At 41.5% G+C, this 113,219-nt stretch overlaps 1 protein-coding gene and 1 long non-coding RNA gene across 2 annotated transcripts; both read right to left on the reverse strand.

Annotated features, from left to right (window-relative positions):
* Positions 1-12,391: 12,391 nt before the first annotated feature.
* Positions 12,392-39,535, reverse strand: LOC146776020 (uncharacterized). The gene is made up of 21 exons (XR_014972170.1): positions 39,426-39,535; positions 38,118-38,239; positions 36,737-36,858; positions 35,432-35,550; positions 34,051-34,172; positions 32,671-32,791; positions 31,289-31,410; positions 29,987-30,102; positions 28,606-28,727; positions 27,299-27,419; positions 25,918-26,039; positions 24,610-24,731; positions 23,302-23,423; positions 21,921-22,042; positions 20,540-20,661; positions 19,165-19,280; positions 17,857-17,978; positions 16,477-16,597; positions 15,096-15,217; positions 13,715-13,836; positions 12,392-12,455 (listed from the first exon to the last, which is right to left on the reverse strand). It is a non-coding gene; the product is annotated as an uncharacterized LOC146776020 (long non-coding RNA).
* A 10,952-nt stretch (positions 39,536-50,487) lies between these two features.
* On the reverse strand, positions 50,488-112,997 carry LOC146776021 (uncharacterized). Its single transcript, XM_085638332.1, has 39 exons — positions 112,877-112,997; positions 111,501-111,616; positions 110,119-110,241; positions 108,737-108,859; positions 107,357-107,477; positions 105,975-106,097; positions 104,592-104,714; positions 103,278-103,393; positions 101,898-102,020; positions 100,522-100,637; positions 99,204-99,325; positions 97,896-98,017; positions 96,515-96,636; positions 95,207-95,328; positions 93,826-93,947; positions 92,445-92,566; positions 91,143-91,258; positions 89,761-89,883; positions 88,454-88,574; positions 87,073-87,194; positions 85,765-85,886; positions 84,384-84,505; positions 83,077-83,197; positions 76,069-76,190; positions 74,761-74,882; positions 73,380-73,501; positions 70,694-70,815; positions 69,314-69,434; positions 67,932-68,053; positions 66,630-66,745; positions 65,249-65,370; positions 63,942-64,062; positions 62,561-62,682; positions 61,253-61,374; positions 59,945-60,066; positions 58,564-58,685; positions 57,183-57,304; positions 55,802-55,923; positions 50,488-50,551 (listed from the first exon to the last, which is right to left on the reverse strand). The coding sequence occupies exons 2-6, from the start codon at positions 111,501-111,503 to the stop codon at positions 106,084-106,086; spliced, it is 384 nt and encodes a 127-aa protein (XP_085494458.1). The 5' UTR covers positions 111,504-111,616; positions 112,877-112,997; the 3' UTR covers positions 50,488-50,551; positions 55,802-55,923; positions 57,183-57,304; positions 58,564-58,685; positions 59,945-60,066; positions 61,253-61,374; positions 62,561-62,682; positions 63,942-64,062; positions 65,249-65,370; positions 66,630-66,745; positions 67,932-68,053; positions 69,314-69,434; positions 70,694-70,815; positions 73,380-73,501; positions 74,761-74,882; positions 76,069-76,190; positions 83,077-83,197; positions 84,384-84,505; positions 85,765-85,886; positions 87,073-87,194; positions 88,454-88,574; positions 89,761-89,883; positions 91,143-91,258; positions 92,445-92,566; positions 93,826-93,947; positions 95,207-95,328; positions 96,515-96,636; positions 97,896-98,017; positions 99,204-99,325; positions 100,522-100,637; positions 101,898-102,020; positions 103,278-103,393; positions 104,592-104,714; positions 105,975-106,083.
* Between the last annotated feature and the right edge of the window lie 222 nt (positions 112,998-113,219).

Below are 113,219 nucleotides of genomic sequence, written 5' to 3' on the forward strand. Positions count from 1 at the left end.
CTAGCACCAGAATATAAAAGCAGGCTTTAGTAGCGTTGGAGGCAGTCAGTCTTTTATTAACTATCATGACCAACACAACGTGATTCATATTACTTCCATCTTGACAAATTGTATTCAGGCACAGACTCCGACTATAAGGTAGTGAGGACATTCTGATGCTGTGAACGTCTTTTTAAAGCTTAAAGGAATGATTGTGAGTTTTGCTTACCATATAAATTGGTAAAATGATGCCGTTTGCCGGAAGACTTCTTTTTTTTCTTCAGTCTCGGCAATGCAGAGAAACTCGGTTGGCAAACACTGCCACTGGTGGTCATTCAGTATAATCTGCAGATGGAAAAGTCCACTGTTAGCACATTTACATTAGGCAATAGAAAAAAAATCTTTATTTTTATAAAGGGTAAACAGATCAATACTGTGGAGACTGTATTATTGTGAAAATCAACAGCTCATTAGAAAATAAAATCTCAATTTGTGTTTTTAACCTCCTATACTTCTCTGCACCCATGTCTCATTTGCTAACAGTCTCTAAACAACTGTAGCACGTACATTAGGACGTAGGTAAATAGATCTGTTTGCCATCCAAGTGGCAGCGTACCCTTCTCACTTCATTTGGTTTAGGATATGTTATGCCAGTAGCAAGTAAGACAGCTGATAAGTTGAGAGGGGGGGTTTGCTACACTTAATGGGAATAATAAAAACTATGAATAGCATAATTACCATCTTCATTTTAGCCAATTGCTACCAGTTCAGCAATAGTGAAGGTCAGACTCCTGTGCTCAAACTTGCGTTTATACACATTTAGAAGTCTCAATAAATGCCATACTTTCTTTCATCTTAGTTTTCAGTTGGGCATCCTGTCTATCCTGCTACTCATTTCATTACCAAGAAAATGTATCCTACTGCTTGCTAGGTAACCGAGTGGCCTTCATGTCAGACAACATCTTGCTTTAGCTTTATGATGTCAGAGCGGCACTGGACCTATTGTCCTTGTGGAAGCTGACCACACAGGAGGATGAGAGATCAGACATCTGTATTCATGACTACAAGCCAAATAGGACGGGGAATGGTAAAAGACTATGAACCACTCAATGCACTGGAGCCTTTTTGAAAGTGGGATGGAGATGGATACAAAAAAGGAGATTATCATTAACAACAATCCATCTTGAGTATCAGAGTCCAACACAGAGTGCAGGGGAAGAGGCTACATAAGCTTCCTTCCTTCAGAACATAGCACTATCGTTCTAAAGTGAGATAGTGCATTTCAGCCTCAAAGGCAGCAATTTCCTCAAATGGAACATTGCTAGCACCAGCATATAAAAGCAGGCTTTAGTAGCGTTGGAGGCAGTCAGTCTTTTATGAACTATCATGACCAACACAACGTGATTCATATTACTTCCATCTTGACAAATTGTATTCAGGCACAGACTCCGACTATAAGGTAGTGAGGACATTCTGATGCTGTGAACGTCTTTTTAAAGCTTAAAGGAATGATTGTGAGTTTTGCTTACCATATAAATTGGTAAAATGATGCCGTTTGCCGGAAGACTTCTTTTTTTTTTTTTTCTTCAGTCTCGGCAATGCAGAGAAACTCGGTTGGCAAACACTGCCACTGGTGGTCATACAGTATAATCTGCAGATGGAAAAGTCCACTGTTAGCACATTTACATTAAGCAATAGAAAAAAAATCTTGATTTTTATAAAGGGTAAACAGATCAATACTGTGGAGACTGTATTATTGTGAAAATCAACAGCTCATTAGAAAATAAAATCTCAATTTGTGTTTTTAACCTCCTATACTTCTCTGCACCCATGTCTCATTTGCTAACAGTCTCTAAACAACTGTAGCACGTACATTAGGACGTAGGTAAATAGATCTGTTTGCCATCCAAGTGGCAGCGTACCCTTCTCACTTCATTTGGTTTAGGATATGTTATGCCAGTAGCAAGTAAGCCAGCTGATAAGTTGAGAGGGGGGGTTTGCTACACTTAATGGGAATAATAAAAACTATGAATAGCATAATTACCATCTTCATTTTAGCCAATTGCTACCAGTTCAGCAATAGTGAAGGTCAGACTCCTGTGCTCAAACTTGCGTTTATACACATTTAGAAGTCTCAATAAATGCCATACTTTCTTACATCTTACCATTCTTAGTTTTCAGTTGGGCATCCTGTCTATCCTGCTACTCATTTCATTACCAAGAAAAATGTATCCTACTGCTTGCTAGGTAACCGAGTGGCCTTCATGTCAGACAACATCTTGCTTTCGCTTTATGATGTAAGCTTGCTAGGCAACAAAGTGTCCCTCATGTCAGACAACATCTTGCTTTAGCTTTATGATGTCAGAGCGGCACTGGACCAATTGTCCTTGTGGAAGCTGACCACACAGGAGGATGAGAGATCAGACATCTGTATTCATGACTACAAGCCAAATAGGACGGGGAATGGTAAAAGACTATGAACCACTCAATGCACTGGAGCCTTTTTGAAAGTGGGATGGAGATGGATACAAAAAAGGAGATTATCATTAACAACAATCCATCTTGAGTATCAGAGTCCAACACACAGAGTGCAGGGGAAGAGGCTACATAAGCTTCCTTCCTTCAGAACGTAGCACTATCGTTCTAAAGTGAGATAGTGCATTTCAGCCTCAAAGGCAGCAATTTCCTCAAATGGAACATTGCTAGCACCAGAATATAAAAGCAGGCTTTAGTAGCATTGGAGGCAGTCAGTCTTTTATTAACTATCATGACCAACACAACGTGATTCATATTACTTCCATCTTGACAAATTGTATTCAGGCACAGACTCCGACTATAAGGTAGTGAGGACATTCTGATGCTGTGAACGTCTTTTTAAAGCTTAAAGGAATGATTGTGAGTTTTGCTTACCATATAAATTGGTAAAATGATGCCGTTTGCCGGAAGACTTCTTTTTTTTTTTTCTTCAGTCTCGGCAATGCAGAGAAACTCGGTTGGCAAACACTGCCACTGGTGGTCATACAGTATAATCTGCAGATGGAAAAGTCCACTGTTAGCACATTTACATTAAGCAATAGAAAAAAAATCTTGATTTTTATAAAGGGTAAACAGATCAATACTGTGGAGACTGTATTATTGTGAAAATCAACAGCTCATTAGAAAATAAAATCTCAATTTGTGTTTTTAACCTCCTATACTTCTCTGCACCCATGTCTCATTTGCTAACAGTCTCTAAACAACTGTAGCACGTACATTAGGACGTAGGTAAATAGATCTGTTTGCCATCCAAGTGGCAGAGTACCCTTCTCACTTCATTTGGTTTAGGATATGTTATGCCAGTAGCAAGTAAGCCAGCTGATAAGTTGAGAGGGGGGGGTTTGCTACACTTAATGGGAATAATAAAAACTATGAATAGCATAATTACCATCTTCATTTTAGCCAATTGCTACCAGTTCAGCAATAGTGAAGGTCAGACTCCTGTGCTCAAACTTGCGTTTATACACATTTAGAAGTCTCAATAAATGCCATACTTTCTTTCATCTTAGTTTTCAGTTGGGCATCCTGTCTATCCTGCTACTCATTTCATTACCAAGAAAATGTATCCTACTGCTTGCTAGGTAACCGAGTGGCCTTCATGTCAGACAACATCTTGCTTTAGCTTTATGATGTCAGAGCGGCACTGGACCTATTGTCCTTGTGGAAGCTGACCACACAGGAGGATGAGAGATCAGACATCTGTATTCATGACTACAAGGCAAATAGGAGGGGGAATGGTAAAAGACTATGAACCACTCAATGCACTGGAGCCTTTTTGAAAGTGGGATGGAGATGGATACAAAAAAGGAGATTATCATTAACAACAATCCATCTTGAGTATCAGAGTCCAACACACAGAGTGCAGGGGAAGAGGCTACATAAGCTTCCTTCCTTCAGAACGTAGCACTATCGTTCTAAAGTGAGATAGTGCATTTCAGCCTCAAAGGCAGCAATTTCCTCAAATGGAACATTGCTAGCACCAGAATATAAAAGGAGGCTTTAGTAGCGTTGGAGGCAGTCAGTCTTTTATTAACTATCATGACCAACACAACGTGATTCATATTACTTCCATCTTGACAAATTGTATTCAGGCACAGACTCCGACTATAAGGTAGTGAGGACATTCTGATGCTGTGAACGTCTTTTTAAAGCTTAAAGGAATGATTGTGAGTTTTGCTTACCATATAAATTGGTAAAATGATGCCGTTTGCCGGAAGACTTCTTTTTTTTTTTTTCTTCAGTCTCGGCAATGCAGAGAAACTCGGTTGGCAAACACTGCCACTGGTGGTCATACAGTATAATCTGCAGATGGAAAAGTCCACTGTTAGCACATTTACATTAAGCAATAGAAAAAAAATCTTGATTTTTATAAAGGGTAAACAGATCAATACTGTGGAGACTGTATTATTGTGAAAATCAACAGCTCATTAGAAAATAAAATCTCAATTTGTGTTTTTAACCTCCTATACTTCTCTGCACCCATGTCTCATTTGCTAACAGTCTCTAAACAACTGTAGCACGTACATTAGGACGTAGGTAAATAGATCTGTTTGCCATCCAAGTGGCAGCGTACCCTTCTCACTTCATTTGGTTTAGGATATGTTATGCCAGTAGCAAGTAAGCCAGCTGATAAGTTGAGAGGGGGGGTTTGCTACACTTAATGGGAATAATAAAAACTATGAATAGCATAATTACCATCTTCATTTTAGCCAATTGCTACCAGTTCAGCAATAGTGAAGGTCAGACTCCTGTGCTCAAACTTGCGTTTATACACATTTAGAAGTCTCAATAAATGCCATACTTTCTTACATCTTACCATTCTTAGTTTTCAGTTGGGCATCCTGTCTATCCTGCTACTCATTTCATTACCAAGAAAAATGTATCCTACTGCTTGCTAGGTAACCGAGTGGCCTTCATGTCAGACAACATCTTGCTTTCGCTTTATGATGTAAGCTTGCTAGGCAACAAAGTGTCCCTCATGTCAGACAACATCTTGCTTTAGCTTTATGATGTCAGAGCGGCACTGGACCTATTGTCCTTGTGGAAGCTGACCACACAGGAGGATGAGAGATCAGACATCTGTATTCATGACTACAAGCCAAATAGGACGGGGAATGGTAAAAGACTATGAACCACTCAATGCACTGGAGCCTTTTTGAAAGTGGGATGGAGATGGATACAAAAAAGGAGATTATCATTAACAACAATCCATCTTGAGTATCAGAGTCCAACACACAGAGTGCAGGGGAAGAGGCTACATAAGCTTCCTTCCTTCAGAACGTAGCACTATCGTTCTAAAGTGAGATAGTGCATTTCAGCCTCAAAGGCAGCAATTTCCTCAAATGGAACATTGCTAGCACCAGAATATAAAAGCAGGCTTTAGTAGCGTTGGAGGCAGTCAGTCTTTTATTAACTATCATGACCAACACAACGTGATTCATATTACTTCCATCTTGACAAATTGTATTCAGGCACAGACTCCGACTATAAGGTAGTGAGGACATTCTGATGCTGTGAACGTCTTTTTAAAGCTTAAAGGAATGATTGTGAGTTTTGCTTACCATATAAATTGGTAAAATGATGCCGTTTGCCAGAAGACTTCTTTTTTTTTTTTTTCTTCAGTCTCGGCAATGCAGAGAAACTCGGTTGGCAAACACTGCCACTGGTGGTCATACAGTATAATCTGCAGATGGAAAAGTCCACTGTTAGCACATTTACATTAAGCAATAGAAAAAAAATCTTGATTTTTATAAAGGGTAAACAGATCAATACTGTGGAGACTGTATTATTGTGAAAATCAACAGCTCATTAGAAAATAAAATCTCAATTTGTGTTTTTAACCTCCTATACTTCTCTGCACCCATGTCTCATTTGCCAACAGTCTCTAAACAACTGTAGCACGTACATTAGGACGTAGGTAAATAGATCTGTTTGCCATCCAAGTGGCAGCGTACCCTTCTCACTTCATTTGGTTTAGGATATGTTATGCCAGTAGCAAGTAAGCCAGCTGATAAGTTGAGAGGGGGGGTTTGCTACACTTAATGGGAATAATAAAAACTATGAATAGCATAATTACCATCTTCATTTTAGCCAATTGCTACCAGTTCAGCAATAGTGAAGGTCAGACTCCTGTGCTCAAACTTGCGTTTATACACATTTAGAAGTCTCAATAAATGCCATACTTTCTTACATCTTACCATTCTTAGTTTTCAGTTGGGCATCCTGTCTATCCTGCTACTCATTTCATTACCAAGAAAAATGTATCCTACTGCTTGCTAGGTAACCGAGTGGCCTTCATGTCAGACAACATCTTGCTTTCGCTTTATGATGTAAGCTTGCTAGGCAACAAAGTGTCCCTCATGTCAGACAACATCTTGCTTTAGCTTTATGATGTCAGAGCGGCACTGGACCTATTGTCCTTGTGGAAGCTGACCACACAGGAGGATGAGAGATCAGACATCTGTATTCATGACTACAAGCCAAATAGGACGGGGAATGGTAAAAGACTATGAACCACTCAATGCACTGGAGCCTTTTTGAAAGTGGGATGGAGATGGATACAAAAAAGGAGATTATCATTAACAACAATCCATCTTGAGTATCAGAGTCCAACACACAGAGTGCAGGGGAAGAGGCTACATAAGCTTCCTTCCTTCAGAACGTAGCACTATCGTTCTAAAGTGAGATAGTGCATTTCAGCCTCAAAGGCAGCAATTTCCTCAAATGGAACATTGCTAGCACCAGAATATAAAAGCAGGCTTTAGTAGCGTTGGAGGCAGTCAGTCTTTTATTAACTATCATGACCAACACAACGTGATTCATATTACTTCCATCTTGACAACTTGTATTCAGGCACAGACTCCGACTATAAGGTAGTGAGGACATTCTGATGCTGTGAACGTCTTTTTAAAGCTTAAAGGAATGATTGTGAGTTTTGCTTACCATATAAATTGGTAAAATGATGCCGTTTGCCGGAAGACTTCTTTTTTTTTTTTTTCTTCAGTCTCGGCAATGCAGAGAAACTCGGTTGGCAAACACTGCCACTGGTGGTCATACAGTATAATCTGCAGATGGAAAAGTCCACTGTTAGCACATTTACATTAAGCAATAGAAAAAAAATCTTGATTTTTATAAAGGGTAAACAGATCAATACTGTGGAGACTGTATTATTGTGAAAATCAACAGCTCATTAGAAAATAAAATCTCAATTTGTGTTTTTAACCTCCTATACTTCTCTGCACCCATGTCTCATTTGCTAACAGTCTCTAAACAACTGTAGCACGTACATTAGGACGTTGGTAAATAGATCTGTTTGCCATCCAAGTGGCAGCGTACCCTTCTCACTTCATTTGGTTTAGGATATGTTATGCCAGTAGCAAGTAAGCCAGCTGATAAGTTGAGAGGGGGGGTTTGCTACACTTAATGGGAATAATAAAAACTATGAATAGCATAATTACCATCTTCATTTTAGCCAATTGCTACCAGTTCAGCAATAGTGAAGGTCAGACTCCTGTGCTCAAACTTGCGTTTATACACATTTAGAAGTCTCAATAAATGCCATACTTTCTTACATCTTACCATTCTTAGTTTTCAGTTGGGCATCCTGTCTATCCTGCTACTCATTTCATTACCAAGAAAAATGTATCCTACTGCTTGCTAGGTAACCGAGTGGCCTTCATGTCAGACAACATCTTGCTTTCGCTTTATGATGTAAGCTTGCTAGGCAACAAAGTGTCCCTCATGTCAGACAACATCTTGCTTTAGCTTTATGATGTCAGAGCGGCACTGGACCTATTGTCCTTGTGGAAGCTGACCACACAGGAGGATGAGAGATCAGACATCTGTATTCATGACTACAAGCCAAATAGGACGGGGAATGGTAAAAGACTATGAACCACTCAATGCACTGGAGCCTTTTTGAAAGTGGGATGGAGATGGATACAAAAAAGGAGATTATCATTAACAACAATCCATCTTGAGTATCAGAGTCCAACACACAGAGTGCAGGGGAAGAGGCTACATAAGCTTCCTTCCTTCAGAACGTAGCACTATCGTTCTAAAGTGAGATAGTGCATTTCAGCCTCAAAGGCAGCAATTTCCTCAAATGGAACATTGCTAGCACCAGAATATAAAAGCAGGCTTTAGTAGCATTGGAGGCAGTCAGTCTTTTATTAACTATCATGACCAACACAACGTGATTCATATTACTTCCATCTTGACAAATTGTATTCAGGCACAGACTCCGACTATAAGGTAGTGAGGACATTCTGATGCTGTGAACGTCTTTTTAAAGCTTAAAGGAATGATTGTGAGTTTTGCTTACCATATAAATTGGTAAAATGATGCCGTTTGCCGGAAGACTTCTTTTTTTTTTTTCTTCAGTCTCGGCAATGCAGAGAAACTCGGTTGGCAAACACTGCCACTGGTGGTCATACAGTATAATCTGCAGATGGAAAAGTCCACTGTTAGCACATTTACATTAAGCAATAGAAAAAAAATCTTGATTTTTATAAAGGGTAAACAGATCAATACTGTGGAGACTGTATTATTGTGAAAATCAACAGCTCATTAGAAAATAAAATCTCAATTTGTGTTTTTAACCTCCTATACTTCTCTGCACCCATGTCTCATTTGCTAACAGTCTCTAAACAACTGTAGCACGTACATTAGGACGTAGGTAAATAGATCTGTTTGCCATCCAAGTGGCAGAGTACCCTTCTCACTTCATTTGGTTTAGGATATGTTATGCCAGTAGCAAGTAAGCCAGCTGATAAGTTGAGAGGGGGGGGTTTGCTACACTTAATGGGAATAATAAAAACTATGAATAGCATAATTACCATCTTCATTTTAGCCAATTGCTACCAGTTCAGCAATAGTGAAGGTCAGACTCCTGTGCTCAAACTTGCGTTTATACACATTTAGAAGTCTCAATAAATGCCATACTTTCTTTCATCTTAGTTTTCAGTTGGGCATCCTGTCTATCCTGCTACTCATTTCATTACCAAGAAAATGTATCCTACTGCTTGCTAGGTAACCGAGTGGCCTTCATGTCAGACAACATCTTGCTTTAGCTTTATGATGTCAGAGCGGCACTGGACCTATTGTCCTTGTGGAAGCTGACCACACAGGAGGATGAGAGATCAGACATCTGTATTCATGACTACAAGGCAAATAGGAGGGGGAATGGTAAAAGACTATGAACCACTCAATGCACTGGAGCCTTTTTGAAAGTGGGATGGAGATGGATACAAAAAAGGAGATTATCATTAACAACAATCCATCTTGAGTATCAGAGTCCAACACACAGAGTGCAGGGGAAGAGGCTACATAAGCTTCCTTCCTTCAGAACGTAGCACTATCGTTCTAAAGTGAGATAGTGCATTTCAGCCTCAAAGGCAGCAATTTCCTCAAATGGAACATTGCTAGCACCAGAATATAAAAGCAGGCTTTAGTAGCATTGGAGGCAGTCAGTCTTTTATTAACTATCATGACCAACACAACGTGATTCATATTACTTCCATCTTGACAAATTGTATTCAGGCACAGACTCCGACTATAAGGTAGTGAGGACATTCTGATGCTGTGAACGTCTTTTTAAAGCTTAAAGGAATGATTGTGAGTTTTGCTTACCATATAAATTGGTAAAATGATGCCGTTTGCCGGAAGACTTCTTTTTTTTTTTTTCTTCAGTCTCGGCAATGCAGAGAAACTCGGTTGGCAAACACTGCCACTGGTGGTCATTCAGTATAATCTGCAGATGGAAAAGTCCACTGTTAGCACATTTACATTAAGCAATAGAAAAAAAATCTTGATTTTTATAAAGGGTAAACAGATCAATACTGTGGAGACTGTATTATTGTGAAAATCAACAGCTCATTAGAAAATAAAATCTCAATTTGTGTTTTTAACCTCCTATACTTCTCTGCACCCATGTCTCATTTGCTAACAGTCTCTAAACAACTGTAGCACGTACATTAGGACGTAGGTAAATAGATCTGTTTGCCATCCAAGTGGCAGAGTACCCTTCTCACTTCATTTGGTTTAGGATATGTTATGCCAGTAGCAAGTAAGCCAGCTGATAAGTTGAGAGGGGGGGGTTTGCTACACTTAATGGGAATAATAAAAACTATGAATAGCATAATTACCATCTTCATTTTAGCCAATTGCTACCAGTTCAGCAATAGTGAAGGTCAGACTCCTGTGCTCAAACTTGCGTTTATACACATTTAGAAGTCTCAATAAATGCCATACTTTCTTTCATCTTAGTTTTCAGTTGGGCATCCTGTCTATCCTGCTACTCATTTCATTACCAAGAAAATGTATCCTACTGCTTGCTAGGTAACCGAGTGGCCTTCATGTCAGACAACATCTTGCTTTAGCTTTATGATGTCAGAGCGGCACTGGACCTATTGTCCTTGTGGAAGCTGACCACACAGGAGGATGAGAGATCAGACATCTGTATTCATGACTACAAGGCAAATAGGAGGGGGAATGGTAAAAGACTATGAACCACTCAATGCACTGGAGCCTTTTTGAAAGTGGGATGGAGATGGATACAAAAAAGGAGATTATCATTAACAACAATCCATCTTGAGTATCAGAGTCCAACACACAGAGTGCAGGGGAAGAGGCTACATAAGCTTCCTTCCTTCAGAACGTAGCACTATCGTTCTAAAGTGAGATAGTGCATTTCAGCCTCAAAGGCAGCAATTTCCTCAAATGGAACATTGCTAGCACCAGAATATAAAAGGAGGCTTTAGTAGCGTTGGAGGCAGTCAGTCTTTTATTAACTATCATGACCAACACAACGTGATTCATATTACTTCCATCTTGACAAATTGTATTCAGGCACAGACTCCGACTATAAGGTAGTGAGGACATTCTGATGCTGTGAACGTCTTTTTAAAGCTTAAAGGAATGATTGTGAGTTTTGCTTACCATATAAATTGGTAAAATGATGCCGTTTGCCGGAAGACTTCTTTTTTTTTTTTTCTTCAGTCTCGGCAATGCAGAGAAACTCGGTTGGCAAACACTGCCACTGGTGGTCATACAGTATAATCTGCAGATGGAAAAGTCCACTGTTAGCACATTTACATTAAGCAATAGAAAAAAAATCTTGATTTTTATAAAGGGTAAACAGATCAATACTGTGGAGACTGTATTATTGTGAAAATCAACAGCTCATTAGAAAATAAAATCTCAATTTGTGTTTTTAACCTCCTATACTTCTCTGCACCCATGTCTCATTTGCTAACAGTCTCTAAACAACTGTAGCACGTACATTAGGACGTAGGTAAATAGATCTGTTTGCCATCCAAGTGGCAGCGTACCCTTCTCACTTCATTTGGTTTAGGATATGTTATGCCAGTAGCAAGTAAGCCAGCTGATAAGTTGAGAGGGGGGGTTTGCTACACTTAATGGGAATAATAAAAACTATGAATAGCATAATTACCATCTTCATTTTAGCCAATTGCTACCAGTTCAGCAATAGTGAAGGTCAGACTCCTGTGCTCAAACTTGCGTTTATACACATTTAGAAGTCTCAATAAATGCCATACTTTCTTACATCTTACCATTCTTAGTTTTCAGTTGGGCATCCTGTCTATCCTGCTACTCATTTCATTACCAAGAAAAATGTATCCTACTGCTTGCTAGGTAACCGAGTGGCCTTCATGTCAGACAACATCTTGCTTTCGCTTTATGATGTAAGCTTGCTAGGCAACAAAGTGTCCCTCATGTCAGACAACATCTTGCTTTAGCTTTATGATGTCAGAGCGGCACTGGACCTATTGTCCTTGTGGAAGCTGACCACACAGGAGGATGAGAGATCAGACATCTGTATTCATGACTACAAGCCAAATAGGACGGGGAATGGTAAAAGACTATGAACCACTCAATGCACTGGAGCCTTTTTGAAAGTGGGATGGAGATGGATACAAAAAAGGAGATTATCATTAACAACAATCCATCTTGAGTATCAGAGTCCAACACACAGAGTGCAGGGGAAGAGGCTACATAAGCTTCCTTCCTTCAGAACGTAGCACTATCGTTCTAAAGTGAGATAGTGCATTTCAGCCTCAAAGGCAGCAATTTCCTCAAATGGAACATTGCTAGCACCAGAATATAAAAGCAGGCTTTAGTAGCGTTGGAGGCAGTCAGTCTTTTATTAACTATCATGACCAACACAACGTGATTCATATTACTTCCATCTTGACAAATTGTATTCAGGCACAGACTCCGACTATAAGGTAGTGAGGACATTCTGATGCTGTGAACGTCTTTTTAAAGCTTAAAGGAATGATTGTGAGTTTTGCTTACCATATAAATTGGTAAAATGATGCCGTTTGCCGGAAGACTTCTTTTTTTTTTTTTTCTTCAGTCTCGGCAATGCAGAGAAACTCGGTTGGCAAACACTGCCACTGGTGGTCATACAGTATAATCTGCAGATGGAAAAGTCCACTGTTAGCACATTTACATTAAGCAATAGAAAAAAAATCTTGATTTTTATAAAGGGTAAACAGATCAATACTGTGGAGACTGTATTATTGTGAAAATCAACAGCTCATTAGAAAATAAAATCTCAATTTGTGTTTTTAACCTCCTATACTTCTCTGCACCCATGTCTCATTTGCCAACAGTCTCTAAACAACTGTAGCACGTACATTAGGACGTAGGTAAATAGATCTGTTTGCCATCCAAGTGGCAGCGTACCCTTCTCACTTCATTTGGTTTAGGATATGTTATGCCAGTAGCAAGTAAGCCAGCTGATAAGTTGAGAGGGGGGGTTTGCTACACTTAATGGGAATAATAAAAACTATGAATAGCATAATTACCATCTTCATTTTAGCCAATTGCTACCAGTTCAGCAATAGTGAAGGTCAGACTCCTGTGCTCAAACTTGCGTTTATACACATTTAGAAGTCTCAATAAATGCCATACTTTCTTACATCTTACCATTCTTAGTTTTCAGTTGGGCATCCTGTCTATCCTGCTACTCATTTCATTACCAAGAAAAATGTATCCTACTGCTTGCTAGGTAACCGAGTGGCCTTCATGTCAGACAACATCTTGCTTTCGCTTTATGATGTAAGCTTGCTAGGCAACAAAGTGTCCCTCATGTCAGACAACATCTTGCTTTAGCTTTATGATGTCAGAGCGGCACTGGACCTATTGTCCTTGTGGAAGCTGACCACACAGGAGGATGAGAGATCAGACATCTGTATTCATGACTACAAGCCAAATAGGACGGGGAATGGTAAAAGACTATGAACCACTCAATGCACTGGAGCCTTTTTGAAAGTGGGATGGAGATGGATACAAAAAAGGAGATTATCATTAACAACAATCCATCTTGAGTATCAGAGTCCAACACACAGAGTGCAGGGGAAGAGGCTACATAAGCTTCCTTCCTTCAGAACGTAGCACTATCGTTCTAAAGTGAGATAGTGCATTTCAGCCTCAAAGGCAGCAATTTCCTCAAATGGAACATTGCTAGCACCAGAATATAAAAGCAGGCTTTAGTAGCGTTGGAGGCAGTCAGTCTTTTATTAACTATCATGACCAACACAACGTGATTCATATTACTTCCATCTTGACAACTTGTATTCAGGCACAGACTCCGACTATAAGGTAGTGAGGACATTCTGATGCTGTGAACGTCTTTTTAAAGCTTAAAGGAATGATTGTGAGTTTTGCTTACCATATAAATTGGTAAAATGATGCCGTTTGCCGGAAGACTTCTTTTTTTTTTTTTTCTTCAGTCTCGGCAATGCAGAGAAACTCGGTTGGCAAACACTGCCACTGGTGGTCATACAGTATAATCTGCAGATGGAAAAGTCCACTGTTAGCACATTTACATTAAGCAATAGAAAAAAAATCTTGATTTTTATAAAGGGTAAACAGATCAATACTGTGGAGACTGTATTATTGTGAAAATCAACAGCTCATTAGAAAATAAAATCTCAATTTGTGTTTTTAACCTCCTATACTTCTCTGCACCCATGTCTCATTTGCTAACAGTCTCTAAACAACTGTAGCACGTACATTAGGACGTTGGTAAATAGATCTGTTTGCCATCCAAGTGGCAGCGTACCCTTCTCACTTCATTTGGTTTAGGATATGTTATGCCAGTAGCAAGTAAGCCAGCTGATAAGTTGAGAGGGGGGGTTTGCTACACTTAATGGGAATAATAAAAACTATGAATAGCATAATTACCATCTTCATTTTAGCCAATTGCTACCAGTTCAGCAATAGTGAAGGTCAGACTCCTGTGCTCAAACTTGCGTTTATACACATTTAGAAGTCTCAATAAATGCCATACTTTCTTACATCTTACCATTCTTAGTTTTCAGTTGGGCATCCTGTCTATCCTGCTACTCATTTCATTACCAAGAAAAATGTATCCTACTGCTTGCTAGGTAACCGAGTGGCCTTCATGTCAGACAACATCTTGCTTTCGCTTTATGATGTAAGCTTGCTAGGCAACAAAGTGTCCCTCATGTCAGACAACATCTTGCTTTAGCTTTATGATGTCAGAGCGGCACTGGACCTATTGTCCTTGTGGAAGCTGACCACACAGGAGGATGAGAGATCAGACATCTGTATTCATGACTACAAGCCAAATAGGACGGGGAATGGTAAAAGACTATGAACCACTCAATGCACTGGAGCCTTTTTGAAAGTGGGATGGAGATGGATACAAAAAAGGAGATTATCATTAACAACAATCCATCTTGAGTATCAGAGTCCAACACACAGAGTGCAGGGGAAGAGGCTACATAAGCTTCCTTCCTTCAGAACGTAGCACTATCGTTCTAAAGTGAGATAGTGCATTTCAGCCTCAAAGGCAGCAATTTCCTCAAATGGAACATTGCTAGCACCAGAATATAAAAGCAGGCTTTAGTAGCGTTGGAGGCAGTCAGTCTTTTATTAACTATCATGACCAACACAACGTGATTCATATTACTTCCATCTTGACAAATTGTATTCAGGCACAGACTCCGACTATAAGGTAGTGAGGACATTCTGATGCTGTGAACGTCTTTTTAAAGCTTAAAGGAATGATTGTGAGTTTTGCTCACCATATAAATTGGTAAAATGATGCCGTTTGCCGGAAGACTTCTTTTTTTTTTTTTTCTTCAGTCTCGGCAATGCAGAGAAACTCGGTTGGCAAACACTGCCACTGGTGGTCATACAGTATAATCTGCAGATGGAAAAGTCCACTGTTAGCACATTTACATTAAGCAATAGAAAAAAAATCTTGATTTTTATAAAGGGTAAACAGATCAATACTGTGGAGACTGTATTATTGTGAAAATCAACAGCTCATTAGAAAATAAAATCTCAATTTGTGTTTTTAACCTCCTATACTTCTCTGCACCCATGTCTCATTTGCCAACAGTCTCTAAACAACTGTAGCACGTACATTAGGACGTAGGTAAATAGATCTGTTTGCCATCCAAGTGGCAGCGTACCCTTCTCACTTCATTTGGTTTAGGATATGTTATGCCAGTAGCAAGTAAGCCAGCTGATAAGTTGAGAGGGGGGGTTTGCTACACTTAATGGGAATAATAAAAACTATGAATAGCATAATTACCATCTTCATTTTAGCCAATTGCTACCAGTTCAGCAATAGTGAAGGTCAGACTCCTGTGCTCAAACTTGCGTTTATACACATTTAGAAGTCTCAATAAATGCCATACTTTCTTACATCTTACCATTCTTAGTTTTCAGTTGGGCATCCTGTCTATCCTGCTACTCATTTCATTACCAAGAAAAATGTATCCTACTGCTTGCTAGGTAACCGAGTGGCCTTCATGTCAGACAACATCTTGCTTTCGCTTTATGATGTAAGCTTGCTAGGCAACAAAGTGTCCCTCATGTCAGACAACATCTTGCTTTAGCTTTATGATGTCAGAGCGGCACTGGACCTATTGTCCTTGTGGAAGCTGACCACACAGGAGGATGAGAGATCAGACATCTGTATTCATGACTACAAGCCAAATAGGACGGGGAATGGTAAAAGACTATGAACCACTCAATGCACTGGAGCCTTTTTGAAAGTGGGATGGAGATGGATACAAAAAAGGAGATTATCATTAACAACAATCCATCTTGAGTATCAGAGTCCAACACACAGAGTGCAGGGGAAGAGGCTACATAAGCTTCCTTCCTTCAGAACGTAGCACTATCGTTCTAAAGTGAGATAGTGCATTTCAGCCTCAAAGGCAGCAATTTCCTCAAATGGAACATTGCTAGCACCAGAATATAAAAGCAGGCTTTAGTAGCGTTGGAGGCAGTCAGTCTTTTATTAACTATCATGACCAACACAACGTGATTCATATTACTTCCATCTTGACAACTTGTATTCAGGCACAGACTCCGACTATAAGGTAGTGAGGACATTCTGATGCTGTGAACGTCTTTTTAAAGCTTAAAGGAATGATTGTGAGTTTTGCTTACCATATAAATTGGTAAAATGATGCCGTTTGCCGGAAGACTTCTTTTTTTTTTTTTCTTCAGTCTCGGCAATGCAGAGAAACTCGGTTGGCAAACACTGCCACTGGTGGTCATACAGTATAATCTGCAGATGGAAAAGTCCACTGTTAGCACATTTACATTAAGCAATAGAAAAAAAATCTTGATTTTTATAAAGGGTAAACAGATCAATACTGTGGAGACTGTATTATTGTGAAAATCAACAGCTCATTAGAAAATAAAATCTCAATTTGTGTTTTTAACCTCCTATACTTCTCTGCACCCATGTCTCATTTGCTAACAGTCTCTAAACAACTGTAGCACGTACATTAGGACGTAGGTAAATAGATCTGTTTGCCATCCAAGTGGCAGCGTACCCTTCTCACTTCATTTGGTTTAGGATATGTTATGCCAGTAGCAAGTAAGCCAGCTGATAAGTTGAGAGGGGGGGTTTGCTACACTTAATGGGAATAATAAAAACTATGAATAGCATAATTACCATCTTCATTTTAGCCAATTGCTACCAGTTCAGCAATAGTGAAGGTCAGACTCCTGTGCTCAAACTTGCGTTTATACACATTTAGAAGTCTCAATAAATGCCATACTTTCTTACATCTTACCATTCTTAGTTTTCAGTTGGGCATCCTGTCTATCCTGCTACTCATTTCATTACCAAGAAAAATGTATCCTACTGCTTGCTAGGTAACCGAGTGGCCTTCATGTCAGACAACATCTTGCTTTCGCTTTATGATGTAAGCTTGCTAGGCAACAAAGTGTCCCTCATGTCAGACAACATCTTGCTTTAGCTTTATGATGTCAGAGCGGCACTGGACCAATTGTCCTTGTGGAAGCTGACCACACAGGAGGATGAGAGATCAGACATCTGTATTCATGACTACAAGCCAAATAGGACGGGGAATGGTAAAAGACTATGAACCACTCAATGCACTGGAGCCTTTTTGAAAGTGGGATGGAGATGGATACAAAAAAGGAGATTATCATTAACAACAATCCATCTTGAGTATCAGAGTCCAACACACAGAGTGCAGGGGAAGAGGCTACATAAGCTTCCTTCCTTCAGAACGTAGCACTATCGTTCTAAAGTGAGATAGTGCATTTCAGCCTCAAAGGCAGCAATTTCCTCAAATGGAACATTGCTAGCACCAGAATATAAAAGCAGGCTTTAGTAGCATTGGAGGCAGTCAGTCTTTTATTAACTATCATGACCAACACAACGTGATTCATATTACTTCCATCTTGACAAATTGTATTCAGGCACAGACTCCGACTATAAGGTAGTGAGGACATTCTGATGCTGTGAACGTCTTTTTAAAGCTTAAAGGAATGATTGTGAGTTTTGCTTACCATATAAATTGGTAAAATGATGCCGTTTGCCGGAAGACTTCTTTTTTTTTTTTTTCTTCAGTCTCGGCAATGCAGAGAAACTCGGTTGGCAAACACTGCCACTGGTGGTCATACAGTATAATCTGCAGATGGAAAAGTCCACTGTTAGCACATTTACATTAAGCAATAGAAAAAAAATCTTGATTTTTATAAAGGGTAAACAGATCAATACTGTGGAGACTGTATTATTGTGAAAATGAACAGCTCATTAGAAAATAAAATCTCAATTTGTGTTTTTAACCTCCTATACTTCTCTGCACCCATGTCTCATTTGCTAACAGTCTCTAAACAACTGTAGCACGTACATTAGGACGTAGGTAAATAGATCTGTTTGCCATCCAAGTGGCAGCGTACCCTTCTCACTTCATTTGGTTTAGGATATGTTATGCCAGTAGCAAGTAAGCCAGCTGATAAGTTGAGAGGGGGGGTTTGCTACACTTAATGGGAATAATAAAAACTATGAATAGCATAATTACCATCTTCATTTTAGCCAATTGCTACCAGTTCAGCAATAGTGAAGGTCAGACTCCTGTGCTCAAACTTGCGTTTATACACATTTAGAAGTCTCAATAAATGCCATACTTTCTTTCATCTTAGTTTTCAGTTGGGCATCCTGTCTATCCTGCTACTCATTTCATTACCAAGAAAATGTATCCTACTGCTTGCTAGGTAACCGAGTGGCCTTCATGTCAGACAACATCTTGCTTTAGCTTTATGATGTCAGAGCGGCACTGGACCTATTGTCCTTGTGGAAGCTGACCACACAGGAGGATGAGAGATCAGACATCTGTATTCATGACTACAAGGCAAATAGGACGGGGAATGGTAAAAGACTATGAACCACTCAATGCACTGGAGCCTTTTTGAAAGTGGGATGGAGATGGATACAAAAAAGGAGATTATCATTAACAACAATCCATCTTGAGTATCAGAGTCCAACACACAGAGTGCAGGGGAAGAGGCTACATAAGCTTCCTTCCTTCAGAACGTAGCACTATCGTTCTAAAGTGAGATAGTGCATTTCAGCCTCAAAGGCAGCAATTTCCTCAAATGGAACATTGCTAGCACCAGAATATAAAAGCAGGCTTTAGTAGCGTTGGAGGCAGTCAGTCTTTTATTAACTATCATGACCAACACAACGTGATTCATATTACTTCCATCTTGACAAATTGTATTCAGGCACAGACTCCGACTATAAGGTAGTGAGGACATTCTGATGCTGTGAACGTCTTTTTAAAGCTTAAAGGAATGATTGTGAGTTTTGCTTACCATATAAATTGGTAAAATGATGCCGTTTGCCGGAAGACTTCTTTTTTTTCTTCAGTCTCGGCAATGCAGAGAAACTCGGTTGGCAAACACTGCCACTGGTGGTCATACAGTATAATCTGCAGATGGAAAAGTCCACTGTTAGCACATTTACATTAAGCAATAGAAAAAAAATCTTGATTTTTATAAAGGGTAAACAGATCAATACTGTGGAGACTGTATTATTGTGAAAATCAACAGCTCATTAGAAAATAAAATCTCAATTTGTGTTTTTAACCTCCTATACTTCTCTGCACCCATGTCTCATTTGCTAACAGTCTCTAAACAACTGTAGCACGTACATTAGGACGTTGGTAAATAGATCTGTTTGCCATCCAAGTGGCAGCGTACCCTTCTCACTTCATTTGGTTTAGGATATGTTATGCCAGTAGCAAGTAAGCCAGCTGATAAGTTGAGAGGGGGGGTTTGCTACACTTAATGGGAATAATAAAAACTATGAATAGCATAATTACCATCTTCATTTTAGCCAATTGCTACCAGTTCAGCAATAGTGAAGGTCAGACTCCTGTGCTCAAACTTGCGTTTATACACATTTAGAAGTCTCAATAAATGCCATACTTTCTTACATCTTACCATTCTTAGTTTTCAGTTGGGCATCCTGTCTATCCTGCTACTCATTTCATTACCAAGAAAAATGTATCCTACTGCTTGCTAGGTAACCGAGTGGCCTTCATGTCAGACAACATCTTGCTTTCGCTTTATGATGTAAGCTTGCTAGGCAACAAAGTGTCCCTCATGTCAGACAACATCTTGCTTTAGCTTTATGATGTCAGAGCGGCACTGGACCTATTGTCCTTGTGGAAGCTGACCACACAGGAGGATGAGAGATCAGACATCTGTATTCATGACTACAAGCCAAATAGGACGGGGAATGGTAAAAGACTATGAACCACTCAATGCACTGGAGCCTTTTTGAAAGTGGGATGGAGATGGATACAAAAAAGGAGATTATCATTAACAACAATCCATCTTGAGTATCAGAGTCCAACACACAGAGTGCAGGGGAAGAGGCTACATAAGCTTCCTTCCTTCAGAACGTAGCACTATCGTTCTAAAGTGAGATAGTGCATTTCAGCCTCAAAGGCAGCAATTTCCTCAAATGGAACATTGCTAGCACCAGAATATAAAAGCAGGCTTTAGTAGCGTTGGAGGCAGTCAGTCTTTTATTAACTATCATGACCAACACAACGTGATTCATATTACTTCCATCTTGACAAATTGTATTCAGGCACAGACTCCGACTATAAGGTAGTGAGGACATTCTGATGCTGTGAACGTCTTTTTAAAGCTTAAAGGAATGATTGTGAGTTTTGCTTACCATATAAATTGGTAAAATGATGCCGTTTGCCGGAAGACTTCTTTTTTTTTTTTTTCTTCAGTCTCGGCAATGCAGAGAAACTCGGTTGGCAAACACTGCCACTGGTGGTCATACAGTATAATCTGCAGATGGAAAAGTCCACTGTTAGCACATTTACATTAAGCAATAGAAAAAAAATCTTGATTTTTATAAAGGGTAAACAGATCAATACTGTGGAGACTGTATTATTGTGAAAATCAACAGCTCATTAGAAAATAAAATCTCAATTTGTGTTTTTAACCTCCTATACTTCTCTGCACCCATGTCTCATTTGCCAACAGTCTCTAAACAACTGTAGCACGTACATTAGGACGTAGGTAAATAGATCTGTTTGCCATCCAAGTGGCAGCGTACCCTTCTCACTTCATTTGGTTTAGGATATGTTATGCCAGTAGCAAGTAAGCCAGCTGATAAGTTGAGAGGGGGGGTTTGCTACACTTAATGGGAATAATAAAAACTATGAATAGCATAATTACCATCTTCATTTTAGCCAATTGCTACCAGTTCAGCAATAGTGAAGGTCAGACTCCTGTGCTCAAACTTGCGTTTATACACATTTAGAAGTCTCAATAAATGCCATACTTTCTTACATCTTACCATTCTTAGTTTTCAGTTGGGCATCCTGTCTATCCTGCTACTCATTTCATTACCAAGAAAAATGTATCCTACTGCTTGCTAGGTAACCGAGTGGCCTTCATGTCAGACAACATCTTGCTTTCGCTTTATGATGTAAGCTTGCTAGGCAACAAAGTGTCCCTCATGTCAGACAACATCTTGCTTTAGCTTTATGATGTCAGAGCGGCACTGGACCTATTGTCCTTGTGGAAGCTGACCACACAGGAGGATGAGAGATCAGACATCTGTATTCATGACTACAAGCCAAATAGGACGGGGAATGGTAAAAGACTATGAACCACTCAATGCACTGGAGCCTTTTTGAAAGTGGGATGGAGATGGATACAAAAAAGGAGATTATCATTAACAACAATCCATCTTGAGTATCAGAGTCCAACACACAGAGTGCAGGGGAAGAGGCTACATAAGCTTCCTTCCTTCAGAACGTAGCACTATCGTTCTAAAGTGAGATAGTGCATTTCAGCCTCAAAGGCAGCAATTTCCTCAAATGGAACATTGCTAGCACCAGAATATAAAAGCAGGCTTTAGTAGCGTTGGAGGCAGTCAGTCTTTTATTAACTATCATGACCAACACAACGTGATTCATATTACTTCCATCTTGACAACTTGTATTCAGGCACAGACTCCGACTATAAGGTAGTGAGGACATTCTGATGCTGTGAACGTCTTTTTAAAGCTTAAAGGAATGATTGTGAGTTTTGCTTACCATATAAATTGGTAAAATGATGCCGTTTGCCGGAAGACTTCTTTTTTTTTTTTTTCTTCAGTCTCGGCAATGCAGAGAAACTCGGTTGGCAAACACTGCCACTGGTGGTCATACAGTATAATCTGCAGATGGAAAAGTCCACTGTTAGCACATTTACATTAAGCAATAGAAAAAAAATCTTGATTTTTATAAAGGGTAAACAGATCAATACTGTGGAGACTGTATTATTGTGAAAATCAACAGCTCATTAGAAAATAAAATCTCAATTTGTGTTTTTAACCTCCTATACTTCTCTGCACCCATGTCTCATTTGCTAACAGTCTCTAAACAACTGTAGCACGTACATTAGGACGTAGGTAAATAGATCTGTTTGCCATCCAAGTGGCAGCGTACCCTTCTCACTTCATTTGGTTTAGGATATGTTATGCCAGTAGCAAGTAAGCCAGCTGATAAGTTGAGAGGGGGGGTTTGCTACACTTAATGGGAATAATAAAAACTATGAATAGCATAATTACCATCTTCATTTTAGCCAATTGCTACCAGTTCAGCAATAGTGAAGGTCAGACTCCTGTGCTCAAACTTGCGTTTATACACATTTAGAAGTCTCAATAAATGCCATACTTTCTTACATCTTACCATTCTTAGTTTTCAGTTGGGCATCCTGTCTATCCTGCTACTCATTTCATTACCAAGAAAAATGTATCCTACTGCTTGCTAGGTAACCGAGTGGCCTTCATGTCAGACAACATCTTGCTTTCGCTTTATGATGTAAGCTTGCTAGGCAACAAAGTGTCCCTCATGTCAGACAACATCTTGCTTTAGCTTTATGATGTCAGAGCGGCACTGGACCAATTGTCCTTGTGGAAGCTGACCACACAGGAGGATGAGAGATCAGACATCTGTATTCATGACTACAAGCCAAATAGGACGGGGAATGGTAAAAGACTATGAACCACTCAATGCACTGGAGCCTTTTTGAAAGTGGGATGGAGATGGATACAAAAAAGGAGATTATCATTAACAACAATCCATCTTGAGTATCAGAGTCCAACACACAGAGTGCAGGGGAAGAGGCTACATAAGCTTCCTTCCTTCAGAACGTAGCACTATCGTTCTAAAGTGAGATAGTGCATTTCAGCCTCAAAGGCAGCAATTTCCTCAAATGGAACATTGCTAGCACCAGAATATAAAAGCAGGCTTTAGTAGCATTGGAGGCAGTCAGTCTTTTATTAACTATCATGACCAACACAACGTGATTCATATTACTTCCATCTTGACAAATTGTATTCAGGCACAGACTCCGACTATAAGGTAGTGAGGACATTCTGATGCTGTGAACGTCTTTTTAAAGCTTAAAGGAATGATTGTGAGTTTTGCTTACCATATAAATTGGTAAAATGATGCCGTTTGCCGGAAGACTTCTTTTTTTTTTTTTTCTTCAGTCTCGGCAATGCAGAGAAACTCGGTTGGCAAACACTGCCACTGGTGGTCATACAGTATAATCTGCAGATGGAAAAGTCCACTGTTAGCACATTTACATTAAGCAATAGAAAAAAAATCTTGATTTTTATAAAGGGTAAACAGATCAATACTGTGGAGACTGTATTATTGTGAAAATCAACAGCTCATTAGAAAATAAAATCTCAATTTGTGTTTTTAACCTCCTATACTTCTCTGCACCCATGTCTCATTTGCTAACAGTCTCTAAACAACTGTAGCACGTACATTAGGACGTAGGTAAATAGATCTGTTTGCCATCCAAGTGGCAGCGTACCCTTCTCACTTCATTTGGTTTAGGATATGTTATGCCAGTAGCAAGTAAGCCAGCTGATAAGTTGAGAGGGGGGGTTTGCTACACTTAATGGGAATAATAAAAACTATGAATAGCATAATTACCATCTTCATTTTAGCCAATTGCTACCAGTTCAGCAATAGTGAAGGTCAGACTCCTGTGCTCAAACTTGCGTTTATACACATTTAGAAGTCTCAATAAATGCCATACTTTCTTTCATCTTAGTTTTCAGTTGGGCATCCTGTCTATCCTGCTACTCATTTCATTACCAAGAAAATGTATCCTACTGCTTGCTAGGTAACCGAGTGGCCTTCATGTCAGACAACATCTTGCTTTAGCTTTATGATGTCAGAGCGGCACTGGACCTATTGTCCTTGTGGAAGCTGACCACACAGGAGGATGAGAGATCAGACATCTGTATTCATGACTACAAGCCAAATAGGAGGGGGAATGGTAAAAGACTATGAACCACTCAATGCACTGGAGCCTTTTTGAAAGTGGGATGGAGATGGATACAAAAAAGGAGATTATCATTAACAACAATCCATCTTGAGTATCAGAGTCCAACACACAGAGTGCAGGGGAAGAGGCTACATAAGCTTCCTTCCTTCAGAACGTAGCACTATCGTTCTAAAGTGAGATAGTGCATTTCAGCCTCAAAGGCAGCAATTTCCTCAAATGGAACATTGCTAGCACCAGAATATAAAAGCAGGCTTTAGTAGCATTGGAGGCAGTCAGTCTTTTATTAACTATCATGACCAACACAACGTGATTCATATTACTTCCATCTTGACAAATTGTATTCAGGCACAGACTCCGACTATAAGGTAGTGAGGACATTCTGATGCTGTGAACGTCTTTTTAAAGCTTAAAGGAATGATTGTGAGTTTTGCTTACCATATAAATTGGTAAAATGATGCCGTTTGCCGGAAGACTTCTTTTTTTTTTTTTTCTTCAGTCTCGGCAATGCAGAGAAACTCGGTTGGCAAACACTGCCACTGGTGGTCATACAGTATAATCTGCAGATGGAAAAGTCCACTGTTAGCACATTTACATTAAGCAATAGAAAAAAAATCTTGATTTTTATAAAGGGTAAACAGATCAATACTGTGGAGACTGTATTATTGTGAAAATCAACAGCTCATTAGAAAATAAAATCTCAATTTGTGTTTTTAACCTCCTATACTTCTCTGCACCCATGTCTCATTTGCTAACAGTCTCTAAACAACTGTAGCACGTACATTAGGACGTAGGTAAATAGATCTGTTTGCCATCCAAGTGGCAGCGTACCCTTCTCACTTCATTTGGTTTAGGATATGTTATGCCAGTAGCAAGTAAGCCAGCTGATAAGTTGAGAGGGGGGGTTTGCTACACTTAATGGGAATAATAAAAACTATGAATAGCATAATTACCATCTTCATTTTAGCCAATTGCTACCAGTTCAGCAATAGTGAAGGTCAGACTCCTGTGCTCAAACTTGCGTTTATACACATTTAGAAGTCTCAATAAATGCCATACTTTCTTTCATCTTAGTTTTCAGTTGGGCATCCTGTCTATCCTGCTACTCATTTCATTACCAAGAAAATGTATCCTACTGCTTGCTAGGTAACCGAGTGGCCTTCATGTCAGACAACATCTTGCTTTAGCTTTATGATGTCAGAGCGGCACTGGACCTATTGTCCTTGTGGAAGCTGACCACACAGGAGGATGAGAGATCAGACATCTGTATTCATGACTACAAGGCAAATAGGACGGGGAATGGTAAAAGACTATGAACCACTCAATGCACTGGAGCCTTTTTGAAAGTGGGATGGAGATGGATACAAAAAAGGAGATTATCATTAACAACAATCCATCTTGAGTATCAGAGTCCAACACACAGAGTGCAGGGGAAGAGGCTACATAAGCTTCCTTCCTTCAGAACGTAGCACTATCGTTCTAAAGTGAGATAGTGCATTTCAGCCTCAAAGGCAGCAATTTCCTCAAATGGAACATTGCTAGCACCAGAATATAAAAGCAGGCTTTAGTAGCGTTGGAGGCAGTCAGTCTTTTATTAACTATCATGACCAACACAACGTGATTCATATTACTTCCATCTTGACAAATTGTATTCAGGCACAGACTCCGACTATAAGGTAGTGAGGACATTCTGATGCTGTGAACGTCTTTTTAAAGCTTAAAGGAATGATTGTGAGTTTTGCTTACCATATAAATTGGTAAAATGATGCCGTTTGCCGGAAGACTTCTTTTTTTTTTTTTTCTTCAGTCTCGGCAATGCAGAGAAACTCGGTTGGCAAACACTGCCACTGGTGGTCATACAGTATAATCTGCAGATGGAAAAGTCCACTGTTAGCACATTTACATTAAGCAATAGAAAAAAAATCTTGATTTTTATAAAGGGTAAACAGATCAATACTGTGGAGACTGTATTATTGTGAAAATCAACAGCTCATTAGAAAATAAAATCTCAATTTGTGTTTTTAACCTCCTATACTTCTCTGCACCCATGTCTCATTTGCTAACAGTCTCTAAACAACTGTAGCACGTACATTAGGACGTAGGTAAATAGATCTGTTTGCCATCCAAGTGGCAGCGTACCCTTCTCACTTCATTTGGTTTAGGATATGTTATGCCAGTAGCAAGTAAGTCAGCTGATAAGTTGAGAGGGGGGGTTTGCTACACTTAATGGGAATAATAAAAACTATGAATAGCATAATTACCATCTTCATTTTAGCCAATTGCTACCAGTTCAGCAATAGTGAAGGTCAGACTCCTGTGCTCAAACTTGCGTTTATACACATTTAGAAGTCTCAATAAATGCCATACTTTCTTACATCTTACCATTCTTAGTTTTCAGTTGGGCATCCTGTCTATCCTGCTACTCATTTCATTACCAAGAAAAATGTATCCTACTGCTTGCTAGGTAACCGAGTGGCCTTCATGTCAGACAACATCTTGCTTTCGCTTTATGATGTAAGCTTGCTAGGCAACAGAGTGTCCCTCATGTCAGACAACATCTTGCTTTAGCTTTATGAGGTCAGAGCGGCACTGGACCAATTGTCCTTGTGGAAGCTGACCACACAGGAGGATGAGAGATCAGACATCTGTATTCATGACTACAGGGCAAATAGGAGGTGGAATGGTAAAAGACTATGAACCACTCAATGCACTGGAGCCTTTTTGAAAGTGGGATGGAGATGGATACAAAAAAGGAGATTATCTTTAACAACAATCCATCTTGAGTATCAGAGTCCAACACACAGAGTGCAGGGGAAGAGGCTACATAAGCTTCCTTCCTTCAGAACGTAGCACTATCGTTCTAAAGTGAGATAGTGCATTTCAGCCTCAAAGGCAGCAATTTCCTCAAATGGAACATTGCTAGCACCAGAATATAAAAGCAGGCTTTAGTAGCGTTGGAGGCAGTCAGTCTTTTATTAACTATCATGACCAACACAACGTGATTCATATTACTTCCATCTTGACAAATTGTATTCAGGCACAGACTCCGACTATAAGGTAGTGAGGACATTCTGATGCTGTGAACGTCTTTTTAAAGCTTAAAGGAATGATTGTGAGTTTTGCTTACCATATAAATTGGTAAAATGATGCCGTTTGCCGGAAGACTTCTTTTTTTTTTTTTCTTCAGTCTCGGCAATGCAGAGAAACTCGGTTGGCAAACACTGCCACTGGTGGTCATTCAGTATAATCTGCAGATGGAAAAGTCCACTGTTAGCACATTTACATTAAGCAATAGAAAAAAAAACTTGATTTTTATAAAGGGTAAACAGATCAATACTGTGGAGACTGTATTATTGTGAAAATCAACAGCTCATTAGAAAATAAAATCTCAATTTGTGTTTTTAACCTCCTATACTTCTCTGCACCCATGTCTCATTTGCTAACAGTCTCTAAACAACTGTAGCACGTACATTAGGACGTAGGTAAATAGATCTGTTTGCCATCCAAGTGGCAGCGTACCCTTCTCACTTCATTTGGTTTAGGATATGTTATGCCAGTAGCAAGTAAGACAGCTGATAAGTTGAGAGGGGGGGTTTGCTACACTTAATGGGAATAATAAAAACTATGAATAGCATAATTACCATCTTCATTTTAGCCAATTGCTACCAGTTCAGCAATAGTGAAGGTCAGACTCCTGTGCTCAAACTTGCGTTTATACACATTTAGAAGTCTCAATAAATGCCATACTTTCTTTCATCTTAGTTTTCAGTTGGGCATCCTGTCTATCCTGCTACTCATTTCATTACCAAGAAAATGTATCCTACTGCTTGCTAGGTAACCGAGTGGCCTTCATGTCAGACAACATCTTGCTTTAGCTTTATGATGTCAGAGCGGCACTGGACCTATTGTCCTTGTGGAAGCTGACCACACAGGAGGATGAGAGATCAGACATCTGTATTCATGACTACAAGGCAAATAGGAGGGGGAATGGTAAAAGACTATGAACCACTCAATGCACTGGAGCCTTTTTGAAAGTGGGATGGAGATGGATACAAAAAAGGAGATTATCATTAACAACAATCCATCTTGAGTATCAGAGTCCAACACACAGAGTGCAGGGGAAGAGGCTACATAAGCTTCCTTCCTTCAGAACGTAGCACTATCGTTCTAAAGTGAGATAGTGCATTTCAGCCTCAAAGGCAGCAATTTCCTCAAATGGAACATTGCTAGCACCAGAATATAAAAGCAGGCTTTAGTAGCGTTGGAGGCAGTCAGTCTTTTATTAACTATCATGACCAACACAACGTGATTCATATTACTTCCATCTTGACAAATTGTATTCAGGCACAGACTCCGACTATAAGGTAGTGAGGACATTCTGATGCTGTGAACGTCTTTTTAAAGCTTAAAGGAATGATTGTGAGTTTTGCTTACCATATAAATTGGTAAAATGATGCCGTTTGCCGGAAGACTTCTTTTTTTTTTTTTTCTTCAGTCTCGGCAATGCAGAGAAACTCGGGTGGCAAACACTGCCACTGGTGGTCATTCAGTATAATCTGCAGATGGAAAAGTCCACTGTTAGCACATTTACATTAAGCAATAGAAAAAAAATCTTGATTTTTATAAAGGGTAAACAGATCAATACTGTGGAGACTGTATTATTGTGAAAATCAACAGCTCATTAGAAAATAAAATCTCAATTTGTGTTTTTAACCTCCTATACTTCTCTGCACCCATGTCTCATTTGCTAACAGTCTCTAAACAACTGTAGCACGTACATTAGGACGTAGGTAAATAGATCTGTTTGCCATCCAAGTGGCAGCGTACCCTTCTCACTTTATTTGGTTTAGGATATGTTATGCCAGTAGCAAGTAAGACAGCTGATAAGTTGAGAGGGGGGGTTTGCTACACTTAATGGGAATAATAAAAACTATGAATAGCATAATTACCATCTTCATTTTAGCCAATTGCTACCAGTTCAGCAATAGTGAAGGTCAGACTCCTGTGCTCAAACTTGCGTTTATACACATTTAGAAGTCTCAATAAATGCCATACTTTCTTACATCTTACCATTCTTAGTTTTCAGTTGGGCATCCTGTCTAGCCTGCTACTCATTTCATTACCAAGAAAAATGTATCCTACTGCATGCTAGGTAACCGAGTGGCCTTCATCTCAGACAACATCTTGCTTTCGCTTTATGATGTAAGCTTGCTAGGCAACAGAGTGTCCCTCATGTCAGACAACATCTTGCTTTAGCTTTATGATGTCAGAGCGGCACTGGACCAATTGTCCTTGTGGAAGCTGACCACACAGGAGGATGAGAGATCAGACATCTGTATTCATGACTACAAGGCAAATAGGAGGGGGAATGGTAAAAGACTATGAACCACTCAATGCACTGGAGCCTTTTTGAAAGTGGGATGGAGATGGATACAAAAAAGGAGATCATCATTAACAACAATCCATCTTGAGTATCAGAGTCCAACACACAGAGTGCAGGGGAAGAGGCTACATAAGCTTCCTTCCTTCAGAACGTAGCACTATCGTTCTAAAGTGAGATAGTGCATTTCAGCCTCAAAGGCAGCAATTTCCTCAAATGGAACATTGCTAGCACCAGAATATAAAAGCAGGCTTTAGTAGCGTTGGAGGCAGTCAGTCTTTTATTAACTATCATGACCAACACAACGTGATTCATATTACTTCCATCTTGACAAATTGTATTCAGGCACAGACTCAGACTATAAGGTAGTGAGGACATTCTGATGCTGTGAACGTCTTTTTAAAGCTTAAAGGAATGATTGTGAGTTTTGCTTACCATATAAATTGGTAAAATGATGCCGTTTTTCGGAAGACTTCTTTTTTTTCTTCAGTCTCGGCAATGCAGAGAAACTCGGTTGGCAAACACTGCCACTGGTGGTCATTCAGTATAATCTGCAGATGGAAAAGTCCACTGTTAGCACATTTACATTAGGCAAAAGAAAAAAAATCTTTATTTTTATAAAGGGTAAACAGATCAATACTGTGGAGACTGTATTATTGTGAAAATCAACAGCTCATTAGAAAATAAAATCTCAATTTGTGTTTTTAACCTCCTATACTTCTCTGCACCCATGTCTCATTTGCTAACAGTCTCTAAACAACTGTAGCACGTACATTAGGACGTAGGTAAATAGATCTGTTTGCCATCCAAGTGGCAGCGTACCCTTCTCACTTCATTTGGTTTAGGATATGTTATGCCAGTAGCAAGTAAGACAGCTGATAAGTTGAGAGGGGGGGTTTGCTACACTTAATGGGAATAATAAAAACTATGAATAGCATAATTACCATCTTCATTTTAGCCAATTGCTACCAGTTCAGCAATAGTGAAGGTCAGACTCCTGTGCTCAAACTTGCGTTTATACACATTTAGAAGTCTCAATAAATGCCATACTTTCTTTCATCTTAGTTTTCAGTTGGGCATCCTGTCTATCCTGCTACTCATTTCATTACCAAGAAAATGTATCCTACTGCTTGCTAGGTAACCGAGTGGCCTTCATGTCAGACAACATCTTGCTTTAGCTTTATGATGTCAGAGCGGCACTGGACCTATTGTCCTTGTGGAAGCTGACCACACAGGAGGATGAGAGATCAGACATCTGTATTCATGACTACAAGGCAAATAGGAGGGGGAATGGTAAAAGACTATGAACCACTCAATGCACTGGAGCCTTTTTGAAAGTGGGATGGAGATGGATACAAAAAAGGAGATTATCATTAACAACAATCCATCTTGAGTATCAGAGTCCAACACACAGAGTGCAGGGGAAGAGGCTACATAAGCTTCCTTCCTTCAGAACGTAGCACTATCGTTCTAAAGTGAGATAGTGCATTTCAGCCTCAAAGGCAGCAATTTCCTCAAATGGAACATTGCTAGCACCAGAATATAAAAGCAGGCTTTAGTAGCGTTGGAGGCAGTCAGTCTTTTATTAACTATCATGACCAACACAACGTGATTCATATTACTTCCATCTTGACAAATTGTATTCAGGCACAGACTCCGACTATAAGGTAGTGAGGACATTCTGATGCTGTGAACGTCTTTTTAAAGCTTAAAGGAATGATTGTGAGTTTTGCTTACCATATAAATTGGTAAAATGATGCCGTTTGCCGGAAGACTTCTTTTTTTTTTTTTTCTTCAGTCTCGGCAATGCAGAGAAACTCGGGTGGCAAACACTGCCACTGGTGGTCATTCAGTATAATCTGCAGATGGAAAAGTCCACTGTTAGCACATTTACATTAAGCAATAGAAAAAAAATCTTGATTTTTATAAAGGGTAAACAGATCAATACTGTAGAGACTGTATTATTGTGAAAATCAACAGCTCATTAGAAAATAAAATCTCAATTTGTGTTTTTAACCTCCTATACTTCTCTGCACCCATGTCTCATTTGCTAACAGTCTCTAAACAACTGTAGCACGTACATTAGGACGTAGGTAAATAGATCTGTTTGCCATCCAAGTGGCAGCGTACCCTTCTCACTTCATTTGGTTTAGGATATGTTATGCCAGTAGCAAGTAAGCCAGCTGATAAGTTGAGAGGGGGGGGTTTGCTACACTTAATGGGAATAATAAAAACTATGAATAGCATAATTACCATCTTCATTTTAGCCAATTGCTACCAGTTCAGCAATAGTGAAGGTCAGACTCCTGTGCTCAAACTTGCGTTTATACACATTTAGAAGTCTCAATAAATGCCATACTTTCTTACATCTTACCATTCTTAGTTTTCAGTTGGGCATCCTGTCTATCCTGCTACTCATTTCATTACCAAGAAAAATGTATCCTACTGCTTGCTAGGTAACCGAGTGGCCTTCATGTCAGACAACATCTTGCTTTCGCTTTATGATGTAAGCTTGCTAGGCAACAAAGTGTCCCTCATGTCAGACAACATCTTGCTTTAGCTTTATGATGTCAGAGCGGCACTGGACCTATTGTCCTTGTGGAAGCTGACCACACAGGAGGATGAGAGATCAGACATCTGTATTCATGACTACAAGGCAAATAGGAGGGGGAATGGTAAAAGACTATGAACCACTCAATGCACTGGAGCCTTTTTGAAAGTGGGATGGAGATGGATACAAAAAAGGAGATTATCATTAACAACAATCCATCTTGAGTATCAGAGTCCAACACACAGAGTGCAGGGGAAGAGGCTACATAAGCTTCCTTCCTTCAGAACGTAGCACTATCGTTCTAAAGTGAGATAGTGCATTTCAGCCTCAAAGGCAGCAATTTCCTCAAATGGAACATTGCTAGCACCAGAATATAAAAGCAGGCTTTAGTAGCATTGGAGGCAGTCAGTCTTTTATTAACTATCATGACCAACACAACGTGATTCATATTACTTCCATCTTGACAAATTGTATTCAGGCACAGACTCCGACTATAAGGTAGTGAGGACATTCTGATGCTGTGAACGTCTTTTTAAAGCTTAAAGGAATGATTGTGAGTTTTGCTTACCATATAAATTGGTAAAATGATGCCGTTTGCCGGAAGACTTTTTTTTTTTTTTTTCTTCAGTCTCGGCAATGCAGAGAAACTCGGTTGGCAAACACTGCCACTGGTGGTCATACAGTATAATCTGCAGATGGAAAAGTCCACTGTTAGCACATTTACATTAAGCAATAGAAAAAAAATCTTGATTTTTATAAAGGGTAAACAGATCAATACTGTGGAGACTGTATTATTGTGAAAATCAACAGCTCATTAGAAAATAAAATCTCAATTTGTGTTTTTAACCTCCTATACTTCTCTGCACCCATGTCTCATTTGCTAACAGTCTCTAAACAACTGTAGCACGTACATTAGGACGTAGGTAAATAGATCTGTTTGCCATCCAAGTGGCAGCGTACCCTTCTCACTTCATTTGGTTTAGGATATGTTATGCCAGTAGCAAGTAAGCCAGCTGATAAGTTGAGAGGGGGGGTTTGCTACACTTAATGGGAATAATAAAAACTATGAATAGCATAATTACCATCTTCATTTTAGCCAATTGCTACCAGTTCAGCAATAGTGAAGGTCAGACTCCTGTGCTCAAACTTGCGTTTATACACATTTAGAAGTCTCAATAAATGCCATACTTTCTTACATCTTACCATTCTTAGTTTTCAGTTGGGCATCCTGTCTATCCTGCTACTCATTTCATTACCAAGAAAAATGTATCCTACTGCTTGCTAGGTAACCGAGTGGCCTTCATGTCAGACAACATCTTGCTTTCGCTTTATGATGTAAGCTTGCTAGGCAACAAAGTGTCCCTCATGTCAGACAACATCTTGCTTTAGCTTTATGATGTCAGAGCGGCACTGGACCAATTGTCCTTGTGGAAGCTGACCACACAGGAGGATGAGAGATCAGACATCTGTATTCATGACTACAAGCCAAATAGGACGGGGAATGGTAAAAGACTATGAACCACTCAATGCACTGGAGCCTTTTTGAAAGTGGGATGGAGATGGATACAAAAAAGGAGATTATCATTAACAACAATCCATCTTGAGTATCAGAGTCCAACACACAGAGTGCAGGGGAAGAGGCTACATAAGCTTCCTTCCTTCAGAACGTAGCACTATCGTTCTAAAGTGAGATAGTGCATTTCAGCCTCAAAGGCAGCAATTTCCTCAAATGGAACATTGCTAGCACCAGAATATAAAAGCAGGCTTTAGTAGCATTGGAGGCAGTCAGTCTTTTATTAACTATCATGACCAACACAACGTGATTCATATTACTTCCATCTTGACAAATTGTATTCAGGCACAGACTCCGACTATAAGGTAGTGAGGACATTCTGATGCTGTGAACGTCTTTTTAAAGCTTAAAGGAATGATTGTGAGTTTTGCTTACCATATAAATTGGTAAAATGATGCCGTTTGCCGGAAGACTTCTTTTTTTTTTTTTTCTTCAGTCTCGGCAATGCAGAGAAACTCGGTTGGCAAACACTGCCACTGGTGGTCATACAGTATAATCTGCAGATGGAAAAGTCCACTGTTAGCACATTTACATTAAGCAATAGAAAAAAAATCTTGATTTTTATAAAGGGTAAACAGATCAATACTGTGGAGACTGTATTATTGTGAAAATCAACAGCTCATTAGAAAATAAAATCTCAATTTGTGTTTTTAACCTCCTATACTTCTCTGCACCCATGTCTCATTTGCTAACAGTCTCTAAACAACTGTAGCACGTACATTAGGACGTAGGTAAATAGATCTGTTTGCCATCCAAGTGGCAGCGTACCCTTCTCACTTCATTTGGTTTAGGATATGTTATGCCAGTAGCAAGTAAGCCAGCTGATAAGTTGAGAGGGGGGGTTTGCTACACTTAATGGGAATAATAAAAACTATGAATAGCATAATTACCATCTTCATTTTAGCCAATTGCTACCAGTTCAGCAATAGTGAAGGTCAGACTCCTGTGCTCAAACTTGCGTTTATACACATTTAGAAGTCTCAATAAATGCCATACTTTCTTACATCTTACCATTCTTAGTTTTCAGTTGGGCATCCTGTCTATCCTGCTACTCATTTCATTACCAAGAAAAATGTATCCTACTGCTTGCTAGGTAACCGAGTGGCCTTCATGTCAGACAACATCTTGCTTTCGCTTTATGATGTAAGCTTGCTAGGCAACAAAGTGTCCCTCATGTCAGACAACATCTTGCTTTAGCTTTATGATGTCAGAGCGGCACTGGACCAATTGTCCTTGTGGAAGCTGACCACACAGGAGGATGAGAGATCAGACATCTGTATTCATGACTACAAGCCAAATAGGACGGGGAATGGTAAAAGACTATGAACCACTCAATGCACTGGAGCCTTTTTGAAAGTGGGATGGAGATGGATACAAAAAAGGAGATTATCATTAACAACAATCCATCTTGAGTATCAGAGTCCAACACACAGAGTGCAGGGGAAGAGGCTACATAAGCTTCCTTCCTTCAGAACGTAGCACTATCGTTCTAAAGTGAGATAGTGCATTTCAGCCTCAAAGGCAGCAATTTCCTCAAATGGAACATTGCTAGCACCAGAATATAAAAGCAGGCTTTAGTAGCATTGGAGGCAGTCAGTCTTTTATTAACTATCATGACCAACACAACGTGATTCATATTACTTCCATCTTGACAAATTGTATTCAGGCACAGACTCCGACTATAAGGTAGTGAGGACATTCTGATGCTGTGAACGTCTTTTTAAAGCTTAAAGGAATGATTGTGAGTTTTGCTTACCATATAAATTGGTAAAATGATGCCGTTTGCCGGAAGACTTTTTTTTTTTTTTCTTCAGTCTCGGCAATGCAGAGAAACTCGGTTGGCAAACACTGCCACTGGTGGTCATACAGTATAATCTGCAGATGGAAAAGTCCACTGTTAGCACATTTACATTAAGCAATAGAAAAAAAATCTTGATTTTTATAAAGGGTAAACAGATCAATACTGTGGAGACTGTATTATTGTGAAAATCAACAGCTCATTAGAAAATAAAATCTCAATTTGTGTTTTTAACCTCCTATACTTCTCTGCACCCATGTCTCATTTGCTAACAGTCTCTAAACAACTGTAGCACGTACATTAGGACGTAGGTAAATAGATCTGTTTGCCATCCAAGTGGCAGCGTACCCTTCTCACTTCATTTGGTTTAGGATATGTTATGCCAGTAGCAAGTAAGCCAGCTGATAAGTTGAGAGGGGGGGTTTGCTACACTTAATGGGAATAATAAAAACTATGAATAGCATAATTACCATCTTCATTTTAGCCAATTGCTACCAGTTCAGCAATAGTGAAGGTCAGACTCCTGTGCTCAAACTTGCGTTTATACACATTTAGAAGTCTCAATAAATGCCATACTTTCTTTCATCTTAGTTTTCAGTTGGGCATCCTGTCTATCCTGCTACTCATTTCATTACCAAGAAAATGTATCCTACTGCTTGCTAGGTAACCGAGTGGCCTTCATGTCAGACAACATCTTGCTTTAGCTTTATGATGTCAGAGCGGCACTGGACCTATTGTCCTTGTGGAAGCTGACCACACAGGAGGATGAGAGATCAGACATCTGTATTCATGACTACAAGGCAAATAGGAGGGGGAATGGTAAAAGACTATGAACCACTCAATGCACTGGAGCCTTTTTGAAAGTGGGATGGAGATGGATACAAAAAAGGAGATTATCATTAACAACAATCCATCTTGAGTATCAGAGTCCAACACACAGAGTGCAGGGGAAGAGGCTACATAAGCTTCCTTCCTTCAGAACGTAGCACTATCGTTCTAAAGTGAGATAGTGCATTTCAGCCTCAAAGGCAGCAATTTCCTCAAATGGAACATTGCTAGCACCAGAATATAAAAGCAGGCTTTAGTAGCGTTGGAGGCAGTCAGTCTTTTATTAACTATCATGACCAACACAACGTGATTCATATTACTTCCATCTTGACAAATTGTATTCAGGCACAGACTCCGACTATAAGGTAGTGAGGACATTCTGATGCTGTGAACGTCTTTTTAAAGCTTAAAGGAATGATTGTGAGTTTTGCTTACCATATAAATTGGTAAAATGATGCCGTTTGCCGGAAGACTTCTTTTTTTTTTTTTTCTTCAGTCTCGGCAATGCAGAGAAACTCGGTTGGCAAACACTGCCACTGGTGGTCATACAGTATAATCTGCAGATGGAAAAGTCCACTGTTAGCACATTTACATTAAGCAATAGAAAAAAAATCTTGATTTTTATAAAGGGTAAACAGATCAATACTGTGGAGACTGTATTATTGTGAAAATCAACAGCTCATTAGAAAATAAAATCTCAATTTGTGTTTTTAACCTCCTATACTTCTCTGCACCCATGTCTCATTTGCTAACAGTCTCTAAACAACTGTAGCACGTACATTAGGACGTAGGTAAATAGATCTGTTTGCCATCCAAGTGGCAGTGTACCCTTCTCACTTCATTTGGTTTAGGATATGTTATGCCAGTAGCAAGTAAGCCAGCTGATAAGTTGAGAGGGGGGGTTTGCTACACTTAATGGGAATAATAAAAACTATGAATAGCATAATTACCATCTTCATTTTAGCCAATTGCTACCAGTTCAGCAATAGTGAAGGTCAGACTCCTGTGCTCAAACTTGCGTTTATACACATTTAGAAGTCTCAATAAATGCCATACTTTCTTACATCTTACCATTCTTAGTTTTCAGTTGGGCATCCTGTCTATCCTGCTACTCATTTCATTACCAAGAAAAATGTATCCTACTGCTTGCTAGGTAACCGAGTGGCCTTCATGTCAGACAACATCTTGCTTTCGCTTTATGATGTAAGCTTGCTAGGCAACAAAGTGTCCCTCATGTCAGACAACATCTTGCTTTAGCTTTATGATGTCAGAGCGGCACTGGACCAATTGTCCTTGTGGAAGCTGACCACACAGGAGGATGAGAGATCAGACATCTGTATTCATGACTACAAGCCAAATAGGACGGGGAATGGTAAAAGACTATGAACCACTCAATGCACTGGAGCCTTTTTGAAAGTGGGATGGAGATGGATACAAAAAAGGAGATTATCATTAACAACAATCCATCTTGAGTATCAGAGTCCAACACACAGAGTGCAGGGGAAGAGGCTACATAAGCTTCCTTCCTTCAGAACGTAGCACTATCGTTCTAAAGTGAGATAGTGCATTTCAGCCTCAAAGGCAGCAATTTCCTCAAATGGAACATTGCTAGCACCAGAATATAAAAGCAGGCTTTAGTAGCATTGGAGGCAGTCAGTCTTTTATTAACTATCATGACCAACACAACGTGATTCATATTACTTCCATCTTGACAAATTGTATTCAGGCACAGACTCCGACTATAAGGTAGTGAGGACATTCTGATGCTGTGAACGTCTTTTTAAAGCTTAAAGGAATGATTGTGAGTTTTGCTTACCATATAAATTGGTAAAATGATGCCGTTTGCCGGAAGACTTCTTTTTTTTTTTTTTCTTCAGTCTCGGCAATGCAGAGAAACTCGGTTGGCAAACACTGCCACTGGTGGTCATACAGTATAATCTGCAGATGGAAAAGTCCACTGTTAGCACATTTACATTAAGCAATAGAAAAAAAATCTTGATTTTTATAAAGGGTAAACAGATCAATACTGTGGAGACTGTATTATTGTGAAAATCAACAGCTCATTAGAAAATAAAATCTCAATTTGTGTTTTTAACCTCCTATACTTCTCTGCACCCATGTCTCATTTGCTAACAGTCTCTAAACAACTGTAGCACGTACATTAGGACGTAGGTAAATAGATCTGTTTGCCATCCAAGTGGCAGCGTACCCTTCTCACTTCATTTGGTTTAGGATATGTTATGCCAGTAGCAAGTAAGCCAGCTGATAAGTTGAGAGGGGGGGTTTGCTACACTTAATGGGAATAATAAAAACTATGAATAGCATAATTACCATCTTCATTTTAGCCAATTGCTACCAGTTCAGCAATAGTGAAGGTCAGACTCCTGTGCTCAAACTTGCGTTTATACACATTTAGAAGTCTCAATAAATGCCATACTTTCTTTCATCTTAGTTTTCAGTTGGGCATCCTGTCTATCCTGCTACTCATTTCATTACCAAGAAAATGTATCCTACTGCTTGCTAGGTAACCGAGTGGCCTTCATGTCAGACAACATCTTGCTTTAGCTTTATGATGTCAGAGCGGCACTGGACCTATTGTCCTTGTGGAAGCTGACCACACAGGAGGATGAGAGATCAGACATCTGTATTCATGACTACAAGGCAAATAGGACGGGGAATGGTAAAAGACTATGAACCACTCAATGCACTGGAGCCTTTTTGAAAGTGGGATGGAGATGGATACAAAAAAGGAGATTATCATTAACAACAATCCATCTTGAGTATCAGAGTCCAACACACAGAGTGCAGGGGAAGAGGCTACATAAGCTTCCTTCCTTCAGAACGTAGCACTATCGTTCTAAAGTGAGATAGTGCATTTCAGCCTCAAAGGCAGCAATTTCCTCAAATGGAACATTGCTAGCACCAGAATATAAAAGCAGGCTTTAGTAGCGTTGGAGGCAGTCAGTCTTTTATTAACTATCATGACCAACACAACGTGATTCATATTACTTCCATCTTGACAAATTGTATTCAGGCACAGACTCCGACTATAAGGTAGTGAGGACATTCTGATGCTGTGAACGTCTTTTTAAAGCTTAAAGGAATGATTGTGAGTTTTGCTTACCATATAAATTGGTAAAATGATGCCGTTTGCCGGAAGACTTCTTTTTTTTTTTTTTCTTCAGTCTCGGCAATGCAGAGAAACTCGGTTGGCAAACACTGCCACTGGTGGTCATACAGTATAATCTGCAGATGGAAAAGTCCACTGTTAGCACATTTACATTAAGCAATAGAAAAAAAATCTTGATTTTTATAAAGGGTAAACAGATCAATACTGTGGAGACTGTATTATTGTGAAAATCAACAGCTCATTAGAAAATAAAATCTCAATTTGTGTTTTTAACCTCCTATACTTCTCTGCACCCATGTCTCATTTGCTAACAGTCTCTAAACAACTGTAGCACGTACATTAGGACGTAGGTAAATAGATCTGTTTGCCATCCAAGTGGCAGCGTACCCTTCTCACTTCATTTGGTTTAGGATATGTTATGCCAGTAGCAAGTGAGTCAGCTGATAAGTTGAGAGGGGGGGTTTGCTACACTTAATGGGAATAATAAAAACTATGAATAGCATAATTACCATCTTCATTTTAGCCAATTGCTACCAGTTCAGCAATAGTGAAGGTCAGACTCCTGTGCTCAAACTTGCGTTTATACACATTTAGAAGTCTCAATGAACAAGTTACTAACCTTCGGTAACGATGTATCTGTAAGAAACATTAGTTAGTTAGATTCCTCACCTTAGAATATCCCCAGGCGTCAGACTGGATCCGGAAGATTTTTCGTCAGCAATACCCCTTGCGCGTCGCTAGGCGTCGTCTGCGGCTCCGCGTCCGTCGTCGGCGTCGTGCGCCGGGATGACGTCGTCGGAGTACTTAGACGCCGCCCTCGCGCGCTGACGTCAGTTCTTGTACATAGCCTTCCGCGCCAGGAACGCAGAGCCATGCAAAGACCGACACTGGTGCCAAAAATAAAATCTAGGGGCCTGAAAGGACAACCTTAACCCTAGATGTCAGTTCGCAGAACGGGGAGGATGGGAGGGTCGGTGAGGAATCTAACTAACTAATGTTTCTTACAGATACATCGTTACCGAAGGTTAGTAACTTGTTCATCTGAAAGAAACACGTTAGTTAGATTCCTCACCTTAGAATAGATACCCAAGCAATACCATCCCCGGTGGTGGGTCTGCGAACCAAGATCACACCAGAAAGTCCTGGAGGACAGAACGGCCAAAGAAGCCATCCCTCCGGACTTGGCTGTCAAGGCAATAATGCCTGGCAAACGTGTGTAGAGAAGCCCACGTCGCCGCCTGACAGATGTCCTGCAAAGGGACTCCCCGTCCCAAGGCAGTAGTAGCCGCCGTGGCCCGAGTAGAATGGGCGCGCAGCCCAACAGGAGGGTCCTTTTTAGCCAAGGAATAGCAGATTTTTATACACAAAACGACCCACCGAGAGATGGTTCGTTTGTGCACAGCTTTCCCCTTCTTAGCGCCCACGTACCCAACAAAAAGCTGGTCGTCCACCCGGAACTGTTTTGTGCGGTCCAGATAAAAGGAGAGCGCACGTTTCGGGTCCAGACGGTGGAGCCTCTCTTCCTCTTTGGAAGGATGCGGAGGCGGAAAGAAGGTGGGCAAGGTGACAGACTGCCCAAGGTGAAAAGGAGTCACCACTTTAGGAAGAAAGGAGGGACGAGGCCGAAGGACAACCTTGTCCGGATGAACAGATAGGAAAGGAGGCTTTGAAGATAAAGCCTGGAGCTCACTCACCCGTCTAGCCGAGGTGATGGCTACCAGAAAAGCAGTCTTTAGAGTTAGAAGACGAAGAGGGCAATTGTGAAGAGGCTCGAAGGGAGCGCACATCAGGAAGGTCAATACCAGATTCAAGTCCCACTGAGGCATTACAAAAGGGACAGGAGGGAACGTGTGTGTAATGCCTTTGAGAAAGCGTGTAACCACAGGGGACTTGAAAAGAGAAGGCTGATCAGGAAGCCGCAAGAAGGCGGAGATGGCAGCAAGATAACCTTTCAGGGTGCCCAGGGCAGAGCCCTGCCGGGCCAGAGAAAGAAGGAAGAGGAGAACCTCAGAAAGAGGGGCGGAAAGGGGATCCACAGCCTTTGCTGTGCACCATGCCACAAATTTGTTCCACCGGCAGGCGTATACCGACTTTGTGGAGGGACGCCTGGCTGCCAGAATGATATCACAGACTTCAGGAGGCAAGTCAAATGGCATCAACTGCCGCCGCTCAATCTCCACGCATGGAGGTGGAGGCTGGACAGGTTCGGGTGGAGGACCGTCCCCTGCTGCTGCGACAGAAGATCCTCCCGAAGGGGCAGACGTATCGGGGGATCGGTCAACAGACTGAGTAGCTCGGGATACCAGTATCTTCGTGCCCAATCCGGAGCCACCAAGATGACTTGGGCCCGGTCGCGCCTGATCTTCTTCAGCACTCTGGGCAGAAGTGGTATAGGCGGAAAGGCGTACAACAGACCGCAACTCCACTCGTGACGAAAAGCGTCGCCGAGCGAGTGCCGCCTTGGAAATTCCAACGCGCAGAACTGCTGACATTGCGCGTTCTCTTCGGTGGCGAATAGATCTAACCAAGGCTCTCCCCACTGCTGAAAGAGGCCTTGCACCACTTCGGAGTTCAGACGCCATTCGTGATCCATCATGCACCGGCGGCTGAGTTCGTCTGCTCTGGCGTTCAGAGAGCCCGCCAGATGTTGAACCACCAGGGTGACGCCCTGGTGTTCCAGCCATGTCCAGAGGCGCAGAGCCTCCTGACAAAGGGTCCACGACCCCACCCCGCCCTGTTTGTTGCAGTACCACATGGCGGTGGTGTTGTCCGTGAACACCTGCACGACACTTCCCCTGACAGAGGGAAGGAAGGCTTTCAGTGCAAGCCGGATCGCTCTCAACTCCAACAGGTTGATGTGGAGACGAGACTCCGCCGGAGACCAGAGGCCTCTGATCTCCGCCTCTCCCATATGGCCACCCCAACCCAGGAGGGACGCATCCGTCACTACGACATGCTCCGGTTGGGGAAGGGAGAGGCTCTTGCCCTTGACCCACTCGCGGTCCGTGAGCCACCACTGCAACTGCTGTGCAGTGCCCTCCGAGATCAAGACATGGTCGGACAGGTTGCCGTGATGCTGGGCCCACTGAAACTTCAGGTCCCACTGCAGAGCCCGCATGCGCCGCCTGGCGTGATGCACTAGTAGGATGCAGGAGGCCATCAGCCCCAGAAGCCGCAACACTAGCCTGACCGAAATCCGGGATAGAGGCCGAAAGATGGGAATCAGGGCCTGTATATCCCGGACCCGCTGTTCCGGTGGATGGACCCGGAACTGCGCCGAATCGAGAACCGCTCCGATGAAGAGGAGCTTCTGAGAGGGACTCAAGTGTGACTTCGGCACGTTGATGGAAAACCCCAGCAAATGCAGGAGATCCGCCGTAGTCTGGAGGTGGGAGACGACTGCCTGGGGCGAGCCCGCCTTCAACAACCAGTCGTCGAGATAGGGGAAGACTGGGACCCCTGATCTGCGCAGATGAGCTGCGACCACCGCCATCACTTTCGTGAACACCCGAGGGGCACTGGTGAGGCCGAAGGGGAGCACGGTAAACTGAAAGTGCTCTTGGCCCACCGTGAACCGCAGGTAACGCCGGTGGGCCGGCAGGACGGGGATATGGAAATATGCGTCCTGCAAGTCCAACGCTACCATCCAGTCTCCAGGGTCTAGGGCAGCTAAAACCTGAGCCAACGTTAGCATCTTGAACCTTTCCTTTCGGAGGAAGGCATTGACGTTCCGGAGGTCCAAGATAGGGCGCAGGCCCCCCTTGCCCTTCTTGGGAACCAGAAAGTAGTGGGAATAACAACCACGACCTACTTCTGGACTCGGAACGCGCTCGACGGCCCCCTTGGCCAAGAGAGCCGAAACTTCCTCGCGGAGAAGATCCAAATGATCCCCCGAGATACGGTGGTGCTGTGGTGGCATGGCTGGAGGGGTCGTCTCGAAGGGGAGGGAGTAGCCCCTTCGGACGATTTGCAGCACCCACCTGTCCGATGTTATGGACCGCCAGTGGAGCAGGTGATGGCGAACTCTGCCGCCCACTGGCGTGGTATGGGCCTGAAAGCTCGGACTAGGAAGGCTTTGAGGCGGATGCTGCCGGGGTGGATGTGGGCTGACCACGTCGGCCTCCATTTCCGCCACGGCGGAAGCCACGTCCGCGACCGCGCGCAGGTTGGTTCTGCGGCTGGTGGCTCTGCGGACGTGAGGAGGCGCCCCTTCCTTGGCCACGAAAGGGGCGAAAAGCGGAGGTGTGCGCCCGCGGAGCCGAGAGGCCCAAGGACTTGGCCGTAGCCCGGGAGTCCTTAAAGCGGTTCAGCGCACTGTCCGCCTTCTCACCAAACAGGCGAGTGCCATCAAAGGGCATGTCCATGAGGGTGTTCTGGACATCCCCGGAAAATGACGTGGACCGCATCCAGGCGTGGCGGCGGAGCGCCACCGTGGTGGAAATCGCCCGACCTAGCGAGTCCGTGGTGTCAAGCCCACATCTTATGGCGTGCCGTGCTGCATCCCTCCCATCGGCCAGAGCCTGGGAAAGACGCGTCCGGACCTCCTGCGGACACAGGGGCAGCACGTCCTCCACCGTATCCCACAGAGAATGGGAATAACGGTCCAAGAGACAGGCGGTATTTAAAGACCGCAGGCCCAAACTAAGGGACGAGAACAGTTTCTTGCCAAACTGCTCGAGCCTCTTGGAATCCCGGTCCGGCGGAGCGGTCGGGAAGGAGGATTGGGAAGTAGAGGCCTGGATAACCAGACTCTCGGGGGTGGGGTGTTGGGACAGGAAGCTGGGGTCGCCCGGAGCAGGGCGGTGGCGCCTGGCAACGTTCCTATCCACAGGAGGAACTGTGGAGGGCTTGGACCAGGTGCCCTGCAGAACGTCAGTGAGGGCCTCGTTAAACGGCAGCAGAGGCTCAGTGGAGCTTGCTGAGGTTTGAAGCACCTCAGTGAGGATGTTGGTCCTCACAGCCACGGCAGGCAACTCGAGCCCAAGGGCCTCAGCCGCCTTGCGCAGCACCACAGAAAATGCTGCACCCTCCTCCGAAGCCACGGTCGGAGGAGAAGTGAATCCAGCGTCTGGCGAGGTGTCCAGCCCGCTGGCCTCCCCCAGTTCATCTGCCCAGTCCTGAGAAAGCTGTGACTGAACAGCCAGAGGGTCCTCGAACCCCTCCCAGTCGCCCCCTTCTTCCGATTCCTGATAAACAGGAGGAATGATCGGAACCGGACTGTAGAGATGGTAGGTCTCTAGCGGCGTCGGATGCGGCGTCGGCGGACGCCGTGCCGGCGTCGGGTCCGGATGAGGGCTAAACTGGGGCGTCGGCGTCACAGGCGTCGGCGTCGGCGGCGCCGGTGACGGCGTCGGTGGTTCAGGCGTCGGCGCCGGTGGAGGAGTGACAAGGGCAACCGGCGTCGACTGGGGCCCAGGCATGGGCCCCGCGGGGACCTGCGGCGTCGAGACCGGAGTCGTCGACGGCGCCGGGGCCGGAGCCGCCGGCACGCGAGGTCGCCCAGTCGAGCCCGCGGGGCCCGAAGGCGCGCCAGCGGGCGTCGACGGCGGGGCCAGGCTCCTCATGGCCGAGAGGAAGGCACTGATCTCCGCCGGCGCCGCGTCAGCCCCAGGGACCGGAAGGTATGGGGGCGGACGCGGCACCTGCGGCTCCGCCGGAGCCGCGGGGGTGGAACCACTTGGACCCTCGGCCGAGTCGCGCGACCGGCGAGGGGAGTCCGAAGAGCGATGTCGCCTCTTGGACTTCTTTGAGTGTTTGGACTTACCCGACGACTTGGAGCCCGACGATCGATGGTGGCGTCGGCTAGGGCTCCGCGAGCGATCCTTGGACCTCCTCCTGGACCGGGATCGCGCACGACGCGGAGCCGAGTGGCGAAGCTCGAGAAGCTTGCGGGACCGCTCCCGCCTAGCCTTCGAAGTCAGGGCCTGACAGTCGTCAGACAGGGATCAAAAATGATCAAAAAGATTTAGTCAAAAAAGACTAAAAGGGGTAGCTCTCCCGGATCTGCGCTTACTGGCGCGGAAAAAAGAAGAACTGACGTCAGCGCGCGAGGGCGGCGTCTAAGTACTCCGACGACGTCATCCCGGCGCACGACGCCGACGACGGACGCGGAGCCGCAGACGACGCCTAGCGACGCGCAAGGAGTATTGCTGACGAAAAATCTTCCGGATCCAGTCTGACGCCTGGGGATATTCTAAGGTGAGGAATCTAACTAACGTGTTTCTTTCAGATAAATGCCATACTTTCTTACATCTTACCATTCTTAGTTTTCAGTTGGGCATCCTGTCTAGCCTGCTACTCATTTCATTACCAAGAAAAATGTATCCTACTGCTTGCTAGGTAACCGAGTGGCCTTCATGTCAGACAACATCTTGCTTTCGCTTTATGATGTAAGCTTGCTAGGCAACAAAGTGTCCCTCATGTCAGACAACATCTTGCTTTAGCTTTATGATGTCAGAGCGGCACTGGACCTATTGTCCTTGTGGAAGCTGACCACACAGGAGGATGAGAGATCAGACATCTGTATTCATGACTACAAGCCAAATAGGACGGGGAATGGTAAAAGACTATGAACCACTCAATGCACTGGAGCCTTTTTGAAAGTGGGATGGAGATGGATACAAAAAAGGAGATTATCATTAACAACAATCCATCTTGAGTATCAGAGTCCAACACACAGAGTGCAGGGGAAGAGGCTACATAAGCTTCCTTCCTTCAGAACGTAGCACTATCGTTCTAAAGTGAGATAGTGCATTTCAGCCTCAAAGGCAGCAATTTCCTCAAATGGAACATTGCTAGCACCAGAATATAAAAGCAGGCTTTAGTAGCGTTGGAGGCAGTCAGTCTTTTATTAACTATCATGACCAACACAACGTGATTCATATTACTTCCATCTTGACAAATTGTATTCAGGCACAGACTCCGACTATAAGGTAGTGAGGACATTCTGATGCTGTGAACGTCTTTTTTAAGCTTAAAGGAATGATTGTGAGTTTTGCTTACCATATAAATTGGTAAAATGATGCCGTTTGCCGGAAGACTTCTTTTTTTTTTTTTCTTCAGTCTCGGCAATGCAGAGAAACTCGGTTGGCAAACACTGCCACTGGTGGTCATACAGTATAATCTGCAGATGGAAAAGTCCACTGTTAGCACATTTACATTAAGCAATAGAAAAAAAATCTTGATTTTTATAAAGGGTAAACAGATCAATACTGTGGAGACTGTATTATTGTGAAAATCAACAGCTCATTAGAAAATAAAATCTCAATTTGTGTTTTTAACCTCCTATACTTCTCTGCACCCATGTCTCATTTGCTAACAGTCTCTAAACAACTGTAGCACGTACATTAGGACGTAGGTAAATAGATCTGTTTGCCATCCAAGTGGCAGCGTACCCTTCTCACTTCATTTGGTTTAGGATATGTTATGCCAGTAGCAAGTAAGACAGCTGATAAGTTGAGAGGGGGGGTTTGCTACACTTAATGGGAATAATAAAAACTATGAATAGCATAATTACCATCTTCATTTTAGCCAATTGCTACCAGTTCAGCAATAGTGAAGGTCAGACTCCTGTGCTCAAACTTGCGTTTATACACATTTAGAAGTCTCAATAAATGCCATACTTTCTTTCATCTTAGTTTTCAGTTGGGCATCCTGTCTATCCTGCTACTCATTTCATTACCAAGAAAATGTATCCTACTGCTTGCTAGGTAACCGAGTGGCCTTCATGTCAGACAACATCTTGCTTTAGCTTTATGATGTCAGAGCGGCACTGGACCTATTGTCCTTGTGGAAGCTGACCACACAGGAGGATGAGAGATCAGACATCTGTATTCATGACTACAAGGCAAATAGGAGGGGGAATGGTAAAAGACTATGAACCACTCAATGCACTGGAGCCTTTTTGAAAGTGGGATGGAGATGGATACAAAAAAGGAGATTATCATTAACAACAATCCATCTTGAGTATCAGAGTCCAACACACAGAGTGCAGGGGAAGAGGCTACATAAGCTTCCTTCCTTCAGAACGTAGCACTATCGTTCTAAAGTGAGATAGTGCATTTCAGCCTCAAAGGCAGCAATTTCCTCAAATGGAACATTGCTAGCACCAGAATATAAAAGCAGGCTTTAGTAGCGTTGGAGGCAGTCAGTCTTTTATTAACTATCATGACCAACACAACGTGATTCATATTACTTCCATCTTGACAAATTGTATTCAGGCACAGACTCCGACTATAAGGTAGTGAGGACATTCTGATGCTGTGAACGTCTTTTTAAAGCTTAAAGGAATGATTGTGAGTTTTGCTTACCATATAAATTGGTAAAATGATGCCGTTTGCCGGAAGTCTTCTTTTTTTTTTTTTTCTTCAGTCTCGGCAATGCAGAGAAACTCGGTTGGCAAACACTGCCACTGGTGGTCATACAGTATAATCTGCAGATGGAAAAGTCCACTGTTAGCACATTTACATTAAGCAATAGAAAAAAAATCTTGATTTTTATAAAGGGTAAACAGATCAATACTGTGGAGACTGTATTATTGTGAAAATCAACAGCTCATTAGAAAATAAAATCTCAATTTGTGTTTTTAACCTCCTATACTTCTCTGCACCCATGTCTCATTTGCTAACAGTCTCTAAACAACTGTAGCACGTACATTAGGACGTAGGTAAATAGATCTGTTTGCCATCCAAGTGGCAGCGTACCCTTCTCACTTCATTTGGTTTAGGATATGTTATGCCAGTAGCAAGTAAGCCAGCTGATAAGTTGAGAGGGGGGGTTTGCTACACTTAATGGGAATAATAAAAACTATGAATAGCATAATTACCATCTTCATTTTAGCCAATTGCTACCAGTTCAGCAATAGTGAAGGTCAGACTCCTGTGCTCAAACTTGCGTTTATACACATTTAGAAGTCTCAATAAATGCCATACTTTCTTACATCTTACCATTCTTAGTTTTCAGTTGGGCATCCTGTCTATCCTGCTACTCATTTCATTACCAAGAAAAATGTATCCTACTGCTTGCTAGGTAACCGAGTGGCCTTCATGTCAGACAACATCTTGCTTTCGCTTTATGATGTAAGCTTGCTAGGCAACAAAGTGTCCCTCATGTCAGACAACATCTTGCTTTAGCTTTATGATGTCAGAGCGGCACTGGACCTATTGTCCTTGTGGAAGCTGACCACACAGGAGGATGAGAGATCAGACATCTGTATTCATGACTACAAGCCAAATAGGACGGGGAATGGTAAAAGACTATGAACCACTCAATGCACTGGAGCCTTTTTGAAAGTGGGATGGAGATGGATACAAAAAAGGAGATTATCATTAACAACAATCCATCTTGAGTATCAGAGTCCAACACACAGAGTGCAGGGGAAGAGGCTACATAAGCTTCCTTCCTTCAGAACGTAGCACTATCGTTCTAAAGTGAGATAGTGCATTTCAGCCTCAAAGGCAGCAATTTCCTCAAATGGAACATTGCTAGCACCAGAATATAAAAGCAGGCTTTAGTAGCGTTGGAGGCAGTCAGTCTTTTATTAACTATCATGACCAACACAACGTGATTCATATTACTTCCATCTTGACAAATTGTATTCAGGCACAGACTCCGACTATAAGGTAGTGAGGACATTCTGATGCTGTGAACGTCTTTTTAAAGCTTAAAGGAATGATTGTGAGTTTTGCTTACCATATAAATTGGTAAAATGATGCAGTTTGCCGGAAGACTTCTTTTTTTTTTTTTTCTTCAGTCTCGGCAATGCAGAGAAACTCGGTTGGCAAACACTGCCACTGGTGGTCATACAGTATAATCTGCAGATGGAAAAGTCCACTGTTAGCACATTTACATTAAGCAATAGAAAAAAAATCTTGATTTTTATAAAGGGTAAACAGATCAATACTGTGGAGACTGTATTATTGTGAAAATCAACAGCTCATTAGAAAATAAAATCTCAATTTGTGTTTTTAACCTCCTATACTTCTCTGCACCCATGTCTCATTTGCTAACAGTCTCTAAACAACTGTAGCACGTACATTAGGACGTAGGTAAATAGATCTGTTTGCCATCCAAGTGGCAGCGTACCCTTCTCACTTCATTTGGTTTAGGATATGTTATGCCAGTAGCAAGTAAGACAGCTGATAAGTTGAGAGGGGGGGTTTGCTACACTTAATGGGAATAATAAAAACTATGAATAGCATAATTACCATCTTCATTTTAGCCAATTGCTACCAGTTCAGCAATAGTGAAGGTCAGACTCCTGTGCTCAAACTTGCGTTTATACACATTTAGAAGTCTCAATAAATGCCATACTTTCTTTCATCTTAGTTTTCAGTTGGGCATCCTGTCTATCCTGCTACTCATTTCATTACCAAGAAAATGTATCCTACTGCTTGCTAGGTAACCGAGTGGCCTTCATGTCAGACAACATCTTGCTTTAGCTTTATGATGTCAGAGCGGCACTGGACCTATTGTCCTTGTGGAAGCTGACCACACAGGAGGATGAGAGATCAGACATCTGTATTCATGACTACAAGGCAAATAGGAGGGGGAATGGTAAAAGACTATGAACCACTCAATGCACTGGAGCCTTTTTGAAAGTGGGATGGAGATGGATACAAAAAAGGAGATTATCATTAACAACAATCCATCTTGAGTATCAGAGTCCAACACACAGAGTGCAGGGGAAGAGGCTACATAAGCTTCCTTCCTTCAGAACGTAGCACTATCGTTCTAAAGTGAGATAGTGCATTTCAGCCTCAAAGGCAGCAATTTCCTCAAATGGAACATTGCTAGCACCAGAATATAAAAGCAGGCTTTAGTAGCGTTGGAGGCAGTCAGTCTTTTATTAACTATCATGACCAACACAACGTGATTCATATTACTTCCATCTTGACAAATTGTATTCAGGCACAGACTCCGACTATAAGGTAGTGAGGACATTCTGATGCTGTGAACGTCTTTTTAAAGCTTAAAGGAATGATTGTGAGTTTTGCTTACCATATAAATTGGTAAAATGATGCCGTTTGCCGGAAGACTTCTTTTTTTTTTTTTTCTTCAGTCTCGGCAATGCAGAGAAACTCGGGTGGCAAACACTGCCACTGGTGGTCATTCAGTATAATCTGCAGATGGAAAAGTCCACTGTTAGCACATTTACATTAAGCAATAGAAAAAAAATCTTGATTTTTATAAAGGGTAAACAGATCAATACTGTGGAGACTGTATTATTGTGAAAATCAACAGCTCATTAGAAAATAAAATCTCAATTTGTGTTTTTAACCTCCTATACTTCTCTGCACCCATGTCTCATTTGCTAACAGTCTCTAAACAACTGTAGCACGTACATTAGGACGTAGGTAAATAGATCTGTTTGCCATCCAAGTGGCAGCGTACCCTTCTCACTTCATTTGGTTTAGGATATGTTATGCCAGTAGCAAGTAAGCCAGCTGATAAGTTGAGAGGGGGGGTTTGCTACACTTAATGGGAATAATAAAAACTATGAATAGCATAATTACCATCTTCATTTTAGCCAATTGCTACCAGTTCAGCAATAGTGAAGGTCAGACTCCTGTGCTCAAACTTGCGTTTATACACATTTAGAAGTCTCAATAAATGCCATACTTTCTTACATCTTACCATTCTTAGTTTTCAGTTGGGCATCCTGTCTATCCTGCTACTCATTTCATTACCAAGAAAAATGTATCCTACTGCTTGCTAGGTAACCGAGTGGCCTTCATGTCAGACAACATCTTGCTTTCGCTTTATGATGTAAGCTTGCTAGGCAACAAAGTGTCCCTCATGTCAGACAACATCTTGCTTTAGCTTTATGATGTCAGAGCGGCACTGGACCTATTGTCCTTGTGGAAGCTGACCACACAGGAGGATGAGAGATCAGACATCTGTATTCATGACTACAAGCCAAATAGGACGGGGAATGGTAAAAGACTATGAACCACTCAATGCACTGGAGCCTTTTTGAAAGTGGGATGGAGATGGATACAAAAAAGGAGATTATCATTAACAACAATCCATCTTGAGTATCAGAGTCCAACACACAGAGTGCAGGGGAAGAGGCTACATAAGCTTCCTTCCTTCAGAACGTAGCACTATCGTTCTAAAGTGAGATAGTGCATTTCAGCCTCAAAGGCAGCAATTTCCTCAAATGGAACATTGCTAGCACCAGAATATAAAAGCAGGCTTTAGTAGCGTTGGAGGCAGTCAGTCTTTTATTAACTATCATGACCAACACAACGTGATTCATATTACTTCCATCTTGACAAATTGTATTCAGGCACAGACTCCGACTATAAGGTAGTGAGGACATTCTGATGCTGTGAACGTCTTTTTAAAGCTTAAAGGAATGATTGTGAGTTTTGCTTACCATATAAATTGGTAAAATGATGCAGTTTGCCGGAAGACTTCTTTTTTTTTTTTTCTTCAGTCTCGGCAATGCAGAGAAACTCGGTTGGCAAACACTGCCACTGGTGGTCATACAGTATAATCTGCAGATGGAAAAGTCCACTGTTAGCACATTTACATTAAGCAATAGAAAAAAAATCTTGATTTTTATAAAGGGTAAACAGATCAATACTGTGGAGACTGTATTATTGTGAAAATCAACAGCTCATTAGAAAATAAAATCTCAATTTGTGTTTTTAACCTCCTATACTTCTCTGCACCCATGTCTCATTTGCTAACAGTCTCTAAACAACTGTAGCACGTACATTAGGACGTAGGTAAATAGATCTGTTTGCCATCCAAGTGGCAGCGTACCCTTCTCACTTCATTTGGTTTAGGATATGTTATGCCAGTAGCAAGTAAGACAGCTGATAAGTTGAGAGGGGGGGTTTGCTACACTTAATGGGAATAATAAAAACTATGAATAGCATAATTACCATCTTCATTTTAGCCAATTGCTACCAGTTCAGCAATAGTGAAGGTCAGACTCCTGTGCTCAAACTTGCGTTTATACACATTTAGAAGTCTCAATAAATGCCATACTTTCTTTCATCTTAGTTTTCAGTTGGGCATCCTGTCTATCCTGCTACTCATTTCATTACCAAGAAAATGTATCCTACTGCTTGCTAGGTAACCGAGTGGCCTTCATGTCAGACAACATCTTGCTTTAGCTTTATGATGTCAGAGCGGCACTGGACCTATTGTCCTTGTGGAAGCTGACCACACAGGAGGATGAGAGATCAGACATCTGTATTCATGACTACAAGGCAAATAGGAGGGGGAATGGTAAAAGACTATGAACCACTCAATGCACTGGAGCCTTTTTGAAAGTGGGATGGAGATGGATACAAAAAAGGAGATTATCATTAACAACAATCCATCTTGAGTATCAGAGTCCAACACACAGAGTGCAGGGGAAGAGGCTACATAAGCTTCCTTCCTTCAGAACGTAGCACTATCGTTCTAAAGTGAGATAGTGCATTTCAGCCTCAAAGGCAGCAATTTCCTCAAATGGAACATTGCTAGCACCAGAATATAAAAGCAGGCTTTAGTAGCGTTGGAGGCAGTCAGTCTTTTATTAACTATCATGACCAACACAACGTGATTCATATTACTTCCATCTTGACAAATTGTATTCAGGCACAGACTCCGACTATAAGGTAGTGAGGACATTCTGATGCTGTGAACGTCTTTTTAAAGCTTAAAGGAATGATTGTGAGTTTTGCTTACCATATAAATTGGTAAAATTATGCCGTTTGCCGGAAGACTTCTTGTTTTTTTTTTTTCTTCAGTCTCGGCAATGCAGAGAAACTCGGTTGGCAAACACTGCCACTGGTGGTCATACAGTATAATCTGCAGATGGAAAAGTCCACTGTTAGCACATTTACATTAAGCAATAGAAAAAAAATCTTGATTTTTATAAAGGGTAAACAGATCAATACTGTGGAGACTGTATTATTGTGAAAATCAACAGCTCATTAGAAAATAAAATCTCAATTTGTGTTTTTAACCTCCTATACTTCTCTGCACCCATGTCTCATTTGCTAACAGTCTCTAAACAACTGTAGCACGTACATTAGGACGTAGGTAAATAGATCTGTTTGCCATCCAAGTGGCAGCGTACCCTTCTCACTTCATTTGGTTTAGGATATGTTATGCCAGTAGCAAGTAAGCCAGCTGATAAGTTGAGAGGGGGGGTTTGCTACACTTAATGGGAATAATAAAAACTATGAATAGCATAATTACCATCTTCATTTTAGCCAATTGCTACCAGTTCAGCAATAGTGAAGGTCAGACTCCTGTGCTCAAACTTGCGTTTATACACATTTAGAAGTCTCAATAAATGCCATACTTTCTTACATCTTACCATTCTTAGTTTTCAGTTGGGCATCCTGTCTATCCTGCTACTCATTTCATTACCAAGAAAAATGTATCCTACTGCTTGCTAGGTAACCGAGTGGCCTTCATGTCAGACAACATCTTGCTTTCGCTTTATGATGTAAGCTTGCTAGGCAACAAAGTGTCCCTCATGTCAGACAACATCTTGCTTTAGCTTTATGATGTCAGAGCGGCACTGGACCAATTGTCCTTGTGGAAGCTGACCACACAGGAGGATGAGAGATCAGACATCTGTATTCACGACTACAAGCCAAATAGGACGGGGAATGGTAAAAGACTATGAACCACTCAATGCACTGGAGCCTTTTTGAAAGTGGGATGGAGATGGATACAAAAAAGGAGATTATCATTAACAACAATCCATCTTGAGCATCAGAGTCCAACACACAGAGTGCAGGGGAAGAGGCTACATAAGCTTCCTTCCTTCAGAACGTAGCACTATCGTTCTAAAGTGAGATAGTGCATTTCAGCCTCAAAGGCAGCAATTTCCTCAAATGGAACATTGCTAGCACCAGAATATAAAAGCAGGCTTTAGTAGCGTTGGAGGCAGTCAGTCTTTTATTAACTATCATGACCAACACAACGTGATTCATATTACTTCCATCTTGACAAATTGTATTCAGGCACAGACTCCGACTATAAGGTAGTGAGGACATTCTGATGCTGTGAACGTCTTTTTAAAGCTTAAAGGAATGATTGTGAGTTTTGCTTACCATATAAATTGGTAAAATGATGCCGTTTGCCGGAAGACTTCTTTTTTTTCTTCAGTCTCGGCAATGCAGAGAAACTCGGTTGGCAAACACTGCCACTGGTGGTCATTCAGTATAATCTGCAGATGGAAAAGTCCACTGTTAGCACATTTACATTAGGCAATAGAAAAAAAATCTTTATTTTTATAAAGGGTAAACAGATCAATACTGTGGAGACTGTATTATTGTGAAAATCAACAGCTCATTAGAAAATAAAATCTCAATTTGTGTTTTTAACCTCCTATACTTCTCTGCACCCATGTCTCATTTGCTAACAGTCTCTAAACAACTGTAGCACGTACATTAGGACGTAGGTAAATAGATCTGTTTGCCATCCAAGTGGCAGCGTACCCTTCTCACTTCATTTGGTTTAGGATATGTTATGCCAGTAGCAAGTAAGACAGCTGATAAGTTGAGAGGGGGGGTTTGCTACACTTAATGGGAATAATAAAAACTATGAATAGCATAATTACCATCTTCATTTTAGCCAATTGCTACCAGTTCAGCAATAGTGAAGGTCAGACTCCTGTGCTCAAACTTGCGTTTATACACATTTAGAAGTCTCAATAAATGCCATACTTTCTTTCATCTTAGTTTTCAGTTGGGCATCCTGTCTATCCTGCTACTCATTTCATTACCAAGAAAATGTATCCTACTGCTTGCTAGGTAACCGAGTGGCCTTCATGTCAGACAACATCTTGCTTTAGCTTTATGATGTCAGAGCGGCACTGGACCTATTGTCCTTGTGGAAGCTGACCACACAGGAGGATGAGAGATCAGACATCTGTATTCATGACTACAAGGCAAATAGGAGGGGGAATGGTAAAAGACTATGAACCACTCAATGCACTGGAGCCTTTTTGAAAGTGGGATGGAGATGGATACAAAAAAGGAGATTATCATTAACAACAATCCATCTTGAGTATCAGAGTCCAACACACAGAGTGCAGGGGAAGAGGCTACATAAGCTTCCTTCCTTCAGAACGTAGCACTATCGTTCTAAAGTGAGATAGTGCATTTCAGCCTCAAAGGCAGCAATTTCCTCAAATGGAACATTGCTAGCACCAGAATATAAAAGCAGGCTTTAGTAGCGTTGGAGGCAGTCAGTCTTTTATTAACTATCATGACCAACACAACGTGATTCATATTACTTCCATCTTGACAAATTGTATTCAGGCACAGACTCCGACTATAAGGTAGTGAGGACATTCTGATGCTGTGAACGTCTTTTTAAAGCTTAAAGGAATGATTGTGAGTTTTGCTTACCATATAAATTGGTAAAATGATGCCGTTTGCCGGAAGACTTCTTTTTTTTTTTTTTCTTCAGTCTCGGCAATGCAGAGAAACTCGGGTGGCAAACACTGCCACTGGTGGTCATTCAGTATAATCTGCAGATGGAAAAGTCCACTGTTAGCACATTTACATTAAGCAATAGAAAAAAAATCTTGATTTTTATAAAGGGTAAACAGATCAATACTGTGGAGACTGTATTATTGTGAAAATCAACAGCTCATTAGAAAATAAAATCTCAATTTGTGTTTTTAACCTCCTATACTTCTCTGCACCCATGTCTCATTTGCTAACAGTCTCTAAACAACTGTAGCACGTACATTAGGACGTAGGTAAATAGATCTGTTTGCCATCCAAGTGGCAGCGTACCCTTCTCACTTCATTTGGTTTAGGATATGTTATGCCAGTAGCAAGTAAGCCAGCTGATAAGTTGAGAGGGGGGGTTTGCTACACTTAATGGGAATAATAAAAACTATGAATAGCATAATTACCATCTTCATTTTAGCCAATTGCTACCAGTTCAGCAATAGTGAAGGTCAGACTCCTGTGCTCAAACTTGCGTTTATACACATTTAGAAGTCTCAATAAATGCCATACTTTCTTACATCTTACCATTCTTAGTTTTCAGTTGGGCATCCTGTCTAGCCTGCTACTCATTTCATTACCAAGAAAAATGTATCCTACTGCATGCTAGGTAACCGAGTGGCCTTCATCTCAGACAACATCTTGCTTTCGCTTTATGATGTAAGCTTGCTAGGCAACAGAGTGTCCCTCATGTCAGACAACATCTTGCTTTAGCTTTATGATGTCAGAGCGGCACTGGACCAATTGTCCTTGTGGAAGCTGACCACACAGGAGGATGAGAGATCAGACATCTGTATTCATGACTACAAGGCAAATAGGAGGGGGAATGGTAAAAGACTATGAACCACTCAATGCACTGGAGCCTTTTTGAAAGTGGGATGGAGATGGATACAAAAAAGGAGATCATCATTAACAACAATCCATCTTGAGTATCAGAGTCCAACACACAGAGTGCAGGGGAAGAGGCTACATAAGCTTCCTTCCTTCAGAACGTAGCACTATCGTTCTAAAGTGAGATAGTGCATTTCAGCCTCAAAGGCAGCAATTTCCTCAAATGGAACATTGCTAGCACCAGAATATAAAAGCAGGCTTTAGTAGCAATGGAGGCAGTCAGTCTTTTATTAACTATCATGACCAACACAACGTGATTCATATTACTTCCATCTTGACAAATTGTATTCAGGCACAGACTCCGACTATAAGGTAGTGAGGACATTCTGATGCTGTGAACGTCTTTTTAAAGCTTAAAGGAATGATTGTGAGTTTTGCTTACCATATAAATTGGTAAAATGATGCCGTTTGCCGGAAGACTTCTTTTTTTTTTTTTTCTTCAGTCTCGGCAATGCAGAGAAACTCGGGTGGCAAACACTGCCACTGGTGGTCATTCAGTATAATCTGCAGATGGAAAAGTCCACTGTTAGCACATTTACATTAAGCAATAGAAAAAAAATCTTGATTTTTATAAAGGGTAAACAGATCAATACTGTGGAGACTGTATTATTGTGAAAATCAACAGCTCATTAGAAAATAAAATCTCAATTTGTGTTTTTAACCTCCTATACTTCTCTGCACCCATGTCTCATTTGCTAACAGTCTCTAAACAACTGTAGCACGTACATTAGGACGTAGGTAAATAGATCTGTTTGCCATCCAAGTGGCAGCGTACCCTTCTCACTTCATTTGGTTTAGGATATGTTATGCCAGTAGCAAGTAAGCCAGCTGATAAGTTGAGAGGGGGGGTTTGCTACACTTAATGGGAATAATAAAAACTATGAATAGCATAATTACCATCTTCATTTTAGCCAATTGCTACCAGTTCAGCAATAGTGAAGGTCAGACTCCTGTGCTCAAACTTGCGTTTATACACATTTAGAAGTCTCAATAAATGCCATACTTTCTTACATCTTACCATTCTTAGTTTTCAGTTGGGCATCCTGTCTATCCTGCTACTCATTTCATTACCAAGAAAAATGTATCCTACTGCTTGCTAGGTAACCGAGTGGCCTTCATGTCAGACAACATCTTGCTTTCGCTTTATGATGTAAGCTTGCTAGGCAACAAAGTGTCCCTCATGTCAGACAACATCTTGCTTTAGCTTTATGATGTCAGAGCGGCACTGGACCTATTGTCCTTGTGGAAGCTGACCACACAGGAGGATGAGAGATCAGACATCTGTATTCATGACTACAAGCCAAATAGGACGGGGAATGGTAAAAGACTATGAACCACTCAATGCACTGGAGCCTTTTTGAAAGTGGGATGGAGATGGATACAAAAAAGGAGATTATCATTAACAACAATCCATCTTGAGTATCAGAGTCCAACACACAGAGTGCAGGGGAAGAGGCTACATAAGCTTCCTTCCTTCAGAACGTAGCACTATCGTTCTAAAGTGAGATAGTGCATTTCAGCCTCAAAGGCAGCAATTTCCTCAAATGGAACATTGCTAGCACCAGAATATAAAAGCAGGCTTTAGTAGCGTTGGAGGCAGTCAGTCTTTTATTAACTACCATGACCAACACAACGTGATTCATATTACTTCCATCTTGACAAATTGTATTCAGGCACAGACTCCGACTATAAGGTAGTGAGGACATTCTGATGCTGTGAACGTCTTTTTAAAGCTTAAAGGAATGATTGTGAGTTTTGCTTACCATATAAATTGGTAAAATGATGCCGTTTGCCGGAAGACTTCTTTTTTTTTTTTTTCTTCAGTCTCGGCAATGCAGAGAAACTCGGTTGGCAAACACTGCCACTGGTGGTCATACAGTATAATCTGCAGATGGAAAAGTCCACTGTTAGCACATTTACATTAAGCAATAGAAAAAAAATCTTGATTTTTATAAAGGGTAAACAGATCAATACTGTGGAGACTGTATTATTGTGAAAATCAACAGCTCATTAGAAAATAAAATCTCAATTTGTGTTTTTAACCTCCTATACTTCTCTGCACCCATGTCTCATTTGCTAACAGTCTCTAAACAACTGTAGCACGTACATTAGGACGTAGGTAAATAGATCTGTTTGCCATCCAAGTGGCAGCGTACCCTTCTCACTTCATTTGGTTTAGGATATGTTATGCCAGTAGCAAGTAAGCCAGCTGATAAGTTGAGAGGGGGGGTTTGCTACACTTAATGGGAATAATAAAAACTATGAATAGCATAATTACCATCTTCATTTTAGCCAATTGCTACCAGTTCAGCAATAGTGAAGGTCAGACTCCTGTGCTCAAACTTGCGTTTATACACATTTAGAAGTCTCAATAAATGCCATACTTTCTTACATCTTACCATTCTTAGTTTTCAGTTGGGCATCCTGTCTATCCTGCTACTCATTTCATTACCAAGAAAAATGTATCCTACTGCTTGCTAGGTAACCGAGTGGCCTTCATGTCAGACAACATCTTGCTTTCGCTTTATGATGTAAGCTTGCTAGGCAACAAAGTGTCCCTCATGTCAGACAACATCTTGCTTTAGCTTTATGATGTCAGAGCGGCACTGGACCAATTGTCCTTGTGGAAGCTGACCACACAGGAGGATGAGAGATCAGACATCTGTATTCATGACTACAAGCCAAATAGGACGGGGAATGGTAAAAGACTATGAACCACTCAATGCACTGGAGCCTTTTTGAAAGTGGGATGGAGATGGATACAAAAAAGGAGATTATCATTAACAACAATCCATCTTGAGTATCAGAGTCCAACACACAGAGTGCAGGGGAAGAGGCTACATAAGCTTCCTTCCTTCAGAACGTAGCACTATCGTTCTAAAGTGAGATAGTGCATTTCAGCCTCAAAGGCAGCAATTTCCTCAAATGGAACATTGCTAGCACCAGAATATAAAAGCAGGCTTTAGTAGCATTGGAGGCAGTCAGTCTTTTATTAACTATCATGACCAACACAACGTGATTCATATTACTTCCATCTTGACAAATTGTATTCAGGCACAGACTCCGACTATAAGGTAGTGAGGACATTCTGATGCTGTGAACGTCTTTTTAAAGCTTAAAGGAATGATTGTGAGTTTTGCTTACCATATAAATTGGTAAAATGATGCCGTTTGCCGGAAGACTTCTTTTTTTTTTTTTTCTTCAGTCTCGGCAATGCAGAGAAACTCGGTTGGCAAACACTGCCACTGGTGGTCATACAGTATAATCTGCAGATGGAAAAGTCCACTGTTAGCACATTTACATTAAGCAATAGAAAAAAAATCTTGATTTTTATAAAGGGTAAACAGATCAATACTGTGGAGACTGTATTATTGTGAAAATCAACAGCTCATTAGAAAATAAAATCTCAATTTGTGTTTTTAACCTCCTATACTTCTCTGCACCCATGTCTCATTTGCTAACAGTCTCTAAACAACTGTAGCACGTACATTAGGACGTAGGTAAATAGATCTGTTTGCCATCCAAGTGGCAGCGTACCCTTCTCACTTCATTTGGTTTAGGATATGTTATGCCAGTAGCAAGTAAGCCAGCTGATAAGTTGAGAGGGGGGGTTTGCTACACTTAATGGGAATAATAAAAACTATGAATAGCATAATTACCATCTTCATTTTAGCCAATTGCTACCAGTTCAGCAATAGTGAAGGTCAGACTCCTGTGCTCAAACTTGCGTTTATACACATTTAGAAGTCTCAATAAATGCCATACTTTCTTTCATCTTAGTTTTCAGTTGGGCATCCTGTCTATCCTGCTACTCATTTCATTACCAAGAAAATGTATCCTACTGCTTGCTAGGTAACCGAGTGGCCTTCATGTCAGACAACATCTTGCTTTAGCTTTATGATGTCAGAGCGGCACTGGACCTATTGTCCTTGTGGAAGCTGACCACACAGGAGGATGAGAGATCAGACATCTGTATTCATGACTACAAGCCAAATAGGAGGGGGAATGGTAAAAGACTATGAACCACTCAATGCACTGGAGCCTTTTTGAAAGTGGGATGGAGATGGATACAAAAAAGGAGATTATCATTAACAACAATCCATCTTGAGTATCAGAGTCCAACACACAGAGTGCAGGGGAAGAGGCTACATAAGCTTCCTTCCTTCAGAACGTAGCACTATCGTTCTAAAGTGAGATAGTGCATTTCAGCCTCAAAGGCAGCAATTTCCTCAAATGGAACATTGCTAGCACCAGAATATAAAAGCAGGCTTTAGTAGCATTGGAGGCAGTCAGTCTTTTATTAACTATCATGACCAACACAACGTGATTCATATTACTTCCATCTTGACAAATTGTATTCAGGCACAGACTCCGACTATAAGGTAGTGAGGACATTCTGATGCTGTGAACGTCTTTTTAAAGCTTAAAGGAATGATTGTGAGTTTTGCTTACCATATAAATTGGTAAAATGATGCCGTTTGCCGGAAGACTTCTTTTTTTTTTTTTTCTTCAGTCTCGGCAATGCAGAGAAACTCGGTTGGCAAACACTGCCACTGGTGGTCATACAGTATAATCTGCAGATGGAAAAGTCCACTGTTAGCACATTTACATTAAGCAATAGAAAAAAAATCTTGATTTTTATAAAGGGTAAACAGATCAATACTGTGGAGACTGTATTATTGTGAAAATCAACAGCTCATTAGAAAATAAAATCTCAATTTGTGTTTTTAACCTCCTATACTTCTCTGCACCCATGTCTCATTTGCTAACAGTCTCTAAACAACTGTAGCACGTACATTAGGACGTAGGTAAATAGATCTGTTTGCCATCCAAGTGGCAGCGTACCCTTCTCACTTCATTTGGTTTAGGATATGTTATGCCAGTAGCAAGTAAGCCAGCTGATAAGTTGAGAGGGGGGGTTTGCTACACTTAATGGGAATAATAAAAACTATGAATAGCATAATTACCATCTTCATTTTAGCCAATTGCTACCAGTTCAGCAATAGTGAAGGTCAGACTCCTGTGCTCAAACTTGCGTTTATACACATTTAGAAGTCTCAATAAATGCCATACTTTCTTTCATCTTAGTTTTCAGTTGGGCATCCTGTCTATCCTGCTACTCATTTCATTACCAAGAAAATGTATCCTACTGCTTGCTAGGTAACCGAGTGGCCTTCATGTCAGACAACATCTTGCTTTAGCTTTATGATGTCAGAGCGGCACTGGACCTATTGTCCTTGTGGAAGCTGACCACACAGGAGGATGAGAGATCAGACATCTGTATTCATGACTACAAGGCAAATAGGACGGGGAATGGTAAAAGACTATGAACCACTCAATGCACTGGAGCCTTTTTGAAAGTGGGATGGAGATGGATACAAAAAAGGAGATTATCATTAACAACAATCCATCTTGAGTATCAGAGTCCAACACACAGAGTGCAGGGGAAGAGGCTACATAAGCTTCCTTCCTTCAGAACGTAGCACTATCGTTCTAAAGTGAGATAGTGCATTTCAGCCTCAAAGGCAGCAATTTCCTCAAATGGAACATTGCTAGCACCAGAATATAAAAGCAGGCTTTAGTAGCGTTGGAGGCAGTCAGTCTTTTATTAACTATCATGACCAACACAACGTGATTCATATTACTTCCATCTTGACAAATTGTATTCAGGCACAGACTCCGACTATAAGGTAGTGAGGACATTCTGATGCTGTGAACGTCTTTTTAAAGCTTAAAGGAATGATTGTGAGTTTTGCTTACCATATAAATTGGTAAAATGATGCCGTTTGCCGGAAGACTTCTTTTTTTTTTTTTTCTTCAGTCTCGGCAATGCAGAGAAACTCGGTTGGCAAACACTGCCACTGGTGGTCATACAGTATAATCTGCAGATGGAAAAGTCCACTGTTAGCACATTTACATTAAGCAATAGAAAAAAAATCTTGATTTTTATAAAGGGTAAACAGATCAATACTGTGGAGACTGTATTATTGTGAAAATCAACAGCTCATTAGAAAATAAAATCTCAATTTGTGTTTTTAACCTCCTATACTTCTCTGCACCCATGTCTCATTTGCTAACAGTCTCTAAACAACTGTAGCACGTACATTAGGACGTAGGTAAATAGATCTGTTTGCCATCCAAGTGGCAGCGTACCCTTCTCACTTCATTTGGTTTAGGATATGTTATGCCAGTAGCAAGTAAGTCAGCTGATAAGTTGAGAGGGGGGGTTTGCTACACTTAATGGGAATAATAAAAACTATGAATAGCATAATTACCATCTTCATTTTAGCCAATTGCTACCAGTTCAGCAATAGTGAAGGTCAGACTCCTGTGCTCAAACTTGCGTTTATACACATTTAGAAGTCTCAATAAATGCCATACTTTCTTACATCTTACCATTCTTAGTTTTCAGTTGGGCATCCTGTCTATCCTGCTACTCATTTCATTACCAAGAAAAATGTATCCTACTGCTTGCTAGGTAACCGAGTGGCCTTCATGTCAGACAACATCTTGCTTTCGCTTTATGATGTAAGCTTGCTAGGCAACAGAGTGTCCCTCATGTCAGACAACATCTTGCTTTAGCTTTATGAGGTCAGAGCGGCACTGGACCAATTGTCCTTGTGGAAGCTGACCACACAGGAGGATGAGAGATCAGACATCTGTATTCATGACTACAGGGCAAATAGGAGGTGGAATGGTAAAAGACTATGAACCACTCAATGCACTGGAGCCTTTTTGAAAGTGGGATGGAGATGGATACAAAAAAGGAGATTATCTTTAACAACAATCCATCTTGAGTATCAGAGTCCAACACACAGAGTGCAGGGGAAGAGGCTACATAAGCTTCCTTCCTTCAGAACGTAGCACTATCGTTCTAAAGTGAGATAGTGCATTTCAGCCTCAAAGGCAGCAATTTCCTCAAATGGAACATTGCTAGCACCAGAATATAAAAGCAGGCTTTAGTAGCGTTGGAGGCAGTCAGTCTTTTATTAACTATCATGACCAACACAACGTGATTCATATTACTTCCATCTTGACAAATTGTATTCAGGCACAGACTCCGACTATAAGGTAGTGAGGACATTCTGATGCTGTGAACGTCTTTTTAAAGCTTAAAGGAATGATTGTGAGTTTTGCTTACCATATAAATTGGTAAAATGATGCCGTTTGCCGGAAGACTTCTTTTTTTTTTTTTCTTCAGTCTCGGCAATGCAGAGAAACTCGGTTGGCAAACACTGCCACTGGTGGTCATTCAGTATAATCTGCAGATGGAAAAGTCCACTGTTAGCACATTTACATTAAGCAATAGAAAAAAAAACTTGATTTTTATAAAGGGTAAACAGATCAATACTGTGGAGACTGTATTATTGTGAAAATCAACAGCTCATTAGAAAATAAAATCTCAATTTGTGTTTTTAACCTCCTATACTTCTCTGCACCCATGTCTCATTTGCTAACAGTCTCTAAACAACTGTAGCACGTACATTAGGACGTAGGTAAATAGATCTGTTTGCCATCCAAGTGGCAGCGTACCCTTCTCACTTCATTTGGTTTAGGATATGTTATGCCAGTAGCAAGTAAGACAGCTGATAAGTTGAGAGGGGGGGTTTGCTACACTTAATGGGAATAATAAAAACTATGAATAGCATAATTACCATCTTCATTTTAGCCAATTGCTACCAGTTCAGCAATAGTGAAGGTCAGACTCCTGTGCTCAAACTTGCGTTTATACACATTTAGAAGTCTCAATAAATGCCATACTTTCTTTCATCTTAGTTTTCAGTTGGGCATCCTGTCTATCCTGCTACTCATTTCATTACCAAGAAAATGTATCCTACTGCTTGCTAGGTAACCGAGTGGCCTTCATGTCAGACAACATCTTGCTTTAGCTTTATGATGTCAGAGCGGCACTGGACCTATTGTCCTTGTGGAAGCTGACCACACAGGAGGATGAGAGATCAGACATCTGTATTCATGACTACAAGGCAAATAGGAGGGGGAATGGTAAAAGACTATGAACCACTCAATGCACTGGAGCCTTTTTGAAAGTGGGATGGAGATGGATACAAAAAAGGAGATTATCATTAACAACAATCCATCTTGAGTATCAGAGTCCAACACACAGAGTGCAGGGGAAGAGGCTACATAAGCTTCCTTCCTTCAGAACGTAGCACTATCGTTCTAAAGTGAGATAGTGCATTTCAGCCTCAAAGGCAGCAATTTCCTCAAATGGAACATTGCTAGCACCAGAATATAAAAGCAGGCTTTAGTAGCGTTGGAGGCAGTCAGTCTTTTATTAACTATCATGACCAACACAACGTGATTCATATTACTTCCATCTTGACAAATTGTATTCAGGCACAGACTCCGACTATAAGGTAGTGAGGACATTCTGATGCTGTGAACGTCTTTTTAAAGCTTAAAGGAATGATTGTGAGTTTTGCTTACCATATAAATTGGTAAAATGATGCCGTTTGCCGGAAGACTTCTTTTTTTTTTTTTTCTTCAGTCTCGGCAATGCAGAGAAACTCGGGTGGCAAACACTGCCACTGGTGGTCATTCAGTATAATCTGCAGATGGAAAAGTCCACTGTTAGCACATTTACATTAAGCAATAGAAAAAAAATCTTGATTTTTATAAAGGGTAAACAGATCAATACTGTGGAGACTGTATTATTGTGAAAATCAACAGCTCATTAGAAAATAAAATCTCAATTTGTGTTTTTAACCTCCTATACTTCTCTGCACCCATGTCTCATTTGCTAACAGTCTCTAAACAACTGTAGCACGTACATTAGGACGTAGGTAAATAGATCTGTTTGCCATCCAAGTGGCAGCGTACCCTTCTCACTTTATTTGGTTTAGGATATGTTATGCCAGTAGCAAGTAAGACAGCTGATAAGTTGAGAGGGGGGGTTTGCTACACTTAATGGGAATAATAAAAACTATGAATAGCATAATTACCATCTTCATTTTAGCCAATTGCTACCAGTTCAGCAATAGTGAAGGTCAGACTCCTGTGCTCAAACTTGCGTTTATACACATTTAGAAGTCTCAATAAATGCCATACTTTCTTACATCTTACCATTCTTAGTTTTCAGTTGGGCATCCTGTCTAGCCTGCTACTCATTTCATTACCAAGAAAAATGTATCCTACTGCATGCTAGGTAACCGAGTGGCCTTCATCTCAGACAACATCTTGCTTTCGCTTTATGATGTAAGCTTGCTAGGCAACAGAGTGTCCCTCATGTCAGACAACATCTTGCTTTAGCTTTATGATGTCAGAGCGGCACTGGACCAATTGTCCTTGTGGAAGCTGACCACACAGGAGGATGAGAGATCAGACATCTGTATTCATGACTACAAGGCAAATAGGAGGGGGAATGGTAAAAGACTATGAACCACTCAATGCACTGGAGCCTTTTTGAAAGTGGGATGGAGATGGATACAAAAAAGGAGATCATCATTAACAACAATCCATCTTGAGTATCAGAGTCCAACACACAGAGTGCAGGGGAAGAGGCTACATAAGCTTCCTTCCTTCAGAACGTAGCACTATCGTTCTAAAGTGAGATAGTGCATTTCAGCCTCAAAGGCAGCAATTTCCTCAAATGGAACATTGCTAGCACCAGAATATAAAAGCAGGCTTTAGTAGCGTTGGAGGCAGTCAGTCTTTTATTAACTATCATGACCAACACAACGTGATTCATATTACTTCCATCTTGACAAATTGTATTCAGGCACAGACTCAGACTATAAGGTAGTGAGGACATTCTGATGCTGTGAACGTCTTTTTAAAGCTTAAAGGAATGATTGTGAGTTTTGCTTACCATATAAATTGGTAAAATGATGCCGTTTTTCGGAAGACTTCTTTTTTTTCTTCAGTCTCGGCAATGCAGAGAAACTCGGTTGGCAAACACTGCCACTGGTGGTCATTCAGTATAATCTGCAGATGGAAAAGTCCACTGTTAGCACATTTACATTAGGCAAAAGAAAAAAAATCTTTATTTTTATAAAGGGTAAACAGATCAATACTGTGGAGACTGTATTATTGTGAAAATCAACAGCTCATTAGAAAATAAAATCTCAATTTGTGTTTTTAACCTCCTATACTTCTCTGCACCCATGTCTCATTTGCTAACAGTCTCTAAACAACTGTAGCACGTACATTAGGACGTAGGTAAATAGATCTGTTTGCCATCCAAGTGGCAGCGTACCCTTCTCACTTCATTTGGTTTAGGATATGTTATGCCAGTAGCAAGTAAGACAGCTGATAAGTTGAGAGGGGGGGTTTGCTACACTTAATGGGAATAATAAAAACTATGAATAGCATAATTACCATCTTCATTTTAGCCAATTGCTACCAGTTCAGCAATAGTGAAGGTCAGACTCCTGTGCTCAAACTTGCGTTTATACACATTTAGAAGTCTCAATAAATGCCATACTTTCTTTCATCTTAGTTTTCAGTTGGGCATCCTGTCTATCCTGCTACTCATTTCATTACCAAGAAAATGTATCCTACTGCTTGCTAGGTAACCGAGTGGCCTTCATGTCAGACAACATCTTGCTTTAGCTTTATGATGTCAGAGCGGCACTGGACCTATTGTCCTTGTGGAAGCTGACCACACAGGAGGATGAGAGATCAGACATCTGTATTCATGACTACAAGGCAAATAGGAGGGGGAATGGTAAAAGACTATGAACCACTCAATGCACTGGAGCCTTTTTGAAAGTGGGATGGAGATGGATACAAAAAAGGAGATTATCATTAACAACAATCCATCTTGAGTATCAGAGTCCAACACACAGAGTGCAGGGGAAGAGGCTACATAAGCTTCCTTCCTTCAGAACGTAGCACTATCGTTCTAAAGTGAGATAGTGCATTTCAGCCTCAAAGGCAGCAATTTCCTCAAATGGAACATTGCTAGCACCAGAATATAAAAGCAGGCTTTAGTAGCGTTGGAGGCAGTCAGTCTTTTATTAACTATCATGACCAACACAACGTGATTCATATTACTTCCATCTTGACAAATTGTATTCAGGCACAGACTCCGACTATAAGGTAGTGAGGACATTCTGATGCTGTGAACGTCTTTTTAAAGCTTAAAGGAATGATTGTGAGTTTTGCTTACCATATAAATTGGTAAAATGATGCCGTTTGCCGGAAGACTTCTTTTTTTTTTTTTTCTTCAGTCTCGGCAATGCAGAGAAACTCGGGTGGCAAACACTGCCACTGGTGGTCATTCAGTATAATCTGCAGATGGAAAAGTCCACTGTTAGCACATTTACATTAAGCAATAGAAAAAAAATCTTGATTTTTATAAAGGGTAAACAGATCAATACTGTAGAGACTGTATTATTGTGAAAATCAACAGCTCATTAGAAAATAAAATCTCAATTTGTGTTTTTAACCTCCTATACTTCTCTGCACCCATGTCTCATTTGCTAACAGTCTCTAAACAACTGTAGCACGTACATTAGGACGTAGGTAAATAGATCTGTTTGCCATCCAAGTGGCAGCGTACCCTTCTCACTTCATTTGGTTTAGGATATGTTATGCCAGTAGCAAGTAAGCCAGCTGATAAGTTGAGAGGGGGGGGTTTGCTACACTTAATGGGAATAATAAAAACTATGAATAGCATAATTACCATCTTCATTTTAGCCAATTGCTACCAGTTCAGCAATAGTGAAGGTCAGACTCCTGTGCTCAAACTTGCGTTTATACACATTTAGAAGTCTCAATAAATGCCATACTTTCTTACATCTTACCATTCTTAGTTTTCAGTTGGGCATCCTGTCTATCCTGCTACTCATTTCATTACCAAGAAAAATGTATCCTACTGCTTGCTAGGTAACCGAGTGGCCTTCATGTCAGACAACATCTTGCTTTCGCTTTATGATGTAAGCTTGCTAGGCAACAAAGTGTCCCTCATGTCAGACAACATCTTGCTTTAGCTTTATGATGTCAGAGCGGCACTGGACCTATTGTCCTTGTGGAAGCTGACCACACAGGAGGATGAGAGATCAGACATCTGTATTCATGACTACAAGGCAAATAGGAGGGGGAATGGTAAAAGACTATGAACCACTCAATGCACTGGAGCCTTTTTGAAAGTGGGATGGAGATGGATACAAAAAAGGAGATTATCATTAACAACAATCCATCTTGAGTATCAGAGTCCAACACACAGAGTGCAGGGGAAGAGGCTACATAAGCTTCCTTCCTTCAGAACGTAGCACTATCGTTCTAAAGTGAGATAGTGCATTTCAGCCTCAAAGGCAGCAATTTCCTCAAATGGAACATTGCTAGCACCAGAATATAAAAGCAGGCTTTAGTAGCATTGGAGGCAGTCAGTCTTTTATTAACTATCATGACCAACACAACGTGATTCATATTACTTCCATCTTGACAAATTGTATTCAGGCACAGACTCCGACTATAAGGTAGTGAGGACATTCTGATGCTGTGAACGTCTTTTTAAAGCTTAAAGGAATGATTGTGAGTTTTGCTTACCATATAAATTGGTAAAATGATGCCGTTTGCCGGAAGACTTTTTTTTTTTTTTTTCTTCAGTCTCGGCAATGCAGAGAAACTCGGTTGGCAAACACTGCCACTGGTGGTCATACAGTATAATCTGCAGATGGAAAAGTCCACTGTTAGCACATTTACATTAAGCAATAGAAAAAAAATCTTGATTTTTATAAAGGGTAAACAGATCAATACTGTGGAGACTGTATTATTGTGAAAATCAACAGCTCATTAGAAAATAAAATCTCAATTTGTGTTTTTAACCTCCTATACTTCTCTGCACCCATGTCTCATTTGCTAACAGTCTCTAAACAACTGTAGCACGTACATTAGGACGTAGGTAAATAGATCTGTTTGCCATCCAAGTGGCAGCGTACCCTTCTCACTTCATTTGGTTTAGGATATGTTATGCCAGTAGCAAGTAAGCCAGCTGATAAGTTGAGAGGGGGGGTTTGCTACACTTAATGGGAATAATAAAAACTATGAATAGCATAATTACCATCTTCATTTTAGCCAATTGCTACCAGTTCAGCAATAGTGAAGGTCAGACTCCTGTGCTCAAACTTGCGTTTATACACATTTAGAAGTCTCAATAAATGCCATACTTTCTTACATCTTACCATTCTTAGTTTTCAGTTGGGCATCCTGTCTATCCTGCTACTCATTTCATTACCAAGAAAAATGTATCCTACTGCTTGCTAGGTAACCGAGTGGCCTTCATGTCAGACAACATCTTGCTTTCGCTTTATGATGTAAGCTTGCTAGGCAACAAAGTGTCCCTCATGTCAGACAACATCTTGCTTTAGCTTTATGATGTCAGAGCGGCACTGGACCAATTGTCCTTGTGGAAGCTGACCACACAGGAGGATGAGAGATCAGACATCTGTATTCATGACTACAAGCCAAATAGGACGGGGAATGGTAAAAGACTATGAACCACTCAATGCACTGGAGCCTTTTTGAAAGTGGGATGGAGATGGATACAAAAAAGGAGATTATCATTAACAACAATCCATCTTGAGTATCAGAGTCCAACACACAGAGTGCAGGGGAAGAGGCTACATAAGCTTCCTTCCTTCAGAACGTAGCACTATCGTTCTAAAGTGAGATAGTGCATTTCAGCCTCAAAGGCAGCAATTTCCTCAAATGGAACATTGCTAGCACCAGAATATAAAAGCAGGCTTTAGTAGCATTGGAGGCAGTCAGTCTTTTATTAACTATCATGACCAACACAACGTGATTCATATTACTTCCATCTTGACAAATTGTATTCAGGCACAGACTCCGACTATAAGGTAGTGAGGACATTCTGATGCTGTGAACGTCTTTTTAAAGCTTAAAGGAATGATTGTGAGTTTTGCTTACCATATAAATTGGTAAAATGATGCCGTTTGCCGGAAGACTTCTTTTTTTTTTTTTTCTTCAGTCTCGGCAATGCAGAGAAACTCGGTTGGCAAACACTGCCACTGGTGGTCATACAGTATAATCTGCAGATGGAAAAGTCCACTGTTAGCACATTTACATTAAGCAATAGAAAAAAAATCTTGATTTTTATAAAGGGTAAACAGATCAATACTGTGGAGACTGTATTATTGTGAAAATCAACAGCTCATTAGAAAATAAAATCTCAATTTGTGTTTTTAACCTCCTATACTTCTCTGCACCCATGTCTCATTTGCTAACAGTCTCTAAACAACTGTAGCACGTACATTAGGACGTAGGTAAATAGATCTGTTTGCCATCCAAGTGGCAGCGTACCCTTCTCACTTCATTTGGTTTAGGATATGTTATGCCAGTAGCAAGTAAGCCAGCTGATAAGTTGAGAGGGGGGGTTTGCTACACTTAATGGGAATAATAAAAACTATGAATAGCATAATTACCATCTTCATTTTAGCCAATTGCTACCAGTTCAGCAATAGTGAAGGTCAGACTCCTGTGCTCAAACTTGCGTTTATACACATTTAGAAGTCTCAATAAATGCCATACTTTCTTACATCTTACCATTCTTAGTTTTCAGTTGGGCATCCTGTCTATCCTGCTACTCATTTCATTACCAAGAAAAATGTATCCTACTGCTTGCTAGGTAACCGAGTGGCCTTCATGTCAGACAACATCTTGCTTTCGCTTTATGATGTAAGCTTGCTAGGCAACAAAGTGTCCCTCATGTCAGACAACATCTTGCTTTAGCTTTATGATGTCAGAGCGGCACTGGACCAATTGTCCTTGTGGAAGCTGACCACACAGGAGGATGAGAGATCAGACATCTGTATTCATGACTACAAGCCAAATAGGACGGGGAATGGTAAAAGACTATGAACCACTCAATGCACTGGAGCCTTTTTGAAAGTGGGATGGAGATGGATACAAAAAAGGAGATTATCATTAACAACAATCCATCTTGAGTATCAGAGTCCAACACACAGAGTGCAGGGGAAGAGGCTACATAAGCTTCCTTCCTTCAGAACGTAGCACTATCGTTCTAAAGTGAGATAGTGCATTTCAGCCTCAAAGGCAGCAATTTCCTCAAATGGAACATTGCTAGCACCAGAATATAAAAGCAGGCTTTAGTAGCATTGGAGGCAGTCAGTCTTTTATTAACTATCATGACCAACACAACGTGATTCATATTACTTCCATCTTGACAAATTGTATTCAGGCACAGACTCCGACTATAAGGTAGTGAGGACATTCTGATGCTGTGAACGTCTTTTTAAAGCTTAAAGGAATGATTGTGAGTTTTGCTTACCATATAAATTGGTAAAATGATGCCGTTTGCCGGAAGACTTTTTTTTTTTTTTCTTCAGTCTCGGCAATGCAGAGAAACTCGGTTGGCAAACACTGCCACTGGTGGTCATACAGTATAATCTGCAGATGGAAAAGTCCACTGTTAGCACATTTACATTAAGCAATAGAAAAAAAATCTTGATTTTTATAAAGGGTAAACAGATCAATACTGTGGAGACTGTATTATTGTGAAAATCAACAGCTCATTAGAAAATAAAATCTCAATTTGTGTTTTTAACCTCCTATACTTCTCTGCACCCATGTCTCATTTGCTAACAGTCTCTAAACAACTGTAGCACGTACATTAGGACGTAGGTAAATAGATCTGTTTGCCATCCAAGTGGCAGCGTACCCTTCTCACTTCATTTGGTTTAGGATATGTTATGCCAGTAGCAAGTAAGCCAGCTGATAAGTTGAGAGGGGGGGTTTGCTACACTTAATGGGAATAATAAAAACTATGAATAGCATAATTACCATCTTCATTTTAGCCAATTGCTACCAGTTCAGCAATAGTGAAGGTCAGACTCCTGTGCTCAAACTTGCGTTTATACACATTTAGAAGTCTCAATAAATGCCATACTTTCTTTCATCTTAGTTTTCAGTTGGGCATCCTGTCTATCCTGCTACTCATTTCATTACCAAGAAAATGTATCCTACTGCTTGCTAGGTAACCGAGTGGCCTTCATGTCAGACAACATCTTGCTTTAGCTTTATGATGTCAGAGCGGCACTGGACCTATTGTCCTTGTGGAAGCTGACCACACAGGAGGATGAGAGATCAGACATCTGTATTCATGACTACAAGGCAAATAGGAGGGGGAATGGTAAAAGACTATGAACCACTCAATGCACTGGAGCCTTTTTGAAAGTGGGATGGAGATGGATACAAAAAAGGAGATTATCATTAACAACAATCCATCTTGAGTATCAGAGTCCAACACACAGAGTGCAGGGGAAGAGGCTACATAAGCTTCCTTCCTTCAGAACGTAGCACTATCGTTCTAAAGTGAGATAGTGCATTTCAGCCTCAAAGGCAGCAATTTCCTCAAATGGAACATTGCTAGCACCAGAATATAAAAGCAGGCTTTAGTAGCGTTGGAGGCAGTCAGTCTTTTATTAACTATCATGACCAACACAACGTGATTCATATTACTTCCATCTTGACAAATTGTATTCAGGCACAGACTCCGACTATAAGGTAGTGAGGACATTCTGATGCTGTGAACGTCTTTTTAAAGCTTAAAGGAATGATTGTGAGTTTTGCTTACCATATAAATTGGTAAAATGATGCCGTTTGCCGGAAGACTTCTTTTTTTTTTTTTTCTTCAGTCTCGGCAATGCAGAGAAACTCGGTTGGCAAACACTGCCACTGGTGGTCATACAGTATAATCTGCAGATGGAAAAGTCCACTGTTAGCACATTTACATTAAGCAATAGAAAAAAAATCTTGATTTTTATAAAGGGTAAACAGATCAATACTGTGGAGACTGTATTATTGTGAAAATCAACAGCTCATTAGAAAATAAAATCTCAATTTGTGTTTTTAACCTCCTATACTTCTCTGCACCCATGTCTCATTTGCTAACAGTCTCTAAACAACTGTAGCACGTACATTAGGACGTAGGTAAATAGATCTGTTTGCCATCCAAGTGGCAGTGTACCCTTCTCACTTCATTTGGTTTAGGATATGTTATGCCAGTAGCAAGTAAGCCAGCTGATAAGTTGAGAGGGGGGGTTTGCTACACTTAATGGGAATAATAAAAACTATGAATAGCATAATTACCATCTTCATTTTAGCCAATTGCTACCAGTTCAGCAATAGTGAAGGTCAGACTCCTGTGCTCAAACTTGCGTTTATACACATTTAGAAGTCTCAATAAATGCCATACTTTCTTACATCTTACCATTCTTAGTTTTCAGTTGGGCATCCTGTCTATCCTGCTACTCATTTCATTACCAAGAAAAATGTATCCTACTGCTTGCTAGGTAACCGAGTGGCCTTCATGTCAGACAACATCTTGCTTTCGCTTTATGATGTAAGCTTGCTAGGCAACAAAGTGTCCCTCATGTCAGACAACATCTTGCTTTAGCTTTATGATGTCAGAGCGGCACTGGACCAATTGTCCTTGTGGAAGCTGACCACACAGGAGGATGAGAGATCAGACATCTGTATTCATGACTACAAGCCAAATAGGACGGGGAATGGTAAAAGACTATGAACCACTCAATGCACTGGAGCCTTTTTGAAAGTGGGATGGAGATGGATACAAAAAAGGAGATTATCATTAACAACAATCCATCTTGAGTATCAGAGTCCAACACACAGAGTGCAGGGGAAGAGGCTACATAAGCTTCCTTCCTTCAGAACGTAGCACTATCGTTCTAAAGTGAGATAGTGCATTTCAGCCTCAAAGGCAGCAATTTCCTCAAATGGAACATTGCTAGCACCAGAATATAAAAGCAGGCTTTAGTAGCATTGGAGGCAGTCAGTCTTTTATTAACTATCATGACCAACACAACGTGATTCATATTACTTCCATCTTGACAAATTGTATTCAGGCACAGACTCCGACTATAAGGTAGTGAGGACATTCTGATGCTGTGAACGTCTTTTTAAAGCTTAAAGGAATGATTGTGAGTTTTGCTTACCATATAAATTGGTAAAATGATGCCGTTTGCCGGAAGACTTCTTTTTTTTTTTTTTCTTCAGTCTCGGCAATGCAGAGAAACTCGGTTGGCAAACACTGCCACTGGTGGTCATACAGTATAATCTGCAGATGGAAAAGTCCACTGTTAGCACATTTACATTAAGCAATAGAAAAAAAATCTTGATTTTTATAAAGGGTAAACAGATCAATACTGTGGAGACTGTATTATTGTGAAAATCAACAGCTCATTAGAAAATAAAATCTCAATTTGTGTTTTTAACCTCCTATACTTCTCTGCACCCATGTCTCATTTGCTAACAGTCTCTAAACAACTGTAGCACGTACATTAGGACGTAGGTAAATAGATCTGTTTGCCATCCAAGTGGCAGCGTACCCTTCTCACTTCATTTGGTTTAGGATATGTTATGCCAGTAGCAAGTAAGCCAGCTGATAAGTTGAGAGGGGGGGTTTGCTACACTTAATGGGAATAATAAAAACTATGAATAGCATAATTACCATCTTCATTTTAGCCAATTGCTACCAGTTCAGCAATAGTGAAGGTCAGACTCCTGTGCTCAAACTTGCGTTTATACACATTTAGAAGTCTCAATAAATGCCATACTTTCTTTCATCTTAGTTTTCAGTTGGGCATCCTGTCTATCCTGCTACTCATTTCATTACCAAGAAAATGTATCCTACTGCTTGCTAGGTAACCGAGTGGCCTTCATGTCAGACAACATCTTGCTTTAGCTTTATGATGTCAGAGCGGCACTGGACCTATTGTCCTTGTGGAAGCTGACCACACAGGAGGATGAGAGATCAGACATCTGTATTCATGACTACAAGGCAAATAGGACGGGGAATGGTAAAAGACTATGAACCACTCAATGCACTGGAGCCTTTTTGAAAGTGGGATGGAGATGGATACAAAAAAGGAGATTATCATTAACAACAATCCATCTTGAGTATCAGAGTCCAACACACAGAGTGCAGGGGAAGAGGCTACATAAGCTTCCTTCCTTCAGAACGTAGCACTATCGTTCTAAAGTGAGATAGTGCATTTCAGCCTCAAAGGCAGCAATTTCCTCAAATGGAACATTGCTAGCACCAGAATATAAAAGCAGGCTTTAGTAGCGTTGGAGGCAGTCAGTCTTTTATTAACTATCATGACCAACACAACGTGATTCATATTACTTCCATCTTGACAAATTGTATTCAGGCACAGACTCCGACTATAAGGTAGTGAGGACATTCTGATGCTGTGAACGTCTTTTTAAAGCTTAAAGGAATGATTGTGAGTTTTGCTTACCATATAAATTGGTAAAATGATGCCGTTTGCCGGAAGACTTCTTTTTTTTTTTTTTCTTCAGTCTCGGCAATGCAGAGAAACTCGGTTGGCAAACACTGCCACTGGTGGTCATACAGTATAATCTGCAGATGGAAAAGTCCACTGTTAGCACATTTACATTAAGCAATAGAAAAAAAATCTTGATTTTTATAAAGGGTAAACAGATCAATACTGTGGAGACTGTATTATTGTGAAAATCAACAGCTCATTAGAAAATAAAATCTCAATTTGTGTTTTTAACCTCCTATACTTCTCTGCACCCATGTCTCATTTGCTAACAGTCTCTAAACAACTGTAGCACGTACATTAGGACGTAGGTAAATAGATCTGTTTGCCATCCAAGTGGCAGCGTACCCTTCTCACTTCATTTGGTTTAGGATATGTTATGCCAGTAGCAAGTGAGTCAGCTGATAAGTTGAGAGGGGGGGTTTGCTACACTTAATGGGAATAATAAAAACTATGAATAGCATAATTACCATCTTCATTTTAGCCAATTGCTACCAGTTCAGCAATAGTGAAGGTCAGACTCCTGTGCTCAAACTTGCGTTTATACACATTTAGAAGTCTCAATGAACAAGTTACTAACCTTCGGTAACGATGTATCTGTAAGAAACATTAGTTAGTTAGATTCCTCACCTTAGAATATCCCCAGGCGTCAGACTGGATCCGGAAGATTTTTCGTCAGCAATACCCCTTGCGCGTCGCTAGGCGTCGTCTGCGGCTCCGCGTCCGTCGTCGGCGTCGTGCGCCGGGATGACGTCGTCGGAGTACTTAGACGCCGCCCTCGCGCGCTGACGTCAGTTCTTGTACATAGCCTTCCGCGCCAGGAACGCAGAGCCATGCAAAGACCGACACTGGTGCCAAAAATAAAATCTAGGGGCCTGAAAGGACAACCTTAACCCTAGATGTCAGTTCGCAGAACGGGGAGGATGGGAGGGTCGGTGAGGAATCTAACTAACTAATGTTTCTTACAGATACATCGTTACCGAAGGTTAGTAACTTGTTCATCTGAAAGAAACACGTTAGTTAGATTCCTCACCTTAGAATAGATACCCAAGCAATACCATCCCCGGTGGTGGGTCTGCGAACCAAGATCACACCAGAAAGTCCTGGAGGACAGAACGGCCAAAGAAGCCATCCCTCCGGACTTGGCTGTCAAGGCAATAATGCCTGGCAAACGTGTGTAGAGAAGCCCACGTCGCCGCCTGACAGATGTCCTGCAAAGGGACTCCCCGTCCCAAGGCAGTAGTAGCCGCCGTGGCCCGAGTAGAATGGGCGCGCAGCCCAACAGGAGGGTCCTTTTTAGCCAAGGAATAGCAGATTTTTATACACAAAACGACCCACCGAGAGATGGTTCGTTTGTGCACAGCTTTCCCCTTCTTAGCGCCCACGTACCCAACAAAAAGCTGGTCGTCCACCCGGAACTGTTTTGTGCGGTCCAGATAAAAGGAGAGCGCACGTTTCGGGTCCAGACGGTGGAGCCTCTCTTCCTCTTTGGAAGGATGCGGAGGCGGAAAGAAGGTGGGCAAGGTGACAGACTGCCCAAGGTGAAAAGGAGTCACCACTTTAGGAAGAAAGGAGGGACGAGGCCGAAGGACAACCTTGTCCGGATGAACAGATAGGAAAGGAGGCTTTGAAGATAAAGCCTGGAGCTCACTCACCCGTCTAGCCGAGGTGATGGCTACCAGAAAAGCAGTCTTTAGAGTTAGAAGACGAAGAGGGCAATTGTGAAGAGGCTCGAAGGGAGCGCACATCAGGAAGGTCAATACCAGATTCAAGTCCCACTGAGGCATTACAAAAGGGACAGGAGGGAACGTGTGTGTAATGCCTTTGAGAAAGCGTGTAACCACAGGGGACTTGAAAAGAGAAGGCTGATCAGGAAGCCGCAAGAAGGCGGAGATGGCAGCAAGATAACCTTTCAGGGTGCCCAGGGCAGAGCCCTGCCGGGCCAGAGAAAGAAGGAAGAGGAGAACCTCAGAAAGAGGGGCGGAAAGGGGATCCACAGCCTTTGCTGTGCACCATGCCACAAATTTGTTCCACCGGCAGGCGTATACCGACTTTGTGGAGGGACGCCTGGCTGCCAGAATGATATCACAGACTTCAGGAGGCAAGTCAAATGGCATCAACTGCCGCCGCTCAATCTCCACGCATGGAGGTGGAGGCTGGACAGGTTCGGGTGGAGGACCGTCCCCTGCTGCTGCGACAGAAGATCCTCCCGAAGGGGCAGACGTATCGGGGGATCGGTCAACAGACTGAGTAGCTCGGGATACCAGTATCTTCGTGCCCAATCCGGAGCCACCAAGATGACTTGGGCCCGGTCGCGCCTGATCTTCTTCAGCACTCTGGGCAGAAGTGGTATAGGCGGAAAGGCGTACAACAGACCGCAACTCCACTCGTGACGAAAAGCGTCGCCGAGCGAGTGCCGCCTTGGAAATTCCAACGCGCAGAACTGCTGACATTGCGCGTTCTCTTCGGTGGCGAATAGATCTAACCAAGGCTCTCCCCACTGCTGAAAGAGGCCTTGCACCACTTCGGAGTTCAGACGCCATTCGTGATCCATCATGCACCGGCGGCTGAGTTCGTCTGCTCTGGCGTTCAGAGAGCCCGCCAGATGTTGAACCACCAGGGTGACGCCCTGGTGTTCCAGCCATGTCCAGAGGCGCAGAGCCTCCTGACAAAGGGTCCACGACCCCACCCCGCCCTGTTTGTTGCAGTACCACATGGCGGTGGTGTTGTCCGTGAACACCTGCACGACACTTCCCCTGACAGAGGGAAGGAAGGCTTTCAGTGCAAGCCGGATCGCTCTCAACTCCAACAGGTTGATGTGGAGACGAGACTCCGCCGGAGACCAGAGGCCTCTGATCTCCGCCTCTCCCATATGGCCACCCCAACCCAGGAGGGACGCATCCGTCACTACGACATGCTCCGGTTGGGGAAGGGAGAGGCTCTTGCCCTTGACCCACTCGCGGTCCGTGAGCCACCACTGCAACTGCTGTGCAGTGCCCTCCGAGATCAAGACATGGTCGGACAGGTTGCCGTGATGCTGGGCCCACTGAAACTTCAGGTCCCACTGCAGAGCCCGCATGCGCCGCCTGGCGTGATGCACTAGTAGGATGCAGGAGGCCATCAGCCCCAGAAGCCGCAACACTAGCCTGACCGAAATCCGGGATAGAGGCCGAAAGATGGGAATCAGGGCCTGTATATCCCGGACCCGCTGTTCCGGTGGATGGACCCGGAACTGCGCCGAATCGAGAACCGCTCCGATGAAGAGGAGCTTCTGAGAGGGACTCAAGTGTGACTTCGGCACGTTGATGGAAAACCCCAGCAAATGCAGGAGATCCGCCGTAGTCTGGAGGTGGGAGACGACTGCCTGGGGCGAGCCCGCCTTCAACAACCAGTCGTCGAGATAGGGGAAGACTGGGACCCCTGATCTGCGCAGATGAGCTGCGACCACCGCCATCACTTTCGTGAACACCCGAGGGGCACTGGTGAGGCCGAAGGGGAGCACGGTAAACTGAAAGTGCTCTTGGCCCACCGTGAACCGCAGGTAACGCCGGTGGGCCGGCAGGACGGGGATATGGAAATATGCGTCCTGCAAGTCCAACGCTACCATCCAGTCTCCAGGGTCTAGGGCAGCTAAAACCTGAGCCAACGTTAGCATCTTGAACCTTTCCTTTCGGAGGAAGGCATTGACGTTCCGGAGGTCCAAGATAGGGCGCAGGCCCCCCTTGCCCTTCTTGGGAACCAGAAAGTAGTGGGAATAACAACCACGACCTACTTCTGGACTCGGAACGCGCTCGACGGCCCCCTTGGCCAAGAGAGCCGAAACTTCCTCGCGGAGAAGATCCAAATGATCCCCCGAGATACGGTGGTGCTGTGGTGGCATGGCTGGAGGGGTCGTCTCGAAGGGGAGGGAGTAGCCCCTTCGGACGATTTGCAGCACCCACCTGTCCGATGTTATGGACCGCCAGTGGAGCAGGTGATGGCGAACTCTGCCGCCCACTGGCGTGGTATGGGCCTGAAAGCTCGGACTAGGAAGGCTTTGAGGCGGATGCTGCCGGGGTGGATGTGGGCTGACCACGTCGGCCTCCATTTCCGCCACGGCGGAAGCCACGTCCGCGACCGCGCGCAGGTTGGTTCTGCGGCTGGTGGCTCTGCGGACGTGAGGAGGCGCCCCTTCCTTGGCCACGAAAGGGGCGAAAAGCGGAGGTGTGCGCCCGCGGAGCCGAGAGGCCCAAGGACTTGGCCGTAGCCCGGGAGTCCTTAAAGCGGTTCAGCGCACTGTCCGCCTTCTCACCAAACAGGCGAGTGCCATCAAAGGGCATGTCCATGAGGGTGTTCTGGACATCCCCGGAAAATGACGTGGACCGCATCCAGGCGTGGCGGCGGAGCGCCACCGTGGTGGAAATCGCCCGACCTAGCGAGTCCGTGGTGTCAAGCCCACATCTTATGGCGTGCCGTGCTGCATCCCTCCCATCGGCCAGAGCCTGGGAAAGACGCGTCCGGACCTCCTGCGGACACAGGGGCAGCACGTCCTCCACCGTATCCCACAGAGAATGGGAATAACGGTCCAAGAGACAGGCGGTATTTAAAGACCGCAGGCCCAAACTAAGGGACGAGAACAGTTTCTTGCCAAACTGCTCGAGCCTCTTGGAATCCCGGTCCGGCGGAGCGGTCGGGAAGGAGGATTGGGAAGTAGAGGCCTGGATAACCAGACTCTCGGGGGTGGGGTGTTGGGACAGGAAGCTGGGGTCGCCCGGAGCAGGGCGGTGGCGCCTGGCAACGTTCCTATCCACAGGAGGAACTGTGGAGGGCTTGGACCAGGTGCCCTGCAGAACGTCAGTGAGGGCCTCGTTAAACGGCAGCAGAGGCTCAGTGGAGCTTGCTGAGGTTTGAAGCACCTCAGTGAGGATGTTGGTCCTCACAGCCACGGCAGGCAACTCGAGCCCAAGGGCCTCAGCCGCCTTGCGCAGCACCACAGAAAATGCTGCACCCTCCTCCGAAGCCACGGTCGGAGGAGAAGTGAATCCAGCGTCTGGCGAGGTGTCCAGCCCGCTGGCCTCCCCCAGTTCATCTGCCCAGTCCTGAGAAAGCTGTGACTGAACAGCCAGAGGGTCCTCGAACCCCTCCCAGTCGCCCCCTTCTTCCGATTCCTGATAAACAGGAGGAATGATCGGAACCGGACTGTAGAGATGGTAGGTCTCTAGCGGCGTCGGATGCGGCGTCGGCGGACGCCGTGCCGGCGTCGGGTCCGGATGAGGGCTAAACTGGGGCGTCGGCGTCACAGGCGTCGGCGTCGGCGGCGCCGGTGACGGCGTCGGTGGTTCAGGCGTCGGCGCCGGTGGAGGAGTGACAAGGGCAACCGGCGTCGACTGGGGCCCAGGCATGGGCCCCGCGGGGACCTGCGGCGTCGAGACCGGAGTCGTCGACGGCGCCGGGGCCGGAGCCGCCGGCACGCGAGGTCGCCCAGTCGAGCCCGCGGGGCCCGAAGGCGCGCCAGCGGGCGTCGACGGCGGGGCCAGGCTCCTCATGGCCGAGAGGAAGGCACTGATCTCCGCCGGCGCCGCGTCAGCCCCAGGGACCGGAAGGTATGGGGGCGGACGCGGCACCTGCGGCTCCGCCGGAGCCGCGGGGGTGGAACCACTTGGACCCTCGGCCGAGTCGCGCGACCGGCGAGGGGAGTCCGAAGAGCGATGTCGCCTCTTGGACTTCTTTGAGTGTTTGGACTTACCCGACGACTTGGAGCCCGACGATCGATGGTGGCGTCGGCTAGGGCTCCGCGAGCGATCCTTGGACCTCCTCCTGGACCGGGATCGCGCACGACGCGGAGCCGAGTGGCGAAGCTCGAGAAGCTTGCGGGACCGCTCCCGCCTAGCCTTCGAAGTCAGGGCCTGACAGTCGTCAGACAGGGATCAAAAATGATCAAAAAGATTTAGTCAAAAAAGACTAAAAGGGGTAGCTCTCCCGGATCTGCGCTTACTGGCGCGGAAAAAAGAAGAACTGACGTCAGCGCGCGAGGGCGGCGTCTAAGTACTCCGACGACGTCATCCCGGCGCACGACGCCGACGACGGACGCGGAGCCGCAGACGACGCCTAGCGACGCGCAAGGAGTATTGCTGACGAAAAATCTTCCGGATCCAGTCTGACGCCTGGGGATATTCTAAGGTGAGGAATCTAACTAACGTGTTTCTTTCAGATAAATGCCATACTTTCTTACATCTTACCATTCTTAGTTTTCAGTTGGGCATCCTGTCTAGCCTGCTACTCATTTCATTACCAAGAAAAATGTATCCTACTGCTTGCTAGGTAACCGAGTGGCCTTCATGTCAGACAACATCTTGCTTTCGCTTTATGATGTAAGCTTGCTAGGCAACAAAGTGTCCCTCATGTCAGACAACATCTTGCTTTAGCTTTATGATGTCAGAGCGGCACTGGACCTATTGTCCTTGTGGAAGCTGACCACACAGGAGGATGAGAGATCAGACATCTGTATTCATGACTACAAGCCAAATAGGACGGGGAATGGTAAAAGACTATGAACCACTCAATGCACTGGAGCCTTTTTGAAAGTGGGATGGAGATGGATACAAAAAAGGAGATTATCATTAACAACAATCCATCTTGAGTATCAGAGTCCAACACACAGAGTGCAGGGGAAGAGGCTACATAAGCTTCCTTCCTTCAGAACGTAGCACTATCGTTCTAAAGTGAGATAGTGCATTTCAGCCTCAAAGGCAGCAATTTCCTCAAATGGAACATTGCTAGCACCAGAATATAAAAGCAGGCTTTAGTAGCGTTGGAGGCAGTCAGTCTTTTATTAACTATCATGACCAACACAACGTGATTCATATTACTTCCATCTTGACAAATTGTATTCAGGCACAGACTCCGACTATAAGGTAGTGAGGACATTCTGATGCTGTGAACGTCTTTTTTAAGCTTAAAGGAATGATTGTGAGTTTTGCTTACCATATAAATTGGTAAAATGATGCCGTTTGCCGGAAGACTTCTTTTTTTTTTTTTCTTCAGTCTCGGCAATGCAGAGAAACTCGGTTGGCAAACACTGCCACTGGTGGTCATACAGTATAATCTGCAGATGGAAAAGTCCACTGTTAGCACATTTACATTAAGCAATAGAAAAAAAATCTTGATTTTTATAAAGGGTAAACAGATCAATACTGTGGAGACTGTATTATTGTGAAAATCAACAGCTCATTAGAAAATAAAATCTCAATTTGTGTTTTTAACCTCCTATACTTCTCTGCACCCATGTCTCATTTGCTAACAGTCTCTAAACAACTGTAGCACGTACATTAGGACGTAGGTAAATAGATCTGTTTGCCATCCAAGTGGCAGCGTACCCTTCTCACTTCATTTGGTTTAGGATATGTTATGCCAGTAGCAAGTAAGACAGCTGATAAGTTGAGAGGGGGGGTTTGCTACACTTAATGGGAATAATAAAAACTATGAATAGCATAATTACCATCTTCATTTTAGCCAATTGCTACCAGTTCAGCAATAGTGAAGGTCAGACTCCTGTGCTCAAACTTGCGTTTATACACATTTAGAAGTCTCAATAAATGCCATACTTTCTTTCATCTTAGTTTTCAGTTGGGCATCCTGTCTATCCTGCTACTCATTTCATTACCAAGAAAATGTATCCTACTGCTTGCTAGGTAACCGAGTGGCCTTCATGTCAGACAACATCTTGCTTTAGCTTTATGATGTCAGAGCGGCACTGGACCTATTGTCCTTGTGGAAGCTGACCACACAGGAGGATGAGAGATCAGACATCTGTATTCATGACTACAAGGCAAATAGGAGGGGGAATGGTAAAAGACTATGAACCACTCAATGCACTGGAGCCTTTTTGAAAGTGGGATGGAGATGGATACAAAAAAGGAGATTATCATTAACAACAATCCATCTTGAGTATCAGAGTCCAACACACAGAGTGCAGGGGAAGAGGCTACATAAGCTTCCTTCCTTCAGAACGTAGCACTATCGTTCTAAAGTGAGATAGTGCATTTCAGCCTCAAAGGCAGCAATTTCCTCAAATGGAACATTGCTAGCACCAGAATATAAAAGCAGGCTTTAGTAGCGTTGGAGGCAGTCAGTCTTTTATTAACTATCATGACCAACACAACGTGATTCATATTACTTCCATCTTGACAAATTGTATTCAGGCACAGACTCCGACTATAAGGTAGTGAGGACATTCTGATGCTGTGAACGTCTTTTTAAAGCTTAAAGGAATGATTGTGAGTTTTGCTTACCATATAAATTGGTAAAATGATGCCGTTTGCCGGAAGTCTTCTTTTTTTTTTTTTTCTTCAGTCTCGGCAATGCAGAGAAACTCGGTTGGCAAACACTGCCACTGGTGGTCATACAGTATAATCTGCAGATGGAAAAGTCCACTGTTAGCACATTTACATTAAGCAATAGAAAAAAAATCTTGATTTTTATAAAGGGTAAACAGATCAATACTGTGGAGACTGTATTATTGTGAAAATCAACAGCTCATTAGAAAATAAAATCTCAATTTGTGTTTTTAACCTCCTATACTTCTCTGCACCCATGTCTCATTTGCTAACAGTCTCTAAACAACTGTAGCACGTACATTAGGACGTAGGTAAATAGATCTGTTTGCCATCCAAGTGGCAGCGTACCCTTCTCACTTCATTTGGTTTAGGATATGTTATGCCAGTAGCAAGTAAGCCAGCTGATAAGTTGAGAGGGGGGGTTTGCTACACTTAATGGGAATAATAAAAACTATGAATAGCATAATTACCATCTTCATTTTAGCCAATTGCTACCAGTTCAGCAATAGTGAAGGTCAGACTCCTGTGCTCAAACTTGCGTTTATACACATTTAGAAGTCTCAATAAATGCCATACTTTCTTACATCTTACCATTCTTAGTTTTCAGTTGGGCATCCTGTCTATCCTGCTACTCATTTCATTACCAAGAAAAATGTATCCTACTGCTTGCTAGGTAACCGAGTGGCCTTCATGTCAGACAACATCTTGCTTTCGCTTTATGATGTAAGCTTGCTAGGCAACAAAGTGTCCCTCATGTCAGACAACATCTTGCTTTAGCTTTATGATGTCAGAGCGGCACTGGACCTATTGTCCTTGTGGAAGCTGACCACACAGGAGGATGAGAGATCAGACATCTGTATTCATGACTACAAGCCAAATAGGACGGGGAATGGTAAAAGACTATGAACCACTCAATGCACTGGAGCCTTTTTGAAAGTGGGATGGAGATGGATACAAAAAAGGAGATTATCATTAACAACAATCCATCTTGAGTATCAGAGTCCAACACACAGAGTGCAGGGGAAGAGGCTACATAAGCTTCCTTCCTTCAGAACGTAGCACTATCGTTCTAAAGTGAGATAGTGCATTTCAGCCTCAAAGGCAGCAATTTCCTCAAATGGAACATTGCTAGCACCAGAATATAAAAGCAGGCTTTAGTAGCGTTGGAGGCAGTCAGTCTTTTATTAACTATCATGACCAACACAACGTGATTCATATTACTTCCATCTTGACAAATTGTATTCAGGCACAGACTCCGACTATAAGGTAGTGAGGACATTCTGATGCTGTGAACGTCTTTTTAAAGCTTAAAGGAATGATTGTGAGTTTTGCTTACCATATAAATTGGTAAAATGATGCAGTTTGCCGGAAGACTTCTTTTTTTTTTTTTTCTTCAGTCTCGGCAATGCAGAGAAACTCGGTTGGCAAACACTGCCACTGGTGGTCATACAGTATAATCTGCAGATGGAAAAGTCCACTGTTAGCACATTTACATTAAGCAATAGAAAAAAAATCTTGATTTTTATAAAGGGTAAACAGATCAATACTGTGGAGACTGTATTATTGTGAAAATCAACAGCTCATTAGAAAATAAAATCTCAATTTGTGTTTTTAACCTCCTATACTTCTCTGCACCCATGTCTCATTTGCTAACAGTCTCTAAACAACTGTAGCACGTACATTAGGACGTAGGTAAATAGATCTGTTTGCCATCCAAGTGGCAGCGTACCCTTCTCACTTCATTTGGTTTAGGATATGTTATGCCAGTAGCAAGTAAGACAGCTGATAAGTTGAGAGGGGGGGTTTGCTACACTTAATGGGAATAATAAAAACTATGAATAGCATAATTACCATCTTCATTTTAGCCAATTGCTACCAGTTCAGCAATAGTGAAGGTCAGACTCCTGTGCTCAAACTTGCGTTTATACACATTTAGAAGTCTCAATAAATGCCATACTTTCTTTCATCTTAGTTTTCAGTTGGGCATCCTGTCTATCCTGCTACTCATTTCATTACCAAGAAAATGTATCCTACTGCTTGCTAGGTAACCGAGTGGCCTTCATGTCAGACAACATCTTGCTTTAGCTTTATGATGTCAGAGCGGCACTGGACCTATTGTCCTTGTGGAAGCTGACCACACAGGAGGATGAGAGATCAGACATCTGTATTCATGACTACAAGGCAAATAGGAGGGGGAATGGTAAAAGACTATGAACCACTCAATGCACTGGAGCCTTTTTGAAAGTGGGATGGAGATGGATACAAAAAAGGAGATTATCATTAACAACAATCCATCTTGAGTATCAGAGTCCAACACACAGAGTGCAGGGGAAGAGGCTACATAAGCTTCCTTCCTTCAGAACGTAGCACTATCGTTCTAAAGTGAGATAGTGCATTTCAGCCTCAAAGGCAGCAATTTCCTCAAATGGAACATTGCTAGCACCAGAATATAAAAGCAGGCTTTAGTAGCGTTGGAGGCAGTCAGTCTTTTATTAACTATCATGACCAACACAACGTGATTCATATTACTTCCATCTTGACAAATTGTATTCAGGCACAGACTCCGACTATAAGGTAGTGAGGACATTCTGATGCTGTGAACGTCTTTTTAAAGCTTAAAGGAATGATTGTGAGTTTTGCTTACCATATAAATTGGTAAAATGATGCCGTTTGCCGGAAGACTTCTTTTTTTTTTTTTTCTTCAGTCTCGGCAATGCAGAGAAACTCGGGTGGCAAACACTGCCACTGGTGGTCATTCAGTATAATCTGCAGATGGAAAAGTCCACTGTTAGCACATTTACATTAAGCAATAGAAAAAAAATCTTGATTTTTATAAAGGGTAAACAGATCAATACTGTGGAGACTGTATTATTGTGAAAATCAACAGCTCATTAGAAAATAAAATCTCAATTTGTGTTTTTAACCTCCTATACTTCTCTGCACCCATGTCTCATTTGCTAACAGTCTCTAAACAACTGTAGCACGTACATTAGGACGTAGGTAAATAGATCTGTTTGCCATCCAAGTGGCAGCGTACCCTTCTCACTTCATTTGGTTTAGGATATGTTATGCCAGTAGCAAGTAAGCCAGCTGATAAGTTGAGAGGGGGGGTTTGCTACACTTAATGGGAATAATAAAAACTATGAATAGCATAATTACCATCTTCATTTTAGCCAATTGCTACCAGTTCAGCAATAGTGAAGGTCAGACTCCTGTGCTCAAACTTGCGTTTATACACATTTAGAAGTCTCAATAAATGCCATACTTTCTTACATCTTACCATTCTTAGTTTTCAGTTGGGCATCCTGTCTATCCTGCTACTCATTTCATTACCAAGAAAAATGTATCCTACTGCTTGCTAGGTAACCGAGTGGCCTTCATGTCAGACAACATCTTGCTTTCGCTTTATGATGTAAGCTTGCTAGGCAACAAAGTGTCCCTCATGTCAGACAACATCTTGCTTTAGCTTTATGATGTCAGAGCGGCACTGGACCTATTGTCCTTGTGGAAGCTGACCACACAGGAGGATGAGAGATCAGACATCTGTATTCATGACTACAAGCCAAATAGGACGGGGAATGGTAAAAGACTATGAACCACTCAATGCACTGGAGCCTTTTTGAAAGTGGGATGGAGATGGATACAAAAAAGGAGATTATCATTAACAACAATCCATCTTGAGTATCAGAGTCCAACACACAGAGTGCAGGGGAAGAGGCTACATAAGCTTCCTTCCTTCAGAACGTAGCACTATCGTTCTAAAGTGAGATAGTGCATTTCAGCCTCAAAGGCAGCAATTTCCTCAAATGGAACATTGCTAGCACCAGAATATAAAAGCAGGCTTTAGTAGCGTTGGAGGCAGTCAGTCTTTTATTAACTATCATGACCAACACAACGTGATTCATATTACTTCCATCTTGACAAATTGTATTCAGGCACAGACTCCGACTATAAGGTAGTGAGGACATTCTGATGCTGTGAACGTCTTTTTAAAGCTTAAAGGAATGATTGTGAGTTTTGCTTACCATATAAATTGGTAAAATGATGCAGTTTGCCGGAAGACTTCTTTTTTTTTTTTTCTTCAGTCTCGGCAATGCAGAGAAACTCGGTTGGCAAACACTGCCACTGGTGGTCATACAGTATAATCTGCAGATGGAAAAGTCCACTGTTAGCACATTTACATTAAGCAATAGAAAAAAAATCTTGATTTTTATAAAGGGTAAACAGATCAATACTGTGGAGACTGTATTATTGTGAAAATCAACAGCTCATTAGAAAATAAAATCTCAATTTGTGTTTTTAACCTCCTATACTTCTCTGCACCCATGTCTCATTTGCTAACAGTCTCTAAACAACTGTAGCACGTACATTAGGACGTAGGTAAATAGATCTGTTTGCCATCCAAGTGGCAGCGTACCCTTCTCACTTCATTTGGTTTAGGATATGTTATGCCAGTAGCAAGTAAGACAGCTGATAAGTTGAGAGGGGGGGTTTGCTACACTTAATGGGAATAATAAAAACTATGAATAGCATAATTACCATCTTCATTTTAGCCAATTGCTACCAGTTCAGCAATAGTGAAGGTCAGACTCCTGTGCTCAAACTTGCGTTTATACACATTTAGAAGTCTCAATAAATGCCATACTTTCTTTCATCTTAGTTTTCAGTTGGGCATCCTGTCTATCCTGCTACTCATTTCATTACCAAGAAAATGTATCCTACTGCTTGCTAGGTAACCGAGTGGCCTTCATGTCAGACAACATCTTGCTTTAGCTTTATGATGTCAGAGCGGCACTGGACCTATTGTCCTTGTGGAAGCTGACCACACAGGAGGATGAGAGATCAGACATCTGTATTCATGACTACAAGGCAAATAGGAGGGGGAATGGTAAAAGACTATGAACCACTCAATGCACTGGAGCCTTTTTGAAAGTGGGATGGAGATGGATACAAAAAAGGAGATTATCATTAACAACAATCCATCTTGAGTATCAGAGTCCAACACACAGAGTGCAGGGGAAGAGGCTACATAAGCTTCCTTCCTTCAGAACGTAGCACTATCGTTCTAAAGTGAGATAGTGCATTTCAGCCTCAAAGGCAGCAATTTCCTCAAATGGAACATTGCTAGCACCAGAATATAAAAGCAGGCTTTAGTAGCGTTGGAGGCAGTCAGTCTTTTATTAACTATCATGACCAACACAACGTGATTCATATTACTTCCATCTTGACAAATTGTATTCAGGCACAGACTCCGACTATAAGGTAGTGAGGACATTCTGATGCTGTGAACGTCTTTTTAAAGCTTAAAGGAATGATTGTGAGTTTTGCTTACCATATAAATTGGTAAAATTATGCCGTTTGCCGGAAGACTTCTTGTTTTTTTTTTTTCTTCAGTCTCGGCAATGCAGAGAAACTCGGTTGGCAAACACTGCCACTGGTGGTCATACAGTATAATCTGCAGATGGAAAAGTCCACTGTTAGCACATTTACATTAAGCAATAGAAAAAAAATCTTGATTTTTATAAAGGGTAAACAGATCAATACTGTGGAGACTGTATTATTGTGAAAATCAACAGCTCATTAGAAAATAAAATCTCAATTTGTGTTTTTAACCTCCTATACTTCTCTGCACCCATGTCTCATTTGCTAACAGTCTCTAAACAACTGTAGCACGTACATTAGGACGTAGGTAAATAGATCTGTTTGCCATCCAAGTGGCAGCGTACCCTTCTCACTTCATTTGGTTTAGGATATGTTATGCCAGTAGCAAGTAAGCCAGCTGATAAGTTGAGAGGGGGGGTTTGCTACACTTAATGGGAATAATAAAAACTATGAATAGCATAATTACCATCTTCATTTTAGCCAATTGCTACCAGTTCAGCAATAGTGAAGGTCAGACTCCTGTGCTCAAACTTGCGTTTATACACATTTAGAAGTCTCAATAAATGCCATACTTTCTTACATCTTACCATTCTTAGTTTTCAGTTGGGCATCCTGTCTATCCTGCTACTCATTTCATTACCAAGAAAAATGTATCCTACTGCTTGCTAGGTAACCGAGTGGCCTTCATGTCAGACAACATCTTGCTTTCGCTTTATGATGTAAGCTTGCTAGGCAACAAAGTGTCCCTCATGTCAGACAACATCTTGCTTTAGCTTTATGATGTCAGAGCGGCACTGGACCAATTGTCCTTGTGGAAGCTGACCACACAGGAGGATGAGAGATCAGACATCTGTATTCACGACTACAAGCCAAATAGGACGGGGAATGGTAAAAGACTATGAACCACTCAATGCACTGGAGCCTTTTTGAAAGTGGGATGGAGATGGATACAAAAAAGGAGATTATCATTAACAACAATCCATCTTGAGCATCAGAGTCCAACACACAGAGTGCAGGGGAAGAGGCTACATAAGCTTCCTTCCTTCAGAACGTAGCACTATCGTTCTAAAGTGAGATAGTGCATTTCAGCCTCAAAGGCAGCAATTTCCTCAAATGGAACATTGCTAGCACCAGAATATAAAAGCAGGCTTTAGTAGCGTTGGAGGCAGTCAGTCTTTTATTAACTATCATGACCAACACAACGTGATTCATATTACTTCCATCTTGACAAATTGTATTCAGGCACAGACTCCGACTATAAGGTAGTGAGGACATTCTGATGCTGTGAACGTCTTTTTAAAGCTTAAAGGAATGATTGTGAGTTTTGCTTACCATATAAATTGGTAAAATGATGCCGTTTGCCGGAAGACTTCTTTTTTTTCTTCAGTCTCGGCAATGCAGAGAAACTCGGTTGGCAAACACTGCCACTGGTGGTCATTCAGTATAATCTGCAGATGGAAAAGTCCACTGTTAGCACATTTACATTAGGCAATAGAAAAAAAATCTTTATTTTTATAAAGGGTAAACAGATCAATACTGTGGAGACTGTATTATTGTGAAAATCAACAGCTCATTAGAAAATAAAATCTCAATTTGTGTTTTTAACCTCCTATACTTCTCTGCACCCATGTCTCATTTGCTAACAGTCTCTAAACAACTGTAGCACGTACATTAGGACGTAGGTAAATAGATCTGTTTGCCATCCAAGTGGCAGCGTACCCTTCTCACTTCATTTGGTTTAGGATATGTTATGCCAGTAGCAAGTAAGACAGCTGATAAGTTGAGAGGGGGGGTTTGCTACACTTAATGGGAATAATAAAAACTATGAATAGCATAATTACCATCTTCATTTTAGCCAATTGCTACCAGTTCAGCAATAGTGAAGGTCAGACTCCTGTGCTCAAACTTGCGTTTATACACATTTAGAAGTCTCAATAAATGCCATACTTTCTTTCATCTTAGTTTTCAGTTGGGCATCCTGTCTATCCTGCTACTCATTTCATTACCAAGAAAATGTATCCTACTGCTTGCTAGGTAACCGAGTGGCCTTCATGTCAGACAACATCTTGCTTTAGCTTTATGATGTCAGAGCGGCACTGGACCTATTGTCCTTGTGGAAGCTGACCACACAGGAGGATGAGAGATCAGACATCTGTATTCATGACTACAAGGCAAATAGGAGGGGGAATGGTAAAAGACTATGAACCACTCAATGCACTGGAGCCTTTTTGAAAGTGGGATGGAGATGGATACAAAAAAGGAGATTATCATTAACAACAATCCATCTTGAGTATCAGAGTCCAACACACAGAGTGCAGGGGAAGAGGCTACATAAGCTTCCTTCCTTCAGAACGTAGCACTATCGTTCTAAAGTGAGATAGTGCATTTCAGCCTCAAAGGCAGCAATTTCCTCAAATGGAACATTGCTAGCACCAGAATATAAAAGCAGGCTTTAGTAGCGTTGGAGGCAGTCAGTCTTTTATTAACTATCATGACCAACACAACGTGATTCATATTACTTCCATCTTGACAAATTGTATTCAGGCACAGACTCCGACTATAAGGTAGTGAGGACATTCTGATGCTGTGAACGTCTTTTTAAAGCTTAAAGGAATGATTGTGAGTTTTGCTTACCATATAAATTGGTAAAATGATGCCGTTTGCCGGAAGACTTCTTTTTTTTTTTTTTCTTCAGTCTCGGCAATGCAGAGAAACTCGGGTGGCAAACACTGCCACTGGTGGTCATTCAGTATAATCTGCAGATGGAAAAGTCCACTGTTAGCACATTTACATTAAGCAATAGAAAAAAAATCTTGATTTTTATAAAGGGTAAACAGATCAATACTGTGGAGACTGTATTATTGTGAAAATCAACAGCTCATTAGAAAATAAAATCTCAATTTGTGTTTTTAACCTCCTATACTTCTCTGCACCCATGTCTCATTTGCTAACAGTCTCTAAACAACTGTAGCACGTACATTAGGACGTAGGTAAATAGATCTGTTTGCCATCCAAGTGGCAGCGTACCCTTCTCACTTCATTTGGTTTAGGATATGTTATGCCAGTAGCAAGTAAGCCAGCTGATAAGTTGAGAGGGGGGGTTTGCTACACTTAATGGGAATAATAAAAACTATGAATAGCATAATTACCATCTTCATTTTAGCCAATTGCTACCAGTTCAGCAATAGTGAAGGTCAGACTCCTGTGCTCAAACTTGCGTTTATACACATTTAGAAGTCTCAATAAATGCCATACTTTCTTACATCTTACCATTCTTAGTTTTCAGTTGGGCATCCTGTCTAGCCTGCTACTCATTTCATTACCAAGAAAAATGTATCCTACTGCATGCTAGGTAACCGAGTGGCCTTCATCTCAGACAACATCTTGCTTTCGCTTTATGATGTAAGCTTGCTAGGCAACAGAGTGTCCCTCATGTCAGACAACATCTTGCTTTAGCTTTATGATGTCAGAGCGGCACTGGACCAATTGTCCTTGTGGAAGCTGACCACACAGGAGGATGAGAGATCAGACATCTGTATTCATGACTACAAGGCAAATAGGAGGGGGAATGGTAAAAGACTATGAACCACTCAATGCACTGGAGCCTTTTTGAAAGTGGGATGGAGATGGATACAAAAAAGGAGATCATCATTAACAACAATCCATCTTGAGTATCAGAGTCCAACACACAGAGTGCAGGGGAAGAGGCTACATAAGCTTCCTTCCTTCAGAACGTAGCACTATCGTTCTAAAGTGAGATAGTGCATTTCAGCCTCAAAGGCAGCAATTTCCTCAAATGGAACATTGCTAGCACCAGAATATAAAAGCAGGCTTTAGTAGCAATGGAGGCAGTCAGTCTTTTATTAACTATCATGACCAACACAACGTGATTCATATTACTTCCATCTTGACAAATTGTATTCAGGCACAGACTCCGACTATAAGGTAGTGAGGACATTCTGATGCTGTGAACGTCTTTTTAAAGCTTAAAGGAATGATTGTGAGTTTTGCTTACCATATAAATTGGTAAAATGATGCCGTTTGCCGGAAGACTTCTTTTTTTTTTTTTTCTTCAGTCTCGGCAATGCAGAGAAACTCGGGTGGCAAACACTGCCACTGGTGGTCATTCAGTATAATCTGCAGATGGAAAAGTCCACTGTTAGCACATTTACATTAAGCAATAGAAAAAAAATCTTGATTTTTATAAAGGGTAAACAGATCAATACTGTGGAGACTGTATTATTGTGAAAATCAACAGCTCATTAGAAAATAAAATCTCAATTTGTGTTTTTAACCTCCTATACTTCTCTGCACCCATGTCTCATTTGCTAACAGTCTCTAAACAACTGTAGCACGTACATTAGGACGTAGGTAAATAGATCTGTTTGCCATCCAAGTGGCAGCGTACCCTTCTCACTTCATTTGGTTTAGGATATGTTATGCCAGTAGCAAGTAAGCCAGCTGATAAGTTGAGAGGGGGGGTTTGCTACACTTAATGGGAATAATAAAAACTATGAATAGCATAATTACCATCTTCATTTTAGCCAATTGCTACCAGTTCAGCAATAGTGAAGGTCAGACTCCTGTGCTCAAACTTGCGTTTATACACATTTAGAAGTCTCAATAAATGCCATACTTTCTTACATCTTACCATTCTTAGTTTTCAGTTGGGCATCCTGTCTATCCTGCTACTCATTTCATTACCAAGAAAAATGTATCCTACTGCTTGCTAGGTAACCGAGTGGCCTTCATGTCAGACAACATCTTGCTTTCGCTTTATGATGTAAGCTTGCTAGGCAACAAAGTGTCCCTCATGTCAGACAACATCTTGCTTTAGCTTTATGATGTCAGAGCGGCACTGGACCTATTGTCCTTGTGGAAGCTGACCACACAGGAGGATGAGAGATCAGACATCTGTATTCATGACTACAAGCCAAATAGGACGGGGAATGGTAAAAGACTATGAACCACTCAATGCACTGGAGCCTTTTTGAAAGTGGGATGGAGATGGATACAAAAAAGGAGATTATCATTAACAACAATCCATCTTGAGTATCAGAGTCCAACACACAGAGTGCAGGGGAAGAGGCTACATAAGCTTCCTTCCTTCAGAACGTAGCACTATCGTTCTAAAGTGAGATAGTGCATTTCAGCCTCAAAGGCAGCAATTTCCTCAAATGGAACATTGCTAGCACCAGAATATAAAAGCAGGCTTTAGTAGCGTTGGAGGCAGTCAGTCTTTTATTAACTACCATGACCAACACAACGTGATTCATATTACTTCCATCTTGACAAATTGTATTCAGGCACAGACTCCGACTATAAGGTAGTGAGGACATTCTGATGCTGTGAACGTCTTTTTAAAGCTTAAAGGAATGATTGTGAGTTTTGCTTACCATATAAATTGGTAAAATGATGCCGTTTGCCGGAAGACTTCTTTTTTTTTTTTTTCTTCAGTCTCGGCAATGCAGAGAAACTCGGTTGGCAAACACTGCCACTGGTGGTCATACAGTATAATCTGCAGATGGAAAAGTCCACTGTTAGCACATTTACATTAAGCAATAGAAAAAAAATCTTGATTTTTATAAAGGGTAAACAGATCAATACTGTGGAGACTGTATTATTGTGAAAATCAACAGCTCATTAGAAAATAAAATCTCAATTTGTGTTTTTAACCTCCTATACTTCTCTGCACCCATGTCTCATTTGCTAACAGTCTCTAAACAACTGTAGCACGTACATTAGGACGTAGGTAAATAGATCTGTTTGCCATCCAAGTGGCAGCGTACCCTTCTCACTTCATTTGGTTTAGGATATGTTATGCCAGTAGCAAGTAAGACAGCTGATAAGTTGAGAGGGGGGGTTTGCTACACTTAATGGGAATAATAAAAACTATGAATAGCATAATTACCATCTTCATTTTAGCCAATTGCTACCAGTTCAGCAATAGTGAAGGTCAGACTCCTGTGCTCAAACTTGCGTTTATACACATTTAGAAGTCTCAATAAATGCCATACTTTCTTTCATCTTAGTTTTCAGTTGGGCATCCTGTCTATCCTGCTACTCATTTCATTACCAAGAAAATGTATCCTACTGCTTGCTAGGTAACCGAGTGGCCTTCATGTCAGACAACATCTTGCTTTAGCTTTATGATGTCAGAGCGGCACTGGACCTATTGTCCTTGTGGAAGCTGACCACACAGGAGGATGAGAGATCAGACATCTGTATTCATGACTACAAGGCAAATAGGAGGGGGAATGGTAAAAGACTATGAACCACTCAATGCACTGGAGCCTTTTTGAAAGTGGGATGGAGATGGATACAAAAAAGGAGATTATCATTAACAACAATCCATCTTGAGTATCAGAGTCCAACACACAGAGTGCAGGGGAAGAGGCTACATAAGCTTCCTTCCTTCAGAACGTAGCACTATCGTTCTAAAGTGAGATAGTGCATTTCAGCCTCAAAGGCAGCAATTTCCTCAAATGGAACATTGCTAGCACCAGAATATAAAAGCAGGCTTTAGTAGCGTTGGAGGCAGTCAGTCTTTTATTAACTATCATGACCAACACAACGTGATTCATATTACTTCCATCTTGACAAATTGTATTCAGGCACAGACTCCGACTATAAGGTAGTGAGGACATTCTGATGCTGTGAACGTCTTTTTAAAGCTTAAAGGAATGATTGTGAGTTTTGCTTACCATATAAATTGGTAAAATGATGCCGTTTGCCGGAAGACTTCTTTTTTTTTTTTTTCTTCAGTCTCGGCAATGCAGAGAAACTCGGGTGGCAAACACTGCCACTGGTGGTCATTCAGTATAATCTGCAGATGGAAAAGTCCACTGTTAGCACATTTACATTAAGCAATAGAAAAAAAATCTTGATTTTTATAAAGGGTAAACAGATCAATACTGTGGAGACTGTATTATTGTGAAAATCAACAGCTCATTAGAAAATAAAATCTCAATTTGTGTTTTTAACCTCCTATACTTCTCTGCACCCATGTCTCATTTGCTAACAGTCTCTAAACAACTGTAGCACGTACATTAGGACGTAGGTAAATAGATCTGTTTGCCATCCAAGTGGCAGCGTACCCTTCTCACTTCATTTGGTTTAGGATATGTTATGCCAGTAGCAAGTAAGCCAGCTGATAAGTTGAGAGGGGGGGTTTGCTACACTTAATGGGAATAATAAAAACTATGAATAGCATAATTACCATCTTCATTTTAGCCAATTGCTACCAGTTCAGCAATAGTGAAGGTCAGACTCCTGTGCTCAAACTTGCGTTTATACACATTTAGAAGTCTCAATAAATGCCATACTTTCTTACATCTTACCATTCTTAGTTTTCAGTTGGGCATCCTGTCTATCCTGCTACTCATTTCATTACCAAGAAAAATGTATCCTACTGCTTGCTAGGTAACCGAGTGGCCTTCATGTCAGACAACATCTTGCTTTCGCTTTATGATGTAAGCTTGCTAGGCAACAAAGTGTCCCTCATGTCAGACAACATCTTGCTTTAGCTTTATGATGTCAGAGCGGCACTGGACCTATTGTCCTTGTGGAAGCTGACCACACAGGAGGATGAGAGATCAGACATCTGTATTCATGACTACAAGCCAAATAGGACGGGGAATGGTAAAAGACTATGAACCACTCAATGCACTGGAGCCTTTTTGAAAGTGGGATGGAGATGGATACAAAAAAGGAGATTATCATTAACAACAATCCATCTTGAGTATCAGAGTCCAACACACAGAGTGCAGGGGAAGAGGCTACATAAGCTTCCTTCCTTCAGAACGTAGCACTATCGTTCTAAAGTGAGATAGTGCATTTCAGCCTCAAAGGCAGCAATTTCCTCAAATGGAACATTGCTAGCACCAGAATATAAAAGCAGGCTTTAGTAGCGTTGGAGGCAGTCAGTCTTTTATTAACTATCATGACCAACACAACGTGATTCATATTACTTCCATCTTGACAAATTGTATTCAGGCACAGACTCCGACTATAAGGTAGTGAGGACATTCTGATGCTGTGAACGTCTTTTTAAAGCTTAAAGGAATGATTGTGAGTTTTGCTTACCATATAAATTGGTAAAATGATGCCGTTTGCCGGAAGACTTCTTTTTTTTTTTTTTCTTCAGTCTCGGCAATGCAGAGAAACTCGGTTGGCAAACACTGCCACTGGTGGTCATACAGTATAATCTGCAGATGGAAAAGTCCACTGTTAGCACATTTACATTAAGCAATAGAAAAAAAATCTTGATTTTTATAAAGGGTAAACAGATCAATACTGTGGAGACTGTATTATTGTGAAAATCAACAGCTCATTAGAAAATAAAATCTCAATTTGTGTTTTTAACCTCCTATACTTCTCTGCACCCATGTCTCATTTGCTAACAGTCTCTAAACAACTGTAGCACGTACATTAGGACGTAGGTAAATAGATCTGTTTGCCATCCAAGTGGCAGCGTACCCTTCTCACTTCATTTGGTTTAGGATATGTTATGCCAGTAGCAAGTAAGACAGCTGATAAGTTGAGAGGGGGGGTTTGCTACACTTAATGGGAATAATAAAAACTATGAATAGCATAATTACCATCTTCATTTTAGCCAATTGCTACCAGTTCAGCAATAGTGAAGGTCAGACTCCTGTGCTCAAACTTGCGTTTATACACATTTAGAAGTCTCAATAAATGCCATACTTTCTTTCATCTTAGTTTTCAGTTGGGCATCCTGTCTATCCTGCTACTCATTTCATTACCAAGAAAATGTATCCTACTGCTTGCTAGGTAACCGAGTGGCCTTCATGTCAGACAACATCTTGCTTTAGCTTTATGATGTCAGAGCGGCACTGGACCTATTGTCCTTGTGGAAGCTGACCACACAGGAGGATGAGAGATCAGACATCTGTATTCATGACTACAAGGCAAATAGGACGGGGAATGGTAAAAGACTATGAACCACTCAATGCACTGGAGCCTTTTTGAAAGTGGGATGGAGATGGATACAAAAAAGGAGATTATCATTAACAACAATCCATCTTGAGTATCAGAGTCCAACACACAGAGTGCAGGGGAAGAGGCTACATAAGCTTCCTTCCTTCAGAACGTAGCACTATCGTTCTAAAGTGAGATAGTGCATTTCAGCCTCAAAGGCAGCAATTTCCTCAAATGGAACATTGCTAGCACCAGAATATAAAAGCAGGCTTTAGTAGCGTTGGAGGCAGTCAGTCTTTTATTAACTATCATGACCAACACGACGTGATTCATATTACTTCCATCTTGACAAATTGTATTCAGGCACAGACTCCGACTATAAGGTAGTGAGGACATTCTGATGCTGTGAACGTCTTTTTAAAGCTTAAAGGAATGATTGTGAGTTTTGCTTACCATATAAATTGGTAAAATGATGCCGTTTGCCGGAAGACTTCTTTTTTTTTTTTTTCTTCAGTCTCGGCAATGCAGAGAAACTCGGTTGGCAAACACTGCCACTGGTGGTCATACAGTATAATCTGCAGATGGAAAAGTCCACTGTTAGCACATTTACATTAAGCAATAGAAAAAAAATCTTGATTTTTATAAAGGGTAAACAGATCAATACTGTGGAGACTGTATTATTGTGAAAATCAACAGCTCATTAGAAAATAAAATCTCAATTTGTGTTTTTAACCTCCTATACTTCTCTGCACCCATGTCTCATTTGCTAACAGTCTCTAAACAACTGTAGCACGTACATTAGGACGTAGGTAAATAGATCTGTTTGCCATCCAAGTGGCAGCGTACCCTTCTCACTTCATTTGGTTTAGGATATGTTATGCCAGTAGCAAGTAAGCCAGCTGATAAGTTGAGAGGGGGGGTTTGCTACACTTAATGGGAATAATAAAAACTATGAATAGCATAATTACCATCTTCATTTTAGCCAATTGCTACCAGTTCAGCAATAGTGAAGGTCAGACTCCTGTGCTCAAACTTGCGTTTATACACATTTAGAAGTCTCAATAAATGCCATACTTTCTTACATCTTACCATTCTTAGTTTTCAGTTGGGCATCCTGTCTATCCTGCTACTCATTTCATTACCAAGAAAAATGTATCCTACTGCTTGCTAGGTAACCGAGTGGCCTTCATGTCAGACAACATCTTGCTTTAGCTTTATGAGGTCAGAGCGGCACTGGACCAATTGTCCTTGTGGAAGCTGACCACACAGGAGGATGAGAGATCAGACATCTCTATTCATGACTACAGGGCAAATAGGAGGTGGAATGGTAAAAGACTATGAACCACTCAATGCACTGGAGCCTTTTTGAAAGTGGGATGGAGATGGATACAAAAAAGGAGATTATCTTTAACAACAATCCATCTTGAGTATCAGAGTCCAACACACAGAGTGCAGGGGAAGAGGCTACATAAGCTTCCTTCCTTCAGAACGTAGCACTATCGTTCTAAAGTGAGATAGTGCATTTCAGCCTCAAAGGCAGCAATTTCCTCAAATGGAACATTGCTAGCACCAGAATATAAAAGCAGGCTTTAGTAGCGTTGGAGGCAGTCAGTCTTTTATTAACTATCATGACCAACACAACGTGATTCATATTACTTCCATCTTGACAAATTGTATTCAGGCACAGACTCCGACTATAAGGTAGTGAGGACATTCTGATGCTGTGAACGTCTTTTTAAAGCTTAAAGGAATGATTGTGAGTTTTGCTTACCATATAAATTGGTAAAATGATGCCGTTTGCCGGAAGACTTCTTTTTTTTCTTCAGTCTCGGCAATGCAGAGAAACTCGGGTGGCAAACACTGCCACTGGTGGTCATTCAGTATAATCTGCAGATGGAAAAGTCCACTGTTAGCACATTTACATTAAGAAATAGAAAAAAAATCTTGATTTTTATAAAGGGTAAACAGATCAATACTGTGGAGACTGTATTATTGTGAAAATCAACAGCTCATTAGAAAATAAAATCTCAATTTGTGTTTTTAACCTCCTATACTTCTCTGCACCCATGTCTCATTTGCTAACAGTCTCTAAACAACTGTAGCACGTACATTAGGACGTAGGTAAATAGATCTGTTTGCCATCCAAGTGGCAGCGTACCCTTCTCACTTCATTTGGTTTAGGATATGTTATGCCAGTAGCAAGTAAGCCAGCTGATAAGTTGAGAGGGGGGGGTTTGCTACACTTAATGGGAATAATAAAAACTATGAATAGCATAATTACCATCTTCATTTTAGCCAATTGCTACCAGTTCAGCAATAGTGAAGGTCAGACTCCTGTGCTCAAACTTGCGTTTATACACATTTAGAAGTCTCAATAAATGCCATACTTTCTTACATCTTACCATTCTTAGTTTTCAGTTGGGCATCCTGTCTATCCTGCTACTCATTTCATTACCAAGAAAAATGTATCCTACTGCTTGCTAGGTAACCGAGTGGCCTTCATGTCAGACAACATCTTGCTTTTGCTTTATGATGTAAGCTTGCTAGGCAACAAAGTGTCCCTCATGTCAGACAACATCTTGCTTTAGCTTTATGATGTCAGAGCGGCACTGGACCAATTGTCCTTGTGGAAGCTGACCACACAGGAGGATGAGAGATCAGACATCTGTATTCATGACTACAAGCCAAATAGGACGGGGAATGGTAAAAGACTATGAACCACTCAATGCACTGGAGCCTTTTTGAAAGTGGGATGGAGATGGATACAAAAAAGGAGATTATCATTAACAACAATCCATCTTGAGTATCAGAGTCCAACACACAGAGTGCAGGGGAAGAGGCTACATAAGCTTCCTTCCTTCAGAACGTAGCACTATCGTTCTAAAGTGAGATAGTGCATTTCAGCCTCAAAGGCAGCAATTTCCTCAAATGGAACATTGCTAGCACCAGAATATAAAAGCAGGCTTTAGTAGCGTTGGAGGCAGTCAGTCTTTTATTAACTATCATGACCAACACAACGTGATTCATATTACTTCCATCTTGACAAATTGTATTCAGGCACAGACTCCGACTATAAGGTAGTGAGGACATTCTGATGCTGTGAACGTCTTTTTAAAGCTTAAAGGAATGATTGTGAGTTTTGCTTACCATATAAATTGGTAAAATGATGCCGTTTGCCGGAAGACTTCTTGTTTTTTTTTTTTCTTCAGTCTCGGCAATGCAGAGAAACTCGGTTGGCAAACACTGCCACTGGTGGTCATACAGTATAATCTGCAGATGGAAAAGTCCACTGTTAGCACATTTACATTAAGCAATAGAAAAAAAATCTTGATTTTTATAAAGGGTAAACAGATCAATACTGTGGAGACTATTATTGTGAAAATCAACAGCTCATTAGAAAATAAAATCTCAATTTGTGTTTTTAACCTCCTATACTTCTCTGCACCCATGTCTCATTTGCTAACAGTCTCTAAACAACTGTAGCACGTACATTAGGACGTAGGTAAATAGATCTGTTTGCCATCCAAGTGGCAGCGTACCCTTCTCACTTCATTTGGTTTAGGATATGTTATGCCAGTAGCAAGTAAGCCAGCTGATAAGTTGAGAGGGGGGGTTTGCTACACTTAATGGGAATAATAAAAACTATGAATAGCATAATTACCATCTTCATTTTAGCCAATTGCTACCAGTTCAGCAATAGTGAAGGTCAGACTCCTGTGCTCAAACTTGCGTTTATACACATTTAGAAGTCTCAATAAATGCCATACTTTCTTACATCTTACCATTCTTAGTTTTCAGTTGGGCATCCTGTCTATCCTGCTACTCATTTCATTACCAAGAAAAATGTATCCTACTGCTTGCTAGGTAACCGAGTGGCCTTCATGTCAGACAACATCTTGCTTTCGCTTTATGATGTAAGCTTGCTAGGCAACAGAGTGTCCCTCATGTCAGACAACATCTTGCTTTAGCTTTATGAGGTCAGAGCGGCACTGGACCAATTGTCCTTGTGGAAGCTGACCACACAGGAGGATGAGAGATCAGACATCTGTATTCATGACTACAAGCCAAATAGGACGGGGAATGGTAAAAGACTATGAACCACTCAATGCACTGGAGCCTTTTTGAAAGTGGGATGGAGATGGATACAAAAAAGGAGATTATCATTAACAACAATCCATCTTGAGTATCAGAGTCCAACACACAGAGTGCAGGGGAAGAGGCTACATAAGCTTCCTTCCTTCAGAACGTAGCACTATCGTTCTAAAGTGAGATAGTGCATTTCAGCCTCAAAGGCAGCAATTTCCTCAAATGGAACATTGCTAGCACCAGAATATAAAAGCAGGCTTTAGTAGCGTTGGAGGCAGTCAGTCTTTTATTAACTATCATGACCAACACAACGTGATTCATATTACTTCCATCTTGACAAATTGTATTCAGGCACAGACTCCGACTATAAGGTAGTGAGGACATTCTGATGCTGTGAACGTCTTTTTAAAGCTTAAAGGAATGATTGTGAGTTTTGCTTACCATATAAATTGGTAAAATGATGCCGTTTGCCGGAAGACTTCTTTTTTTTCTTCAGTCTCGGCAATGCAGAGAAACTCGGTTGGCAAACACTGCCACTGGTGGTCATTCAGTATAATCTGCAGATGGAAAAGTCCACTGTTAGCACATTTACATTAGGCAATAGAAAAAAAATCTTTATTTTTATAAAGGGTAAACAGATCAATACTGTGGAGACTGTATTATTGTGAAAATCAACAGCTCATTAGAAAATAAAATCTCAATTTGTGTTTTTAACCTCCTATACTTCTCTGCACCCATGTCTCATTTGCTAACAGTCTCTAAACAACTGTAGCACGTACATTAGGACGTAGGTAAAAAGATCTGTTTGCCATCCAAGTGGCAGCGTACCCTTCTCACTTCATTTGGTTTAGGATATGTTATGCCAGTAGCAAGTAAGACAGCTGATAAGTTGAGAGGGGGGGGGGTTTGCTACACTTAATGGGAATAATAAAAACTATGAATAGCATAATTACCATCTTCATTTTAGCCAATTGCTACCAGTTCAGCAATAGTGAAGGTCAGACTCCTGTGCTCAAACTTGCGTTTATACACATTTAGAAGTCTCAATAAATGCCATACTTTCTTACATCTTACCATTCTTAGTTTTCAGTTGGGCATCCTGTCTATCCTGCTACTCATTTCATTACCAAGAAAATGTATCCTACTGCTTGCTAGGTAACCGAGTGGCCTTCATGTCAGACAACATCTTGCTTTAGCTTTATGATGTCAGAGCGGCACTGGACCTATTGTCCTTGTGGAAGCTGACCACACAGGAGGATGAGAGATCAGACATCTGTATTCATGACTACAAGGCAAATAGGAGGGGGAATGGTAAAAGACTATGAACCACTCAATGCACTGGAGCCTTTTTGAAAGTGGGATGGAGATGGATACAAAAAAGGAGATTATCATTAACAACAATCCATCTTGAGTATCAGAGTCCAACACACAGAGTGCAGGGGAAGAGGCTACATAAGCTTCCTTCCTTCAGAACGTAGCACTATCGTTCTAAAGTGAGATAGTGCATTTCAGCCTCAAAGGCAGCAATTTCCTCAAATGGAACATTGCTAGCACCAGAATATAAAAGCAGGCTTTAGTAGCGTTGGAGGCAGTCAGTCTTTTATTAACTATCATGACCAACACAACGTGATTCATATTACTTCCATCTTGACAAATTGTATTCAGGCACAGACTCCGACTATAAGGTAGTGAGGACATTCTGATGCTGTGAACGTCTTTTTAAAGCTTAAAGGAATGATTGTGAGTTTTGCTTACCATATAAATTGGTAAAATGATGCCGTTTGCCGGAAGACTTCTTTTTCTTTTTTTTTCTTCAGTCTCGGCAATGCAGAGAAACTCGGGTGGCAAACACTGCCACTGGTGGTCATTCAGTATAATCTGCAGATGGAAAAGTCCACTGTTAGCACATTTACATTAAGAAATAGAAAAAAAATCTTGATTTTTATAAAGGGTAAACAGATCAATACTGTGGAGACTGTATTATTGTGAAAATCAACAGCTCATTAGAAAATAAAATCTCAATTTGTGTTTTTAACCTCCTATACTTCTCTGCACCCATGTCTCATTTGCTAACAGTCTCTAAACAACTGTAGCACGTACATTAGGACGTAGGTAAATAGATCTGTTTGCCATCCAAGTGGCAGCGTACCCTTCTCACTTCATTTGGTTTAGGATATGTTATGCCAGTAGCAAGTAAGCCAGCTGATAAGTTGAGAGGGGGGGGTTTGCTACACTTAATGGGAATAATAAAAACTATGAATAGCATAATTACCATCTTCATTTTAGCCAATTGCTACCAGTTCAGCAATAGTGAAGGTCAGACTCCTGTGCTCAAACTTGCGTTTATACACATTTAGAAGTCTCAATAAATGCCATACTTTCTTACATCTTACCATTCTTAGTTTTCAGTTGGGCATCCTGTCTATCCTGCTACTCATTTCATTACCAAGAAAAATGTATCCTACTGCTTGCTAGGTAACCGAGTGGCCTTCATGTCAGACAACATCTTGCTTTTGCTTTATGATGTAAGCTTGCTAGGCAACAAAGTGTCCCTCATGTCAGACAACATCTTGCTTTAGCTTTATGATGTCAGAGCGGCACTGGACCAATTGTCCTTGTGGAAGCTGACCACACAGGAGGATGAGAGATCAGACATCTGTATTCATGACTACAAGCCAAATAGGACGGGGAATGGTAAAAGACTATGAACCACTCAATGCACTGGAGCCTTTTTGAAAGTGGGATGGAGATGGATACAAAAAAGGAGATTATCATTAACAACAATCCATCTTGAGTATCAGAGTCCAACACACAGAGTGCAGGGGAAGAGGCTACATAAGCTTCCTTCCTTCAGAACGTAGCACTATCGTTCTAAAGTGAGATAGTGCATTTCAGCCTCAAAGGCAGCAATTTCCTCAAATGGAACATTGCTAGCACCAGAATATAAAAGCAGGCTTTAGTAGCGTTGGAGGCAGTCAGTCTTTTATTAACTATCATGACCAACACAACGTGATTCATATTACTTCCATCTTGACAAATTGTATTCAGGCACAGACTCCGACTATAAGGTAGTGAGGACATTCTGATGCTGTGAACGTCTTTTTAAAGCTTAAAGGAATGATTGTGAGTTTTGCTTACCATATAAATTGGTAAAATGATGCCGTTTGCCGGAAGACTTCTTGTTTTTTTTTTTTCTTCAGTCTCGGCAATGCAGAGAAACTCGGTTGGCAAACACTGCCACTGGTGGTCATACAGTATAATCTGCAGATGGAAAAGTCCACTGTTAGCACATTTACATTAAGCAATAGAAAAAAAATCTTGATTTTTATAAAGGGTAAACAGATCAATACTGTGGAGACTGTATTATTGTGAAAATCAACAGCTCATTAGAAAATAAAATCTCAATTTGTGTTTTTAACCTCCTATACTTCTCTGCACCCATGTCTCATTTGCTAACAGTCTCTAAACAACTGTAGCACGTACATTAGGACGTAGGTAAATAGATCTGTTTGCCATCCAAGTGGCAGCGTACCCTTCTCACTTCATTTGGTTTAGGATATGTTATGCCAGTAGCAAGTAAGCCAGCTGATAAGTTGAGAGGGGGGGTTTGCTACACTTAATGGGAATAATAAAAACTATGAATAGCATAATTACCATCTTCATTTTAGCCAATTGCTACCAGTTCAGCAATAGTGAAGGTCAGACTCCTGTGCTCAAACTTGCGTTTATACACATTTAGAAGTCTCAATAAATGCCATACTTTCTTACATCTTACCATTCTTAGTTTTCAGTTGGGCATCCTGTCTATCCTGCTACTCATTTCATTACCAAGAAAAATGTATCCTACTGCTTGCTAGGTAACCGAGTGGCCTTCATGTCAGACAACATCTTGCTTTCGCTTTATGATGTAAGCTTGCTAGGCAACAAAGTGTCCCTCATGTCAGACAACATCTTGCTTTAGCTTTATGATGTCAGAGCGGCACTGGACCAATTGTCCTTGTGGAAGCTGACCACACAGGAGGATGAGAGATCAGACATCTGTATTCACGACTACAAGCCAAATAGGACGGGGAATGGTAAAAGACTATGAACCACTCAATGCACTGGAGCCTTTTTGAAAGTGGGATGGAGATGGATACAAAAAAGGAGATCATCTTTAACAACAATCCATCTTGAGTATCCGAGTCCAACACACAGAGTGCAGGGGAAGAGGCTACATAAGCTTCCTTTCTTCAGAACGTAGCACTATCGTTCTAAAGTGAGATAGTGCATTTCAGCCTCAAAGGCAGCAATTTCCTCAAATGGAACATTGCTAGCACCAGAATATAAAAGCAGGCTTTAGTAGCGTTGGAGGCAGTCAGTCTTTTATTAACTATCATGACCAACACAACGTGATTCATATTACTTCCATCTTGACAAATTGTATTCAGGCACAGACTCCGACTATAAGGTAGTGAGGACATTCTGATGCTGTGAACGTCTTTTTAAAGCTTAAAGGAATGATTGTGAGTTTTGCTTACCATATAAATTGGTAAAATGATGCCGTTTGCCGGAAGACTTCTTTTTTTTTTTTTCTTCAGTCTCGGCAATGCAGAGAAACTCGGTTGGCAAACACTGCCACTGGTGGTCATTCAGTATAATCTGCAGATGGAAAAGTCCACTGTTAGCACATTTACATTAAGCAATAGAAAAAAAATCTTGATTTTTATAAAGGGTAAACAGATCAATACTGTGGAGACTGTATTATTGTGAAAATCAACAGCTCATTAGAAAATAAAATCTCAATTTGTGTTTTTAACCTCCTATACTTCTCTGCACCCATGTCTCATTTGCTAACAGTCTCTAAACAACTGTAGCACGTACATTAGGACGTAGGTAAATAGATCTGTTTGCCATCCAAGTGGCAGCGTACCCTTCTCACTTCATTTGGTTTAGGATATGTTATGCCAGTAGCAAGTAAGCCAGCTGATAAGTTGAGAGGGGGGGTTTGCTACACTTAATGGGAATAATAAAAACTATGAATAGCATAATTACCATCTTCATTTTAGCCAATTGCTACCAGTTCAGCAATAGTGAAGGTCAGACTCCTGTGCTCAAACTTGCGTTTATACACATTTAGAAGTCTCAATAAATGCCATACTTTCTTACATCTTACCATTCTTAGTTTTCAGTTGGGCATCCTGTCTATCCTGCTACTCATTTCATTACCAAGAAAAATGTATCCTACTGCTTGCTAGGTAACCGAGTGGCCTTCATGTCAGACAACATCTTGCTTTTGCTTTATGATGTAAGCTTGCTAGGCAACAAAGTGTCCCTCATGTCAGACAACATCTTGCTTTAGCTTTATGATGTCAGAGCGGCACTGGACCAATTGTCCTTGTGGAAGCTGACCACACAGGAGGATGAGAGATCAGACATCTGTATTCATGACTACAAGCCAAATAGGACGGGGAATGGTAAAAGACTATGAACCACTCAATGCACTGGAGCCTTTTTGAAAGTGGGATGGAGATGGATACAAAAAAGGAGATTATCATTAACAACAATCCATCTTGAGTATCAGAGTCCAACACACAGAGTGCAGGGGAAGAGGCTACATAAGCTTCCTTCCTTCAGAACGTAGCACTATCGTTCTAAAGTGAGATAGTGCATTTCAGCCTCAAAGGCAGCAATTTCCTCAAATGGAACATTGCTAGCACCAGAATATAAAAGCAGGCTTTAGTAGCGTTGGAGGCAGTCAGTCTTTTATTAACTATCATGACCAACACAACGTGATTCATATTACTTCCATCTTGACAAATTGTATTCAGGCACAGACTCCGACTATAAGGTAGTGAGGACATTCTGATGCTGTGAACGTCTTTTTAAAGCTTAAAGGAATGATTGTGAGTTTTGCTTACCATATAAATTGGTAAAATGATGCCGTTTGCCGGAAGACTTCTTGTTTTTTTTTTTTCTTCAGTCTCGGCAATGCAGAGAAACTCGGTTGGCAAACACTGCCACTGGTGGTCATACAGTATAATCTGCAGATGGAAAAGTCCACTGTTAGCACATTTACATTAAGCAATAGAAAAAAAATCTTGATTTTTATAAAGGGTAAACAGATCAATACTGTGGAGACTGTATTATTGTGAAAATCAACAGCTCATTAGAAAATAAAATCTCAATTTGTGTTTTTAACCTCCTATACTTCTCTGCACCCATGTCTCATTTGCTAACAGTCTCTAAACAACTGTAGCACGTACATTAGGACGTAGGTAAATAGATCTGTTTGCCATCCAAGTGGCAGCGTACCCTTCTCACTTCATTTGGTTTAGGATATGTTATGCCAGTAGCAAGTAAGCCAGCTGATAAGTTGAGAGGGGGGGTTTGCTACACTTAATGGGAATAATAAAAACTATGAATAGCATAATTACCATCTTCATTTTAGCCAATTGCTACCAGTTCAGCAATAGTGAAGGTCAGACTCCTGTGCTCAAACTTGCGTTTATACACATTTAGAAGTCTCAATAAATGCCATACTTTCTTACATCTTACCATTCTTAGTTTTCAGTTGGGCATCCTGTCTATCCTGCTACTCATTTCATTACCAAGAAAAATGTATCCTACTGCTTGCTAGGTAACCGAGTGGCCTTCATGTCAGACAACATCTTGCTTTCGCTTTATGATGTAAGCTTGCTAGGCAACAAAGTGTCCCTCATGTCAGACAACATCTTGCTTTAGCTTTATGATGTCAGAGCGGCACTGGACCAATTGTCCTTGTGGAAGCTGACCACACAGGAGGATGAGAGATCAGACATCTGTATTCACGACTACAAGCCAAATAGGACGGGGAATGGTAAAAGACTATGAACCACTCAATGCACTGGAGCCTTTTTGAAAGTGGGATGGAGATGGATACAAAAAAGGAGATCATCTTTAACAACAATCCATCTTGAGTATCCGAGTCCAACACACAGAGTGCAGGGGAAGAGGCTACATAAGCTTCCTTTCTTCAGAACGTAGCACTATCGTTCTAAAGTGAGATAGTGCATTTCAGCCTCAAAGGCAGCAATTTCCTCAAATGGAACATTGCTAGCACCAGAATATAAAAGCAGGCTTTAGTAGCGTTGGAGGCAGTCAGTCTTTTATTAACTATCATGACCAACACAACGTGATTCATATTACTTCCATCTTGACAAATTGTATTCAGGCACAGACTCCGACTATAAGGTAGTGAGGACATTCTGATGCTGTGAACGTCTTTTTAAAGCTTAAAGGAATGATTGTGAGTTTTGCTTACCATATAAATTGGTAAAATGATGCCGTTTGCCGGAAGACTTCTTGTTTTTTTTTTTTCTTCAGTCTCGGCAATGCAGAGAAACTCGGTTGGCAAACACTGCCACTGGTGGTCATACAGTATAATCTGCAGATGGAAAAGTCCACTGTTAGCACATTTACATTAAGCAATAGAAAAAAAATCTTGATTTTTATAAAGGGTAAACAGATCAATACTGTGGAGACTGTATTATTGTGAAAATCAACAGCTCATTAGAAAATAAAATCTCAATTTGTGTTTTTAACCTCCTATACTTCTCTGCACCCATGTCTCATTTGCTAACAGTCTCTAAACAACTGTAGCACGTACATTAGGACGTAGGTAAATAGATCTGTTTGCCATCCAAGTGGCAGCGTACCCTTCTCACTTCATTTGGTTTAGGATATGTTATGCCAGTAGCAAGTAAGCCAGCTGATAAGTTGAGAGGGGGGGTTTGCTACACTTAATGGGAATAATAAAAACTATGAATAGCATAATTACCATCTTCATTTTAGCCAATTGCTACCAGTTCAGCAATAGTGAAGGTCAGACTCCTGTGCTCAAACTTGCGTTTATACACATTTAGAAGTCTCAATAAATGCCATACTTTCTTACATCTTACCATTCTTAGTTTTCAGTTGGGCATCCTGTCTATCCTGCTACTCATTTCATTACCAAGAAAAATGTATCCTACTGCTTGCTAGGTAACCGAGTGGCCTTCATGTCAGACAACATCTTGCTTTCGCTTTATGATGTAAGCTTGCTAGGCAACAAAGTGTCCCTCATGTCAGACAACATCTTGCTTTAGCTTTATGATGTCAGAGCGGCACTGGACCAATTGTCCTTGTGGAAGCTGACCACACAGGAGGATGAGAGATCAGACATCTGTATTCACGACTACAAGCCAAATAGGACGGGGAATGGTAAAAGACTATGAACCACTCAATGCACTGGAGCCTTTTTGAAAGTGGGATGGAGATGGATACAAAAAAGGAGATCATCTTTAACAACAATCCATCTTGAGTATCCGAGTCCAACACACAGAGTGCAGGGGAAGAGGCTACATAAGCTTCCTTTCTTCAGAACGTAGCACTATCGTTCTAAAGTGAGATAGTGCATTTCAGCCTCAAAGGCAGCAATTTCCTCAAATGGAACATTGCTAGCACCAGAATATAAAAGCAGGCTTTAGTAGCGTTGGAGGCAGTCAGTCTTTTATTAACTATCATGACCAACACAACGTGATTCATATTACTTCCATCTTGACAAATTGTATTCAGGCACAGACTCCGACTATAAGGTAGTGAGGACATTCTGATGCTGTGAACGTCTTTTTAAAGCTTAAAGGAATGATTGTGAGTTTTGCTTACCATATAAATTGGTAAAATGATGCCGTTTGCCGGAAGACTTCTTTTTTTTCTTCAGTCTCGGCAATGCAGAGAAACTCGGTTGGCAAACACTGCCACTGGTGGTCATTCAGTATAATCTGCAGATGGAAAAGTCCACTGTTAGCACATTTACATTAGGCAATAGAAAAAAAATCTTTATTTTTATAAAGGGTAAACAGATCAATACTGTGGAGACTGTATTATTGTGAAAATCAACAGCTCATTAGAAAATAAAATCTCAATTTGTGTTTTTAACCTGCTATACTTCTCTGCACCCATGTCTCATTTGCTAACAGTCTCTAAACAACTGTAGCACGTACATTAGGACGTAGGTAAATAGATCTGTTTGCCATCCAAGTGGCAGCGTACCCTTCTCACTTCATTTGGTTTAGGATATGTTATGCCAGTAGCAAGTAAGACAGCTGATAAGTTGAGAGGGGGGGGGTTTGCTACACTTAATGGGAATAATAAAAACTATGAATAGCATAATTACCATCTTCATTTTAGCCAATTGCTACCAGTTCAGCAATAGTGAAGGTCAGACTCCTGTGCTCAAACTTGCGTTTATACACATTTAGAAGTCTCAATAAATGCCATACTTTCTTACATCTTACCATTCTTAGTTTTCAGTTGGGCATCCTGTCTATCCTGCTACTCATTTCATTACCAAGAAAATGTATCCTACTGCTTGCTAGGTAACCGAGTGGCCTTCATGTCAGACAACATCTTGCTTTCGCTTTATGATGTAAGCTTGCTAGGCAACAGAGTGTCCCTCATGTCAGACAACATCTTGCTTTAGCTTTATGATGTCAGAGCGGCACTGGACCAATTGTCCTTGTGGAAGCTGACCACACAGGAGGATGAGAGATCAGACATCTCTATTCATGACTACAGGGCAAATAGGAGGTGGAATGGTAAAAGACTATGAACCACTCAATGCACTGGAGCCTTTTTGAAAGTGGGATGGAGATGGATACAAAAAAGGAGATCATCTTTAACAACAATCCATCTTGAGTATCCGAGTCCAACACACAGAGTGCAGGGGAAGAGGCTACATAAGCTTCCTTCCTTCAGAACGTAGCACTATCGTTCTAAAGTGAGATAGTGCATTTCAGCCTCAAAGGCAGCAATTTCCTCAAATGGAACATTGCTAGCACCAGAATATAAAAGCAGGCTTTAGTAGCGTTGGAGGCAGTCAGTCTTTTATTAACTATCATGACCAACACAACATGATTCATATTACTTCCATCTTGACAAATTGTATTCAGGCACAGACTCCGACTATAAGGTAGTGAGGACATTCTGATGCTGTGAACGTCTTTTTAAAGCTTAAAGGAATGATTGTGAGTTTTGCTTACCATATAAATTGGTAAAATGATGCCGTTTGCCGGAAGACTTCTTTTTTTTTTTTTCTTCAGTCTCGGCAATGCAGAGAAACTCGGTTGGCAAACACTGCCACTGGTGGTCATTCAGTATAATCTGCAGATGGAAAAGTCCACTGTTAGCACATTTACATTAAGCAATAGAAAAAAAATCTTGATTTTTATAAAGGGTAAACAGATCAATACTGTGGAGACTGTATTATTGTGAAAATCAACAGCTCATTAGAAAATAAAATCTCAATTTGTGTTTTTAACCTCCTATACTTCTCTGCACCCATGTCTCATTTGCTAACAGTCTCTAAACAACTGTAGCACGTAC

Source organism: Triturus cristatus, chromosome 12, assembly GCF_964204655.1.
Source record: "Triturus cristatus chromosome 12, aTriCri1.1, whole genome shotgun sequence".
Taxonomy (NCBI): domain Eukaryota; kingdom Metazoa; phylum Chordata; class Amphibia; order Caudata; family Salamandridae; genus Triturus; species Triturus cristatus.

Bases quoted from the DNA above. Each gene is read 5' to 3' on its own strand.
- LOC146776021 (XM_085638332.1), bottom strand. The intron at 108,860-110,118 runs GTAAGCAAAACT...TTCCATCTGCAG, and splicing joins TCATTTTACCAATTTATATG to ATTATACTGTATGACCACCA. The intron at 107,478-108,736 runs GTAAGCAAAACT...TTCCATCTGCAG, and splicing joins TCATTTTACCAATTTATATG to ATTATACTGAATGACCACCA.